This window comes from Cornus florida, unplaced genomic scaffold, assembly GCF_030987335.1.
Source record: "Cornus florida cultivar Cherokee Brave unplaced genomic scaffold, ASM3098733v1 CherokeeBrave_3.0.0_Hap2_Chr07, whole genome shotgun sequence".
Lineage (NCBI taxonomy): Eukaryota > Viridiplantae > Streptophyta > Magnoliopsida > Cornales > Cornaceae > Cornus > Cornus florida.
Window position 1 is genome coordinate 6408694 of NW_026775577.1, and position 143500 is coordinate 6552193.

Below are 143500 nucleotides of genomic sequence, written 5' to 3' on the forward strand. Positions count from 1 at the left end.
TAATTTTCACAATTATTAGTTAATTATTTTAGCTTAACTATTAGTTAAATATATATTCAATAGAAACGTGGAAGAAGGGGGAGGAGGAAAAAAATTAGATTAGGATAGAATTGTGAATTTTGATAGAAAGTGAAATGAAAATTTTAAAATTAATCAAATTCTTTAGCTAACCCGTATATATATATTGTAAATAATAATAACAATAATAATATATTGTAAGGAAGTAATAATTTTAGGGCCTTATAGTATGGAAATAGTTATAATTACTTGGAATTAATAATATAAGGAAAGAAAAATGTTAGAAACTTAGAAAGATAAAATAATAATTTTAGGGGCTTAATAATATAAGAAAATAAAATTTTTAAAAAGTCTAATAAAGCAAGAAAATAATAATTTTAGGCGTCTTTTTATTGGCTCGACTATCTAATAATGTAAGGAAATAAAAATGTTTAGAAGTTGAAATAATAATTTTAAGACCTAACTAATAAAAGAAATAAAAAATTTAAGAAGTTTAATACAATAAGGAAATAATACTTTTAGGAACTTTTCTATTGACCGCCTAAGTCGTCTAAGTATGAAGCCGCCTTAAAGAGTTCCTAAGTCGTCTAAGTATGAAGCCGCCTTAAAGAGTCCAATATGAACTCTCTATCATCAATAAAAGATAAGAATTAACTCTTTCTCGCGACTTTTGTTAGTATTGGACTCGAGGCTACCATTATTACCAGCAGAAGATAGTGGGAGTGGTAGGTGGTATTTTTATTTCTGAGAAGGTGCAGTGCATGAAAAGCAAAACAAAATAAGTTTTGACATTTTGTTGAGAAACTTCCGAAATTAATAAAAACAAAAGATAATTTGTTGCAGAGTTTCTTTTAGGATAACAACAACTTAGACTAACCTTTTTCGTAAAAGTTTCCGTTACAACTTGGTGAGATAACTATGAATGATAAGGTGTCCATTCCTCTTTTTGCATGGCACAGAAAAAATAAAAGTTGCTATACAAACACATAAATATATATATTACACACACATATGGACATAATAGTCTTTGTTTGCTTTTGCATGGATTAATGAAAACACCTGCCATGGATGATAAATGTCATTACTCTCTAGTCATCGGTTGGCAGTGATTACATTTGATTTTCCCATTTAATTAATACATGATCTTCAACTTAAATATTTCTTTGACCGGGTTAAATGAATATTTGGTGAATAATTAGGGAGATTTTGATTGGTCCTTCATTTGTTACATATTTCAATAGTAACCCACTAAGTTGTAAATTATATTGTGGTGATACCCTGTTTCAAATTTCATGTTAAAAGAATAACTTCACAGAAAGATAAATTCTAATACAGCTAATGTCCATATATTAATCCCTTTGTTTCCAATGCCCTTAGTTGTTGGATAATCTTTTATTTTATTTTATTTTTATGTATTCTAATGATATCTATTTAATCGATAATGATAGTTCACTGAGTTACTAGTAAGCATAAAATTTACCCATACTAAACATGATTCTGACTATTGAATGCGATTACTTTTTTTAATTTTTTTTTATTTTTTATACTACGATTTTAGATTTGAATCATATCCAATGGTCATTATGGTTGGTCATGTGGATAAATTGCACACCGGTGAGCAAAAGATGACAACCTATGTGGCGAATGCGACGTAGACCAGTGTGAAACACGAGACGAGCTACAGGTTGGACAACAATAAAATAAAAGTAAAGTGATGATGTGGGAACGAGAAAATATCATACTTCTTTGGGTTGTTACAAACACTCTATTTAATAGTATTTTATATGATATTTACAAAAAAGATTTATCCAACAGATATATATTTGGTAAGAAATCTTTTCTTATTCACTAATTTAAGAGGAAGAAATGTGATTGAAGGTAAATTCTTACCATTATAAAACAAGATAACTAAGTGAATATATAAAAGTTGATTACTCAAATCACACTTCTCATTAAGAAGAGTGGGCATAATTAGACCTATTCAACACTTGGCTCCTCTTAAATGACTTGTTAACTCTTGGACAAAAATAATTAGCTCGTAAACTATTTTTAATTTCATTAAGGGCTTGTTAGACTGCTTTTACTTTGTACTTTTGTTTTGTCCTAAACTGGAAGCAACATTTCTGGTTTGGAGTATGTCCAATACTATTCGAAAGGATATTTAGTAACATTATAATTGTTACGATATTTTTTAAAGCGCAAAAACATGAAAATATGTTTCGTAAAAAAAATTTGCAAGTTAGAAATATTAAATGGCTGGTTAAAAAGGTAATTTAAGAGTGTTTTTTATTTTTTATTTTTGGTACGGTTCATCATTATAGTGCAGAAGCGAATGGAAACCGAAACACTAATTTGGTGCTTTCAGTTTTGGCCTCTTTTTTGAAAACATCTCGATACTATTCAAATTACAGTAAATGTTACTAAACACACTTTCATGTTTTGCTTCATTATAGTACACTATCCAAAGCAAAAAGCACGAAACAAAACGGTTGCCAAACAATGCCTAAATAAACTATAGTTGCACCATGTTAAATTAATTACAAGGTAACCCTTCTATCTATAATTAGTGACGGGATAAAATAATGTCATTAATTTATTTACCAATTTACCCTTATTTTGACTTCATGATTAATTCTATTTGATCACATAAAAATTTACATTGAAAATATAATATATATTTAATAAATAAATATAAATAATGTAATTTTATCAAAATCGATGGATTTTAAATTTCTATGATCAAACTAATCAAGTCAAAATAAATATTATAACACAGATATAATCTTGAGAATAGATGTTTCAATACCAATAATCATGATAATTTAAAATACTGGGATCCTAGACCAAGGGCCACATAATTAAATCAAATCAACCACTAATCAAATCAAGAGTCCATTACTCTCTTAGGTTTAAGAATTACTCAATATAACACTAATAAGTAAAAATTACTATAACAGGTATCATAATTTGTTCACTTTATCTTCTTTCCACTTTAATGCATGTGTCCAGCACATCACATGCATATTTTGAGTTTTCCACTCAAACGACTGAGATAAGTCATCTTATCCCATATAAAAACATGTTACATTTTTCAGATAGTGTCCAATTTCCATCACTGAATACGTTCTAATTTATGATAATGTAATTTCCATTATTTATATCACTTATGTAGAAAACTCTTCCATGCACATAAATCATATTACATAATCAATGGATAACTTAATACATGCCATGAATTAACCAATGCGCAGACATTTACCATATGTATGTAAAATATATAAATAATACAGAATTCATTAAAAAATAATGTCAAATACAGTCAAAACATTGGCTTGAAGGACATATAATCCCAACAGTTAATTCGTGTACCTTCCGTTACTTTGTCGTTGGTCATTTGCATTTTATAAATGGGCTATATATTGGAGTTTATCGTCTTCTTTGCCTTGCTCTAGAAAATGAAAAGGTTGCCATTTCAGGAGAATTTTTGGGGATCGTCAATTTGGCCATGCCAAACTTCCAAAAGCAAAGCGAAATCAAGGCAAACGCTTATGCTCATGCAATTTGCCCCGCCCGTCAGGGGGGAAGGGGGGTTGTTAGAGAGACATGCAGAGCAGATCCCGCTAATCCATATCTATCGCTCGCATTTTGCAGATCAAAATGCATACATCTTTCCATAGGTACGTGTGCGCGAATTAAACTGCATTTATTTATTATTATTATTTTTTGGTTATGGTAGAAGTGGATTTGTTGTATTTCTAGTTAATTAAGATCTCCATTTCATTAATTAATGTAATGATATGCTTTGAGCACTGAATCAGTGCTTTAATATTGAAATTGGATGAAATTTAATTTAAAATTTGAACTAAATTTCTCTAATTCTAACTCTAAAATGCAAATTCGGTGCTCCACATGCATCAAAAATGTTAAATTGAATGACTCTAAATCTACAACTTGCAATCTAATTTGGTGTTAATTGCTTGCATTTGCATATCAAAATGTACACATCTTTCCACAAGTAAGTGTGAATTCAACTACATATACTTCCTTTTGGTAAGTTTTTATTTTATTTTTTTTATTATGATAGAAATGGATTTGTTATATTTCTAATTAGTTAAGAGCTCAATTTCATGAATTAATGTGATGTTATGTTTGGGAGTACCGAATCGGTGTCTTGAAATTGGAATTAGATAAAATTTAAATCAAATTTTGAACTAAATTTCTCTACTTTCAAATTCAAAATGCCGGTTCGATGCTCTCAAACACAACATAAATGTTAAGTTGACTGATTTTGAATCTACAACTTGTAATATAATTTGGTGTTGATAATCAAGCTTGGAACATTTTTAAGTATTACTATTTTTGTAATATATAACCAACTACATCACACGGTATGATATTATCCACTATGGACTCAAGTCTGTACGGTTTTGCTCTTGATCGAGTTTTACACCAAAATGCTTCTTACCAATTGAAATGTACAAATCCTACATATATAGCACTTTTTCTTTCCACATCCAAGCGTTGTGGGATTGTGGACCTGCAGCTTGAGGCACTGATAGACTATCACATTGGGCGAGCTACATGTGCATAATCCCAAAAGCAAAACTGTGGATGCTCAGGTAAAAAACAGACAATATAATGCCATGTGGTGGAGTGAGTCGTTACAAATGGTATCATAGTTAGCCTGATCTATCAGGAAGTGTGGCCAACGGGGATATTAGATCCCAAGGGAATGATTATAGTGACATTGTGGGCGAGTTTGTCGTAGACAGGTGCAAGAGGCACCGATAGACTATCACATTGGGTGAGTTATAGTTGCACAATCCTACATGTGTGTGAAAAGAGAGAGTGTTATATATGTAGGTGTGTCACTTTTCCTTAAATCCTTCCTAATGGCTAAAAAGAAATATATATATAAAATGAATATGCAAGACTCATTTTTTAAATTCAAGATATATCCATAATTGGACAAATTATGTTATTAATATTATCAAATTTTGATAATTATATTGTTTATTAAAAGTTCTAGATAATTACATACCTAAAGAGAATACTTGATTAATTATCAAAGGAGAAACAATGAATAAAATTTACAAGAAGTAATGTTACACAACAACAACAACAACAATAATAAATAATAAATAATAATGTTACTAAGAGAGCTTGTGATAAGAGTCATAAATTTTTTCATATTCAACCAATGAATTGAAAGATTTATTAAATGATTTTATTGTCTTTTTATAAATTATAAAAATATTATCTCAATTCAATGATTTAATGTTAAGAGTTTATGACTCTTGAATAAGCGAACTTTCTTAATAACATTATTCATAATAAAGCAATAATACATATTGTGACAACCTATTACTGCAACACTTAATAATTTCTTATGGAGCTCATCCATGATGCGCTATGTGAGTGTCAGTTATTTTTGTAAATAATATAATTTTTTGTAATAATATGTATTTACTCAATAATGATCTCTAATTCATTAATGAGTATGAACTTTATGTACGTTGGACATGATGATTGTTAATTATAATTGTTATAGTATTTTTTTAATAATTACTTATTTTAAAAATGAATTATATTAAACAATTATCATGTTTGGCCTGAATAAAGTTGTTGCCCAACGGGAGCAAGAGATGATTAAAAAGTCAATTGCTTAGATTGACTGCGAGTTAAAAGGTGAGAAATCTAGTCAAATCAAAATATTAAAATCTGAAGCAGAATTTTCTAGTACGAATGCTCCATTCATCCAATCGTGGTCTTTAGTCTATTGTCTAGTAACATCAACTTTCAAATTTATTTCCATATTTAGGCACAGCATAACATTACTAAATCTGCGCACATTTCCATCCATGTCACATCAATAGGTGACACCAGTTTTTACTCCATCCTCACCGTAGATGGTACATGTATTTCTTGTTACAAAATTTCTTGCCTGCATTGAGATTTAACCCATTTCAACTCTAATTTTACTGTAATAGATAATAACTCTTTTATTAAGTGTAATTGTGCAAAAATATCTATTAATAAAAAATATGACATAAATTAGTGTTATAATACTCTTTTACTCCTTTGAAAATATCTAAAAGGGTATATATAATACTAATCTCATAATATAGGAATGTTATGTGTATATTACTTTTTTTTTTTTTTTTTTTTTTTAAAATTTCTCTATATATATCTTTAAACTTTTTTTTTTGAAAATTTGTAAAATAAGGATTTGATACTATTTTCTATTTTTTTTCTTTATTTTATTTTATTTCATACCAACATTGTTAAAAAAAGAAAAAAAATCCCAATATAACTATGCACTTATTTTCGGAGTTTGGAGCAGATTTGTTTTCTTTAGTTTGTACTTTATTTATTTATTTATTTTTTATTTTTATCTTTACTTTACTTTTCTTTTATACTTTTATTTTTGTTTTTTATTTTTATCTTTACTTTTTCATTGCTGGTGTACTCCAATAGTGTTCTTTTTGATTATTTTTCAAAATTATTTATTTTTATATATTTTATAAAATGGTTCAGTAAGAGTAATTTAGTCAACTTATGGTTTAAATTTGTCAAAGGGACCTATTTGCACTAAATTGAAATTTTAGAAGTGTAATCATGTAAGGGGTCGTTCTCCAATAGTATTCTTTTTGGTTATTTTACAAAATTATTTATTTTTATATTTTTTATAAAATAGTTTAGTAAGGATAATTTAGTTAACTTATGATTTAAATTTGTCAAGATGTATTTATTTGCACCAAATTAAAATTTTAGGGATTATTTTTTTGTATGTAAAGAGTGTGATATACATTATAAACATATTTTAAGTTTATTTTTTTTGCACTTGAAACATAATATAAACAAGGTATATTATTAATAACTTTGTATGCAAAACTGAAGTGTAATTATACGGTCAAAGTGCAATTACTAATTTACTCTCTCTCTCTCTCTCTATATATATATATGTATAACAGTATATGTATATGGTGATCCGGTACTTTCAAAAATAGCTTAAATATAAGTGACGCGTAATTGTATAAGAATGGATGGTGGAGATCTATTTAGTATTTACTTCTTTAAAATTCGATACTAGTTATAGTTTTTTTAACTTTTGGATATATAAATATATTCATCACTGTCGAACAAGGAGTAATTATATAAAATTCTATATAATCTAATTGTTTGCCCCTCATTTTCTCAGTTTTCATAGTCCACTCCACTCTCATTCAATTATAAGCCTACCAAACTAAAATTAAATTGAGGGAAATGTTGTGAATTGGGAGTATAATTGCCCTTTTGTACATAACATTGACAATCTTTGACCTTTAATAAATTCTAAAAAGTGTAATAATTTTTAATTAAGTAGAGGAAAAATGAACATAATTTACCTTATAAAAAATGAATTTGAATTTTTTATGTTATCGATTATGTTTATGCATGTAGATTGTCAGTGTAATACACTACAGTCCTGCAACAAATATTTAAAAATATGATTGATAGAGACATGATGCAACTCAGAATCAATTATTTACATACGAGGGATCCAGGTTTAACAAAAAAAAGTAAAAAATAAAAAAATGCATGAGAGTGGACGGGACTGTGAATACATAGAAAATGAGGGGCAGCCAATTAGAAAGCCAAATCTTAAAAGTGGTCTGTATAGATAGAAATCTGCTGTTTGAACAGCCCATAGAAAAACCAAGCATGGCCCATGGTTTTCGTTTTCTCTCTCTAGAAAACAACTGTTTCTCTCTCTCAGCTAACCCTAGCTCTTGTCTCCCTTTTAAACCCCCAGAACATCATCTCACCACCATTTCTAAACCCCCAATCACCTTCATCAACAGAGGTGCAAATTATTTAGCACCCGTCTTACTTTTACCCCTCAATTACGGGTTCCCTCATGGATTAGCGTAATACAGTCGCCTATAAATACCTACCCCCACGCACACTCTCTTCCCCAAGTACCTGTGTCCTCTGTTCTTCACCTTGTGCTTGCTCATACTTTTATGGTAATTTCTCAGCTCTTTCATGCTCAATTTCGATACCCAAATCGTAATTTTGCATTTCTTCAATTACCCACTTCGTAGTTTCTTCAATTTCTGAAATTTGAAAGTGTTTTGATGATGTCTTGCTAAGCAATTGTTTTGTTCGATGCCTAGATTGTTATTTTGCATTTCTTGAATTACCCAAGTCGCATTTTTTTTTTTTTTCAGTTTCTGTATTACAAAGTGTTTTGATCTTAAATGGGCATGTTTTGGCAGTGCTTTTGTTGGATACCCAGATTGCAAGTTTTGATTTTTTTGGGTTATTGATAGTGATTTTATTGTATAATTGAGATTGAATGGGGATTGAGAAGATAGTTGCTGATGAAAAGCTTAAGGAGTATTGCGAATTGCAGAAGGAGACGAATAGCAGGTCAAAGCGGAGCCGGCGACGGCAGAAGAAAATGTCTGCGGTGCAGAAGCTGTATGAAACCTGCAAGGAAGTGTTTGCCTCTGGAGGGACTGGGGTTGTTCCGCCTGAAAGTGATATCGAACGGCTAAAGTCAATTTTGGGTATGTTTTAGTTCTACATTTGTTACTGATTTATAATTTTGGATTCAAAAGTTGATGCTCGATTGAAATGGCTATCAGTGATTTTTTTTTTTTTTTCCTATTTGATGATTGGATTGCTTAATGTGATTGGATCTGGATTTGCAGGTTTTTGATTAATGTTGATTTAAATTGCATGATTTTGCAATGATGACAGCTATGATTTGAAAGACAAACTCATAGTTTGTTCATTGAGTTTTGTTAGAATTTGTTTTTTGTCGGTTTTGACTAATTTGGATTTTGGTTCTGGTTCACTTGGCTTCCATTTGATATACTGGTCTGAACTTGTGATTTGCTGTGTCCAATGATTTTGAAATCAAGATAGTAGAAGAGGTTTGAGTACTATTTGTTTTATTTCTAACTGTCATCGCACTCTAAAATCTTATGTGATGAATATATACGAACAATGCAGGATAATTTTAATCAAAAGCGTTCGTATTGCCTATTCTCTCACAAACTGGTCATAAAATGTGGATAGGCAAGGGGATGGCTTATAAAGTACTTCAAAAGGGAAGCCATAATGTGTTGGGGTTTATGTCCTATAAGGGAAGATGCAGTAGACCTAGTGCAAATGACAATGTCTTTTCTTTATCATGCCATTAGAACCGTAGGTTGTACCTTCCTTAGGAATAAACTATTTTGGGCTGGGCCAACTTGCTTCTGGAGAGGCATGGGCACACTTTGATTATGTGGTGTATTTGTTTGTTAGATATCGGGGACAAGCATTTTCATTTAAAGCTATTGAATTGCGCGCGCACACAGATTTATATGTATATGTACTACCCTATTAGGTCAATCACTCAACCTTTATGTAGATGTATCCTTACATGCTTTAATGCTTAAGCTCCTGCTCCGTGGCCGCCTAATGGATAGAATTGGATAAAACGTTTCTTGTTATTGCAGTATGTTCCATATATATATATATATGCTGAAGAGAGGCATGCAATTCACGTGTTTGTGTATTTATAATATAGTGGAAAAAATTGGAACTTTTTTACAGGACTTTTAATTAAATGATAAATTAAGATGTTTCAATGTAATTATGAGAAGTGCATGTTCATGTTCCTAATTTTAGCGAGGTTTACATATAAAACTCATCTTTGTGAATGCTTGCTTCGAGCTTCTAAGTTTTAAGATAATATCTTGCATGGAAATAATTCCATTTGGTTTATATGTCGTTTTTTAGATTAATTTTGTTTCTTTGGCACATTTGAAGTTAGGTTATTTTACTGCATGTGAAGTATCATCCTGCCCTTTTTTTTTTGGAAGAGTTGTATGGAGTTCATTTTCTTATTGTTAATATATTATGTGACCTAATGAAGAAAGCAACATGTATGCGAGCATGTGTTTGCATGCTCACCCTATCTCACACTGCTGCATTGTAATTCTTTTGCTTTGTATTGTGATGTGTGCTCAAGAGGCTGGCTTCTTATGTGTAGATACCATGACAGAGAAGGATGTTGGCCTGAGGCCAAATATGCCTTATTTCAGGAAGAAAACTGATGATCCAGTTAATAACATAACATACCTGCAGGTTCACGAATGTGACAAATTCTCGGTGGGTAAACCTTACGTGCTGTCATGGTTTTATGAGATATCAGTTGACTTTGGTTTGTCAGGTTTAACTCAATTTTGGTTGTTAGTATCTTGACGATTGCTTCTTGCAGATTGGGATCTTCTGCTTGCCACCATCAGGTGCCATTCCACTTCATAACCATCCTGGAATGACCGTGTTCAGCAAGCTTCTTTTTGGAACAGTGCATGTCAAGTCATATGATTGGGTAAAAGATGATGTCCCCGGCAATACAATTGCGGATTCCAACCATTTGGACAGTAAGTTTTTGTTGAACCTGCACTATCTCCCATTTATTGTTTAAACATGTTTATGTTTTTTTGTTTTTTGGTCTCAGATAACATGAATCATGACTAAAAAAAAAGGAATAATCAGTTACGAACTTTAAGGAATAATCATTTGGGAAGACACCTAATTCCGAGGGAGACAGTCCCTTTCTGTGTATATGAAAGAAAAAACAAAAGAAAAAAAAAAAAAAAAAAACTGTCTTTACAAGCCTGCAGACGGATAAGAGTTTCAAATTTGAATCTGGTGTTTCTGCTTGGTGTTGATAATTTATCAAGCCTAGAAGTTACTTCCAGTTTAGTCCAAGATAGTAGGGCTATAGTAAACCTTAGTGGCAATTTTACACCCTTACTTGTTGTATGTTGAGAATGCGTCAGTTTGTGTGTGTGTGTGTGTGTATATATATATATTATCATTGGCTAGAAACTCTTACACACCACTGTTAACACATCCATCCACTTTACTCTTTTGGAGACTCGAACCCTCACCATCCACTTTACTTCTTTGGAGACTCGAACCCTCACCATCCACTTTGGGAGGTAGAAGAGATATCACTGGCCCTTGGTCGTCAGTTAATATGTTTAAAGTAGCTTCAAAATGACTACAACGGATATGATAAGTTTGATGACTTTATCAAAACTGCTTCAAATATAATGGTTGGGTCAGGTATTTCTATTTTCATAAGTGGTTCGTTCTTGAAGAATAATTTCAAGTTTGCTTTAAATGTAATGATTCCATCAAATATTTTCATTTTCTGTAGAGATCTCATTCTTGGAGAACAATTTCAAGTTCTGATAATGTTTTGTTCACCAATGCAGTTAAGCATCCTAAATTACAGTTGGCAAAGGTTAAGGTCAACTCCGAGTTCACTGCTCCTTGCAACACATCGATCCTGTATCCAGCTGATGGGGGCAACATGCACTGCTTTACAGCAGTGACAGCATGCGCTGTGCTAGATGTGCTTGGGCCTCCATACTCTGATCCCAATGGCCGGCACTGTACATACTATCTTGACTTCCCATTTTCCAGTCATGCAGGTACAATGTCTGCTTTGCATCAAATTTTGGACTAATTTATTTTTATTACTTTTTATTATATATATATATATATATATACCATTTTTTGTCATGAATTTTGATGTATGAAGAACATTTGAAACCTCACAAAGAATTCTAATGTGAAGGGTTGATAGGGAGCAATTCTGGACATGCACAAGTGTTTGTTGCCACTGGACTTTGTGTTTTGTTTCCAAATTTGATTGTTAGTCACCTGCATGATTATATTCAATGTCCAAACAGGATTTACGAAAACTTGCATTCAAGTAGAGGGGCATGTCTGTTGCTCAAACCGGACTTTACATGTTTTACTGATTGGTTGTGTGTGTTGAAACAGGATTTACAAATACTTGCATTCAAGTAGAGGCATGTCTGTTACTCAAACTGAACTTTACATGTTTTACCGATTTGTTCCTTGTGTTGAGTTTCAGTTGATGGGGTAACAGTACCGGAAGAGGAGACGGAAGGCCATGCATGGCTTCAAGAGAGGGATTATCCGGAGGACTTTCGGATGGTCGGGAAAGTTTACAGTGGCCCAAGGATCGTGGAGAACTGATGTGGACCAGATATACTCGAAAGTTTCCCGCCTATGTTGTGAATGGTTGCTGCATTGTGCAGTAGAGTCTCTCTTGTTAGTTTGTTTTTTTTTTCTTTCATTGTGTTTGGGGAATTCTCTCCCTTTTTCTAAAAACAGTTCTATGTAAATACTCGAAATAGAACAGAAAAAGAAAAAAGAAGAGCGAATGAAGTGTCCAAGAAAGTAGTAGTTTCAAAAAGTTATTGTCTAATATAAGGAAGTGAGCCTTTTTACCTGTACTTGTTATCTTACATTTTTCTTTATTATTCTTGAATGACTATAGCTATTTTCGTTCTATGGATTTGAGTCATTTGACTAATCCACAATCCACATTGTGAAGTTATGAGCACTTTGAGAAATGGACAAACTAGCGCTCACATCACAACCCATCTTTATGTCAAATACCTGCAACTATTTGGAATGGTAAAAATTCCTCTCCAGCTCACACTTTGCGTCCACATAAGTTCTTTTTGGATTGACAAACCCTAGTAGATTTACTGTTATCATAATAGGAATTTATCTGTAAATTACAGATTGCGTATTAATCAACTATAGATGCCCCTTTTTATGAATTTATGCGTTTATAAAAGTGATCTACAAATGATGAAAATTCCTGTGTTTTTTGCCTATGGTTATCGTGATTGGCTGAAACCAATTTTGAGAGAATCCGATAATGTAAGTGTAAGTTTTAGCCCATTATATAGGGCATAACTGGGTATTGCTGTTACAACAAAAGGGCCGTTTAAGCCCAAGAAACAAGAATGAAATACTTACAAGACCAATCAGGCGGTTGTGGACGGAGGCAATCAAGAGGAACCTCCCACCGAATCAGAGCTCGTCGAGCTTCTGGTAGCTGAATTTGAACTTCAAGAGAGAAGCTTTCCTCTGATGGAGTATCTGATGTTGTTGAGCACTCCATTTTCTGCAGAGGCATATCACCATCATCATCATTCTTGCCTTAATCTCACATGAATGGGAAAGCATCATGAAATCTCTCTCCAAGCTTTTCTATTAAGTGCCAATCCACCTACTATATTTAACCTTTTGAAATCATTCATTGGACCAATGTAGTTTTGTTGTTAAATTAAACAGAAGACACAGAAAAACAGACCAGATACACATAAGAAAAAAACACAGATTTTTACATAATTCACTCACGTATAATGATTAGGGCACCATATACTTCGGGGTGGCGTTTATCATGCTCCACACTACCCATCAGGGTTTTGAAAATTCACAGGAGAAGGGCCAGATGGTTGTGTGATTCAAAATTTTTTTTTTTGGGTAAATTGTGTGATTCAATTGATAATAGGCAAAGAGGGAAAATATGGGGAATTCATGTGTTGGGTGTGTAATTTGATTTGTAATGCAACCCAAGAGGTGAATTTGATGTTTGGGAATAGAAATTTGGTTCCAAACAATGGTGATACCATGGTTTGTGAATAGGAGTAGAGGAAAGTGCTTCAATTGTATATTGTATGTTTCCATGGAATATTGGCCAGAGGGTGAGGGTGTCAAGCTGAATTTGTGTTGTCTGCCTGGCTCAAAAAATGGAGGAGTTGAAAGCTCAGGAATGGTGGACGAAAGGTTGGTTGAAAGGACCATGAGGTTCCATTTATGAATCTACTCACTCTTGCATTGCCTATCTGATGTTCGATGAATGTCCTCACAACGGTCCTCAATTGCAACAATTTCCTACAAAACCATGCACAATCTTGAGGAATGTATTTAGCTACTTCTATTCTTGATCAGGTATGCTCTCCCCCAACTGCACTATATGCTCCTTGAGTTGTTGGAGTTCACTGGCCCCATAGATGCCTTAGGACTGAATACCTGATTACAATCCACCTTCTGTTTTAGGCTTACAAACTGTGCTTCCATGCAATTTCGATATTTTTTGCTATTGCTTTTGAAGGTATTTTTAGTGTATCAGTGTTCTATTTTATTATCTAAATGCAAAAAGGTATGAAGACATATTTAATAAGATATTTTCTTTCTTTTCTTTTCCATCGGACTTATCTAAACGAAGGATAGTGAAAGCAAAATCTTCAATGGTAATATTGGTCTTCGATACACTACTCAGGTCCAAGAATGATTGCCAATCACGAATGTGAATGTAGAAGACCAAACCAGTTAGCAATATCGAATAGTAGAAATATAAAATTTCAATTTCTTAAATCGAAAACAAAATTCAATGGGATTGAGCTTCTGTGAAGACAGGAAGATGCATTTCAGAACCACGTTCTCCATTTTCATGTACATTTGAGTATGCGTTGTTGTCCTTTTCATAAATACTTAGTGCACAAGGGCGGCAGCAAAGGGCATCTAAATTTCACACACACACAAACATAAAACTATGTAAATTTACTCCATGACATGAACTAAAAACAACAATAAAAGACAATTCATCAATTATTAGCGTCAATGCCACCTTCCAATCATAACCATATATGTATCTCTCTCTCTCTCTCTCTCTCTGTATATATATATTCTCATAGAACATACTAACTAAATCTCAGTCTTTCTCTCTCCTAATGGCTTTGTGGATGCTCTTGGCACTGGCCACTTTATTCTTATTTTACATTTCAAGGTGTTGTGGTGAACTTGTAGCAGCACTTCCTGGGCAACCAGCCAATGTTTCATTTAAGCAGTACTCAGGATATATCGTGACAGATGCTAGCCATGGCCGAGCTCTGTTCTATTACTTTGTTGAAGCCCAATCATCTGATCCTTTTTCACGTCCCTTAACCTTGTGGCTCAATGGAGGTCTAAATCAATCAAATGACCTATACTTTCACATATAAACTAATCATATAATTTTATTTCTTGAATTTTTTTTGAACAAATTTAAAATTTAGGTCCGGGTTGTTCTTCACTTGGCTTCGGTGCATTCAAGGAAAATGGCCCTTTTCAAGTGGGAGAGAATGGACTGCTAGTAAAAAATGAATATTCTTGGAATTTAGGTAATTTTTTTTTTAAATAATGTTAGTTTAAATTTCCTGCACATTGAAATATAAATTTGGACATTGAGTTTGTGTTTTGGACAGAATCGAACATGTTATATGTTGAGTCACCTATTGGAGTTGGATTTTCATACTCTAATACAAGTGAAAACTACATCAACTGGAATGATACTCGGACAGGTATGCATTTCTTTTATTCATCTATATTTGTGTTTGTTTCATCCCATTAGTGTGTTTTTTAAATTCTGACTAGCTAAATTATGTTTGGCTAAGTTCAGCTGAGGATAATTTGGTGTTTATCATTAATTGGTTGGAGGAATTTCCAAAATTCAAAGACTCAGACTTCTTTATAACCGGTGAAAGCTATGCAGGTAATTAAAAAAAATTGATTAATTTTGTATTTTATATATGTATATATATATATTTGGTCTCAATTTGTCCATGGCTTAGATTGATTATTGATTTGGTTGCAGGCCACTACATACCACAGCTTGCAGCCTTGTTGCTTGATTACAACAAGAAGCCAAACGTGAAGCCCATCAAGCTCAAAGCATTAGCTGTAATCATCCATCTTTTCATATTTGAATGAGTGTTTGTTTCTCTTTACTTCCCTTATAACATAAATGATTAAATGCTAGTTGTTCTGTTTTAATTGTAGCTTGGAAATCCACTTTTAGACCTAGATATTAGCGTACAGGCCGGGGATTACTTGTGGTCACATGGTGCAATATCGGACGAGACATTGAGGTTAGAGAAGACAGTCTGTAATGACTCGAGGCACTTCAGAGAGTACTACCGTGATGGTCAATTGTCTTCGGGATGCAAAAATGTTTTCAATAGGGTCGACGAAGAAATTGGTGATGTTTCATATTATGACCAACTCTCAACTAACTGCTTATCGTCGAGCTCCACCCAACAATTTCAACCTAAGGGGTTGCATGGGAAGATGCATGATATGGTACGTATTGGAGCTTACTTTCTTCTCTTTATTTTTTCATTCATATTGGTGATTATATGTGGCTGTGTCAAATAAATTCTAATTTGAAAACTTTACGTGACATTGGAATAGATTGCTAGGAGGGGACTGGTAGGAGATCCATGCCTTCCGTACAGGATACTCACCTATCTAAACACGCCAATAGTTCAGAAATCACTTCATGCCAACACAACTCATCTTCCTTCTCAATGGGGGTTTTGTTTAGGGTCACTCTCTCTCTCTCTCTCTCTCTCACACACACACACACACACATGGATGATGAATTGATATAATATAACATGAATAATGTTGCAGGCCTCTTGTATATCAAAAAGACAACTTGGACATGAACCTCATACCCCTCATCACAGACCTTCTCAAGGAGGGCATTCCCATCCTATTTTATAAGTCTCTACACTTGCTTCTAATGCTTGACATTGTTTTTAATAATAATTACATAATAATTGACATCTTTATTGAAAATTTAAATTGGTTTTTATATTGTATAGTGGAGACCAAGATTCAAGAATCCCTCTCACTCAAACAAGGATAATTGCAAATAATATTGCCAAAGATTTGAAGTTGGTCACCTTCACAAAGTATGGCCCTTGGTATGACAAAAAACAGGTATGCAAATATCTCTCCATCACCAAATTATTGTAGCTGGAAAAATTTAAGCATTGATCATTAGTTCGACCAAAAAATCACATAAGCATCAGATATTCTCGAATCGTTGTAATGTTGCTCTTGTTATAATGGATGCATCCAATGGTTTGATTTCTGATTTTCAGAGTGCACCAATTGACATCCTACATGGGACCAAAACACACACACATATATATACATACATGGAGAAGAAACATATTTTAATTGGAAGGAAAATTATGTACGCAGGTAGGAGGATGGTATGAGTCATTTGGTGGGCTAAGAGATGGGAAGAATGTAACATATTTGACATTTGCGACGGTTAGAGGTGCTGCTCATGAGGTCCCCTTCACATCCCCTTCTCAAGCTCTCACATTGTTCATATCATTTCTGAAAGGATCCCCTCTTCCTAGGCCCAAAAATTGATTCATAACTCCGACCTGCTTCGGCACACTATTCAATTTGCTATTTATGCTGTCTACATGTTATCTGTTACAAATGTACTCCAAAAAACTTTTTAAAAGTAATTTGATTTGTAATGCAACCCAAGTGGTGAATTTGGTGTTTGAGAATAGAAATTTGGTTCCAAGCAATGTGATACCATGGTTTGGGAATATGAGTAGAGGAAAGTGCTTCGATTGTATATTGTATGTTTCCATGGAATATTGGCCAGAGGGTGAAGGTGTCAAGCTGAATTTGTGTTGTCTGGCTTAAAAAATGGAGGAGTTGAAACCTCAGGAATGGTGGACAAAAGTAGGACTGCAAATGAATGAGAGTTGTTCATAAACAACTCGGGCTTGGTTCGGGCTCGTTTGTTAAGCAAATAAGTTGTGCCTGAGCTCAATTTCTGAGCTCGTTTACTAAACGAGCCGAGCCCGAACAATGCTAAGCTCGGCTCGTGAAGCTCATGAACAAGCTCGTCTATTACATTTACATTGCTATATTTAAAAGGCTTAGTCCATGAATGTAAGTTAGCCCATTTCGCATATATTTCTTCGGCCCAATTCATATTTTAATTTTTAGAGGACCATCCTACTAACTCAGTAGCCCAAATCAACACTTAAATCTCTGACACTCGTTAGTTTCTGTTATCAACATAAAAGATTCCCCTACCACACACTCTAATCACTTCTGTTGTCAACCATGGAACTCGTTTCCTAGGAAATTGCTGAACTCTGTCTCCGAACAACAAGGTTAGTTCTCTCTACTCTCTCTCTCTCTACTATTATAATATTGCTGATTAGATCCATGGTCATGGTTGAAATCCAAAGCAAGCAAAAGAGATCATGAAGATGGGATATTAACGCAAGCGCAGAAGCATAACCATATATGTAACTTTCTCTCTCTCTCTCTCTCTCTATATATATATATATGTATATATATACATATATTCACATAGAACATACTAACTAAATCTCTGTCTTTCTCAGTTTCTCTCTCCTAATGGCTTTCTGGATGCTCTTGGCAGTGGTCACTTTATTCTTATTTTACATTTCAAGGTGTTGTGGTGAACTTGTAGCAGCACTTCCAGGGCAACCAGCCAATGTTTCATTTAAGCAGTACTCAGGATATATAGTGACAGATGCCAAACATGGCCGAGCTCTGTTCTATTACTTTGTTGAAGCCCAATCAGCTGACCATCTTTCACGTCCTTTAACATTGTGGCTCAATGGAGGTTTAAATCAATCAAATCATCTATGCTTTCACATATTAACTAACCATATAATTTTATTTCTTGAATTTTTTTTAACAAATTTAAATTTTAGGTCCTGGTTGTTCTTCACTTGGCTTCGGTGCATTCATGGAAAATGGCCCTTTTCAAGTGGGAGAGAATGGACTGCTAGTAAAAAATGAACATTCTTGGAATTTAGGTATATATATATATATATATATATATATATATATATATATATTAATAATGTTAGTTTAAATTTCCTGCACATTGAAATATAAATTTGGACATTGAGTTTATGTTTTGGACAGAATCGAACATGTTATATGTTGAGTCACCTATTGGAGTTGGATTTTCATACTCTAATACAAGTGAAAACTACATCAACTGGAATGATACTAGGACTGGTATGCATTTCTTTTATTGATCATCTATTAATCTATATTTGTGTGTTTGTTTCATCCCATTAGTGTGCTTTTTAAATTTTGACTAGCTAATTATGGTTGGCTAAGTTCAGCTGAGGATAATTTGGTATTTATCATTAATTGGTTGGAGGAATTTCCAAAATTCAAAGACTCAGACTTCTTTATAACCGGTGAAAGCTATGCAGGTAATTAACAAAATGGATTAATTTTGTATTATATATATATATATATATATATATATATATATATATATATATATATTTGTCCATGGCTTAGATTGATTATTGATTTGGTTGTAGGGCATTACATACCACAGCTTGCAGCCTTGTTGCTTGATTACAACAAGAAGCCAAACGTGAAGCCCATCAAGCTCAAAGCATTAGCTGTAATCATCCATCTTTTCATATTTGAATGAGTGTTTGTTTCTCTTTACTTCCCTTATAACATAAATGATTAAATGATAGTTGTTCTGTTTTAATTAATGTAGCTTGGAAATCCACTTTTAGACCTAGATATCAGCGTACTGGCCGGGGATTACTTGTGGTCACATGGTGCAATATCGGATGAGACATTGAGGTTAGAGAAGACAGTGTGTAATGACTCGAGGCAGTTAAGAGAGTACTGCCATGATGGTCAATTGTCTCCGGGATGCAAAAATGTTTTCAATAGGGTCGAGGAAGAAATTGGTGATGTTTCATTGCATGACCTACTCTCACTGAATTGCTTATCGTCGAGCTCCGCCCAACAATTTCAACCTAAGGGGTTGCATGGGAAGATACATGCAATGGTACGTATTGGAGCTTAATTTTTTGCTTTATTTTTTCATTCATATTGGTGATTATATGTGGTTGTTTCAAATAAATTCTAATTTGAAAACTTTATGTGACATTGGAATAGATTGCTAGTAGGGGAATGGTAGGAGATCCATGCCTTCCGGACAGGATACTCACCTATCTAAACACACCAATAGTTCAGAAATCACTTCATGCCAACACAACTCATCTTCCTTCTCAATGGGGATTTTGTTTTGGGTCTCTCTCTCTCTCTCTCTCTCTCTCTCTCACACACACACACACACACACACACACAAGCGCACACACACTCACACACATGAATGCTCAATTGATATAATATAACATGAATGTTGCAGGCCTCTTGTATATCAAAAAGACAACTTGGACATGAACCTCATACCCCTCATCACAGACCTTCTCAAGGAGGGCATTCCCATCCTACTTTTTAGGTCTCTACACTTACATCTAATGCTTGACATTGTTTTTAATAATAATTGACATCTTTATTGAAAATTTAAATTGGTTTTTATATTGTATAGCGGAGACCAAGATTCAAGAATCCCTCTCACTCAAACAAGGCTAATTGCAAATAATATTGCCATAGATTTGAAGCTGGTCACCTTCACAAAGTATGGCCCTTGGTATGACAAAAAACAGGTATGCAAATATCTCTCCATCACCAAATTATAGTAGCTGGATAAATTTAAGCATTAATCATTAGTTCAACCAAAACACACACACACACACACACGAAAACAAACATATATACATACATGGAGATTGAAGAAACATATTTTAATTGGAAGGAAAATTATGTACGCAGGTAGGAGGATGGTATGAGTCATTTGGCGGGCTAAGAGATGGGAAGAATGTAACCTATTTGACATTTGCGACTGTTAGAGGTGCTGCTCATGAGGTCCCCTTCACATCCCCTTCTCAAGCTCTCACATTGTTTAAATCATTTCTGAAAGGATCCCCTCTTCCTAGGCCCAAAAAGTGATTCATAACTCCGACCACACTATTCAATTTGCTATTTATGCTGTCTACATGTTATCTGTTACAAATGTACTCCAAAAAAACTTTTTAAAAGTAATTTGATTTGTAATGCAATCCAAGTGGTGAATTTAGAGGAAAGTGCTTCGATTGTATATTGTATGTTTCCATGGAATATTTGCAGGAGGGTGAAGGTGTCAAGCTGAATTTGTGTTGTCTGCCTGGCTATAAAAATGGAGTTGAAACCTCATGAATGGTGGACAAAAGTAAGAACGAGAGCTGTTCATAAACAACTCGGACTCGACTCGGGCTCGTTCGTTAAACAAACAAGTTGAACCCGAACTCAATTTCTGAGCTCGTTTACTAAACGAGCCGAGTTCGAGCAATGCTATGCTTGACTAGTAAAGCTCGTGAACAAGCTCGTCTATTACATTTACATTGCTATATTTAGAAGGCTTAGCCCATGAATGTAAGTTAGCCCATTTCGCATATATTTCTTTGGCCCAATTCATATTTTAATTTTTAGAGGCCCATCCTACTAACTCATTAGCCCAAATCAACACTTAATCTCTGACACTCGTTAGCTTCTTTTATCAACATAAAAGATTCCCCTACTACACACTCTAATCACTTCAGTTGTCAACCATAGAAATCGGCAACCATGGAACTCGTTTCCTAGGAAATCGCTGAACTCTGTCTCTGAACAACAAGGTTAGTTCTCTCTCTCTCTCTCTCTCTCTCTCTCTCTCTCTCTCTCTCTCTCTACTATTATAATATTGCTGATTAGATCCATGGTCATGGTTGAAATCCAAAGCAAGCAAAAGAGATCATGAAGATGGGATATTAACGTAAGCGCCGAAGCCAACATTGGAAGAAAATGGTGCAAATTTGTATCTACAAACGGCAAACAGTTAGATCGACGTGATTGATTGTATATATACAAACAGAACCGAGCGGAGCCGAGCCGAACGGAGCCGGAGCCCAAGCTTATCCAAAAGGTACCAAGCCGAGCCCGAGCACTCCGCTCACTTAGGCGAGCGGAGCCCAAGTAACTTAAAGCTCAACTCAGCTCGGTTCATTTGACCAAAGGTTGGTTGAAAGGACTTTAGGAATCTACTCACTGTTACATTGCCTATCTGATGTTTGATAAATGTCCTTGCAACAGGCCTCAATTGCAACAATTTCCTCCAAGACCATGCACAATCTTGAGGAATGCATTTAGCTACTTGTATTCTTGATCAGGTATGCTCTCCTCTCACCCAACTGCACTATATGCTCTTTTAGCTGTTGGAGATCACTGCCCATAGATGCCCTGCTTCTATGGTAATATTGGTCTTCGAAACACTATTCAGGTCCAAGAATGAATGATTGCCAATCACGAATGTAATGTGCATGTAGAAGACCAAACCAACTCTCAGTTAGCATTCTACCTCTCACCAATCATTATTGAATAGTAGAAATATAAAATTTCAGTTTCTCAAATTAGCCCATTAAATCCAAGAGAAAATTCAATAGGATTGGGCTTCAGTGAAGACAGGAAAATGCATTTAAGAACCATGTTCTCCATTTTCATGTGCATTTGAGTATGCCTTGTTGGCCTTTTCATATACTTAATGCACAAGGGCGGCAGCAAAGGGCATCTAAATTTCACACACACACACAAAACTATGTAAATTTGGACTCCATGACATGAACTAAAAACGACATTAAAAGACAATTCATCAATCATTAGCATCAATGCCACCTTCCAATCATAATTATATATGTAACTCTCTCTCTCTCTCTCTCTCTCTCTCTATATATATATATATATATTCACACAGAACATACTAACTAAATCTCTGTCTTTCTCAGTTTCTCTCTCCTAATGGCTTTCTGGATGCTCTTGGCAGTGGCCGCTTTATTCTTATTTTACATTTCAAGGGGTTGTGGTGAACTTGTAGCAGCACTTCCAGGGCAACCAGCCAATGTTTCATTTAAACAGTACTCAGGATATATAGTGACAGATGCCAAACATGGCCGAGCTCTGTTCTATTACTTTGTTGAAGCACAATCAGCTGACCATCTTTCACGTCCTTTAACATTGTGGCTCAATGGAGGTTTAAATCAATCAAATCATCTATGCTTTCACATATTAACTAACCATATAATTTTATTTCTTGAATTTTTTTGAACAAATTTAATTTTTAGGTCCCGGTTGTTCTTCACTTGGCTTCGGTGCATTCATGGAAAATGGCCCTTTTCAAGTGGGAGAGAATGGACTGCTAGTAAAAAATGAACATTCTTGGAATTTAGGTATATATATATATATATATATATATATATATTTAATAATGTTAGTTTAAATTTCCTGCACATTGAAATATAAATTTGGACATTGAGTTTATTTTTTGGACAGAATCAAACATGTTATATGTTGAGTCACCTATTGGAGTTGGATTTTCATACTCTAATACAAGTGAAGACTACATCAACTGGAATGATACTAGGACTGGTATGCATTTATTTTATTGATCATCTATTAATCTATATTTGTGTGTTTGTTTCATCCCATTAGTGTGCTTTTTAAATTTTGACTAGCTAATTATGTTTGGCTAAGTTCAGCTGAGGATAATTTGGTGTTTATGATTAATTGGTTGGAGGAATTTCCAAAATTCAAAGACTCAGACTTCTTTATAACCGGTGAAAGCTATGCAGGTAATTAAAAAAATGGATTAATTTTGTATTATATATATATATATATATATATACATATTTGGTCTTGATTTGTCCATGGCTTAGATTGATTATTGATTTGGTTGCAGGCCACTACATACCACAGCTTGCAGCCTTGTTGCTTGATTACAACAAGAAACCAAACGTCAAGCCCATCAAGCTCAAAGCATTAGCTGTAATCACCCATCTTTTCATTTTTGAATGAGTGTTTGATTCTCTTTACTTCCCTTATAACAATAAATGATTAAATGCTAGTTGTTTTGTTTTAATTGTAGCTTGGAAATCCACTTTTAGACCTAGATATTAGTATACAGGCCGGGGATTACTTGTGGTCACATGGTGCAATATCGGACGAGACATTGAGGTTAGAGAAGACAGTCTGTAATGACTCGAGGCACTTCAGAGAGTACTACCGTGATGGTCAATTGTCTCCAGGATGCAAAAATGTCTTCAATAGGGTCGAGGATGAAATTGGTGATGTTTCATTTTATGACCTACTCTCACCGAATTGCTTATCGTCGAGCTCCGCCCAACAATTTCAACCTAAGGGGTTGCATGGAAACATTCATGCAATGGTATGTATTGGAGCTTAATTTCTTTCTATTTTTTTTTCATTCATATTGATGATTATATGTGGTTGTGTCAAATTATTATAATTTTAAAACTTTGCGTGACATTGGAATAGATTGCTAGGAGGGGAATGGCAGGAGATCCATGCCTTCCGGACAGGATACTCACCTATCTAAATACACCAATAGTTCAGAAATCACTTCATGCCAACACAACTCATCTTCCTTCTCAATGGGGATTTTGTTTAGGGTCTCTCTCTCTCTCTCTCACACACACACACACAAACACACACACACACACACACACACACACACACACATGGATGATCAATTGATATAATATAACATGAATGTTGCAGGCCTCTTGTATATCAAAAAGACAACTTGGACAGGAACCTCACACCCCTCATCACAGACCTTCTCAAGGAGGGCATTCCCATCCTACTTTTTAGGTCTCTACACTTGCATCTAATGCTTGACATTGTTTTTAATAATGATTACATAATATTGACATCTTTATTGAAAATTTAAATTGGTTTTTATATTGTATAGTGGAGACCAAGATTCAAGAATCCCTCTCACTCAAACAAGGACAATTGCAAATAATATTGCCAAAGATTTGAAGTTGGTCACCTTAACAAAGTATGGCCCTTGGTATGACAAAAAACAGGTATGCAAATATCTCTCCATCACCAAATTATAGTAGCTGGATAAATATATTTATTGTTTGTTAGTCTACTACCATACAAATTTAAGCATTGATCATTAGTTCGACCAAAAAATCACATAAGCATCAGAAATTTTCAAATTGTTGTAATGTTGCTCTTGTTATAATGGATGCATCCAATGGTTTGATTTGATTTTCAGAGTGCACCAATTGACATCCCACATGGGACCAAAACACGCACACACACACAAACAAACATATATACACAGAGAAGATGGAATTTAAATGGCCGTTTTGAATATACATATTTTAATTGGAAGGAAAATTATGTATGCAGGTAGGAGGATGGTATGAGTCATTCGGCGGGCTAAGAGATGGGAAGAATGTAACATATTTGACATTTGCGACGGTTAGAGGTGCTGCTCATGAGGTTCCCTTCACATCCCCTTCTCAAGCTCTCACATTGTTCAAATCATTTCTGAAGGGATCCCCTCTTCCTAGGCCCCATAAGATAAAAGAAAGGATGAGGAGTATTTCTTCACCTCTCTAATACAACTTTCACTATTCTCTCAAAAGTGGAAGGATTTCTTTCCACGACTGATACCTTAAATCTTCTGAAAAAGATGAAATGGACCTCTGAAATAAGTATGGAGATCATGTTATGATTTGTATAAGCTTTGGTCAGTTCATGAAAATTGATGAATGTTGTTGTTCTTAATGGTGTTTTAAGAGACAACCTTGAAGATTTTTGTTCGATCAATTATGAAGAGGTTAAATATTTAATCAAAGGCTGACCTTAAATTAATTTTATGTCACGCTTAAACGTTCGCTTCTTCTTTGCCTCTTCCATGCATATTATCACTTTTACCATCTCCAAGGTTTGATAGGAGTTACTGTGATTAAAAATATAAAAATATAAGGATTGGGTATTTGGACACAATACCATAGTTTGCCTGTAATTTTCTGACCCACCAAAAGCATACTTGTGAAGGCTTCGTTTGAGAGAGAGAGAGAGAGAGAGATCATAATTTGGGCCTATGTGTTTGGGCTCAACCAAGGTTGGCCTCTTATTGTATCTGGGTCTTGCCTTTTTTTACTGGGCTTGCTCCCTTCCTTTTGAACTTTGTACAGTTCTCTATATTTATTAATATAATTGCTGGTATTTTCAAAAAAAAAGAAAAAGAAAAAAGAATAACAATTTTAAATACCAATAATATCCTTAAAATTATAAGGAAGAAAAATAATAAAAAAACTTCTTAGACCAAGGATATTTTTATTAATATACCATGTTACTTCATTTAAACCGTCTTGAGTGAAGAGATAGTTGTGTCATCAATATATAGAAACGAAAAATGATTCCCTGGGCTTACTTGTTTTAGGGCGATTTGTTTGGCTCATGAATTTTTGTGCTTTGATGTTAATAGATGAGATCCATACTTGAATTTATCCATTACATTACATCCAATGGATAAAAACTGTCTAGAATAAACAAATCGGTTGAGAAATAGACCTAAATATCATTACTCGAAATAACAAGAAATTTATTCATTACATCCAATAAATAAAAACTCTTTAGAACAAACAAATCAAGTCCAAGTATCAATACTCGAAATGACATGAGATTTTCCTTCTTAAACTATTAAGCTTTTTCCTTCTATTTTTATTTTATTTATTTATTTATTTTTTCCAACCTACCCAAATAAAGTATAGTGAAAGCAAATTCTACAATAGTTGTTATGTTACCAATTAAGTCTGCGCAGTAGAAGACCAAACAAACTCTTGAGATTGTCTCCAATCCAAAATTTCCAATCTTTGAAATATAAAATGGGGTTTTTGCAAATTCTGCCATTAAGTCCAAAACAAAATTCAATGGGATTGATTTTCCATGAAGACAAATAAACGCATTTTAAACCCATGTTCTCCAATTTCATATGCATTTGAGTTTTATATCTTGTTGGCCTTTACATACACACGGAACACATTGGCGGCATCAAATGGTATCTAAATTTCACACACACACACACACACACACACACAAACTATACGCCATGACACCTTGGTTGAACCAAAAAGACAAAAATAAAATACAATGCATATATCATTCGTTAGCATCAATGCCACATTCTTATCATAACCATATATGTATATATATATGTATAACCACACAGACCATACTAACTCACTCTCTCTCTTTCTTTGTTTCTCCCTCCTAATGGCTTTCTTGGTGCTCTTAGAAGTGGCCACTTTATTCTTATTTTACATTTCAAGGTGTTGTGGTGAACTTGTACCAGCACTTCCAGGCCAACCAGCCAATGTTTCGTTTGAGCAGCACTCAGGATATATAGTGACAGATGCCAAACATGGCCGAGCTCTGTTCTATTACTTTGTTGAAGCCCAATCATCTGATCCTCTTTCACGTCCATTAACCTTGTGGCTCAATGGAGGTCTAAATCAATCAAATGATTTATGTTTGACATTAATTGATTTTATAATTTAGGAAAATTCAATACTTGCAGACATCCAACTAGTCAGGTGTCTCACAGATGTGGGCTCCACAACTCTGTGGGACGTTCGACTCCAGAATCGTATCATTACTACATAATTTAATCATATCATTATGATTTTTCAATATCATTTCTCTTTTTGATATTTTTTCTAACAATTTAAAATTCAGGTCCGGGTTGTTCTTCACTTGGCTTTGGTGCATTCATGGAAAATGGACCTTTTCAAGTGGGAGAGAATGGACTGCTAGTTAAAAATGATTACTCTTGGAATTTAGGTGAATTATTATTTTTTAATTATGTTATTTTAAATTTTCTCCGAATCCAAGCATAAATTTGGACAATGAGTATTTTGTTTTTGGACAGAATCGAACATGTTATATGTTGAGTCACCTATTGGAGTTGGATTTTCATACTCAAACACAAGCGAAGACTACATCGAATGGAATGATACTAGGACTGGTATATATTTCTTTAATTCATCATCTATCTATGAATCTATATGCTTGTGTTTGTTTTGTTTCTTTAGTGTTTTTATCAAATTTTGACTTGTTAATTATGTTTGGCTAATTTCAGCTGAGGATAATCTGGTTTTTCTCATTAATTGGTTGGAGGAATTTCCAAAATATAAAGACTCAGACTTCTTTATAACCGGTGAAAGCTATGCAGGTAATTAATAAAATGAATTAATTTAGTATATATATATATGTATATACATATTGGTCTCAATGTGGCCACGGCTTAGATTAATTATTTGATTTGGTTGCAGGGCACTACATACCACAGCTTGCAGCCTTGTTGCTCGATTACAACAAGAAGCCAAACGTTAAGCCCATCAAGCTCAAAGCATTAGCTGTAATTATCCATCTTTGCATACTTGAATTAGTGTTTGTTTAATTTTCTTTATTTCCCTTATAGCATGAATAATTAAATGCAAAATTTTTCTGTTCTAATTGTAGCTTGGAAATCCACTTTTAGACCTAGATATTAGTGTACTCGCGGGCGATTTCTTGTGGGCACATGGTGTAATATCAGATGAGACATTGAGGTTAGAGAGGACGGTCTGCAATGAATCGAAATACTTGAGAGAGTACGTCCATGATCAATGGTCTCAAGGATGCAACGATGTTTTCAATAGGGTCCAGGCAGAATTTGGTGATGTTCCCACTGATGACCTACTCCTACCAAATTGCTTATCGTCCAGCTCTGCTCAACAATTTAAACCTAGAGGGTTGCATGGGAAGATGAATGCAATGGTACCAATTGGAGTTTAATTTCTTTTTGTTTAATTTTTTCATTCATATTGGTGATTGTATACGGAGTAATTTATATGTGGCTGTGTCAAATAATTTCTAATTTGAAAATTTTATGTGACATTGAATAGAATGCTAGGACTAGGAGGGGAATAGTAGGAGATCCATGCCTGCAGTCCAGGATATTCACCTATCTAAACAAACCAATGGTTCAGAAATCACTTCATGCCAACACTACTCATCTCCCTTTTCATTGGGACTTCTGTTTAGGGTATCTCTCTCTCTCTCTCTCTCTATATATATATATATATATATGTTGTGTATATATATATGGATGATTAGTTGATATAATATTTACATGAATGTTGCAGGCCTCTTGTATATCAAGAAGACAACTTGGACATGAACCTCATACCCCTCATCTCAGATCTTCTCAAAGAGGGCATTCCCATCCTACTTTATAAGTCTCTACCCTTATTTCTAATGCTTCATATTGTTTTGTATAGTTAAATAAATTTGGTATGTTTGACATTTAATGAAAATTTAAATTGGTTTTATATTTGTATAGTGGAGACCAAGATTCAAAAATCCCACTCACTCAAACAAGGATAATTGCAAATAATATTGCCAAAGATCTCAAGTTGGTCACCTTCACAGAGTATGGCCCTTGGTATGACAAAAAGCAGGTATGCAAATATCTATCCTTGACCAAATTATAGTAGCTAGATAGCATACTATTAATTTCAACATTGATCATTCGACCAAAAAATCACATAAGCATCAGAAATTGGATGCATCCGGTGTTTTTCTGTGTGATATGGATCGAAAGTGTATTTAATTAGTCAGTGATACTGTTAGCAATGGATGCACACATATCTAAAAACAAACACATATATATATATATATATATATATATATATGACAAAGTGAGAAAACGACCCTTGATGTTTTAATTTTGGGTAAATAACACCCCTATTGTTTATTTTGGGTATATAACCCCTTTAAGTTTGAAAAAATGATCGAAGGGCTTTTGTCGTGTATACCGTCAAGTTCGAAAAATGAGCAAAAAAGGACTTAAAGTCATTATTAAGATATAAAATTCTGAAAACACTCTCATCTCTTCCGATAATGCCCTTATAAGGGCAAAGTGAGAAAAACACTCCTAATGTTTACATTTTGGACAAATAGTACCCCTATCCTTTATTTTTAATATATAAGTTTATTAAGTTTGAAAAAATGTGGCCAAGAAGGGCTTGAGGTCATTTTTTCGTTAAAAAATGCACATGACATTTTTAAGATATAAAATTTCAAAAATATCATTGTCTAGTACGATAGTGCCTTTATATATACACTTGTCACATTTAATTAGTTTTTTTTTTTTTTTTTTCAGTTATAGAGGGATATTTCAATTTTTTTAGCATTCAGATCCTTATTTATACCAAAATTGAATGTTAAGGAGGTTTTAGAACGTATAGGGGTTATATACTCTGAGACTGGTTTTCGCCCGCAATCCTATATTATATATATATATATAAGAGGGACATTTTTGTTATTTCACATTTAATTAATTTTTTTATTTATTCTTTTATTCAGTTATAGATGGACACTTTAGTTTTTTCAGCATTCAGATCATTGTTTGTTCCAAAATTGAATGTTGACTTTTTAGAATGTATCCCGCCGCGGCGGGGGTGGGGGGGTTGTTATACACTTTTTTTTTTTTTAATTCAATTATAGATGAACACTTAGGTTTTTTCAGCATTCAGGTCATTGTTTGTTCCAAAATTGAATGTTATGGACTTTTTAGAACGTATTAGGAGGGGGTTATACACTCTATATGCATATTATAGGAATATTTTTCCTCGCAACCCTATATATGTATATACACACACTGAGAAGATGGAATTTAGAGGAACATTTTTGGATTTTTATAAGAAACATGTATTAATTGGAAGGAAAACGATGTATGCAGGTAGGAGGATGGTCTCAGTCATTTGGTGGACTAAAAGAAGGGAAGAATGTAACATATTTGACATTCGCAACGGTTAGGGGTGCAGCCCATGAGGTCCCATTCACATCTCCCTCTCAGGCTCTCACATTGTTCACATCATTTCTCAATGGAACCCCTCTTCCTAGGCCTAAACACTGATTCATACTCTAGCTGCTTCATCTACCTCACTATGCAATTTGAATTTGCTATTTATGTGTGTTTTTAATTTTTGGTTAATGTTATATTTGTTTTTAACAACTAGCCTTTAATGTTTTCTGATAATTTCATGCTGACTTTTATTTCATTAAGTGATGGTAATGCTTGGCGTGTTTATCGCGAATTGGAGAGCAGTCACTTCTTGAAATAACAAATGTTAGGTTTGTCTCAAGTCTTTCTTTCACTGGCTCTATTTTCTAACGGGACAACTTTCAATATATTTGCGGGCAAAAAAGGAAAAAAAAATAAAAGTCATTTTCCTTTTTTTTTTTTTTCTTTTTCTCTCAAGTTAAACAAATAGAAAATTAAAATTTTCTCAAGTATTATAAAAATATAGACCATCAAAATTGTTCAATAATATTTTGTGATTCTATCGGCACCCTGTCTTATCCGATTATATCAGATATAATATTGTATCACAGAGAATCCGTGCTCTTAATTTTTAAATGGATTCCACCACCATTCTAACGATTTTGTGATATCTATCTGCACTCTGTCTTATTTGATTCCGTATATTTATCAACAGTTTATCTCATTCGATTCCATACATCCAATGTTGTATCACAGAGAATCCATGCTCTTAATTTACAGACTGTTTTCGTCACTTTCATGATTTGTGATATCTATCTACGCTCTGTCTCAACCGAATATTCTACCAATTTTATTTCTCCTTTTTCTCCACAATATTTTATTTCTTGTAAGTTGTGTAGTGGAAAAATTTGTGAAAAGTTTAAGTTTTTATCTTTCGTGCTTCACTTTTCAATTAATTCTATTAAAATTATCTGAATAATTAAACAATCACATGCAAAATAAAAGCAAAGTAAAATTTAGAGATGACACTAGAATTTTTAGCGAGAAAATCCCGATTGGCAGAAGAGACCAATCCTTGTGGGAAAAACCTCGTGGACTGTGCAGTCCAGAGCAAATCGATCCACTATAATTAAAACAAATTATAATGAACTACTCAGATTTACACCCTATCATTCGAACTACCAAAAAAAAATTGCTGACAATCCTTGACTTTGGGACTTCCCGTCCAACAGCTCTTGACCCCAGGCTTATTCTTGCTGGTAGATCAAACAACACTCCACGAATACTTTAACCTCTTCAAAGTGTGATCGTTCACCATTTTCTTCAAGATCTGAATTTGATGTAGAAGAAATAGATCTGCTTTCTCGGATCGTTGTAGATGCAATATTCAATAGACTTGAACACGATCAAGATTTGAACAACACCCTAAAATCACTCTTGTGTTTATATATGCTCTCAAAAATAAAATCAGAAAAAATCAAATTGATTTTCTGAATAAAAATCTCTAAAAAAGGCTTTTAAAGAAATCAGAAGTTTAACACAAAAAGTCACACAAACCTAGATATGAAAACATGTTTATATAGACTTTCAAAAACCTAGATATGCTTAGAAAAAAAAGTTAAATTCGTGCATAGGTCTTTTAGAAAGAAATTTATATTAAATAGGAAGTTTAAACAAATCAGGAAACAAAGTTACCAAATATTTCTGAAGACCTTGAACTAGTTTAGAGTCCTTAAACCGGTTCAAGTTGGCTAGTGAATAAAAAATTCGAAGCATATATCTTGAACCGGTTCAAGTTGGTCAAACTTGAACTTGAAGGATTAACACTTAGAAATTTTTTGGAAATATGCAATTTGAAAAACATACAATGTATGCAAGTATCCTAACCTTCTAATTCAACTTCCTAAAGTATTGTTCATACATTTTCGTAGAATTCAAGCTATTAAATATGAACAACTCTTCAATTTCGTAACCGATCTCGATCTTAAATTTTAAATTTGAAAATATAACTCGATCAGACTTATTTCACACCAAAATTAACCATTACAAAATATATATCTCACATTTCTTTTATTTATTACATGTCAAAAATCATGTTCAAGGTCTTGTTATTACTTATTAGGTGGTACCTGTCTTAGATACCACTTGGGGTTTGTTTCTAAATTTTGTCTACACACAAAAAAAAAAAAAATAAATAAATAAATAAATAAAAGAAGGAATAATCAGCTTATATATAGTTCATGTCTCCATCATGGTTGCTTACTAGTGATAGTTGCAATTAACTTATATATAATCATCTGCTCTTATATTACATGTTAAAAAGAAACTCCCATTCTACAAATTAGATGAGCATAAACTAACATGGTTAGGTCAATCATCAACTCTTCACCAGTCTCATTTGTTTTTGATTTCCCAAATTTATTTACTGCCAACAGTTTTAGATTGTGCTTGATCAGCAATCACAACCCAGACCTCATTTTAAATTGATGAATTCAATGGCAATCTAAACCATATTTGACCTAGTTCAGTATAATAATCACAACTTGGCCTCAAAGTCTTCAGATAGCAATAACAAAAGCTTAAACTGTCTTCATAACCTAATGCATGTGGACACCAGACTCTCAATCCCGTTCCATTTTTCACTATTTTGTCTGTGTTTTATAAAATGTATAACTTTCATTTGAATGACTTAACCATACAACTAACCATAAAAAAAATATAAAAAAATTATGTCTTGCCTAAGCACAATGTTTAAAGTCTAAAACTCAGATCTTATTAAAAAAGGTGTGATTGGTTATTTGGTGAGGGCTGCTACTCTATTTTATCATCCATTGACCTTCCTTAATTAAATTAATTCATGTCGTGGTCTTGTTCGGGGATTTCTTTATGCTTTGTAAGAAAATAAAATTAAAAAGAATTTTTTATTTATTGGGTAATATTATTCAAATTGAATAATATTACAAATAAAGTATTTAGAGACCGAAATTCGAGAGGTGATAAGGCCCATTGCATGACGTATAGCGACATCATATGATGGGATACACTACTACACTACACAAGGGCAAAGAGTAAGAAGATTTATTTACATTAACATAAGGTGTAAGAATTGATATCACATATAACATACTACAATATTCATATATATAAGATAACTGTAAGAATGATGATACTTAAAATAAAACTTGATAAAATTGATGATACTTAAAATGAAACTTGATAAAATTTTAATTCACTAGGTCTATTTTCAGTTCAAAAGAAAAAATAAGATATATATAAACATATGTATATGTGTATATATATACACACACACACACCGCACCCCAATTAATTTACTTCCGAAATGAAATGAGAGGTTCAAGTAGACAAATGAGAGTAGGAGTTCCTTTTTATTTTTTATTTATTTATTTTGTAAAAGAAAGAGAAAAAAGATTTACAAGGGTCAAAGCACCATAACATATAACCGATGGTGTTAACCAAAGAAGACTAGAGAACACACACACACACAGGATAAAGGTTAAATGGACTTGTAATTAATAAATAATGAAAAATATCATTATACCTAACACTACTGGTACTATAAAATCAGGAAGAGCTAGAGCAGTCAAATTAAAGGATTGAGTCAACTATAACCTAATATCTTATAATATATCTTGATGGGTAAAAAGCTATTGCGTAAGTGAGATTTGTTTTTAATAAAATATGAACACTTGATGTCGTTATTGTATTAAAATAATTACGATTTGTGAGGTACATTATAATAATCAAAGTCATCTTACCACCTTGTCTAATTCAATAATCAAATAGTTATTTAAATATTTTCTTATTAAATTTGCTAAATTTTCAACTGGATGTGATTGGCCGACCAAATAAAAACCAAATGAGAAATCATGGAACTCCAATCCCTAGATAATCGATTAGCTTAATTTAAAACTAGAGTACAGACCAATTTTTTTTTCCCGGTAATTTTGAATACAGACCAATTTTATATAGAGAATATTTGAATATTAGTATATGATGAAATTAACCACATGGCATATAAATATATTAACAAATTTGGATAATAATTCTATTGTAAATGAGAAACATTGAAATCGGTCTCGTGTTATGCTGGAGAGCTCATTACTTCTGAATTATGATGAATGAATTGGTTTGTTTGTCAAAAAAAAAAAAAAAAAAAAAAAAAAAAAAAAAAAAAGGGAAATCAATTTGGTTCTATTTTTAATTCTAAAATTTATTTGATGTAGAGAGTGAAGTCAACAACTACAAGAAATTGTCAACAATTCACGACAAAAGTTGAGAATAATTCACAAATATTTGACAGACAAATCAATTATTTTAATTGAGTCATAATTAGAATTTAGCATGTACAATAGTAATATATATATTTGATATTAAGCTTTATTAAAGAAAAACATGGTGTCCAATGAGAACTAAACTACAACAACTGTATACACATATGATAATGGAGAGTCGGACATGGCTGTTAAGGATAGAGGAGGTCAATGGCATGGACAGCAGTGTCCCCTGCGTGTTTTGACCGGAATCTGACAACACAAAACTTGGCCCCACCCTTCTTCTGACCCACAAAAGCCACCGCCTACCGGGGCCAAAATGTCACTCACCAAGACTTTGACCGGTCGCCATGTGACATTTTCTATGTACGAAGCTTCAAAGATAGTACTACATATATTATAATTATATATATATGGATAATACTACTATATATGTAGAGATATATGAGCCGGTAGTGTATAACATTTTAGGATTTTTTTTAACACAGTTAAATTTGTTTAGGATATATTGAATTTAATATTTTAGTTAAAATTAATGTGTTGAAAAATTATTATGTTAAAAAATAGAATGAATGTGATAAAAAAAAAAAAAAGTAAATATATTAAAAAACAGAATTGATATGTTCGACAAATTAAAACACAAATACAACATAGATCATCCACTCGCATGCTTACATACATATACATATATATATATGTATGTAAATGTTAGCTGCCGAGTAATGCGGCTCTCTCTCTAAAGTCCAAAGCTAGCTCAAATTGTCATAAACGTTGAAGTTGAATTCTTTTCTTAGTTTTCTACTTTATTGAGCTAGCTATGTATGTGTGTTGTGACTTTGTGTTTAAACTAATATGTATATATATTTTATAGGAAAACTTATAGAGGAGTGTAGTTGGACAGTTGACATTTTTAAGTATGAGAGCGTAATAGGCGACAGATGAGGTTTTAGATTTGAATTTTGTTTAAATTTATAAGTTAGAATCTGATCATAGGTGGTTCTTTTATAAGAAGACAAACAAAGGAGAGGCTTGAGTGAGCAAACTAAAGCTAGAGATCATCATCATCTACCCAATGGAGGCTAGGTTGAATGTATCTAGCTTCTGTTCTGCAACAAAAACTGATCATGAATCCAATTGCCATGAACAAGATTGCAGTCAAGAGGCTCCAAAGGTATATATATACACACACATACACACACATATCTCTTCTTTCATCAATTTTTTGTTACTTTTTTATATTGAATCATTGCTAAACTCATCATATATTATTCGAATTATCGAAAATTTAGCAGAAACCTAGTAGTTTCATGGAAGAATATTGTACATATACTTAGCCAATTAAGTTGTATATATAAATTTATATATTGATGTTTATATGTTCATATGTTCATGTTATATATCTTATTGTGTTTTAGGGTGGGAGCAGAAGACAAGTCCATGAAGACAATGTTTCAAATCCATCTTCTTCTCCTAACCTAAAGAATTCAGGCCTTCACAAAAAGGTAAATAATCTAACAATTTGCATTTACAAGAACACAAGTGTTAATTAAGTAACTACTCAACTTAACAAATTCCTACATATGAATTCAAACAATAATTTTTTCCCGAAAACAACTCTCAACATATATGTTCAATTAATTTGGTTTCGGATATAGCCATTGTTATGAAGTAATTAACTTTACATTAAACCATATGAGTTTTCGTTTTTAAGGTAGCTGAGAATTGAAATGGTGCTGACTGATCAAAGGTCTTGATCTAATTAATGGGCATTCTTTCTAGTATCATATGTTGAATTCTGAAATTTACATGCTTTTTCTGACCAACAATATTTGACTTTATTAATTGCATTAATTATATGTAGGGATGGATTTGAATGTTCATGAGTCAGGACCTGTTGTCTGTAGATCTTTAAGCATTTAACAAGTCTATGTCGACTGAGTAATTAATATTGCATTCTCGAATGTCAAGCTCAAGCTGGACTAGTTCATCTTGACCTAAAAGATACAATCAAGAGGGTTTCAAATTTTACTTCTGGCCATACACATAAGGAAGATGTGAGACCCACCTACACATACTGTGTAGATATTGCATTTTAAAAACGCGTCTACACAATTTGAAGGTGTCAACACAGCATCTCTTAAATTGTGTAGACGCGTTTTTAAAATACAATATATATATATATATATATATATATATATATATATATATTTAAAAAATAGCTAAAAATTTATGATAAATGCGTTATTGATAATGAGTTTTAAGGATACATTACATAAATTTAATCCTTATGCTGTTTTGACTTTTTCTAGATTTATGTGCTTGTCATAAGAAACTTATCTTGATCTTCTTGAATTGTTCAAATAGAAAAACAAAACAAAACAAAATAAAATAAAATAAAAGATGACTTTTTCTACATTTAATCCTTATGCTCATCAATTTGTTATTCATACAGGAGGATGAACTTGAATCAGCAAAAGCTGAAATGAGTGAAGTGAAGGAAGAAAATGCTAGACTAAAGATGATGTTAGAGAAAATTAAGAAGGATTATCAATCACTTCAGATGCAATTTGTCTACTCCCTTCAGCAAGAATCCAAGAAGAATAATAGCAGTCCATGTATCACTGATCATGAAGACATTGAAGAACCCGAACTCGTTTCCCTTCGCCTTGGAAGAAGTAGTCCTCCAAGTGAGACTAAAAGAGATCATGACAACAATAGCAGCTCAAGCAAGGCCAGATCAGAAGATGAGCAGCTAAAGGGAGGTCTTAAACTTGGACTAGACTATAATAACTTTGAAGGGTCTAAATCGGATCCTGTGGAGCTAGTGTCGGATCCAAGCCCCGAGATTAGCTTAGAAGAGAGGAAGGAAGATGAAGCAGGAGAAACATGGCCACCAAGCAAAGCTTTGAAGACAATGAGAAGTGGAGAGGATGAACTTTCGCAACAAACCGGTGTGAAACGAGCTAGGGTCTCTGTGAGAGCTAGATGTGATACCCCCACTGTAAGTTCAAAATTTTCATGCATCAACTATATATCAAACTTACTTTTCATTAGATATTTAACATGCACAGTTCATGAATTATTGTTTGGGGAAAAAAAAATAAAAATAAAAAATTCAAGAAATGTTCCTCTTCTTTCAATAAAATTTTACCAAAAATAATAATAATAATAATATTTACCGATGACCGATTGTTTTCCTGCAGATGAATGATGGATGCCAATGGAGGAAATATGGACAGAAAATTGCAAAAGGAAATCCATGCCCAAGAGCATATTATCGTTGCACAGTTGCACCAGCATGCCCAGTAAGAAAACAGGTATATATCATCTTATAATTAGTACATAGTATTAAAAAAATAATAAAAAATAAAAAATAAAAACTGCTTAGTTTTCAGTCTTCAGTTCATCTTGTGATTGATATAAGTAAACATGCACTAACTTGATTAAGTCATATCACTATATATCAGTATTTTATAGTCTGTAACACTATGCGAGTATTAAAGTATTTTTCCTATTTTAAAGTCTGTAACACTATGCGAGTATTAAAGTATTTTTCCTATTTCAGGTGCAACGATGTGCTGAGGACATGTCGATATTGATCACAACCTACGAGGGAGCACACAATCACCCACTTCCAGTTTCAGCTACAGCCATGGCTTCCACCACCTCTGCAGCTGCTTCGATGCTACTCTCCGGCTCCTCAACCTCTCAATCCGGTCTCGGATCAACAGCTACCACCATTCCAACCACTACCCTTTATGGACTGAACTTCAACGTCTCTGATAGTTCAAGAACAAAACCCTTCTACTTACCAAACTCTTCCGTTCCCGGATTCCCAACCATCACATTAGACCTCACCACAAGCGCACCATCCACTTCCTCCACTCAATTCAACATGTTCTCTTCAAGTTTCTCAGCAAACCCTAGATTTCCTTCAACAAGCCTTAACTTCTCTTCGTCCGAATCCAACATCTTACCAACTGTTTGGGGCAATGGGTACCCTAATTATGGCACCCCACTCTACAAGCAGCCCCAAACTGGTCCCATAAATCTTGGAAGGCTACCATCCCAAGAACATTTTTACCAGCATTACATGGAAAAGAACAACCAAGCTTCTACTCAACAGGCTTTGACAGATACCTTAACCAAGGCAATCACGTCCAACCCTAGTTTCCAGTCAGTGATAGCTGCTGCAATTTCATCAATGGTGGGCAGTGGTGGCGCGGCGACGCAAGAAAACCAAGCTGCAGTGGAGAGTTTAAGCCAAAACTCGAAGTGGGGTGGTGAGCCAATGCAGGCCATATCTTCCACTCCAGTTACTCCAAATGGGAAAGGTTGCGCGACGAGCTACTTGACTCGTACTTCATCCTCAAATTCTCAGACAGGAAGCTTGATGATGCTTAAACAACAACCTCCACTGTCATTTTCGATCTCGAAGAGTACTGCTGCTAATAATTCCACTGCTGATACTAGGGATCAGCTCGGTTGATGGTTTTTGCTTTGGCCATTATGGTTTTTGATCATGGAGATGGGAAGTGTAAAATTTTTCTTTTTTCCTTATTTTAATGTCTATACATAAATGGATGGGCTCACAAAGCTATGAAAGCATGGTGTAACTCATATTTTGTCAGATATATATATATATACACACACACTATCTGATGCTATGCTTTCTCATCTTTGGAAGCACAATATTTGTGCGACAGGAATGTAAATTGACAGTGTGAATTTTCTCTTGGAACAGTGCTATATGCATCAACATAGCTGAAATACTCAAAAAGCACAAATCTTTTATTTATAGCTTTAGAGGAAATTTTCAGCTGCAAGAAAGTCTTTTTGCAATTATCGAACAGTTTATGTGGAGGAATTTGAAACTTTAAAACTAAATTTTCTTTAATTTTAAATTCAAAGTACTGAGGTATTCACAATCCCAACATTAAGATTTTTTTTTTTATATGTTTTTTTTTTATTACTATTTTTATTTTATTTTATGCTCATGTGTTATTTTAGTTCTGTCTTTAGGTTGTATCTTGTGAAATATTGTAGGAATGAATGACATTCTGTTCCATGGTAAAAGATGGGACCCTATTTAATTTTGAACAAAAGCTCTTTCCATTCAATAAAATTTCAGATGTGATATTGCGAAGGAAATGGCATGTTTATTACTGCTTATTACCAAGTATAACATGATGTACAAAGATTCCTCCATCTTCACTTTGATCTTTAAAATCATCATGAATATGAAAAAATTTAGGGGTAAATGAAATGAATATACTTTCACATTTTTTCTTATCAATCGAGAGAGGTTCAATAAATGTAAGTCCGTGTTGCGAAATTAAATCGAAAATATAAGAAATAGATTAAACACACACAATAATAATAATAAATTTTACTTGATTCACCTAAAATGTAGGGCTACGTTTAAGGGTTGTTAGAATTTCCACTATGACAGATAAAAAATAAGAGGAGAGAGTTGAGATTGAATAAAACCCTAACTAGGATAATATAACAAATGCAGAAATTACCAAAATACCTCTCAAAAAAATTGGAATGGGGCCTATTAGTCCAAGTAGTGTTGATATACGGGTTAAAAATTGATAAATTAAAATTCTGCCTGGGTATTGTATTTTCAAATGCATACGTAATGTAATAACATATTAAAGATGTAACCCTCCATCCAAGGTGTTTATTTTGAAAATGCAGCTGTTACATAGTACATCATATAGACCGGTCATAATTTATGACACATAAACTTGGATAGCCCAAAAAAAAAAAAAAAAACACCGTATAAAATTGAGTACCCCAATTCCGAAGAAGATGAGATAAAATGAGAGAGAATTAGTTTGAACATTTATAAAATGAACATTTAAATGTGTTGTTAAAAAGATGGACATAATTCACACCAAAAGTATTATTAAAAATAGAAAAACCAACTTTAATGTAGGCAGAGTTGGTAAAAGAAAAATATAATATAATAATAAGTTATTTGACTAAGTTATAGTCTTTAAGAGTATGATAGAAACTTAAAATTTTTGTAGCCAAATCCGACCAAAACTACTTATAGAAAAAACTTAGATCTTGTTTGATTTATTATTCCAAAAAAATAAAACTACTTTTATTTTTTAAACAGCTATGCATTTCTCTAAAAATATATCTCTTTTTAGCATAATATTTTTAAAAAATAGTTGTAAAAAAATTGTCAAACAAGATCGTTTTTATACAGTAGAGTTTAAAAAATAGTTGTCAAAAAATTGTCAAACAAGATCGTTTTTATACAGTAGAGTTTAAAAAATAGTTGTCAAAAAATTGTCAAACAAGATCGTTTTTATACAGTAGAGTTTAAAAAATAGTTGTCAAAAAATTGTCAAACAAGATCGTTTTTATACAGTAGAGTTTTCTGCTCAAACCAAATGATATTAAAAATTGTAGTAGAAGAAAACTCTCAAACCAAATGATATTGTATTCTGCCTCCATGGTGTCCACAGGCACAACTTTAGGTGAATACGTACAAAAGCATATAGAATCCGAGTCCTAAATCCACACACACACACACACACACACACACACCCACGCACGCACTGTAAGCCAAGCCTAAGGTCAGAAGAAGTTTGCCTCAAAAACTCCCACTTTCTATTAGGCGACACCACGGATAGAGATTCTTGCCGCCTCTGCTTATTGGGTATTCTGTGTCTTTCACTCTGTGTTTTTGTATGTATGTTTATGTGGTTAAATGTATGTTGTAGAACCCTAGTTCATGGATGATGATATGTACAAACAGTATATAAAGTTATGGTTTTTCATGAAAAATTTGGGGATCTATCCAGATTTTTGGGTCTAGGTCTTTTGTGGGGTATATTTGGACACAATTGCTTCTTACATTCAAGTACTCTGTCTTGTTTAACTAGTATAGCACTTATGAAAAGCTAATTCATTTCTGATTTGAGATATTTTGGTTGAAGGTATTTGGGGACAAGAAGAACTGCTGAATTTTGATTTGTTTGATTGGGTATTAGGCGGTGAGGATGTCGACTCCGGCGAGGAAACGATTGATGAGGGATTTCAAGAGGGTGCAGCAGGACCCTCCTGCTGGTGTTAGTGGTGCCCCATATGACAACAATATCATGCTTTGGAATGCTGTTATTTTTGGGTAAATTCATGAACTAAATACAACTCTTGATATATATATATATATATATATATATATATATATATATTTATTTATTTATTTATTTATTTTAATTTATTTGTTCTTTAAGTTGTACTGATTCCTTTGTTGTCTTCAATTGCAGTCCTGATGACACTCCTTGGGACGGAGGTGAGCGGATTTAACATTGAAAATTTTATTTAGAAATGATACTTAGTCATGCAGTGAGTTGGGTTAATTTAGTCCATACATGTTCAGGGACATAAATTGCTTGGTTCTGTCTGTTAATGAACTTCCTACTTTTAAACATATTTTGCTTGGATACGACTGTAATACCGTATCATATATACATTCCTGTTGATTTGAGGAATTTCAATTGATCTAGACACAGTGGAAAATAGAAAAAGGTTTTATGATAAGTTCTTATTGTGTTGCTGTTAGTCTCATAAAAGGACATCCACTGGTTTGAACCTGCACTACAACACCTGGGGCGCCTTTTGATTTCTTTAGATGCAAAGTCTTTCCTAGTTTTTTGATTTGTCTCAGTGACACCGGCTGCAATCAACATTTATGTTATGTCGTCGCGCGGCTAACTTGTGCTTTCTCTAGATCCAATGTTTCCTCGTGCAGTGTTGTCGAAGGCATGCCTAGGCATGCGCCTAGGCTCCAGGCTCATTAAGGCGCAACACTTGTGCCTGTTGTGTGCCCAGGTGTGCCTTTGACATCATTTGCGTCTTTAATATGGAATATGAATATGCTTTAATAGTAATTTAATTTTTCAATTGTGCTGCTCACTTCACTTGGGTGCGTGCCTCGCCTTGTGCCCAGGCTCCAAAGGACCACTAGTGCCTTAGTGCACCTTAGGCCTTTGATAGCACTGTCCTCGTGGAATATTTTTGTGGAACTGCTAGCATACACATGGCACTAAATCTCAATACTAACATGTAAGTTTTACTTTGTCAAGTTATTGATCTTCAGTTAAGGCTTCCGATAGAGAAGCTTATTGCAATAGCATGTAGTTATTACTATCAAGATTTTCATTTTTTATTTTTTTTATATATCTTTCAATATATGTAGCTTGGACTCGGGTACTTGTGTTAGGTATGGGTATGTATCCATGCGTCGGACGTGTCAAATTCCAAACAAAAGGATAGATGGACACTACTAAATATTCATTGTTTAATATTTTTTATTTATTCTTTAGAGTAAAGTAATGTTTTTATGTAATACAGTGATTAGAATAGAAATTTCACTCATTTGAAGTAATAATATAAGAAAATGAAATTATTGGATATATGTTTTAGGTGTTTGTCCAATCAAAAGTGTCAGAAACATATCCAAGTACCCGTGTCCAAATGATATGTGTTGGACACGGGTACTTCACTTACTTTGGAAGAGTCCATGTAACATAGCTTTCAATTTTTTTTAGTTGAGTTTTTAGGGTGTTATCCCCCCTCCCACCCATTACTGGATGTATAATGTTCTTTATAATTTTCAATATAAAATAGCTCCTCTTACCTTAATATACGTTGTTTTGAGCTCTCAGGTACGTTTAAGCTGACACTTCAGTTTACAGAGGATTATCCAAATAAGCCACCAAATGTGCGGTTTGTTTCCCGAATGTTCCATCCAAACAGTAAGTTTGAAATAGAATAAGTCACTTTGTTTGATTGATTTCATAATTATCTCATTCTTTTTAGGATCAACAGCCAAGATTTGGCCTCTTCTTATTAGAATTCTGTTTTTTAATGCATTTAAGGCATATGTCTTGAGGGTTTCTGTTGGAACATGGCTCAAGGAAAAAGCCTCGAGATTCAACCTTCAAGTATGTGGTGTTGGAGTTTGAAGGTCATGCATTGAGCCTCCTTCTATGTTGAGACAGGCACACTCATAGTAAAAAATCCCTCTTTAGATGTGATGGTTGTTCCCTCATTCATGTTTTTGGAGAGTGGAGACCATAATGACTTGCCTTATTTCTTCACATTTAAGACCATCCTTTGTTTGTCTGGATTTTTGGACTTACGTACCAGGAAATTATATGAAGTGTCATTTGTCCTTGTTCAAAGAGGTGAAAATGCTGTAGGCTGGAAGAGTTTTTTTTTGGTGTTGGGGTGTGTGTGTGTGTGTGTCACGTGTGTGTATTGTTGTTGCACAAAACATGTATGAAGAAAAGTATTGATCATTCTCTAATCTAGTATGTCATGCAAAAGTTCAGAGGTGCCGTTGTTCAGCCAATTGCCTTTTGCGTTGTGAACTCCCATTTCTAAGGTTTTTATAGTTTTTCTGTTTGAATGCATTTAGGGATTCTGGCCCTGCATCTTTTATCTACTTATTTAGTAATGGTGGAAACAACACAGTTCCCTTGCTGTATAAAATGTCGCAGCAAACTCTAAATTATATATAACCATCCATCCAGTTGTATGCCTTGATGTTGAGGTTGTTCCATGAGAAACTTCTTAATATTACACTTTATTGACCTAATCAAACATCTTTCGTGAAATTATCTTTTTAGGGAGAAGATATTCAGTGCGCCTGGCATGCCGCGTCATTGGTATGCCTAGCCAATAGAAATACATCATTCTATGAAATTTGTCCCACCTAATTTTGAATATTGATTTTCATTGTCGGGCATACCAATGACCTGGTGTGCCCGGCGCACCCAATATCTAGTTCTTTTTAGGTTAGCCTTTTGTTGACTTATTTTGCTGCATCCATTTCCTCATAAATCAATCTGCCATTGTAATCTTTATTTTGTTTATTTTTTGTAGCATTTTGAAGTTCAAACATTTTATATAACAACTTGTTGAGTGTTCAAGTTTACTTGAAATTGATTCAGGTCAGAATTGTTTGCATTAGTTCACGAATCAATTCCTTAACAGCACAGAAACTATTTGTAGTTATAATCTGAAATGCTTTGGATTGTTTTTATAATACTCTTTCAATGCTCATCTTTCTTCTCAGCATTCTTCTCTGAAATATGATTGGTTTCCCTGAAATTTTTGGGTTGTTAATTTGCATGCTTCTATTGCATTCATCAATACACAATCTCACATGCATGCTTGTTTGCATTCGTATATTTTCTGGCCAGGGACACCAGAGCATGCACTGCAGCCTCTTTTTATCCTGCATCCTCTGCATTGCTCCCTAATTCTTAGTTTTTTGTCGTATTTGGTGAAATATGAGATACAGTTGCCTCACCAATAATAATTATAATAGAAATAGTATGGTGAGGTTTCTTGTAAGCTGGTTCTTTCTTACTCTTGTATTGTATTTGACCAGTTTATGCAGATGGAAGTATTTGTTTGGATATTCTGCAAAATCAGTGGAGTCCAATCTATGATGTAGCTGCTATACTTACATCTATTCAGGTATAGTGGGGTTGAGTTTGTATGATCATTTAATTATATGTTTGATAGGTATTGCATGTGTGTATTATTTCTTGTATATGTAAAGTATCACTTCATAGATTTTATTTTAAAAATACATCAAATCATTTAGAAAAAGGTAAAACAGAAGTTGTTCTACTTCTACCTGGTTTGTGCTGAAAATGGAGTATAATCAGAACTTTCTGGAGTTATTAAAATTTTCCTATCATTAACCTGTCGCTTGATTGCAAGTACTAATGAGCACCCAAGGTGTGTATTTTACATTTGCAAGCATGAGATCCTTAGATATGAGTATAGTTGCATATTCCACAACATGAGTGCAATACAAATTTAATACATGCTTGTGGCAACAAGTATTTATGTACTGCTTTAGATCTTAGTCTCCAATTTCTTCTCTGAAGATCTTTTCAATATGTGAGGGACATGTTCTTATTCATGTTATTGATAACCCTTGTGCTTTTCCAACAATGGAAAGGGAAAAGGGAGTTCTTTCCTGCGCTCCCCCTTCCTTTTCAATATGTGGTACCTTGAGCAGATGAATGCACAGTTGTGACTTGTGACTGCTTATTAACTGAGCAATGCTTAGCTAAGCTCAAGTTCATTAAAATGCCAAGGCAGTTAACTGTTGGGAGCTTGACCTGAATTAGACTGAATATGTTTAAACTCACTCTCTCATCTCTTCCTTATCTCCTGACAATGTCGCTAATATAAACTGCGGCCTTCCTTGTTTTAGTACGGTCGATACTAAGGTAGTGATTCCTTTCAACTGTCTTTTTTTATTTATTATTATTAAATGTTTATGGAGAGAGATTCTGAATCTCAATTCCAGTTTTTTCAAGGCAGGGGTTGGTTTAATGGCGAACGGATAGAGTCACCAATTAGGACAGTTTGTGGTGTGAAGAAATGATTTAGCGTGTTTTTTCCTATATTTCCTCATCTACACTGCGAGGGAGGGGACTTGAGATTATGATAAAAAAAAATACAGGCATGTTGGTAGAACTTCAGAGTGGGGTAGAGCCCTTTATTTGAGAGGTTATGTAGGAAAGAACTTGTAGAAGCTAGACTACGGTAACTAGATAAATGAATTTCTGCTCCTTTTGAGTCAAGTGTGTTTTCAGCAATGTCCTTCTGTGTGCTTGGTAGTTTGAACGATGCTTTATCCCGCGAAAAGATAAAAAGTATCCTCATTGGATGATATTTGATATATGATTTTTCACACGGCATTTATCTTGTGAAAAAAGCTAGGTTATGTGCAGATAACCTCTTTCTCCATAACTGTTGGCAGTATTTACATTTTGAGAAAAGCAAGGCACTTGGTGTTTAATTTAGGTTGGTTCAAGGCACAAAGTAGCGTCTAGGAAGCACATATACGGATACAACATGATACGGCTAATCTAAAAAAACAGGATATGGGTAGAGCAGGATATGGCAATAAAAAAAATTATTTTTTGGTCATTTTAAAAAATATATTATGAATCTAAAAGCAATCATTAATATGATATAGAAGTTTGTTTCACAACACATAAAACAAGCATCCCTAGTCATCATTTAATAAACTTTCTTTTCCTAAATCATTTAATAAACTTTTAACTTTTCTTAACAATTATACTACGTTATTATTGTTAGAAAAGTTGCATTTCAATTTTTTTTTTTTTGGGAATCTAAAAGTGAAGTCAATGTTCAAACTTGTTAAAAATGTGTTATGAAGTGTCTAAGAAGTGTCGGATACGCAGTCGAAATACCTACGAAGTATCTGAAAAGTATCAGATGTGTTAGAAATTAAAAAATATATGTTAAACTTTTGGATACGTTTAAAAAGTATCGAACACATATCTGCGAGTATTGGTATCCGACACGTATCCGATACAGGTACGTCGCTCTCCTAGAAGTATCTGTGCTTCCTAGAGTAGCGTGCAAAACTGCGAAAGGGATCAGTAATTCAGTAGAGTCTGGTTTGAATTGATGCAAATACAGTTGCACCCAAGGTTAACTTGTACTAGATACAATTATTCTTGTGGGCAAGAATAATGTCTTGAATGCAATTCTAGTTGAGTCCAATGATTTATTTTCTTCTTGAGAATTACGAAATAATGTAAGACATGTGGCAGCTTGCCTTGTATTGGAGTTATGAATTTGAACACATTTACATGTTCACCTAAATGTAACTTCTGCTGCGACCATTTTTTTTCCTTTGACCTCAACAATAGGTGAGTCCGAATTGACTTATACACTGTTTTATTGAGGCCTAGCTTTGGTTTCGAATTTGACTTTTCTTTGCTCCTTTGTGGATGAAGGAAAGGTTATGATAAAATTTGAGCTAACGTATCAATTGTTTTGTCAAAGTCTGCTTGGTTCTGTTTCTTGATAATGGTTTTATGCTCTCAAAGAACTAGAAATTAGAGAATCAGTTTGAAAATTCATTTGGTTGACAAGTTTTTTTTTTTCTTTTTCTTTTTCTGAAAGTTGAGTTAAAGAAAAGGTTTTATTTTATAAAACTGTCTTTTGTGGCTCTCAGATAATTGCCTTTTGTTTTCAGAATTTTTGAAAATTGCTTTCTAAGAATTGAACCAAATAGGCCCTAAATGTTTGATTTTTTATTTTTGTGTCCTTCAATTTTTTTTCCATCTTGATGTGGGTGGTGGTGTCTTGTTATGTGATTTAGATTTTTTTTTTTTTAACCTCTTTTGGATTCGAGGCAAAATGGGGGATCTACAACAAATTTAGAAAATTCACGTTTGATTCATTATCAAATAAGTTAATAGTGCAAATGTTTGACTAATAAATAATCAAGTAAATAGATTATCCAGGTTACACTTATACACTCGTCAATGAGTCATACAACTCAGTTGTACTGGATTAATAGTGACTAATCCTGATCTGATGTTTGATGCTTTAATTTTCTGATTGCAGTCATTGCTCTGTGATCCGAACCCAAACTCACCAGCAAATTCAGAAGCTGCAAGATTGTTTAGTGAGAACAAGCGGGAATACAATAGGAGAGTGCGTGAGATTGTTGAGCAGAGCTGGACAGCCGACTAAATCTCTCTTGGTTTGGTGCTCTAATGGGTTCTTAAGCTGAAATGAACCGTGGCATCAAGTTTTTCTCCTCATAGGGTGGTCTAAATTTCAATAGCTTTCTCGGTATGATTGCTACATTAATAACAATTGTAATGGAAAATTTGTTACCTAACGATCATGTTGTATGATTTACTTGTAGGAGCTTCAAGCTTCTCTATCTTCTTATCATATGTTGTGCTGCTTGCAATTTGGAGTTCATGTATATAATGATTTCTTGTATTGAATCGGCTTGAATCTATATGAAATTTATCTTTTGATAATGCTTGTTGTAAGTCCTTTACAAGGAAGAAGAATTCAGGTTTTCGGTTGATTTGCTTGTGAATTCAAAGTTCATAAAGTGACTACTGACATGAATTTATTCTTTTTCGACACAGAATACAGCGCTTTATGCCTGATTGATGGTGGAGAACAAGTGCTCATAAGTTGGAAAATTTTCCATTAGGGTTTGCGCTTTAATCCCAATAGGATACTACTTGTCTAACTTTATTGTTCATTAATGCTGATTTCAGACAGCTTCACAAAGAGGCTTTGTGCATAAATTTGGAGTGACAGCTTAAAAATCAAGTTTATAAAACCACATTTTAATCTTTGTGATGTGTGATTTATTGTTTGATCACATCTTCAAAACATTTTCTTGGATTCATCTCCAAAAGTGAAACAAAAGAAGAAAAGAATGAATAGTCCTGGACAAAAGCATGTTGGAATGGACTTGGAATCTCTTGATTAGGGCTGGAAAGGAGCCATTGGCAATAAGCCAGTTGCAACATGCCCTTCTTTTTCTTTTTTCTTTTTAGCTGGTGAGCAATAACAACATTCTCTCAATTCTGTGGTGGGTAAAGAGTCGGTTGATGTTTACTGAATACTGACTCTTGTCTTTATCTCTTAATCCAACATATAATGATTATCTTATCTAATGCTTATCATTAGACTATTACATATGATTGAAAATACTCTTGGTTAATGTACTTTTAGTTAATTTGTTTTGTTTGTTTCCCCCGTCCAGTAGGTAATGGTGTCGAGCACTTTTCAATACATTACATCTGTTTTTTAATACGTTACATCTGTTAATGGCGTCAAAATTTACAGCAGAGGATCTGGGATCTCTTGTTTGATGTTGCCGTAGAAGACACTAGTTGAAGAACAAGAAAGAAGTTCAAGCTTAGCAGTATATGGTTAGAGTCTGGATCTAGGGTTAGTGTAGCTTTAGTTGTCGGTGGATCCATTAACTTGTAAGCAAACGCTGTAGGGTCACCTAGGAAAGCATCCATGGCTGTTCAAGTTGTCATCTGTTGGTTTTCATCACCAGTTGTATTACTGATTGTAATGAAAATTTAACCATGCATTTACTTCCCACCTTCCAATTTGAAGAAACTTTATATGGAATTGAAAGTTCTCACAAAATGTAAAGACACAGATGACAATCAATATAATGTCAAAGTAAGATATTGTGTAAATATATATATATATATATATATATATATATATATTCATGTGGTTGATTTCGTTCACATTAGATTAAGACAATGACGAATTCACGATCAAGTCCAAACTTGAACAACCAAGTGGACAAGATTTAAAGTATTTACTATAATTAATGAAACATAAATTTGCACATGGTCAACTGGTGTAAAATATTTCAAATGTCAATTTGGTCGATGTTCATTTTTTTTTTTTAAAAAAAAAAAAAACCCAAGTTGTCAAGATCAACATTAACAAAGGAAAATGTTTTTCTAACTAGTATTGTCCTAAGATCAGTTGGCAAGTAAACCAAAGTTTAAATACTGGCTCACATGCTATGGTCCCATGTTTGTATGTCATGAAGGTCCGTCATACTTGTTTGGTGCAACTAATTTGAATTGCAGGACACCAACCAAATCGATGCCTGTGGTCCAGCAATCTATAAAATACACACACACACACATATATCTATATACTTGGCTTGATGATGTCCAAGAACACTCGGAGACTAAAAGTTAAAATACTTTCCTGTTAATAAGATAGATTATTCTTATGTAAATTATTCATGTTTGCACTATTTATACATATATAAAGTGCTCTATACTCCAATTGTGTGTTGAAATAATGTAATTAATTTAGGTTGTTCAAGCTTCAATTACATCTTATGGTTGACAGGAAGTTTGTTTATGCTCAAAAAATTTAGCAGTTGTGATTTGATTCTTCGTGCACAACATGAAAGTGTCTTATTCTTTTATCTCCTTAAAATTTAACCATGTATTTACAAATGTTTATTTAATACTTTATTTATTTTGTCTTCTTCACACACGTTTCTTATGTCGGTTATGTCAACATAACATGTTTTGTATAGTTTTATTCATAATATTAATTTTTCAATCTTTTATAAAGTCCTAACTCATAAAAAATTATACTATATATTTTTGGATTTTCTTGGGGCCCCTGCAAATACTTTCACCAACAATACTTGGATTGAATGATTTTTCAACAACAAATGCCCGGTTGAATCTTAATAACTCAATCAATATATATAAATATATATATTTTTTTAAATATTAAATAATTTGATCCATCTAATGAGATAATTGCAGATATCTCGATAGTCCAATACATTAATACCTTCGATGGACTTTAAAATGCCAGTATTTGACAAGATAATTCTAAATTACTTGATACCTTCGATGGACTTTAAAATGCCAGTATTTGACAAGATAATTCTAAATTACTTGACTTCATAGACGGTAACACTTTTAATTGTATTTTTGTATCTTAAATTTTTTGACATTTCGTTGTATGATTATGGAATTATTTCAATTGTCAGGTCAAGTACAGTGGAATAGAGCAACAAACCAAGAACTAAGTGACAGTCAAGCAAACGACATCGTATGTTATCTAGTAAGTTAATATAGTTAGGTGTCTCGTTGTAACATACAGTCTGACGAGTGTTTCAAATTTGAGTTTTTGAGTTGTCCCAACAACTCTCCACTTTACTACTATTAAAAGCCCAGTGACAGAATAAATGCGTAGCTATATACATATACATACACTAATATACATACATAAATATATATATATATATATAGTGTATATACATACTTATAGAGAGAGAATCTAACCATGGATGATGGGTCCATCTCCATCACTGCATCATAACTTCTAATTTCAGGTTCACCATCGCTTTTAAATTTACTTCCATTTCAATCAATCTTTCACTCCAACAATTTTGTTCCCATTTTTTTTTTCCCTCTTCTTTTGTAACATTTTTTTTTTCAATCTGTTCCATTTGCTCTCTCACTCGAAGATGTGTGTGTTTGTTTGTCAATTTTGCCACCAGAAATAGTAATTCTGGAGTCTCAACACTGTTTATTGCTCTGTTATGTAGCAGATCTGAGGTACATTTCTGTCAAACCTACTCAAATTAGGACCTTCTCTGTCCACTACTTGTTTTTGGCAACTGTTGTTATTTGTTTAGTTTGATGTTTGATTTTGTATTATTCTTCAAATTTTTTATTTTTCTTGTTTGAGTAAATTTTGGTGAATTACACTTTACTAAGTATGAATTTTAGAATTAATGAATGCAACAAGAATAAGTGCTTATATTTTAGCTCTTTTTACTTGATGATTGCATAGCAGATGATTTGGTAGACAAAATGATTCAATAAGTTCTGATTTTGCAGATGTTATTTTGTTTTTATTATTATTATTATTATTAATGTGAAACTGTTGCCTTTGAAAAATTATTTGAACCAGTTATTGTGCCGTTATCAGTTTTATGGGTACACATCTAAGGTCATGTTGTTTGATATACTAAAACAGTTTCGAATGGAGCTCGGCTTATGATTAAACCTTTTTGTTTCATTTTGCTGTTTATAATAATGTTTGCAGATAAATAAAACTTGTTTCTTGTAATTGCTCACCTTGTAGCTATGTAATTCAGGTTCCACTGTCTCTGAAAGGCAACCTTTCAGCAATGGGGAAATCTCCTGGGAAATGGATGAAGACTGTTCTTTTCAGGAAGAAGAAATCATCGAAAACTAGTTTTTCGAAAGTAAGGTTTTAGAAAGCTGTTCATAATTTATACACACTGCTGTCATTTAAACACAATCTGTGTATGGTACAGAAGATCATGTATGTTTGTTTTTCTGGAATGGCATTGTAGTTCTATGTGTTGTTTTTAACTTTTCATGAACTTCGGTTTGGGTTGAATTAATTATGGCATGGTATTATATTTATGCTGAATAAGCACAGCTCTGAAACCCCAATTCAGACAATTACGGTTTGGAGGTCTTATGTTTATTGTTGATAGATGGATTCAAAAATTAGCTAACAACCGGTCATCTGTCTATTCCATTTCCTGCTCAAAATATTGTGTTACATCGAATTTTCACAGGCTTTACACTTCTTCTTGATGAATTTGAAAGTTTGGAGTCTGCGCGCGCGCGCGCGTGTGTGTGTGTGTTTTGGGGGTTTTGGGGGGACAAGGCTGGTACTTCTTTTATGGTATTAATATACTCTTAGCAATATTACAAGTAAAACCTAAAATTCTAAATTGCAATTATCATCTCATGTGAAGGATGCTACAATTGAGAAAAAGGTATCTGTATTTGCTAAGGCACCATCAGAATATTTGTCTGCCGATCCTCCTGTGATCTCGGATCTGCCACCTCAGACCACTGATAGAGGTGGAGAAAACACACAGTTCGATAATGGTACAACTACCATGGGGTTGAATTCAGAAAACAATGCTGAGACGGCGAGGCAAGAGAAAGCTGCAACAAAGGCACAGGCTGCTTTTAGGGGTTACTTGGTAATATTTTTTAGCATAAGTACATTGCAAGTGCCGTGAACAGCTGTGCAGGAAATAATGAGCTTGGTTCTCTTATTCAGTTATGTAATATCTGTTCTAATGTACACATAAATATCTACTCAGGCTCGGCGTGCATTTCGGGCCCTCAAGGGCATCATAAGGCTGCAAGCACTTGTTCGTGGGCACTTGGTTAGGAGACAAGCTGTTGCAACTTTGCATTGCATGAAAGCAATTATTCACTTTCAGGCTCTGGTTCGTGGTCAAAGGGTACGGTTTTCTGATGCTGGGCGTGAAGTGCTTAAAAATCGCAATCTGAGAGAATTTCTGGTAACTTCTTGAAGGATATCCCACATTATTTGCATCTGTAACATGCCTTTCAATTCTTTTATAATAGAGAAAATATTTTTACATTTTTTTTTTTTTTTTTTGTGTGTGTGTGTATAATTTTCCATATTATTCCTGATGCTTTTCCATGCCTGATTTTTATGTGACAATAAATGAAATAGCACTTTGTGTAATTAAAGGAAAATATCTGGTCTTTACCAGTTTGTCCCTCCCAGGGCAGTTGATTAATGTGGACCATTCTGGTTAATGGCCTATTTTAGTGTATTTCGTTGGAATTTTACAGTTAAACAATCCTTGTCTCAATTATTTAGGATTGGTTGGAGAATCCCCATTTTTTCGTCTGTTTTATACAGAGCCATACTTTCTATTGTCACAACGGTCTTATTATCGATGGTCGGCTCAATCTTCTTACTTGTTCTTAACAATATCCATCATTTATTTTCTTCAACTTGAGCCAAATCACCCCACGCTGAAAAATTCTCTTCTTGAGATATCATCTCTGACTTCTCTTCTTGCTCTCACTTGGCTTGGTCTTAGGCCCTATCCATGTTATTCCCGTAATTCATCTCAGCATAGCTATGTGCAGTTTGTGGACACCTTGTTTGCTTCTTGTTTGAAACCCCGAAGTTCTAGTTTTAAGAATGTGACATCCTAAATGTTGCCTTACATTTTCATTGTTTGTTTTTCTCAACTTCAGTGTATGCTGAATGGACTTTTGAATTTGGCGGTTTCTTTGTGCTAATAATTCCATTTATTTATCTATATTCCTTCATCAGGATGCTAAGCGGTTGGAATTATTTGGAGTAACTACATTTCTGAGGCCAGAGAAGTTATCTACAAATGCATTTGTGACCAAGGTATATTCAACTTTTCTTTTTTAGATACTTGGGAACTTAATTCGTCTTACCTTTAGAATAAACCACTTAAGGAGTACAATATGTTCACTACTATGTTTTGTTATTATTATTATTATTATAGAATTTCTTCGGGCTTCTTTTCCTCTGCAGCCTGCCTATTTACAGCAAGGATATGCATATACAATAATGCACCATATAGCTAGGAAACTATATTTCTTTAACTTTTGATAATCAAAAGATTCTAGAAATACTTTTAAATATTTTAATTAGAATATTGTACTAAATATATACATCAGAATCAAATCAATGAAGTAATGATAAATGCAGAAATTTAAATCTTTCTCGTAATTATATAGCATACCATATGAATTTGGAATTGATGGCATCACACATTGATTATTTTAGCTTCTTGCTTCATCGTACACTACGATGCCCCTGAGCCTCCAGTATGATCCGGTTGAACCAAATTCAGTTTGGAGCTGGCTAGAACGTTGGTCATCATCCCGCTTTTGGGAACCACTTGCACAACCAAATAACTCGCAAAGAAATCAGGCTGATATCAAAACACTAGAATCAGAAAAAGGAAGGCCAAAAAAAGGTGTTGGGAAGTTTTCTAGACTAAACGGTGACAATGGTTCATTGCACTCCTTCACTGAACATGAAAAACCAAGACGTAACCTGCGGAAAACTCTGAACCATCAAGCAGAACCAGTGCAAGAGAATCCTCAAAATGAACTTGAAAGGGTAAAGCGCAATTTAAGAAAAATTTCAGCAACCACCAAAGAGGCTTTTGAAAAATCTGAAGTTATAAAAGAGAAGCCACGTCGCAGTCCAAGTAAATTGTCAAGCTCTCCCGCTGCAAATGTTTTGGAGCAGAGGATGGATGATTCTTCTGAGAAAAAGAGTCCAAAAAAAGTGTCAAGCTCTCCTGCTCCAGATGTTTCCGAGCAGAGGGCGGATGATTCTTCCAAGAAAATGATTGATTTAGCTGTCACACTGTCCGAACTGCCTGTCATAGAAACATCTCCAAAGGCACTGGCAGTGGATGAAGGAACTGACATGCTGTATGACTATCATCCTGCCGTTGATATGCATCATTTAGAAAATGGAGGGCATGTTGAGAAAAATCCCGCGGTTACTGAGGAATTAAGCTCCAAGGAAGATCAAGCCAGCAAGGAGAATCAGAGAACCAGGAGGAGATCTTTCCCTGCAAAACAGGAATATTCGGAGAATGTCTCACAGAACACTCCAGCCGTGCCAAGCTACATGGCAGCAACGAAATCGGCAAAGGCAAAACTTAGAACACAAGGATCTCCAGGGTTTGATCAGGATGGGGCAGAAAATGTTTATGCAAGGCGTCATTCTGCGCCATCCTCCACTAATGGCAAATCGGGCATGCTGTCTCCTCGAGTGCAGAGGGTGGTAAAAGAAATTGGCAGAGGGGGAAATAGAATGGACAAATCACTGTCGTCTTCTAGAGATGGTAAAGGTAGGATTCATGGGAGCTCTTGCAATTTATTTTTCACTACTTTTGTCATGCTATTTATTGATACTCTTTTTCATGGACTACCAAAATTAACGTGGGATGAAGTTACTAGGAATGACTTTAGAAACTAAAACATATTAGGTAGGATGACGGGTAATAGAAACTTAGGAAGGAATGGAGACACAGAATTTTGTCTGACTCCATTCATATGGGGATGATGATGACGATGATGATGATGAGTCATGTCTCATATTAATAGTCAAGTTTTGTGAAGTTTTATTATAAAAGACGTAAATGGATCTCATAGTCAAAATTGAATTAAATCCCGAATAAAAATGTTTACGGGGATAATTTGAGGTGGGAAGCTTTAGCTATGTTTTTCCTTGTTCTAATTGCTAGAAGCTTTCCTGTTTCAGTTCTCCAACTACTACCTTTCCTAACTTAGTAGTGGCAGAAGTTTTGTTGAATCTGAATAGCATAATATGTTCACAAGTTGTAAATATGATTGCATATTGTCTTGAAATGCAAATGCATGACATTTTTCGACATCAGAATTCCTGTTTATTTGCAATGTCAATAGCTTCCTGGTTTCGATATCTCTGAATTTTCTGTGTTTTTCTAAATGATTTTGCACGTGGTACTTTTTTGTAACAGAGAAGGTGCTCCAGCCGGGGTGGAGAAGGTGAAAGATGACTTCTTGGCAGCAGCTCTTCGTCAGTTCTCATTCCGCAAATTAATTCTGTTCTAAAATATGGAATGGAACTCCAAAAATAATAGTTGTTTTAATGTACCCACTGTCTTTCTCATGTTTTTACACTTTTTTACAGTATGTTCATCACCTGCAGTGTGTGTTGGTTCTAGTTAACATCATTCATGTGGCTTATTCTTTATTGTTCTGTTTGTCTGTAGAGAGCATTGTAAGATGTGTGAAAGCTTGAACATGGTTGATAAACAGTATAACATTAGAAGCTGCAAATTGTTGTTTTCACCTTTTCCTAAATTATCCTTTTCTCAGGTAGTGTTTTGTGGTTATCATCATCAGAGATGATGCAGTTTTTATAATATAAAAGCAATATATTAATTTACTTTATTTCTATAAACAGTATCACATTTTCAACACACACAAAAAATGTGTTGTTGCACGAAAACATGACCTAACTGTGTTGAACTATTGTTAACACATTGTGTTATGTTTTATGTTTCAATCAGGAATGGAGCCAGAAATTTATTTATAGGGGCACCATGTTGAATAGGATAAAATGTTGTTTTCCTTGCCCTAACGGTGCAACAAGACAATAGACTGAAATCAAAATTCATATGGTATCTAATAATTACAAAAACAATTGTTAAATAAATAAATAAATAACATGAAACATAAAATACGGATATTGTGGGTCCTTTTGACAAAAAGTTATATTTTGCATTTTTGATTTCATATGAAGCAGAATAGTAAAAAGTGAAATAGATTTTAGAAATGGAAAATATTAAAGATTAGTAAAGGCATTATTAGATTTTGAGAAACTCTCAAGAATGCAATATTACAAAAGAGTAGGGACGGAGCCAAGATTTAATTTTAGGTGTGGCACAAAGTAATACTTTACAAATTATATAGTTATATGTATAAAAAAAAAATCAAGCCCATGGGTGTTTTAGAAAGAAAAATAAATTTCAAGAGGACACAAAATAGTATTTTATAAATTATATACCTATATGTAAACAAAATTCAATGGGCCAGCTTGGGCCAGGGTGGCACGTGTGTCCCGGGCCTAATATATATTATTTGTAAATTTCATGATTTGTGTGTTAAAATATAGGAAGTACTAGACTTTTCGTATGGTGTTGTGGCGGTATCGAACGCTCAGACACTTATAGGATATGCGAATACGGCTCGAACACGTGTCGAATATGACTAGAATTATCCTTAAAATTGAATATTTTATCTACTATTTCGATATTGCTGGAACACGACAAGGATATGTTTTGAAAACTGATATGCGGGATGATTTGTAATTATTTTTAAACAAAAATGGAATTCAATACAATTTAAAATATATTATGGATTAATTTTAAAAAATATATAAATATTTAAGAAAATAAAAAATGACAAACATATATAACCTTAAATTTCAAATTAGTGATTTTATTTATGATTACAAAAATAAAATTGTAAAAAAAAATTAATAATATTTATATATATAATAATATATTATATTTTATTTTTTTGACGTATCCATAATTTTTCTGTTATATTCATGTCTTATTTTTTTTTATTTTAAATTTACCATAATTTTCATATCATGTCCTACTCATATCTCATGTCAGTATTTGAACTTCCTAAGTTAAAATGATAACGTATTTGTGTCCAAATAAAAATACTTAAATGATTATTTCATTTTGCGAGTAAAATTAAATTTCTCATTTCATATATTAATATTTTATTTTAAATTATTAAACTGATCAAACAGTCAACTAACAGGACGGAGTGTTATAAATCAACGTCACGAGTTTCACAAGTTTACCGTTATCATTTCTTCTTCATCTTCATGAGAGAGAGTATGACTCGCACCAATATGACACGCGTCCAAACCGAAAGCAAAACATTCCAAAAATAGAAAGATACAGATCAACCGTCAATTCCAGAAAGCTTCAAACACCAACCATTTTCGATGCCTACATATAGAAAGCTTGAAACACCAAAACGTTGATGCCTACGCATCTACATTTGACCGACTCAATCCTCCAAGAACTTCACACACTCTGCGTGCGTTTTCACACACATACACACAGACATAGAGTAATCATTTACAATGACAGACGAAACAACCTACCCCATGGTGTACTTCAACATCAAGATCGGTGGTCACTACGAAGGCCAAATTCTCTTCGAGCTCTACAACGACACCAACCCGCGCACGGCCGAGAACTTCCGCTGCCTCTGCACCGGCGAGAAGGGCTACGGCCTCGCGGACCGCCCTTTACACTACAAAGGCGCCAAATTCCACAGTGTCATCCCCGGATTCTACTGTCGGGCCGGCGACATCACCACCAGAGACGGCACCGGTGGGGAGTCCATATACGGAGAGAAGTTCGAGGACGAGAACTTCACCAGAAAGCACACGGAGAGGGGAATGCTTTCAATGGCGAACAACGGACCGGACACAAATAATTCGCAGTTCTTGATCTGTTTTAGGAAGGCGGAGGAGCTGGACGGCAAACATGTGGTGTTCGGTAAGGTGATTCAAGGCATGGAGGTGGTGGAGGCCATCGAGAATTTGGGGTCGCCATCGGGGAAGATGGAGAAGCCTGTTGTGGTCATGGACTGTGGTAAGTATCCTCACTGTTGAGAAGGTTTGGATCTATATATGAGTGGGAAGATTATGAAACTACTTACCCAAAAAAAAAAAAAAAAAATTATGAAACCCTAGCTAGCTAGAAAGTAAAATAATATATATATATATATATATATATATATATATATATATATATATTTGTAACATCTTCAAGGAAGATTTGTACTATACTGTTAATCGTGTTATTTTTTTCATGTCTCACTCTTATTCTTCTTTTTTCCTCTAAAGGTGTCACCACATGTGCTCCAGTACTGTGATATGAAACTATTGGAAACGAAATCGTCTCGAAGATAACTTTATGTGCATTTGATTCTCTTTAAACTCCATTGACAAGTCATTTTTCACATCAAATTAATGTTCACCAAATAATTAAATTTGTTCAATATATTCCATTTAAAAAGGAATAATAAATCAGATTAATATTGGGATTGCTCTGCTGGTCAATGTTGATAAATCTAGCTACTTCCTATTTAATTTTTGCCAGAAACGAAGCCAAGGACAATCAAAGGAGAAGCTAACATCATAGCACACTTCATGCGAATTAATTAATTAATTAAAGCAACACTAAATATCGAAACTTTTAACACTTAAAAATTTATATATATATATTGGATAAAACATTGATAAGTTGATAACGAGTCATTCTTCACACCTTAATTAAGAATGCCTGATTATTTTTTCATATCATATATTGATAAGGTACATAAGAGTGTGGATAGGTAGGTTCACTGGAGGACACAAAAGGCGAAGAGTGAAGTACCTCCAGTAAAGGTTTGGAATACCACTCCAATGCTCACTCTATAACCATTCCCTACATAAATGCACCCTGGCTCACTGATATGCCACCATAAACGGTGGCTCCGGTGTCATGTGACCATAGAATTTTTCCGGTCTTAATTAGCATTCATGGCGTAGATCGATCCTGTACGTTTTATATGAGCAGCCAGCAAACAGGACGCCGTTAGCCACCGTCACCGGACCATTGGAAGTGGCATTGCTAGGGTTAGCAGCAGACCACAGGATTCTGCCAGCACGAGCGTCCAGTGCCACCCATCCGCCTGCAGTTGTAGTTTTGTTGGATGGTTTGAGAGTGAAGTTTTTACGGTCGCTGTTGGCAATGTTGGTGTAAACCCTCTGCTTATCTGTGGCTGCTCCCCATGTACCTCCTCCATAAACCCCCACCATCATCAGTACATTCACCATTTTATATGTGTGTGTGTGTGTGTACTGAACATATATTTTCAAGAAGCGCCAACACATGTATGAACGAATGTATTGTATCACACATGAAGGCGTTGTTCTTGTTTCTTTTTTAAACCTCAATACTCCACCTCCATTTAACGGCCTAATGATTGTTCTATAAAATTTTCCTATATATACTCACCGTAGAGGAGCTGAGTATATATAGGTTTCCGGTGGCAATGTAGACAAGGTTTCTGTGAGTATCAATGGAAGGGCTGCTTCCCCATATAGTTGCTCCGGCGCACTCTCCGGTGATGCCGTGATTGTCAGGCACCATGAAGGTCTGCCACACGTTGGATTGGGCTTGTTCAACTCTTTTGGACTTATTTTTGTAATAGTGGAGTAGTTGTCCCAGTGTTTCTACTTTCGGGCCAATGGTCCTGCTCACACATGTGTTATGGGCTTTGTACATTTCAACACATATGTACAAATTTGCTTTGGCCTTCCGGGGATCGAAATGCAACATCCTGCAACATACTACGTTGTGTTGCAACATATAATACCGTTAAATAAAAAATTCAACACCTTTATATAATAATTATATTATAAATTTAAAGTTATTACATCATCGGATGCCCTTCTTTGAATTTTAACAGGGGATAGATGAGATTCAACCGTTGACAGTTTTAACGGCTAATCCCTAGCCAATGGATTGGGCTCACCATAACGGGTTCAGCTTCATCCGTTTGGGAATTAGTTTAAAACAAACAGAAGCTAACTTGCAATAATTAGCTTACCACAACCAAACAGAAGCTAACATCACACCCCTTCATATTAATTTAAAACAACACTAAACTTCAATAATTGAACACTTAAAATAAATACAAACATGTATACTATAAAACATTGATAACAATATATTGCACGCATTCTTCACATCTGAATTAAGAATGCCTGATTATTTTTTTCTGTTACTGAGATGGATGGTACTAAATAGGAGTGTGAGTAGGTAGCTTCACCATTCAATGGAGGATACAGAAGGCGAAGAGTGAAGTACCTCCGGTAAAGGTGGTGAATGCAATGCTTCCAAGGTTAACTTTATAACCACTCCCCACAAATATGCATCCCTGGCTCACTGAAACGCCGCCATACACGGTGGCTCCAGTGTCGTGTGACCACAGAATCTTTCCGGTCTTAGCATTCATGGCGTATACCGGTCCAGTTGGATATGTGGAGCCAGCAAATAGGACACCATTAGCGACAGTGACCGGACCATTGGAAGTGGCATTGCTAGGATTAGCAGTGGACCATAGGATTTTGCCGGTGTGAGCATCCATTGCCACCCATCCGCCTGCAGTTGTGGTTTTGTTGGTGGGTTTGAGAGTGAAGTTCTTGCCTTCATCGTTGGCAATGTTGGTGTAGACCCTCTTTTTGTCTGTGGCGGCTCCCCATGTACCTCCTCCAGCAATCCCACCAGGTCCACTCTCCTGCATCATCAACCATTTGTAAACAATCCATAGATGTGAACTCGGATTCTCATACTATTCAATCCATTGCAGCATAAGAAAGAGTGAAGATCACTCCACATGAGATGAGGTTCTCCGACCGTACCCATGTTCTCAATTCCGTGGAATTAATGAACATTAACATTAAGCAATTACCGTTTGACATGAGTGTGGTACCTTATGAATATATTTATTAAAAAAATAAATTTAACATTTTGAAGACCACACACATATATGTATATTAATCTTAAATTCCTAATCATTGTCAACATAAGTATTACAAACGCATTTAGCTTAAAAGAAGTTAAATCCTACAATTTAATGTTTCCCAGCCTTCTCTTTAATTTTAAATAAAAATTTTGACATTTTGTACGCAAATGGTATCATAATTCAAACACGAAAGGACATTTTTTAACATAGGACAACGATATAATAAAAGGTTAACAATATATTAAGCAAGTAGTAGCATATGTTGTATCAAAATAATAATCTTCAGAAATATTTGATGCTTTATCTTCCACACAACAATTCTTATTATATATAATCAATGTTCTATAGTTTTCATTTATATACAGACAGAAAATGTGTATAAATAAAAGTTTGTATGAACTGCACTACATATATATCTACTTCAAGTATTGTAAGATTTGAGTTGTCACATATCATATAATATCCAATTTTGATCAAAAAGTATATATATATATATATGTGTGTGTGTGTGTGTGTGAAGAACTATATGAATTAAGCTAGGCATCTTACAGTAGACCAGATAATGGCGCCATCATCGCGATCCAAAGCCCATGCAAATCCACTTTTCTGGACAGCCACAACAACATCTTGTTTGCTTCCATTAACATGTATGCTTAGCATCATTGGTGCCTCCCCAAAATCTGCGTCCGGGTTAGGACCAGGAGGGCAATTTGGGAACGCCGAGAGGTTATTGCATATAAAGAACCACACATCATAACCTCCCAGCTGCCTATACCACTTGATCATTCCAGTGTCCAAATCAAACGCCATTATTGAATCAGAATGATTTTCGGGCTCGACACACTCGTCTGGTTGAGTAGGCACGGTCTGATTGTTCTCTCTTTCTTGACATTGTCGTATACGTAGAGGAGCTGAGTATAGGTTCCCTGTGGCAATGTAGACAAGGTTTCTTTCAATATCTATGGAAGGGCTGCTTCCCCATATGGCAGCTCCGGCGTACTCTCCGGTCACGCCGTGGTTATCAGGCACCGTGAAGATCTGCCACAGGATGGCGCCTGTTCGGACGTCTAGTTTGGCAAGGCTGCCACGGAAGGTGCAGCATTGCTCAACGCTGGTGACATCTTCTTCCAATGAAGATGTTCCAACATAGAAACCTCTGTAACAAGTTAAGTAATTAATTAAATAAATTATCGATCATCGCTAGTTTATTATATCTGTATCACAAGCCAAAGCCCAGTCAAGTTATAGATTATTCACTATCTCTGATCTGATTTTGTGCAAATGCAACAAGAAACAGTTTTTTTAATCATATAATTAATAATTGATTATTTGGTTTGGAAGGAAAAAGAATTTTGGTCAGACCATAATTTGGTTCAAGTTATATTTTGTGCACAAATTAAAAAACATAATGATAGAGTTCGACAGTCAAACAACTTCATAATGTTGATCCTACTTATAAAAATCAGTCGACACTCAATTATTTTTCATTGAAAAAACAAAATTATACACAAAAAAATAGAAACGCTAATTAACTCAAATTAGGGCACGCTCTCTAGTCCATTTGACTTTTGAGATAAGACAAGATGTTGGTGGTCAACTCTAGGCTATTGATGATTACATTAAATTAATATTTGTATGCCACCTAGTAATTTTGATTTCTTCTTTTTCTATATGTTTGAAAAGTCATATTACGTAAACAATTAATCTCTTTAATTTAGTTTAAAACAGCTTATTTCAGGGATTAGATACAAATTAACAATACATTAGCTAGCCCGTGAAGTGTTGAATTTTCAACCATGCATGTATCAGATAGCTTGTTAAGATGTCTATTAGTCAAATTTTGTAAAGTACGGGTTTATCTTGTTCCAAAGTAGCACACCATTGACATAAGCATTAATAGAAGAATAATAATAGGGATTAATAATTGGATAAATTTAATTAATTTTTTATGAATAGAAATTAGTGATATATAAATCAGTTAGAATTGTCAAACTGCAAATTATTATTCCTAATCTAAATTTATATTGTGAGTAATACAAACTTTTCACGTATCCAAAACAAGAAACTTAGAACCAAAAAATATATATATATTAATTTAATGAATAACAGTCATTATAACATATAACAAAAATAATGGTAAAAAAATTTATGCATGACTGACCCTTTATGAAATGTCCCGGACATGGTGATAGTACCAACGGGATGGCTATCAAGCCTGGTGGACCAGACCAGCTCTCCGGTTTCTCGTTTAACAGCAATAACAGCAGCAGGTCCATAGATTCCGATGATTAGCAGATCGCCGGCTACCGTCGGAGTTGATCTGGACACGGTTGTAGTAACATTAGCAATGAAAGTTGGTGCACTAAAACCAGTTAGGTTTTGCAGGTTTTGTTTCCAAACAAGCGAGCCGTCGACAGCTTTGACGGCATAGAGATAACCATTCCAGCTTGGGAAATAAAGGATGCCATTGAAAATTGCAGGAGTTGCAGTGATGTCTTTGCCTGCGTAGAATGTCCACTTGAGACGTAGCTTCGAGACAGTTGAAGGGCTGATCTTGGTTTCTCCATAGGCGTATCTACGGTTGTATATATCACCACCGTGGTTTATCCAGTCTCCTGCAGCTGAATGTCTTTTTTCATGCCACTTGAACCAACCACAACACCAGTTATTAGGTTATATACATACATACATATATATATATATATATATATATATATATATATGTTTGTGTTTGTGTGCGTGTAATTGAGAGAGAGGGTCTTACATGTGTAGCAGAGCTAGGACTGATGATAAGTAGGCAAAAGATGCATAGAAATTGGATAGAAATAATACTCTTATTGGCTTGGGCTGGTGCCATGGAGGTGGAAGTCCTGTACTCCTCTTGTTGAGATTGAAGTAGACTTTGGCATTTTCCAATATATATAGAGAGAAAAAATTGAATTCTATGCATAATTAATAGAATTAGTTTTTATTATTATTATTATTATTATTATTATTTTAAAAAAAAAAATAGCCTAAACCTAGCCCGAGTTGACCTTAAAGCATAAGTTGGGTAACCTATTTCGGCCTTAAGGAGTTGATAAAAGTAAGAAATAAATTTTATATGCCTCAGCTATTCAGGCCCAACATTTTATTGTTGAGCTTGACGCAAATTAGTAGTGAAAGTAAATATTAAATACACATGGTGGCACCAAGTAATTAGTACATTCGAATCAATAAAAATTATCATAACAATTAATTGTGAATAAATTTTAAAAATAAGTAATTGTAAATTATATCAGTAACTTAATATGCTCGACACATTTGATGGTGAGAGGGACTCACATCTATTCTATCTCCCAACCGATCAAAGTTACTTCAATCGTGTAATTAGCTTCAAATGTTGGGCCAAAATATCATTATCTTAAAAAAAAAAAAAAAAAAAATGTAAACATTACTGTAGTTGATATGTGACATGCTGAACAAGTGACGGTTGTGGGCCCCACAGGTCCCACCTCTTATTAAGGCAGCTTGATTTGGGTAGGTAGTGGCACGAATGGACAAGTGAGGGAGTGTGACAATTTTTTCTTCCCGAGACTAATCGACAACTTGCGGATATGACACGCAAGAAAATGAGTGCTTGGAATATTCTTAGAGAGAGTAAGAAACTATTTATCTGGATCACTCGCTTACCTTAAGTTAAGGTTATACATGATCTTCAAATGATTTTTCATTGATTTGAGTATGAATTCCTGAAATAAGAAAGGTAGTGTTAACCTCTATCAATCCCCTAAAATTCATTCTTTAAATAGAAAGTTGTTCACTATTTTCGATAACTAGTTACAAAATTAATAACTAAGCATTCCAAATATAATGAAATAATTTAATAAGTGATTTTTTTATTTTCCCTAAAATTCACATTAAAGTGTTGTTTAATAATTATCACTTTATTGTAAAATAACAATAAATTAAAAATTATCTCAATTTACAATTACTAAATTAAAATCAACTCTTAAAACTCCCAAATATATCAAACCCCTAATTCTCCATAACCCTCTCCACCAAAGCTCAATCGATACAATAAGCATCACCCACACCGAAATGAAAGAAAATGGGTCATAATTTTTTGACAACAGAACCATACATTAGTAACTGATTCTCTCTCCATCGCCTTTAATTAAAAGGAAGAGCAACCATACATTAGTCACTCACTATCTCTCCATTGTCCATGTTTGGCATCTTTCCAAGCACCCAACTCCATTCAAAATGGCGTATGCAACATGCAACTTTTGGACAGTATTATTCCCAACAGAAACTAAAAATGACTCAACAGAAGAAAGGAAGATGGAAATTGAACCTCAAATTTCCCACCAATAAGACCCTCCTTCCCCACCTCTAGATCACAATATAGCTATCTCCTGCAAATCCCAATCATGCAATGCCCTGATGAAACGAAATCCTATAACACTTCAAAATTCTAACACTATCACAAACTCCAGCATCATCATCCACTGTGATGCTGTAGAGGCTCCAAACTATTATTTGGAATCATTTAGAAAATTGCAGAAGTTCTTCTTTCTAGTGGTATTATAGATATTGGCCTGTGAAGATCAAGGAGAGATTACACTATTTAGGATGTAACTAGAGTCCAATTAGATGATCTTGTCAGCAACTTTGCAAAGACAAATTGTTCAAATCATTTAAGAAAGTGATTGGATCATATTCCAAATCACCTTTGCCATCCTAGTGAATGGCTAGGCCAGAATACATGAGCAGCCAAGTTTTGATGTACAAAGCAAACCATATGCGATAAATGGCGCTTCAAGATTCTCTTTACGGCTTTCTCTGCATCAATTCACCTCCATACTAGTAAAAAGTCCTCTGAACCATTCCATTTCTCAAAAACAGAAGAACAGGCATTATCTTCGAAGACCCCACCTTGGCCTTTTTTGGCTTTTCAAAATGATTCCATCTCCTTGACATAGAACACATGCGAAAGGGAAAAGAAATGGAAGTGAGAAAAATAGAAATGAACTTAAGGTTGTGTTTGTCTGCCGTTGGGCTTTGGCGACCGGAGAGGATGGTTATGGTGAAATGGAGAGGCATGTGGACCATTTGGAATGGAGAAGCTCCTCGTTGGCTGCCCATTCTTTGATACCAATCCTGCCTGAAGTAGTCTACTGCCATGTCTAGCATTTTTATTCATCCCCGCACGCTCAACCTGCATGGCCTGGAAGTAGGATGAGGAACAGGCCATGTCCTTGAGATTGGGCAGAAGCTTCAGGGATTCAACAACTTCACTCATCAGAGGTCTGGCTTTTGGGTCACGGCTAAGGCAATGGGCAGCCAGCTGAGCTGCTTTCTGTGCACCTTTGATTGAGAAGCGACCTTCAAGGCGGGGATCTATTAGCCGGTAGAACCTTCGCCTCTCTCCAAGATACGGTCGCGCCCATTCTACTAGGTTATGCTCCCCATTTGGTCGGCTTTTGTCCATGGATCTTCGGCCCGTCAACATTTCAAGTAAAACCACCCCAAAGCTGTAGACATCACTCTTTGATGTTAAATGTCCTGGAACAAAATGGATAGCATTAGATAAAGATAGTTACAGATAAAGATAGTTACAGAAAGAAGCTTTGCATCATCATTCCTGCTCTTGCAAGTGGCGATGCATCTAAATTGACCTAAATGTCCTCACTTCATATATTTTATCCTACATGAATACAAACTAATTCTATTTATCTTGAAATTGTCGCCATTTATTTTATCAATGCAAAGAGTTGAACCAGAAACCCTAGGCCACCCAACAGAAGCCACGATCACCATGCTGCAACAGCATGGGCATAAATTGTCAATGTACCTTATGATTCATAAGTAATATAATTTGCCTCAGGAAATGAGTTATATATTAATTATATGAAATTCACGATTCTATAACTATGTTGAGAACAAGTTAACGGCACCAAGAGAAAGACACTGTAGAAGGGTCATCAGGAATTATGATACATTCAATTGAAGTTTTCCTATAAAGGAAACAGCAATCCATCAGAAGAGATGTCATGGAGTGGCATGCACAGAAGAAAAATTCTTGGCTGCCATTAGCCTCACGTATTAATGCCATGAAACTGGGTAGATAAAAAGGGTACATGAGGGAGAGAGATTATAATGTGATTCAGGATCCAATGAACGACGAAGGTAATGCATCACAAGAATAATAATATTAATCAAAAGGGCACACATGCAAAATGTCAGCCACATGAAAAAAATAGTTATTATTACATAAAGAAAAGAATAGAGATAAAGTCTATTCACATCACCTGTCATCACATACTCCGGGGCAGCATAGCCATATGTTCCCATTACCCGGGTAGATACATGTGTCTTGTCTCCCTCCGGGCCGTCTTTGGCAAGTCCAAAATCAGAAAGCTTAGCATTGTAGTCCTGGAGAAACAAGTTTAAGAAGCATAATAAGACAATGGACAAATACCATGTGATATGAACATATAAAAAATATGTGCATTACTTATCAAAACATGTGGATGATACGAACACAAGTTTAAGAAATATGTGCATGCTGGAAATACTACTCCAACTGACATGTCATGTTGGCCTTGGACATGTGCCTAATAGCCGTATCTAATAAAATCCAGTTTTTTAAAGAATTGTACATAAAAAGCCTCTTATTATATTGTTTTCTTACATTATTGCTTCAAAAGAAATGAAGTATGTTGAACACTATGTTATATAAAAATATTATTTTGCTTTAGAAAAAGAAGAAAACTTTATAATCTGAATATTCAGCCGTGTAATTCTCAGTTGTCATTGCATTTTGGGATTTGATAAATCTAATGATTAGCTATATAACTGGACCCAACACACGTACCCGAGTCCATGTAATAAAAATATAGTATGGTTCAAGAGTTTGAGCCACATACTGCATCTAAAAGGATGTTAGAGGTTTTAAAATCTCGATAAATAACTGGTCTTTCAGCTTCCTCATGAAGAAAGGCAAGACCATTTGCAGCACCAAGCGCAATTTTCATTCTGGTAGACCAAGGAAGAGGCAACGATCCTGCATGCAGAACATAACTGTTATCCAGCAACACTAAAATTGGAAACTGGATATAAAAACATTGATAATAATCATAAAGTAATCATTAAAATGTTCCTACCGTATGATCCTGCAAAAGGAGAAAGGGAGAAGGGGGGGAATGTTAGATTTTGGCAATTTGGCGTTTTTACGATTAGACCTGTTAATGGATTGAAATTTCATTGGGATTCTATCAGTTAACCATATATCTGGTACAAAGTTCTGATCTGAAAACCCAAATACAGTCTGAATCCAATAATTCTGTAAGTAAAAGGTCACCAAGGGTTTAATTTCCATGTCTTGTGGAATACAATTAATTGCTTGGAGTATAACATTCATTTCCAATAAAATTGTTATGAACTCCAGAGTTTTTTTAATGCAGTTCTGTTTCTGCTTTTTCCTCTAACCATAATGGAAGCAACCAAAGTCAAACTAAGGATAGATAACTCATGTGAAGAATAAATCAAGAAAGCATCCCCAGAACTTCAGGGCCATTCTACAACTAGTAAACATCAAATATGGGAGTAACATATATATAATACAAGCTTTATATCAAGATAATTGAAATTGTCATAACAGATTATGATACTTCATGTCATAAGTATGAAAATTGAAAGTGAGCACAGTTATTTCCTTTTCTAAGCAAAGAAAAACATACTACCCTCACACAGAACATAATAATAAGAATGGAAGGTGTTGAATATTTATATATTTAAGTTACACCCTCTCTAATAGCTTAAACTTTTGGAGTAGATGATTGTTAACAGAAGGTATTCTGAATGTACTGCATATATGCACAACATAAGCCAGATTCTTGCGGTAAACTTTCAACTGTCTCCTCACAAAATAATTTAATAAACCATTCATTCAGGGTTACAAATGCAACATGACATTTTTATCCGACACTATAAGGTTAAATAATTGGGGTGCAAGACATATGTACAAAATATTAAATAATAAATTTCAGTCACATACTTCTGAAAAGATGATTCTCCAAGCTTCCTCGGGGCATAAACTCATAGACAAGCAGCCTTTGATCATCCTCGATACAATATCCAATTAACTTAACCAAATTAGGATGAAGGAGGTCACCAAGAAAATTTACTTCAGCCTGCAAGAAAGGGAAAACCAACAAATAGGAAGGAAAAAAAAATAATCAATTATAGCTGATTAAGTACAACAAAAGTGACATGTACCAAGTCTTCCAAATAAAAATAAAAAATAAAAACATATGTGGAGATTTCATACAAGCCACTCCTTGTGACCCTGAAGTCCATCGTGATTGAGGGTTTTTACTGCAACAGTAAGCCCTGTTCCAGCTTTCACTGGTGTGGTTCCATTCTCGTTGATCCAACCTTTGAAAACACATCCAAAGCCACCCTGACCAAGGAGACTCTCAGGTCGAAAATTTCTCGTTGCTGACTTAAGCTCATTAAAAGTGAACTTTCGAAGCTGAGAAGCAATTTTCAGCTCGTCGCCAATGTTGGGAGTCGATGGAGTACTTTCCGTATTGCTAGTGGTTGAAGATGATACAATTGGAGCAACTGGTTGGTCTCTGCTTGTATCATTTGTAGATTTACTTTCCTCTGTTTTACACACGAAAACACCAGAAAATATTCTCAAAGATGCCCCCATATAATGCATACCATTGGCTACATGCTCAGTGCAAATGCAACAATTAGAAGTTCATACTTGTAGAAATCCCATACTGATTGATTGATTACCAACACGGTCTTTATTATAAAAAAAATGTAAATCTATAAGAAGCTCTAAAGCACAACCAATGGTATGAAAAATGAAAATTTTAGAGACTCTTTGTTAAAGCTAAATCACAAGCCTACAACCTATAATAAGGACTTTAGTGCATCAAATTGAAGGATCAAAACCAAGAGAATATTTCTCTTTTTTCTAGAATAACGCAAAGTATACACCAAGTCCCAAATAATAGGTCAAGACCCTGCTAACTTGAGCATTATATTAATCTCATCCTTGTATATCATTTTTTGTTGAAACTATTATACCTAGAGATGCAATTATCATACAAAAATTGTCAAAATTGTATTTTTTGCCATTGTAATATATAAATGTGGTCTGAGCTGCCTGCTTATTTTTTTTATTTTGTGGGATCATTTTCCCACGAGAAGTAATGAGTTTTTATTTTTGGGTTGAGCAGGGGGGTTGTTGTAACAACAACTCCTCCCAAAAAAACAAGTAAATAAATAACAAGATTCATTTCACTTAACAAGACTAATCCAAGAAAATCAAATAAGCAAGCAACAAAAAGAGAAGTGAAGTAAACATCCCCAATAACTTCATGTGTTTCAAAATGTCTTTAGAAAACCTTTTCTTTTTATAAGTATAGTGTATGTTGAAAACCTATGATATGTAAACACCTCTCCTTGCTATGGTTAGTGCACAAACCTAGGATACACAAATTGTAGTATGAACCTGTGGTGATTCTGGTGAAACATGTGTACCCTTACACAAGTTTGGGGTTTTCAGAGAACTTCCCTCATGGTGGTACAAAGTATAAATACATTGTAAGTTTTCCCTTTGTTATCAGAAATCTTAGCAATATTTACAAGAAAACTATGTCCATAACGGGCTATAATGATGAGCTACTATATATTTTCCAATTCTGTCCCCTTTCATAATAGGTGGCCAAGAAGTAAAGAATAAAAAGAGACAACTTTATCCGATCTCTATAAGCTCAAGTTGATTATATCTTATGAATCGAGGTATAATCAACAAACTCATTAATACCAAGTACATGTGACGACGAAAGACAATAAGATGTGCACTTAATAATGTCAGAAATATTAGAGATATTTACAAGAAAATTATGTCCATAACGGGCAATAACGGAGAGCCACTATATATTTTCAAATCTGTCCCTAAAACCAAGAAGTAAGGAATAAAAAGGGACAACTTTGTCTAATCTCTGTAAGCTCATGATGATTGTATTTATGAATCGAGGAATAATCAACTATCTCATTACTACCAAGTACATGTAATGACAGAAAAACAATAAGAAATGCACTTAATGTTATCAGACATGTTAGTGATATTTACACGAAGAGCTCTTTTGGAAACAAAAGTCCCGGCACGGAGACACCAGTTTCCAGTTTTTTCACAGGAAAACCTGATAATAACAAGAAAACTATGCCCATAATGGGCTATAATGATGAGCAACTATATATTTTCCAAATCAACAAATTCATTACTACCAAGTACATGTGACGACGGAAAACAATAAGAATTCAATGGACATGTACAAAGGGCAAAAGATTAGAATAAGATAATCTTGAATACCAAAAACGTCACTACAATTCCTATGGAGACCAACCTTTATCAACAAATACTAGAAAAGATTACGACACCACTACAAGCTCTTAAGATCAATAATTAAATTTAATCTAATATACACTTGAAAATACAGAAATGGAATATATTGAATATTCATATAAACCAATGGATAGACATCAGAAAATGCAACAGCTTTCCAACAAATAAAGACCACCAAATTTACCAAAACAAACATAACAGCATACAAAAATGAGGCAATGATTTTATTTAAAATCATAAAAAAAAAAAAAAAAAAAAAAAAATTAAATTAAATAAAAAAATAAGAAGGTTTGAGATGAAAAGAATACCATATGGTGTGCTAGTGCCACTCATAGAGCTATCAACATTGGACCTTGAAGACATACAGCTCCCCAAGAACCTAAACTTAATCCAACACCCTGTATCTTCATCATCTTCATCTTTCTTTTTCCTATCCTTTGATTTGCCCACACCCCAAGTCCCCACCTTTACAGCATCAGGAGCTAACCCCATTTTCTCCTAACCCTAGAATTAAATCCCCATATATATTAAAATAAAAATCAATACATCAAATGCCTCCCCTGTAATCAAACTGCCCCAACTCAAACACTCCAAACATCAAAACCCACTGAAAAGATGAATCAAAAAACACCATAGGAACATTTTATAATAAATTTTTAAAATATATAGTAAAAAAAACAATTTAAATTCTGGGAAACCCAAAGAAAGATACCCTTTTGAGAACTGACAAGACTATACGAAACCCACAAAGCAGCCACTCAAACCAGATGAGAGAGAATGGGGTCAAAAGGGCTTAGAATCCTCAATCAACCGTGACCCACAACCCCAGGGAATTCTATGGCTAGCATATTAGCATGAATGTAGAAATTCTTCAGAGCATTGAAAAAAAAAACCCTAAAAATCGAATCAAAGAAGCTGAAACTGAAAGGCTCAGACTTTAGAGTCTAGAATGTAGTCTCCGAATTATCAGTATTGCTCACCAAAAACAGACACATTGTACAAACCTATCGAGTTCGAATATGATCCTAAAGAAGGGGGGTTTTCAAAGAAAGAAACGACAGACAAAAGTAGCTTTCAAGGCCACAAGTAAAACGAGCATAGAGACAGTGTGTGTGAGTGTGGGAGAGAGAGAGAGAGGAGAGAGGAGAGAGAGAGAGAGACCGTCAGTTGCGTGAAAAGGCGTGAGAGGAGAGGATGAAAGCATTGAAAGGTATTGGGGGAAGAGGGGTAAAATTAGAACCACCGAGCGGTGAAACAAGATATTTGACCGTGATGTCTTATTGGTTACTTTGGTTGTTCTTTTGTTTTTGGCATATTGATTAAAGTGATTGATGTGACGTCGTTTGGATCTTTGACGAATATTTATTGGATTGTGAGCTAAGATATAGTGACGAGTGGAGAGGCATCTTTTGTGTTCTTAATATGCCCTTTCACTTTTTTTCACAATCACTGTACAAAACAGAACCGGTCCGTTATGTGATCCAGTAACTTCATTGTCTCCTATGACTTGTATCCATTATAAACGGGTTCAAGTGGGTCTGGATCCTATTTGGTTAAAAAAAATTACTATATATTTTATTTTTTAAATATATTTGGTTAATAATTTAAATTAAAACCCCCTTCTCTTCGTCACATTTTTTCTAATACTTTATTTGGTGAAGTTCATTAATACCAAATTTCACACCATTTCATTATGGAAAATGCTATATTTAATGAATTTAGTTTTGTGATTCTATATTGAATTATATGGCTATTTATTTATCTTATTTGGTTACTTTATGTATTTTTAAAAGTAAATTTTTTAATATAGAAAATATCTTAATATAGGTAACAGGAAAAAATAGCAAAATTTATCATTATAGAATTCAAAACCTAATATAATTAAATAATTTATATGAATGAGTGATCTCTTTCTCGTAAATAAAAACCTAAATTTACATAATTCACTTAAAACTTTTTTATAATTATATTTTGATTTGGTATTTTCTGAGTAGGACAAATTTTAAAGAAATATCAATAAAGATATAAAAGCATATCCAGCAGTCTGTTAAAATATTATCTTGTTTAAAATATACATCTTTTTACACAACCACGTTAGCATATTTCATTTATCCTCCCTCTTTCTCATTCTATTAACAAATTAACCATTTATTGAGTAGATTTATAAAAATTATGTACGGTCCACGCATGACACGGATGGATTAAGTAGGCTTGTAAAAATTATGTTGAGTCCAAGCATGACACTAGTGAATTGTTATTGGGTAATATATTTTTACACAAAAGTTATAAAACAACAATTGCAGCTAAAAATAAATAATCTAAATTTTTTGTGTAAATTTATTATGACACATTCGATTTACAAAATATATATATATATATATATATACAACGGTTGAAGATGCTTTAAGTTGAGAGAGTGAAGAAAAGAATATATATATATATATAATGAAAAAGATGGATAGAGAAAAAGAAATTATAAGTAGAGTAATTATTCGTTCTTATCTTTTTCTACAATAGTTAATTAGTTTAGTTTGTTGAAATAGGAAACATAAAGTATAAAAAGAATAAAGTATAATATATATTAAAATAGAGAATACTCATGTCTTTTTAATTATCGAGATTCAAGATAAAATCTAGAATTAAAATTCTAGAATGCACGAAAAAAATTTAAGATTGTATGACAAATTTTCTCCACCCACGTCACTCCCTCCTCCTTCTTATGCTAGTTTCCCCTCTTAACATTATCATTCTAAAAGTATAAAGATGCATAGGCTTTCTATACCATAATATTCATCACACCTTCCTCTACCATAATATTAATCACACATGTCAAAATTGAAGTCCATCAAAATAGTAAAGTTATCATCCTCTACAATGCATCAGACAATTGTCCATGGCTAATTTCGTTTATAGGTGCCTTCATTTTTTTTGAGTAATTCATAATCCTAAACTCTAACTATGTAAAAAAGATACAAATATAATCCTAAATTTTGAAGTTATAGTTTCTGACTAACGCATAACTAAAAATTATTTACATATTCTTTGATGATCTCCATAGTTAATTATACATAGGTTCAATATCTCCATGATTAATTATATATAGCTTCAATATATATATATACACAAAATCTAGAACTAAGTTGCTATGGTTCGATGGCAACTTCCAAAAGGAAATATAAGAACCATCCAAGAAAAGGAAATTCATTCCCAAGAAAATTTGCGTGAGAGTTTCTCTCTCCAATTCTTAAAAAAGAAATTAATTATGCTACATCTCTGATAAAATCATAAAAAATATTTGATAATATCTATCATTTTTCTTATACATATTGATAAACTTTATCACGAAATGAAACCATGAAAACACGTGACAAAAGAGATTCTACAATAAATATGAAAACATCCCCCCAGGTCACATGCTTTACTTTCCATTTAGATCATTTTAAGAGAAAAAAGATTTTATCGAGTTGAATGGATTATTTATTGTATGTGTGTGGGTTGCTCAGATTACGAAAGAATAATTCTTTCTAAATTTGTTAAAATGATGTTTTTGTCTATGAAATCTAAATGGTATTTAGAAATGCATTGTGGGAGCACATTTTATGAATGGACTCTTTCTTTATGTATACTATTTACATAATTTAATTTTTATATAATCTCTACGTGCAGATGAACTCAAAAATTATTAAATTTAACATTTGATAGAAAAAAATATTATTCAAAAATAGGAATATATCAACTGGGTTGGTTGGTTGGTTGGTTTGAAACAGCAAAAACTTATGGTTCTTTCACTATTAAAAAATAAAAATAAAAAACAGTTTTTCAAACATGTATATATATATATATATATGAAACCCCCAAATGCAGCAAAATGTAAGAAATGGTCATATTAAAAGTTGCAGATGTCTCGATATTCCAGTGGTTAGTATCTCTGGTGAATTTTGAGAGAATAATCATAATAAAAACGATTTAGGCTGTCAGAAATATTAGTTGAATAGATTGATTGTTTCATTTTTCTCATCCAATAAGGGAATTGAAGAGTAGCTACTAGCAAGGGTATTTTTCCATTTTTCAATTATTTTTTCTTTGGGTGATTTAGTTTATATATATATATATATATATATATATATATTTTGCATGATTTATTGATGGTGAATTAATGAGACTATCACTGAACTAAGCCAATTCCCATAAATAACTAAATGACCAGTTCAGATACCAAATGACTAAAAAGGTTAATTATATGGTATTATTGGTATACCATCAAAATCAAAATATAAAAAGCATATTTCCTTGATGTTGGAAGATTTCACTGAACTGTGACCATATGTTTATTGCAAGTGTGACAAGATGTTAAAACTATTAGTCCCAAAGTGACATCAAATCAAGCTTAAATTCCTCAAGTAACATTTTATTATTACTAAAACTTTATGTAACCTAATGATAAGAACACAAAGAAACTCCAAAAAGAAAAAAATAATAATAATTTGTTTTACATTGTTGGTGTATGCTAAAATCTAATTAACCAGGCTAACAGACTAAAGTCTTAGATATTTTAAGCCCTTAATATATGACTATATGAGGCCCTCAAGCATCCAATCCTACAACATGTGAAATATGCCCAAACACACATGCTAAGATATACTTCCTAGCTATTTAGACAAAAAAATTATTACATTGTCCGGAACTAATGGTTCAAATAAATCAATCACTAATTGACAAGTAAAAAATAAATAAAAAATTGATACAAAATTGACGTATTTAATTACGTGTCAATCAGTGATTGTCCCGAGTCCATTTAGACCATATTTGAGTCATGGATTGATTTGGGCTTCAACTAGTCCAATCCAAGAAACCGAATCCCCAAAAGGAAGATGGTTTGTTTGAGGCCTGAACTGCTGGAAGAGTTGGTCCAGAAGAAGATGGGCTAAGCCCAAATTAGTGTAGAAACTTGAAACTACACAGATCAAGATTTGCAAGCCCCTGATATATTGTACGTCGGCCCTAGCCCATAGTAGGGGATCACACAAGAGTAGAGCAAAAGCCCAATCCATTATCTTTCTTAGGTATCCAATTTTTTTATTTTCACTCCAATTATTGAATCCTATATTCATTTCTCTCTTTTCTTTTTTTCTTTTCCCCTTATTCTTCTTCTTCTTCTCCTTCTTTTATTATTTTTAAAAATTTTCTTGAATAAGAATTTTTTTTTCTAAAGTTCAAGCAAATACACTTACGCATACAATATATTGTCCCACAGGGTTCAAACAATTAACTTCTTTTAGAAATGAGAGATCATATTATATACGCTAATGCGTATTTCAATATTCGAAGTAGGAGTATTTTTTACTAATCACACTAGAAGAGTTGAACTAAGAACCTCTTCCTTTATAGAAATATGTGCTTATTTATTTATTTTTTTCTTTTCATAGTTTTAAAAATTATTTTTATGATGACTTTATTATATTTTGATTTTATAACTTTTTAAGGGAACATGCAATTAATGCATTGTCCCCTTTTCAAATTACTAAATTGTTCTTCAAACATTAAATAATAAATATATATAACACCAAGTTGTAAGATTTTTGAAAAGTTAGAATGGTAATTATGAAAAGATGACATTTATTTTGTTTGACTTTTCAAAATGGATATTTAATTTGGGACAAAAAATTGACTACTAATATGGGACAAAGGGAGTAAGAATCAAGTGTGTTATGACCTAGTGATATCTCTTCTACCTTTCAAAGTGAATGGTGAGAGGGTTCGAGTCTTCAAAGTAACAAAATGAGTGTGTGTGTGTGTGTCGTGTGTAAATTTCTTGTCAATGATAAAAAATAAAATAAAATAAAAAATGAAGGTAAGAAAAAAGAAAAGAAGTACCTATATTTATTTCTATATTTCTATAATATCTTTTGATTGGTAACCCCATTCTTAATATCCAACAAGTTGACTTATCTTTTAATAATCACGTGCTCTGCTCTTAATGATGTGTGCATCAATTAATTGTAAACCATTAATTGTATTTATGATACCCCACAATACTTTCCCTTGATACGATTGCTGCCATAATCACAAACATACCACGAAATTAAATCTTCTATCCGTATCTCCACTATCATCTAAATTGATTCCACTAAATATATTAAGCTATATTTAATGTGATTACCTCCGTGCTAAACTATTTTCTATACCTGTCAAAAATTAAAAATTAAAAAATAAAAATCATTTTTGATACTTTCTCATGCCAAAGTTTATTAACCACAAATAATGACAAATGCTCTTGACAATTTTGCCGCCGGTCCTTTTATTCTTGATTGAATTTGGTTCCGATATCATTTGTTACCATTCACCTTATCATATAGATATTGTTTATTTTACACATTTTATTTTTACAATTTTTAAAACTCATTTACAAAATTATAAAGTTTTCACACACATAAATATCAATAACCCTTCCCAAAAGATGTGGTACATTACTATTACCTCCTCTAAAAACTCACGGCTTTGTCCTTGCTAGTCTGAACTCATGAATTTGTGCCACAGTTGATTCCACTAAATTCATTAACCTATATTAAATGGGATTACCAAACTATGTACATGCTAAACTATTCTTGATACTTGTGCCAAAGTTTGTTCACCCCCAAAAGCATGTCATTTCTTTGTTTTTTTTTTCTTTGAAAATTAAGAACGGAGAGACTCGAATACAAACATATACGTTCAAAGAGTTGAGGACTCTACCAAATAAGTCACTGGGTAATACCATATAATTTCTTTACTACTCTCTTCAAAACTTGACAAAATTGTGCATCCTCCCATTTTGTGTTGAGGATTGGCTCTAATGCCATTTATCACAACTGTCCAGCCATTTAAATATTATTTGTTTTATATACTCTCTATACTTACTACTTTTAAAACGCGTTTTCGCAGTCGAACGTGTTCATACATGTAAGTACCAATAACCCACTCTCAAATGTGGGATATCATCACCACCCGCTTGAACCCAGAGTTCATTACTAGTCTACCTCAATGAACTTGCGCCAAAGATAATTCCGCTAAAAAAAAATCAACTTATACTTAATGTGTTTCATTCATTAAATGCATTAACCTATATTTAATGTGATTACCCAACTATGTCCATGCTAAACCATTTTTGATACTTACTTGTGCCAAAGTTCATGAACCCTAAAAGCATGTCATATCTTTACCACTCTGGTTATCACAAGTTCATTACTTTATGGAAAAAGCATTTCACAACTTGTGGTCCAATGGTCCTTGTTGCCGAGGCCTAACAAATCCTAGAAATAAACAACCTACCTACTTGCTTAATTATTTTTGGATATAAATCTTGACATTTAGATTCTAAACTGTTCAAATAAATTGTATCTTTCCGACTAAGCGAATAATTAATCTCTTAGTTGTTAAGCTCGCAGTGAAAGTAAAAGAAGACTAAAGTGATTAAAGAAATTGATGGGTGATTTATTTGCACAATTCTCACTGCCACATAAAGTTGTGATTAGATTTTTACTTAGGTACGATTAGGGCTTGAAAATGATTTGTGATTTGATTTGATTTTTGATATGGTCCATGGAAAAATTATACAAAGTGTTGTCCACACGTAAATATCTCTCCTCTTTTGGCTTTTCAAGAGAAAGTAAAGACATTTAAGTGAAGCAATGCATCAAGCATGCCAAAGGCAAATTTCAAATTTTGGAAATAAAAATTCATTTGTTTTGAAGTTTCTTAGATGGAATAGACTTGTGCTTTAAGTTTTACCCACTAAAAGCTAAAGTATTTGTTAGGACCTTATGGCATGCACAATTGTTTTGTATTTTTATTTTGATTCGAAGAAAAAATAGTATTTTTGCTTTATAGTGTGTTGAATAATATTTAAAAATATGTTTAATACCACATATTTATTGCAAGACTTTTGGAAGTAAAAATATGAAAACATATTTAGTAAAAAATTGTTGTAAATTTGAAAAATGAAATGGTTAGTTAAAAATATTTTTTTTTTTTTTTTTGAACATTGGTTTTGTTATAGTGCGTAAGCAATCAGAAATATCATTTTTTTTTTTTGCTTCCAGTTTTGGCCTCATTTTCAGAAGCGTTTTGATACTATTCAAATCGTAAAAAATGTTATCAAAACATACTTCGTACTTTTGATTCGCTATAAGGCAAAAACATAAAAAACTGAATTAGAAGCTATTGCCATGTTTCTAAATTTTGTGTATGGTATTATTGATTATTCTAATGATTGCTTAATCAAAATTACTACTCATTCTTGTTCTAGGGAACAAGATTGGTGCCAATGCACGTTTATTTTCTTCATATTCTACATTTGTTGTCATCGTTTTCAGTGATCATTTTGAGAACTGCATCAGAATGAATACAAACAAACACACACACAAACACACACACACACACATACACATAGAGTGTCATATAAAGAAAAGAAAAAAGCATTGATTTGAATAAATTTTCTTTCTTTCTAACATCATTCCTATAGTACGTCAAACTTTTGTTTTGCAACCTTTTGCTTTATTAGATTTAAGGCAAAACCCATACCTAAAATTTTATTAATAGGATCATTCACAATCACTCCTTCGTGCATAATTTTTTGGGAAAGCTAACCAAAGAAAATCAAAAGGTGCTTTTTTTTTTTTTTTTTTCATTCTAAATATTAGAATGATGTGAAAAAAAGATTATTCACAAATTTTATCTTGCCCTTTTAACTTTAAAGTGAAATTATCAAAGTGTCATCCTCTATCATTCTGTCACCACTAATATCGGAGTATAAAATTATTATGTTATGTTTGCCTGCACCGAATTAGCACTTCGAATTTAAAATTAAAAAAATTTTAATACTCTAAACTTTCGCTAATCCCAAATTAAAAATATCAATTCGATATTTTTAACCGTAATATTAGAGAATTTGAAAATTTATTGTTTTACATTGACCCTTTAATCATTGAAAAGAGACCTTGGAAAAATATGTTTTCTACCTCAATGCAGTAAACAAGATTAAGTTGACCTTAAATAATCAATTAGTAAAGAAAGGTTGAAAATATTTAAAAATTGTCAAAATCCACAAAATATCAACTAGGTTTTTTAAGATCCAAGTTCCAACACACTTGTATCCACCTGTTTCTGCGTCACTAAACTTTTGAAAGATATGATGAAGAGGGGTGGCAGTTGGTGATCACATGGACACACACAGTCTGACATTTTCCATTCTCGATGGAGAAAGAATGACAAACATCTCCTTCAAAAATACTAAAAAAAAAATTGACCCATTTCCAATGTGATCAACATCCTCTTGTTCCCTTCCCCTTTCCGATCCCCTTGTCCTATTCCCTCTCGGAATTCGCGCTTCGATTCTTCCTTTCCCTTTTCTCTCCTCTTCACACTTTCAAATTTACCAACCTCAATCCAACTAGATTTTCTTCACAGCTATTTTATTTCCCTCCCATTCGTGCAAAGAAGAAAGGTGAATATTGCATTATGGGAGGTGTGGATTCTATAGCAAAGTTGGACCCCACCTTGTGTTGGGTGATTTTTACCCTCTCGAGTACTGAATAGGATAAAAAGTGTTACTTGCTCACAAACGGCATTAATCTTTTACTGAATAGGATAAAAAGTATTACTTGCTCACAAACGACATTAATTTCTTATTATCCTTGAGGGACCTCTTCAGTAGACCCTTCCAGTGCATTGGACCGTCCAACATATAGAAGAGGATTTGATTCTTTGCTCACAATAGTCCTTCATCTCTCACCACTTTTCATCTCTCGCCACTTTTTATCGCGAAAAATATGATATGATGAAGGTGCTCTCACGTGAATTCACATCTTTATCCACTAAATCGAGTGTCAAAATATTCAATTCAACTGGTAAAATGAAAGCGCGAGTTCACTGTGAAAACAACCTCATTATAGCATTGCTCCAACAAAAAATCTGCCAACCTTTCTCCACATCACAAGAACCTTCCATAGAGCACTTCCATAATTTAAGCGTAAATTTTGATACACATATTTTATTAAATGAGTCATGACACCAACGAGGAAATAAAAAAAAGATAGAAGAAAATGCAAGGAGAATCTTTTTTTCCTGTTTTTTAATTTCATGGCTCCTGATAAAGGAGGAGACTTTGATCCATTCATTGGCAGATGTAATGCACCATGCAACATGAATCTTCTATTATTACTGTTTATTATAACATTTTTTTTCTTTCTCTCTCCTCCAATGTTCCAACCTTGCAAAATATGGGATTGACAACAATTAATGCATATTTCAAAGCACTATGGTATGTCCCATTGCCAATTTTGAACTCAAGTCCAGATGTCCAATACCATACACCAAAACAACAGACCAAAACAGCTGCATTTCAAGGTGTAAGTTAATTTATTATATAAGAAACTTTCCGCTAGATTTTTCGGTTAAACTATCATGCCTGAATAACACACTGTTGGAGAAAATTTTGGTTGGACTCATTGAAAATGTTGTTGTTCTGGCCACACCCACAAGCTCGGTTGATCGTCGATGCCACTAAACATGTTGCAGAGATTCTCATCCGGAACCATCTGATCGATTTTGTGGAATTGGAGGTGGTCTGATGATCTTGATGAGCTTGGGAGGAGTTGGGAAGAAGTAGTTGCAGGCTCATTTGGGGAAGGGAAGATGTGTGTATTGGTTGGATGAGAATATGGTGGGCTGTCTGTTGCTGGTGGTGGTGTTGTAGTGGTACTAAAGTTGACATCACAAGTGTTCTCACTTCCATTGCTCCAAGAACCACCCTTTGTTTCTTTATTGAGATTAATAGCTCCACTTCCTGTTGTTTCTTTATTTTTAAGAGCCAATAGCTGCAGCATTAGAATCAATCAGTTAACATGAAACATGAACTGATTCTTTCAATGGATAAATTTATACATATTGTGTGTGTGTGTGTGTGTGTGTGTGAAAGATGTATATGGACAAATTTGAATCAAAACTTAAAATAAAGGCTACTAGTCCCATCTAAGGGCTATGGCAATAGAAAAAGGAAGGGGTGGGGTTGTTCTGTTTACACTTGAAGCTTCCCTTACCCTTATAACTTATTATCAACCAAAGCAAAAGCAATTCAGAAAAATTAAAATGACTTCATAAAGTCATTTTGAAAAGAAATCAGTACTCAATTTGATTCCCAAATCGGATTTTGCGTTCAAGAATATGTCTCAGCTCCTTTTGACACACATGTATTATTTATCAAAAATCCTCAAGTTTTATCAAAATATAAACATGCAAAAAAAATTCCAGAATGACAAAATATTCAATTATTGAAAATTAGGATACACAGTTTGACTTCTGAAAAATTCTCAAATTATAGATATTAATAAAAAAATAGAAGCAAAATTGATCCCAAAAGTGAAAATGGTTTTAATTCATAGGCCAAAAGACCATCAATGGAGGAAAAGTCCCAAAATTATTTTCAAAAGCCAATTATACAAATACCCAAATTGCATAACTAATTAAATTTTCCTTATACAATTTGAATACACACACACACACACACTATATCAAATATATAGAAGAATGGAAATGAAGAGTAACCTGTGCATGAAGTTGTTGGTTGTGAACATGAAGGACATCATTGTCAGCCTTGAGAGCCTCAAACTGTTTCTTCAAGAAGTCATAGTCTTTCTCCAATTGCTTGGTCTTCCACCTAGCCCTCCTGTTTTGGAACCATATAGCCACTTGTCTTGGTTTCAGACCAAGAGACCTTGCCAACTGAATTTTTCTCTCAGGCTCAAGTTTGTTGCCCAACTCGAAGCTCTTCTCAAGTGCCTTCACTTGTTCAGTGTCTAGCCTCTTCTTCTTCTCCCCAAGCAATTGTGATCCATCATCAGACATCTCATCTTCTCCATGCACTCCTTGCTCACACCTTTCAACACCCGAAAACGATATGGATCTCCTCATTAGGGGTGGTGAAACACCTGCAACGACAACCATTAATCTCTAAATCATACTTATAAAGCACACACACACATATATATACATATATGTATATAGATAGAGAGAAAGATGAGTACCTTGGAATTCTTGAGATGGATAGGAGGGGAGGACATGGGGAGAAGTGGAAGGAGGGTGGTTGTCTTCATGGATTTGAAACATGAAGTCAGTTGGGACAAAGGTCATACTACTGTTGCAAATGATCATATGCAAAGGGGCAAGACTGGAAGGCAACAGTAGTAATAGGTTGAGAGTGAACGTGGGGTGTGATTTATAACTCAAGGGGACTCTAATCACCTGCAATATGATGTTTCTTGCATTTCTTGTTTTTTCTTGCTTTAAATCATTGGGCCAAGACTATTAATACCCTAGTTTCAATAAATAAATAAATAAATGAAAGAAAAAAAAAATAGATAACTTTCTTTTTTGAAAAGATACAAAGAAAAGAATGAAAAAAAAAAAGCATAAATTTATGTCTCAGATTATGTGTGTGTCAGTGTGTGTGTCTGTGAGTGAATGTGTATGTAAAAGAAATTTACAGCTTAATGTGTATGTACAAGAAATTTACAGCAAAAGGACGGACTCAGTATTTAATATATATATATACATGTATGTATGTATATGTATATAATATGATAAATATAAAATATAAAAGAAGAAGAATGAAGAAAATTATTCAAATATGTATATTAAAAAGAAAATTTAAAGAAGTAGAAAAAGAAAAATGAGAGAACTCCGAAAGAAAAAAAGTTGTTTGATTGAGAATGGAAAATTAAAGGATTTTGAAGAATAAAAGATAAATTAAAGAAAAAATTAAGAGATATTAGAAACAAAAAAAATTAGGGGGGCATAATATAAAATTATATATATATATATATATATATATATATAATTAAAAAATACCACATATATTGTAGAGGGCAGGCCAGGAGGCACGGCCCCGCTAGACCTTCATTGGCTCCGTCCCTGAAAAGAGAGAATAGGAATCTCATTTTTCATATTATTATGTGATTTTAGAAAGAAAAACACTTTAAATTGGCACTTAAATATCATTTGATTAAATTGTTGTAATCTTTGACAACATCGAATTGGTATCTTGGAATTAAAAATAATATAAAAAAAATTAATTCAAAGTTTCAATTTTTTTTTTTTTGGTTAAAGTACAATGACATCCCTTGAGATTTGCCATAAGAACACTTAAAATCTCATTTGATTAAATTGTTGTTATGTTTGACAACATCGAATTGGCATTTTGGAATTAAAAATAATTTTTAAAAAAACTAATTCAAAGTTTCAATTTTTTTTTTTTTTTTTGGTAAAATATAATGACACCCCTTGAGATTTGCCATAAAAACAAACATATACAAGTTGGTTATTTTTTGGATAATGACATCCCTTGAAGTTTGAAAAAATTAACAAAGACACCCCTGTAGCCACCTGCGGCCATATATGACACATGCAAAATTGACCAACTTGCCTTTGACCATTTAATGGACCTTTTTAATTTCACAATTTGATAAATTAGACCAATGTACCCATCATTAACATTTGATGCAAAAAAAGTGGAAGATAATTATAGAAAATTCATTTGAAATCGAAACGGAGCAAATGAAAATGTTTTAGAAAATAGACTCATGGAAGTATAAAACTGAATATTTTGGTGATGATCCGATGTCCAGAAGGTTGTCAAATAAATAAATTAAAAACCTGATTTCAAACAGTTGAAAATTCCATATAGCAGCTGTTGTCGAATTTTTATAAAAATATCTGTTTGGCCAAAAATTGTGAAATTTTTTAGAGAGAAACTAGACATGCAGATGAACCTTTAATAAAAATTTCATATCAATCGGAATATTACAATACCGTGAGAAAATAATGAATTTTAGCATAATAAATCGGCACCATTTTGTGACTCATATTTACTCAAGGGCAATTTTGACATTTTAACATGTCTAATAATTTAGAATAAAACTGATTTTATTATTAAGGGGCAATTTTGTCTTTTTGAATCATTTAAAGCCTTATTTGGAGATAATTCTGACGGCAGTGTCATTATCCGAAAAATAATCAACTTGTATATATCTAGTCTTATGACAAACCTCAATGTGTACTTTGTCCTTTTTTTTAATAATTTCTTTTTTTTAAAAAAAAAAAATTAATTTTAAAATCGATTCGATTTGATTCTCTCAAATGTAACATGAATATTTTTGTTAATAAGCTATGCTGATAAACTGAACTAGTCTAACAATTTTTCACCCTTTTTGTTTTCAGAATGTCATGGTGTTAATGAATGAAAATCAAACTCTCAAACTCTAAAAAACGCAAGTTTAAAGAAAATCACTTTGTACAATTAATAATACTAAAAAAAGATTAGCACATTTTGTCTATCCTACCCCATTCAACACCTTTGGATTATATAAATAATGACCCTAAACTCCATTAATTAAGAAGATCAACACCTAATAAATGAAGACATATGGATCTAAAATAAAACCTAGGGTTACCACTACCACCACCACCGTCACAACCCGCATTTGAAAGAAGAGGCACACATAAGCTGAGGCATGGATTAGACAATTCTTAGTTTTATGCGACTGAAAAGTAGTAGATTCCATTATGATGGACACTATATATAAGTGACGGCCGAAAGAAAATTGACATGCAAATTAGAAAGTGAAAGTGAAAAGAGGACCAAGGTATCACTTGGCATCACTAGATCCCACATGTCAGATCACCACACCTAAAGACAACCTCATTATCAATTAAGTTCTAAATGAAATGAAAAGATGGCATTGCCCTTTTATTTTTATTTTATTTTATTTTTTAACCGTTTTGCTAGTGCTTTCTTAATGTTCATCATTTGTATACATTTGTTCATATCAATGAAAATTTAACAAAATTAAACAAAAATAAGAGGTCACAGGACATGTTATCCGAGTTGTGCTTGGTAGTTTAATTTAAATTTTAATTGTACTAATTAAGGTCGCAATTGATGCATTTGTAATAGTATCTTAATTATCGTATTAGGTGAGCCTGATATTCACGTGATCTGTTGACTCAAAATTCACCGTGACTTCAATCAATCACAGTCGTTGTTAATATTTTTCTTCAAAATTTCTGGAAATGTCAACATGGGTTAACCGGAGTATTAATTAGTGAAACATGACTATCAACCAAGTCAAATCAAGGATTAATTAGGGGGTAGTTATTTGGGCATACAAAATTGGAGTTCAAATCGAGTCAAGAAATCAATATTTGAGCTGCTCTGACTTGACCGAGCTCTAAAAAAATCAGGTTTCAAACTCTTAACTTGTTTTAGTCATTTTATCTATTCTAGATAAAAAGAGTGAAGAAGAAATGAGCTGGTATGAGAATAAAGTGTGTGTGTGTGTGTGTGAGAGAGAGAGAGAGAGAGAGATGGGATGGAACGAAATGGGAGGTGCAGACTGACTCAGTGCAGGGACTGCAACTTAACCCACCTAGACAGCAGGCTCCCCTCTATTCCCTCCACTTCCCTCTCAATTTTAAGCAAATGGGTGCCAACTTTAACACCTACATTGAAAGTTGTAACACTATCGAGCTGGATTTCTCAATTTATGTCCCTCAATCCACAGCCTTATAGACTTGAACACCTTTTTGTTACAACAAATGTCACAAACTAAGAATTCAATCAAGTAATCGATAGAAAAAGTAAACACGCATCACTTAAAGAACACAAAGATTTATGTGATTTGAAATAAAATCTACACGATAAAGATCAGGTAAAAGATTTAACTACAATAGTCTACAAATTTTAGCCCTAAACCCTCGCTCTCAAACACTCTTCTTGTAGCTATCAGTGTTCTCTCATGACACATTCCAAATCCTACACGCTAGCTTTTCTATATCGGATTACAAGATAGTTCTCAAACCGAGGTTATGGACAAAAAAATTTATCAGTGAAAACAAAATTTGAACCACAACATTACATTTCTATTTTTGAAAGTGAGGAAGTACCGTTAAACTATAGTCCTTGGCAACAACGGAAGGCTATAAATTAATTAGGTGTGCTAATAGTCAAATACATACACAATATCATGGATTGGCTAGTTTGATTTTCCTTCCCTTTCACATGGAGTGATAGATGGACCTAACTAGCTAGAGAAAAATTTTCAATGGAATTGGAACATGTCACACATAAATGTTTTGACTGAGATACATATACATATAATTTTCATTTCGTGATTATCGCTTTCAGAAATTGAAGTGCTTGGTGTATAAAAGGGAATTGAAAGAGGCATGCATGAGTGTGACCTGATAATTAGAGCGTTGGGTGTTGTAAGGTGTGGGTCTTATTATATGCGCCTTTAGTCTGCCCTGAAATGGAGCTCCTCACATGGATTTGGATTTGTGTGTTGGTTGAATCGCTGTATCCTTATAATTTCTCGTTGTTCATTTCAAAATTTTTAAATTAAGCCATTGCTCTGTGTCTCCACCACATGCCCTCTTGTTCCCCCATGTGCCCTTCTCTCTCTCTCTCACACACACACACAACACACAGTGAAGAGGGATTGACAACTCCCACCCCAAAATATATATATATATATATATATATATTATTGGGGTTTATATAAGAAATATTACTAGTTGATAAGAAAATCTAGAAGTTATTCATACCGGTAGATTAATTAGAATGACAACTTTTGTTTTTAGTTCCACTTTTCCATAATTTTGACATGTCTAAATATTGCTAATTCTTTTTATTGTGTTGAGATTAAAGAGAAAGGAAAAAGATAATAATGTTATATACAATCCATATTAACATAATTCAACTAATAAAAGAATCATTATTCAAGGAAAAAAAAAATGACATGCAGTAAATCTCTGTTATGTGGTAAAGTGAAGGGTTAGGGTTAAGTCTTCAACAAATAATTAAGTGTCTTGTAGCCTAGTCGTATCTCTGATACCTCTAAAACTGGATGGTTCACATCCCGCAAAGGGACAAATGAATGTGTGAGTTTCTTGCCTAATATATATGTGTGTGTGTGCGTCTCCAACAGATAAAAATGAGTGAATTGTTAACTGTCAAGCTAAAGGTTAAGAAATCAAACCAATGAAGAAGAAAAGTGAGGACTGCTCCAATCAGACTTACCTTCAAAACCGGAATTTAGTTGCACCCTATAAACCTTGACAGTGTGGAACACTAGTTCGGGAAGTTGGGCATAGTACTAACTAGGCCACAAGGTAATTCTTCCTTTCCCTAGTTTGTCTGAAAATAAATAAATAAATAAATAAAATAAAATAAAAAAATTAAAAATATCAATATCCTTTTAAATGCGGTAATGCACCATTGCTTTGAATTGGATGAAGAATTAAAGAAGGTGAAGTAGCCTAGGAGGGCTCAAAGAATGCCTCTTGGGTGAAGGCCTTCTTTGGGCCAAAAGTGTCCTCGAGGAGAAAACAGAGGTTGGGCTTTTTCAATCTAAGTAAGCCCTCAGGCATTTTTCATAAACCTTATCTTTTAAAAATCGATGCTGGCTTAAATAACTTTCCTAAGCCCAAAAATCTTCTAAATGTGGACTAGATGTGGATGTTTGGGCTTGTTTATAATGATTTTGTCATATCTGATATCTTTGAGACTTTCGTGTCTTGAGCTCTTCCTTTGGGCTGGTGGTGTGTCCAATAATTTGAGGGTACTCTACAAATAACTCAGCCTGATAAATACCTTCAAGTGGGCTGGACTCGAATATTCCCCGGACAAGGGAAGACCATAGGATGCGATTGCGATAAACCTCAAGGGGGCTTGGCCTAGTTAAAAAAAAAAAAAAGACTGGTATTGGTGCCTTACTTTCTCATATGTACAAACAATTCTTTACGCTCGCGAATATAGTCTAAGTTTTTCCCAATTTGTATGGGGTCGCCTTGCACGAGTCTCATGAATTAGTCGGGGCAAAATTCTGGATACTCTGGTTAAAAAATAATATATCTTGACTATCCCATTTCAAAACGAAAGGTAAAAAGTTCAAGTCCCTATAAGAGAATTTTGAGAATTCTTTGTTAGGAAAAAAATAAATAATTTTTTTTGGGGTAAATAAATTAAAAATAAACTTACAAATTTATACCTATTAATTTTTAAAATCCATATCCAGCATTCAACAAAAAGATATTTCTCACTTAAAAATTCCGTCTCTTTTCAAGTAATATAAATTCTAGGTGATGACTAATTTTGTATTTAAGTATTAACAAATGCATTTAATTTAAGTACCAAAAAATTTCAAAGTAAAAGTGGTTCGGAGTCTAAGGACAATGAGAGTTTGTAACTACGAACGTGTATACATTTGACCAAGAAACTACCAACTGCATATGCGACACCCGTTTCAATTCCATCTTATCCCTGGATTTTTTGGTTTTTTGGTAAAACATCTTATCACAAAATTGTTGCTAAACACATTAATTTATTCTTATTATTAGGTAAATGTTTTCATTATCATTTCATATTTATATAATTCTAAACTAGTTATATACATTATATATACACCACCAATACTTGTAGATTGGTTGCATCTAAATATCTCTCCTACCTCTTACTCTGAAAGGTTTAAAATTTAACCACACATCATTTTCTCCTATTCAGGTAATGGAAATTGACATAGTCGGTGACTTAAATTTCATCTGTCATAAAATTGGTACAAGTAAAGAGTCATCTAATGAAAAGATCTTTCAAAAAACAATTGACATCCATGCATTGAGACTTCATGTGAATATTAGTCATTTCTAATCACAGTTAATGAAAATTCTCAGTTGAAACAATTGTATATAAAACTAGTTTAATTTGACCACAAAAAATGTTTTAATTAATTACAAACCTTAAGAACAAATTCAACTGAAAACCTTATGAGGTAATGTGACAAGTAGCCCTGTAAAAAGATCGGATTTGAACCGGATCAAGTCTGATCTAATCCAAATCCGATAAGCATTTTATTCGATCCGATTTGATTCGATAATCCGACGGATATTTTGCAACTCAATCCAATTCCGATTTGTTAATAAACAGACATTCGATCCAATAATCCGATCCGATTTAATAAAAATATAATTTTTTTTTGAAAATATATATATATATAAATTAATGCCAAAAGAGAATTAAAAAAAAAAAACCGAATAAAAAAAATTATTTACTCTTTGTTAATGAATATACAGTATAATGATTTATTAGTACATGAATAAGAACACCACACTATTATACATATACATGATTTTATTTTATTTTTGGGGTTACTCCTAATACAAATCTGATAGGAATATTAATAAATAATTATATATAATTTTATTCAAATTAGATCGGATCAGCATAATTCATATGCGATTTGTTATGCTAACGAATTATTAGATTCGAATCGTAATCGAGTTATCGAATTTTTTATTTAATTCATACCTGACTAATCGAATGAGATCCGTTATATTGAAAGATAAAGTGACAAGAGTATTTTTGTATAAATAAATATATAAACAAAGATGGAGTAATGGAATGGATGCTCACATTGGTAGATATGGAGATATTTTATTGAAATGATTGAGTGGGTTGGGTGTAGGCTTCGTCTACAGCTTCTGTCATTTTCCGAGAGAGAGAGAGAGAGACAAAAATAAAAACAGAAGAAGTAAAAGACGTTACAGCTGTTTCTTTGGTCTTTTTCATTGTTTTGATTCATCTTCAATTACTACAATGTACCTCTCATCCGTTTTGCTTTTTCTTCCATTCTTTTTTTTCTTATCCAAACATATACCCTTTTTTATTGTTTTTACAATATTACTTTTTAGACTCGTACAAAATCTATTTTGTAACTTTTCATTACTGCTATATACTAACGGTGGATTACTAACAATTAAAGGTATCTCAATTAACTATATATATATATATATATATATATACATATAAGTTGTTAGAATAGAGGGAGAGACTGCAAAGTTCCAATACGAGTTCGAAAAGTAACTCAACCACTCGAGTTAGATTTGTAGACTTAAAATTTTGTGATGACTAATATGGGAATATAAAATTCATATAACTCACTCCAAATAATTGAAAAAAATAAACTAATGTGAATTTAGGTGGAATTTTATACAAATACCTTGTGTGTGTGTGTGTGTGTGTGTGTGTGTGTGGGTGGGGGGGGGGGGGGGGTACAATCTATCACTAAAAGTGGAGGAAGCTGTAAATAAGATTCCACGTGGCATCATACCCATGCACTGATGCACGTGTTTTCCGGCCGAAAATAAAAAAATAAAAAAGAAAAAGAAAAAGAAAAAGAAAAAAGGTAGTAGGTCGTACTTAGACTGCAAATTGAGTAACCTGGCCTGCTGGTCAAGAGACAATGCCAGCCTCGAATGAACAATCCTGTTAGATTATATTATAAAAAATACCAAATTTCTAATACAAAAATTTTAGACACGTTTAAATAATCAATTAATAAGCTTGTAAATGAAAACTTGAGTGGTTTACAACTAAAATAAAAATGAATTTTAAAAGTAGGACTAACCCATAATTTTTTTAAGAAATTGTAATATTAGATATTAATTAGAGAATTGATGAATTTGGAGCAGCACATCAATGAAATGATGATCTACTTGTAAGAGCCATATCAATGAAATGACATGATATCTTCATTGCATTGAATATTGAATATTTTCTTCAAGAGGGCCCTATTTTTAACAAATATTTGAGCAAGCAATGAGAGTCGACAGAGAAAGCCTGACAGAAAAGAAAATTTATTAAATATGAAATATTGAAACACCAACTTACTTCTATAAGTTCCTAAATGACAGGAATATAATAGGTGGTCCATAAATCATACAAAACTTTAGTAGCAGCAAAATGTGCCCTCTCTAAAGTCAAAATTGGCAAACTTTCGTAATAAAATTCTTTCAAGTGTCCATAAAACTCTCATCTCATACCATTCATGCATGTTTAAAGTGTTGAGCAATTATGATCAATTAAATTATTAGAGAAAAAATAAAATAAAATAAAATAATAAAAAAAAACAATCGAAATGGGGATCGGATCTTTTGGGTTATGTAATGCTGTTGATTATTAAAATTTAGAGTGCTCACAAGATAGTTTTTTTTTAGAGAACGTGTATCGGCCCATAACACATGAAGAGTGCGGTTCAAAATTTCTGTCAACGCTGCTATGCCCCTAGAGGCAAACAATCCGATAGTTTAATAAATTGAAAATCATTATTGTTAATAAGTGAAGTCAGAATGATTCTTTCGATTCCTAAATCATTTACACTATTTTGATATTAGAATTTGAAAAATGAACTAGTGAGACTCAACTGAGCCATTTTTACAAGTCTCAAAAATGCATCATATGATCACAAATATAAGTCCCACGTGAATGTATCGAATGGATAGAAATGACGGTTAAAGTCTTTTTGTAAGTTTTCTAACTCTATAGCATGAGAAAGTATTGAGTATGTCTGGCACACTGTGCACTAGGTTCATCTGAACCATATATATATAACTGACATATGCATATTCACCGATAGACGATGCTTAATATGCATCCAATATCTATTCCTATCATATAGCATTATTCTTAGAATTAAGGTTATCTTCTAAATTTTTCAGTTAATGATTTATTCTAATCATTAGTAACAAAATAACTTCTAGATAATAATGAAAAATGATAGACACAACATTTATAAGAAGTCCCAAACCTACCCAACCACATTTCAAATATGGATGCTTAAGCTTTATCAAACGTTGGGTATTATAAAAGTCTCACACACACACACACACACACACACACACACACCTTTCTCTCTTAAAAACATATATGCATAAGCTAATTCCACTCTCCCTGTAATACACGATCCAATCAAATTAGATCACCAATAGGGCCCACGGCTATACACAGAACATGCGAGTGGGGCTACCAATATTAATCCTTCATACCCTTCTATTTGTTCTTGTTCGATCTTGGCCACTGCTGGACTCATCTTACCAATAATTCCCGTTTTCTCCGATCCCCTTACCCATTATCCAATTTTTCACACACACACACACAATTATATATGTGTATATATATATATATACACATTTAGTGATCATATACAATATACCCACTTCTTAAAGTAGGTAATTCGATTGTTATTCACCACATGTGGAGGGTTGTTTGATCCTCAGTCAGTGTTTTTCTTCCTTGTCTTCTACTAATCATTTCACACCTCTTCTTTAGGAAAGTTCTGATTTTTCCATCAATCTAGTCTCCTTTTAAAGGCATCATTAAGACCTTGTTGTTGCAATAGAGCTTTTGAATCCATTTAATTCACTTGCATCAACAGTTCTGAGTTCTCTATCAAAGAAAAAAATTGAATCTTTATATGGGTTTTTGAGGAATTTGTATTGAATTCACTTGTATCAACATTTCTGAGTTCTCTATCAAAGGAAAAAAAATGAATCTGTATATGGGTTTTTGAGGAATTTGTAAAAAAAAAAAAATTGAATCTTTTATGTGGGTTTTTCAGGAATGTGTCTCTCTGTTTTTCATGAATGTGTATGTTCTCTGTATATGAGTTTTCTCTCAAAGAAAAAAAAAAATGAATCTTTTTTTGGGTTTTTCATGAATGTGTATGTTCTTTGTTTTACAGACACAATTCAACTAATACTCTTTATTTAATATTGGAATCTCTACCCAACTTCTTAGCCATCCAGCTCATACAATTAGGAATGTGCTTTTAATCTTCCTCAATTTTTTTTATGTCATATATGTTTGATTTCACAACCTTTTCTTCTTTACATAAACAGTAGTTTTCTTTTGTTGGATTCATAATGGGTTGTGTAGCTTCGAAGCAACATCTATGCCGGAATTGGAAGTCTCCGGTGCCACGATGCTACTCGATGAACGTCCACCACCCGCCGGTGAGAGAAGGGGACAGCTACCATGTTGTGGCACTAACCTCCACCACATTGGGTTCTCTAGAGCTTGATTCAGTGAACCCAACTCGTCATTTCAACGAATTTGAACCGCTAATTCAGAATCACGATGATAGCGATGATCAATGCAACAACAACAAGAAATGTAATGAGTTTTCAATTGATTCCATCAACAAAGCCAAGATTGTTCCGGAAATCAGAACACCTCCGAGTGAGCCGGAGACAATCAACACTTGGGAATTGATGGAAGGACTCGAAGACACTAGCTCTTTTCGTTTGCTGCACGAAAATGGTGATATCGATACATCCAATTACGATTCAATCACGAACCCAAGTTCGAAAGCGTCATCTATAATCTGTGAGTTTGATCCAGATGTCATTTCCACATTCAGAAAAGCATTCGATGAGTTCCGGCCGGCGAGTCCGGTTAAGCAGGCTTTGGTCGGCAAAGATGAGTCATTGTGTGGTTTGGAGTTGGATGGGAAGAATGTCAGAGCCAATAAATGTCCGACACGTGGGAAGAATAAGAAGAAGGTTGTGTTGTACTTCACAAGCCTAAGAGGAGTGAGGAGGACTTACGAGGATTGTTGTCATGTTAGAGTGATTTTAAAGGGGTTGGGTGTCAGAGTTGATGAGAGAGATGTGTCGATGCATTCTGGATTCAAGGAGGAGTTAAAAGGGCTATTGGGAAAAGGGTTTAATCACAGCGGCTTGCCGAGGCTGTTCGTCGGCGAGGAGTACGTTGGTGGGGCGGAGGAGGTCCGGCGGATGAACGAGGAGGGGGAGCTCGAGAAGGTGTTAGAAGGTTGTGAAATGGTGGACAATGGCGGCGGTGGTGGTGGTGGTGGTGGTGGTGGTGGAGTTTGTAAGGTGTGTGGGGATATAAGGTTTGTGCCTTGTGAGACTTGTTGTGGGAGTTGTAAGGTGTACCATGAAGGTGATTTTGATGAAGAATTTGATGAAAGTGAGTGTGGGTTTCAAAGATGTCCTGATTGCAATGAGAATGGGATCATACGTTGTCCAATTTGTTGTGATTAATTTGAGAAAGAAAAAAAAAATATTCCTCATTTTCTTCATTTTCTTATTGTTTTTCTTTTGTGCTAGTTCTCTACTGTATAGTGAGAGTTCAGACATGACTGCCAACAGGGTGTTCATGGTATTTGTTGTTCATGGATCATAGCACAAGCAAATGTTCCTTAGGTTGGACCAAATAGAGGTCCTAGACTCATCAAGGGTTCTTTAAATCAGTGGTATTTATTCCCTTATATTAACCAAATTATAATAAGAAGTATTTCCCTATGCAACTTTTGGAGCTCTTATTGTTGTCATTTAGAGCTATGCGAAGGCAAATGCGGTAATGAATTATGACTTCATTCCTAGTTTAGTTTAGTTGTTGATTGATTCACTTTCAAGTGAATATAATATGTGACCTAGTTTATCAATGAAATATTATTGCTCGACTTGGAAATAAATAAATAAATAAATAAATTATTTGGTTTTTAACTCCGAATTCAGACCTAATGTATTTAGTATATTAGAAAAAATGTTATTTTCTTTGCTTAGTCGCAATTTTTTTTAACATAGTCATGACTCAAAGGTACAGTATAGCACGAGTATTGTTCGATGTCTAATACAGTATAACACGAGTGTTGTACTACATCAGACACTTGTATACGCTGTAAACCATCACTTGTATTCGGACTCATAGATTAAGAAAACCAACCAAGCATTCCCATAAGCCTTCCTAGCCTACACTAAACTTCGTAATTTAATGTATTAAATTTAGCATAGGCCTTCCTAACAAAAGAAGAGAAACAAAATGGCACAGGAATGTCTAGTTGGTTGACAAGAAAATCTTCACTTCTTTATTTTAAACTCAATTATACCGGTGACATGCCAATTCAATTAACCACTTGCTCATATTATTTATATTTATAATAGTACATCTTAACAAAATGGAAAGAGATACGACTAAGTAGATTTTCAACAAATTAGGTAAATCCCATTCAAGGCAAGTTATGTTTGACGCAGTCGGTGCCAATTGTTTAACTATGTGGCAAAGGTGTGGTTGTCCTCAATGCTATCAAAATCAACCAAGCATACCATTCCATTTGATAACTACAATGCAACAACAAAACAATTAAATATTCTCAACCTCTTATTTAAATACCAAAATATTATTAACATTCATTTGATTGATGAAATATCTGTCCAAATTAAGGACTTGTCTGAAGCCATTATCTTAGTGCAACCTCTCTAGTTAGAAAAGAGCATTCAATTGTTAAGCGTGTGAAAGAACAAAATCTTTGAAGGCTGTTAAGATAGGATAACAGTATGGTATACAAAAAATTTTAAAATTGTTGTGTAAGATAAGATAACCGTATGTGATGCATTCGAAGTATGTGTAATGACTGATATCTATCAAATGTAGTATCGTATTATATTACATCTGATGAATTCTATCTCATGCACGTGTGAATATTCACATTTGTATTCAATTGTTAAACATGTGATGAACAAAATCTTTTAAAGCTGTTATTCAAGATAGGAGAGCAGTACGTGTTGTACTGCACTCGACAGATCCCAACTTTTCACACGTGGTGTGCGTATTCACGCGTTGAAATCTATCAAATGTAATACCTTATTATATTGCATCTGACGAATCTCAACTCATACATGTATGAATGAATCACACGAATTAGGATCCTTCAAATGTAATATCACATAAGATACACTTGTTGACCTGGTTGTTACATGAATTGACTGATGGGACACACAATGATCTGGGAGATATAAAAGTCCATGGTACAAAACCAAATATGTATTTAGAAAGATCACCACTGGTTCATAATTCATATGGTGCCATTAACAAGAAGGTGTTGCCACTAAAGTACAAGAAGTATAATACAAGCAATTTGTGCCAACTATGCAGTCACCTCAGTTTTTACCTGCTCATCCCCTACCCATATCCATTTGGGGCTTGAACCAGAAAAACACAACATGCTACATGACAATGTCAATGAAATCAATCATATTTAGTAGGGTCTGGTCACAAATGGAAGCAATAATGGAGCCAAAAAATACACGAGCAACGAAAAACCGTTTCCTATGAAATACATGTGACTGCTTCAATGTACAGATTCATTCATCTTCGTGGTAGTAGTACAATGCAATTCATGGCTTGTGCTAACTTTGGGTTTAAGGCCCCATTAAAGCTCAACAATACATTAATGTGTTTGTATCTGTTCCCATTAAGGGTTTATATCAATCTGCTATAGAGAAGGTATATATATTTGTAAGAAGTCCGAGAAAATGTAACTTGTGGTGCCAGAACATTAGCATGAAACAGAGATTGATGTCGAACTTTGTAGAACCAGAACATATACCTATAAATAGCATTTAAAAGTTTGATGATTACATATGTGAGTCAGGTGACAGAAAACAGTAAGCATTAAGAAGCTGCTCCTACCTCTTTAATATGAAATTAACTACTTCGTCTGGAATGAACATATTGAAAAGTAAGAAATTTTAAAAATAAGATATAAATGGGCATAATAAAACAGTTTCTGTTGGAAAATACACATCACATGTACTAGAAAAAACGAAAAACGACCAGTCCTCTGTTTTGCAGTTCATTCAGGATTCACTAACACACTGAAGAGTGTCAAAACTTAACCTAGCTTTTAGAATGAGTAATTAGTGTGGCAAAAAGTACTATGAAATCAAAAGAACAAATGAAAAGAAAAGATTTTATGTTCGATGTGTCCCTTGTTTCAAAGAGAGGAGGACGGGTGATTCACATTTCATTTGACGGTCAGGGGCGAATGACGGTCAGGGGCGAATGGAAAGCTAAGCAGTGGTAATACAAAAGATTTCCCCAGGAGAAAATAGAGATGGGTGCATGTATATGGGTCAAGAGATTCAGGGTTTGTTTTAAACGTTTTAATACAAATAACAGTGTGCCTAAGAGTAGAAGAAAGCCTCATCTTAGATCGTAATCATCCATTGCATCACCAACTGAACGATGTTAACCCCTATATCTCCAAGTTATGCAATGAAAGGCCTCCAGCTGCCCAATGCTAAAATGAACCCCAAAATGTAATTCAAGATTTAACAGCCATCTGCACCATTCGAAGTCATTCTAAGCACTAGGCATCAAGTTGCTAATTACCAAATAAGATACTAAACGGCAAGACAACAGAAGTCTATTTATACGTAAGAAAAAGACGTAAACAATCTAGAAGTTGAGAAACACTACAAAATAAAACCACTTTTTGACAGAAAAGTTTCATTTTTGAACACCACGGGTACCCAAATCAGCTGCAACCTTGGCTGCATGGTTGAGGGCGTCTGAGACCAAAAGAGCTCCCTTGGCGAAGTAACTGCTGTTAACAAAAGCAGTCGCAGCTGTTACAGCTGTTCTACCTGTATATAATGCAGCCGTACATGTATACGATGCAGCTGTCTTAGTGACATCTGAAACATGGTACTTCTCATCCACAGATTTAGCAGCCTCCATGCCCGCATAAATTTTGTCAGTGAGCCCGATTCTATTGCTAAGCTCTGCAACCTTGGCTGCTGCAGTAGTTGAGACTTGATAAGACTCGTCGAAGGCTTTGGCTTTGGTTAATGCATCTTTACCCAATACATATCCCTTTGCTACCATGGTTTTGACCACAGTTACAGCTTCCCCAGGAGTAGAAACAAACTGCCTTGCTTGAATCGCCTGCTAATATTGAGAACAGAAAAGTTTAAGGCATGTCAAGTACCCAAAAGAAGGTAATAGAAAATGTAGTATACCAATAAGTAGATGGGATAAATTGGTTGATTTAATAAGACAATAAACAACTTTAGAATGAAAGGAATTTCCCTTCACCTAGAATTTAAAATGACATGTTTTTTGTATCAAATTCATGCTACATATGTATCCAATTTAAATTTCGCAATTACGGATGCAAATGTAGTGTGAGAGCACACGTTCAATACTGAAAATAATCACTGTCTACAAATATGGTCAAATTGAGGTCTATACCCATAAGGCAATAGTGGGCCAAACATAAAAAAGGAAAATATAAAAATAAAATAATAGTTGGACCAACCTCAAATAGTGGTACCAATTGGCATTAGCCTGGATGGTATAAGCTCTGCTCCCCAAAGGGGACGTTGCATGTTCGAGCCCCTGTAGGGGCAAAATATAGTGGGTGTGTGCGGGTTTGCTTGAACTTCAGAAAAAAACATCAAATAGTGGTCTTATTTTTCTGAGTACTCCACATAATTACTCCTAAACTTTGAATTATTACGACATGAAATGATTCTAAAATCCTGAATCTCTCTTAGGTAGTATATAAGAAGATACTTCTTTTCCGACTCCTATGGAATTCTGTGAAGCAATAATTATTTTTTTTTCCAATACAGAGTCTGTATGCTAGCAATCCAGGTTGACAAGATGCAAAAGTTACACAAGTCTTCCTATAATCACTGCCCCAGACAAATATGGCTCCAAATAATTAGCTGTCAGCAACGAAGTTCAAACTTTTAGGAAACCTTGAATCAGATATGAAGTATGACAACCAGAAAACTTTACCAACAGGCTAGTTGACATCTTTTGTATTAAATAAAATTTTACACTACAGAATATGAAACAAACACCTACAAATAGTGGAAACAGAATTGAATACCGTTGAGCTAGTTTCATCTTGTGGCTTCCATGAAGGGTTGTTCCAAAGGTCTGATTCATCAATGCATGTCCCCCAGCGTGATATGCATACACGTTGATCTACAATAGTAGCTCCCTGTAATAACGGTAGGAAAGTTAAGCAAATCAAATACTAGATCTAATATTTTCATTAACTGGACTCCAGTACTTACCTTAGAGAGACTAATCAAAAAAAAAAAAAAAGTTACCTACCTTACAGAGAGAGAGAGCTATGGGATACAAAGTTGGAGTATTCCATCATAGCAACTGGAACATCTTAACAAAACGCAAAAATGAATAATATCTGTTGTTTTAATTACTAAACTCCAAACTTCAGTAAGATCATTGCAATGTGTATTAATCCTGATGATGATCTTAAATAAGCAAAACTCACCTTAAATGCTAAAGAAACAATGCTGACTTCAAGTATTATGGAAAATAAAATGAAATATTTTTATATTTATGTAGTGTTCATAGTTTACATAGAACAGTTAATGAGAACATAAAAACCAAAGTCATGCTAAAAGGTTCTGAGAAGCTTAATTGAGGGCAACCAACTGATTTGATCCAAACCCAAACTTTTTCCATACATGGAAATTCAATGTAAACACAAAATATTACCAAATGTTGTGTTTGTTTACAGTGTTTTCTCTCCCAATATCCCATGTAGGCAGAACATGTAGGTATTACACTTTACTTTATGATAATGAGTGAAAGAAACATATTTATTCCTTTTATTAGAAAAAAATAAAAATAAAATAAAATAAAATTGTTGAAATAATGAAATCAAAGTGACCTCTATCAGTCTATGTATAAGTTTCTTGACGATGTCTCGTTGAGAGCTGAACTATTTAGAAAAAAGGCTACATGGTAGTTGGAAGAAAATATTTTTTGAACCGATTTATGAAAAGTCAAGAAGGGGCCAATCTTGTAGGTTCAAAGAGAAGTATTCAGTTGACTCTTCACTAGCGTACACACAATTTTAGCATTTTCTCTTTCTTAAAATGTCATTAATAACGATTAATTATACTATTTTGGTGGCAATCAAGAAGCCCTTAAAAGTTGTTTGAAACACAGCCTAAATTATTTCCAAAAAGAGCACAGGACATACTAATATTGGAGCAATAGTCAGAATCAAATCAAAATGCAGACAAGATCAAATAATTTTTTTAATTATAGCCGCAGCATTATAAATGCTACTTTTTATAGGTCAAGTGAGTTATTTAACTTATTGAGTTAGCTAAAGAAAGCATCTTGAGAACTGTTTCCTTCACGAACATTACAAGTACGCTTACATTTTCTTACCATAGATGTAAATGAAAACTTACACTGAGCAAGACAGCTGTTTCCAGAGCATAAGCATCTTTAAATGTCACATAGGCAGTACAAGCATATTGTCCAGATCTGTTTTTGACAAAAGGAACTCTCAATCAGAAATGTGATGTATCCGAATTGTTTAGAACATAGTTTACCAACAGAAACCAGGAAGTCACCTGTGCCCCATATCATGGAACCTCTACTACTAATAACAGCCACTAGACGACATAAAATGAAATGCATCTCAAGCACTATAACTGCAATCGGTGTGTTGATCCTTTTTATCTTGGTTTTAAGTACTAATGTTCAAGAATTGGTTAAGGTGACAAAGCAAGGCCGATTTGAGCAACCAATGAAACTCCATACATCTTTAGTGATCCATCATTTCCTATTTCTTATGTAGTTGACTAAAATTGGATGTTTCAGATAAACTTTTTCTATTAAGAGGGCATCTAGTTGTCACGTGCCAATTCAATTTACCTCCATTCTATATTTTATTTTGTGCTTAAATACAATATATTTAATGTGTCCGCTAAATCAAATTGCATAGGTAATCACAATTCACAAATGAAAGCACACCAATAACATCGTATCCTTTCATGAAATTTTAACTTAGATTTGAAATCATAAGTTGTGTAATGGTCACATTGCTTTAGTAGCCTCATACCCTAGATGAAAAAAAAATATGTGATTTGAAGAGGCACCAGACTCTGAACAGACATGTCAATCTTCCCAAATTGAGAAATTGAAAAAATACGGATAACCATCGGTAAAGCCAGACAGCCAAAAGCATATAATGCAATGATTCCGGACTCCACATTGTGTTTTATATCAAATTATGATCAGAACTATGTTGTTATCGAGATTAACCTGAACAGTAAACCAAAATTCAGTAACCAGAAACTGAGAGATTTTGAAAACTACCTGATGATTTCCACGTGATCGATTGCACCACAGTAAGCAAAAAAATCATAAACATCCTTCTCTGTTGCTCTAGGTGACAGGGTTGTTACTTCTGCAGTATAACCACCCGGGTACATTGTTCCAAGTCTAACCAACAAAAGGTTGCCTTATTTAGTGAACCTGTTGAAGCAAAAATGGTCAACAACTAACATAATAAAGATGAGTTTAATCAATTCAAAAACAATTTTATCAATATCAGCACTTCTTCAGACAAAGTTTAATTTCTTGCTTGTAAAAGGCCACACTAGAGGAATAGGAAAGATAACAGATATGCCAGAAAGAGATAACAAGTATTATCCTCTTCTTGCAAAGCCTGACATGGGTGAGGATCCTAAGGTCCATCTCTCCAAGTGGGCACTGCCTCACATTATCCATACATGGGCATACTGCAACAATCATAACAAATTGACACTAATGTCCATTGAAATCTATCATATGCCTTCCACTGAAAACAAAATGATCTTTCCATATTAGCTTGAGATTTTAAAATTCATAATTTAAAAACATGTAAAGTAAAATGAAGGTATTAATATCCGTGCAATGATGCAAAGATTGGACAGTTCTAAACTAAGACAGTAAGGGTCTGTTTGGTTAAGTTTTTTTTAGAAACAGTTCTCAAGAACTCGGAAAACATAAAACTGTTTTCAGAGAACTACAAAGACCAGTTCTGTGAAAACATCCCTTATTTAACTGAGTTTTCACATAACAGTTTTCAGAAACTGTCAACTAAACTTGTCGAAGAACATAACACTAGAATTTTCTAATATTCATGACACAACATTTTCTTCCAGGAAGAATAAAATAAAAATGAAAAGTAAAAAGTAAAAATAAAGGAAAGGCCTTAGAACAATCAAAAAGGGCTGCCTAATAAAAGCTTCTTTAAGCAAAAGCATAACTTCTAGAGCAAGTGATATATGAAAGTCAAACAATACATTCTCATGGCAACTTTTGCCCAAATGCACCCGGTTGAAGTACCACAAAATTCATCTTCTCTAAAATGACTATTTTATCCCAAAGACAAAAATAGAGCCTTTTTGAGCTCTTCCCTATCAATCTTAATATGTTTTCCAAAGCTATAGGATTAAACACGACTATTCTTTTCCAAAGTTTTACAATTGAATATCAATTAAGATCAATAAAACCCTAGAAACGAAATATTTGCATGAGAGATTTAATCCACTTACAGGATGAAATAGTGAATGTGAAATGACATAGATTTTATACTAAGTGATTAAACATGACTATTATTTTCCAAAGTTGTACAATTAAATACCAATAAACCCCTCAAAACCATTTTTGCAGGAAAGATATTCCCTAAAACAACAATTCCACTTACAGATGAAACAGTGAATGTGAAATGACACAGATTTTATCTACTTAATATAGAAATCTGCAAATTATTTATAAAAAAAAAGAAAAAAAGAAAAAAAAGAGAGAGAGAGAGATTAGAAACAGTTGTTCGCAATGGGTTCCTAAATTTACAGTGCAATTGCAATTTATTAATCCAAAAAACTTCAATCACTCTATATTTTACCCAAGAAAATTAAAATACAAATAAGATAAAAGTCATAAACTTTATGAAATGAAAAAACAAATCTAATGATAGATCAATAATACTACTATGCTTACCTGTTTCCGATCAGAGGTTGAAACTCTGGGAGTCCACGAAGCCCACAGAGAGAGAGAGAGAAGAGAAAGAGAACCAATCACTGTCACCCACCCATATATTCTCGGATGATGGATGTCATTAAAATCTGGAAACACGTGTGGCGCTTGTGAATCGTCCAATGTGTAGATCACTCTTTCCTTTCTGATTAAGAATAATTACCTTTTTTTAATTAACCTCTTGGTGGGGAGTCATAATCTGTGGGACCCTTATTAGTTAAGACCATGACATAGACGTGTGTGAGAGTGACACGTGTACTGAAGGTCCAACAGACAAACCTACGCTGAATGGGCTGGGCTTCAATTTTCAGTCCATTATAGAACAAATTTGGGCTGGCTATATTAGGACTTAGTCCCTTTTGACTCGTGGTGCAATTCAGGTATGACCCAGATTTTATTGTTCTATTTTTCGTAGGGCTGCTAATGTTGTGAGTAAATGGGCTCCTGATCAAAAAGCCGTTAACATACAATGGGAAACTTGGGCTTCTTGGCTTGTTACTATACATATAACAGATGATGTCAATCATCTGCTGTTCTAGTTTATATATATTGCATTTTCATAAATAAAAAAAGAAAAAAAAAACTAACAGTCAGGAATTTTTTATTATTTCTTTATACACAAACAATAATTGGTGTTTTGTGCAATTTCTTTCAATAAATGGTGTTTAGTAAAGACTCTAGGCAATAATAAATAAGAATAGTTCATCCTTTTTAAATTATTTATCTCAATGATCGGCATATCAACCCGCAACCCAAAAAGGGATAAAAATTAGTATCATTTTTATTTTATTTTTGAGCTGTGATACAGGATCTGAAAGTGAGACCTAACCCTCCAACTACTTGTCATTTTATTTATTTTAAATTATATTGTGAACATTACAAATGAGAAAATGATTTTCAAAATTGCTTTTAACTATTGAATACATTAAAATAAGTTTGTAATAGAATCGATTTAAATCGTCTTATACACTAGTAATTAGGTCAGACAATTCCATCACACAAATAGACATAAATATAATACCAAATGAGTTAATAATTTAGCAGTATTACCATAGTTTTAATGACGCAGCTGTAGCCGACATGGAATTGTGTGTGATTGAGAAGTGCGGTCACCTCATCCAACGGTTGTCCCTATTAGACATATTGTGCTACCTCTTTATGTTTTTTATTTCTTTCACAAAAATAAATAAATAAATAAATTGACAATTGATGTGATTTGAGCGTGGCCTAAGTGTATTAATGAATTAAATATCAATATCAATATAAAAATGTATTCTTATCTAATTCCAAGTCTTTCTTCAAGTCAATTCTCTAAGTTTGATTAATAATTAAAATAATAATTTAGAACATTAAGAATCTATTTGAATTGCGTTTGTACCTTGTAAAATCGTGTTGAATTTGAAAATATTTGATAAATAAAAAATACACTTTTAGAAGTAGAAATTTAATTAAAAAAGTGTGTTTTGGTAAAGTTGCAAATCCACTTCATAAAATTAAAATCGGAAAAAACTCTGTCCAATGTATGATATTCCGAGATGTAACGTAATAATGATTTGTTTATGGTCCAGTTTTACTTTGCTTACGACCACTTCTACTTGGACTATACACCGAATTTACTATGATGGTGCAAAATAAATTACTTGAGTCGTATGTCGTTTTTAGAAAAGAAAGAAGTTACAGTGCAAAACATGTCAAGTGAATACGTTTTGATAATGGAGGGGTTGAACTGTGATGGAGAGGACAAGTTGGTAGTTAGTTACTGGAATCACAACATGGTGTGCCCTACACCCGTCACCATTGTTGTGCTTGATACATTGCGGATTCATGGGAGAGCTTGGGTGTGCTCAAGTTCACCCGGTCCGACTATACCTAATTTTAGCACAGTCTTAAAAAAAAAAAAAAAAAAAAAAAAAAATTATTATTATTATTATTATCACTATCATTATTACTAATATTAGTCCATCCAAAAAAATATTAGTCCGCTCATTGATAATTCCTAAATCAACTATTCTATAAAAAAATATTGATCCAACTCAATCCATTAGCATTATGTCTAAGGTATATTTATTTTCACAAAGATATCTTCTATTTTTAGAAGGTAAAGTTAGTCCATTGGGCTCCGTGGCATCGTAACACGGCTGTTCATGTAGTAAGTAAATAGGTTAAATAAATTTACCAAGGAAAAAGAAAGGATTAAAAAAAAAAAAAACTATTTTAACCAATTTATTCAAATATATTTTAAATTTACTTCTTTAATTTATTAAAGTTATTTTCAATACAATGAATATTTCACTTATTAATATTTTGTCCTCAAATTTTTTTTTTTTTTTTTTTAAAGGCAAGAAGTGTTAGAAGTTAGATTAGTATATAAATACAGAGAGTTTAAGCCTAACACTCCAAAATTCACAAGAAACACGAATTCACTAGCTTATCGAGACATCGTAATTACACACCAAACATGAGAATTACGATGACTCAAATTTTTTTCATCACTCAGAATGATGTCTTTGTGATGTGTTTAGTAGAAAACAAGGAAGAGGTGTGGAGAAAAAATAAGAAGGAAAATGATATTATTGACGACTTTAATACCCGACTTAAAATCGAAGAAGATAAAATATGGCGTGGTTATTCTAAAATTTTAACTTAAATAGGCATCATTAGTACTCTTATTTATTTCTATAAAATACGTCTCTTTTTCCTTCCTGATTTTTCAATTTTTCATAGCCCCTCTCCTTATTTTTTAATTTTCCATTTATGGTTGTATCATCTTCTTCTCTTTTTTTGTCGTTTTCACAACAAGTTTCAAGATACTCAAAAATAAGAATTTGATTTGTACAAAATTTACAACAAAAATTATAATGTTTTACAATTTTTCAATACTTTACAATTAAAAAAAAAAATTCTTCTTCTTATTTTTTTGTTTTGGGGATAAGATATATCATTAGTTTTTATCATTATAACCATTAATAAATGTTTATCAAAGTAATTGATGTACATTAATGATAAAAAAAAACACAATGTTTTATATATAACCAAGATACACGATCTAATTATATATAGGAGATATCTAAAGTATCACGAAAGTTCTTATATGGATGCAATGCGATGTGCATAATAAATACACAATTTGATATATATGGTGATTGACATTTTAATCGCCTAACAAACATACTAGATTAAGATAAAATCTAAAAAAATAATTGTAACTTTCTAAATAATTAATTACCTTATATTTTAATATGGCTCCCATTATATTTGACACATAAATAGCCATAGACTCGGTGAAATAATAGGTTTTTATTTGTCGGGCTAAATAGCAGGACACGCCAAAAAATGAACAAAAGAAGAGAAGGAAGACAAATAAACTATTATAAAAGTTTTAAATTAAATATTATCCTAAATTATACAAGTTTTAAATTACAGTACTATCCTCTATAAATTAAATTACAATATTATAAATATTATAGACAATACTTGCCTACTCACCAGTGAGTAGGAAGTTCATGCTTACCCCTAATGTGGCGCAAAAGCAATATGACAAGTGTCCCTAAATAGAAAATTAAAAAAATTGAATGCTTGCCTGGTCAACCGAAAGGATGAAAATCAAATCATAATTTAACTCTCTCCATCTATTTCCCTCTCTCAAACTACTCTGCTAAAACCCGAATCTGCAAATACCGAAAGTTTTGACTTTAATTTATCTTTCATGGTTTAATGTGTAATTCTTATGTATACTTATCAATTATTTTTATTTAAAGTACATCTAATTATATAAAATCTGATTCACATGGTTTGATAAATGATTTCTTAATTGTAGGATAAATTGTTATTTTTTTATTTCTTATTATTACATTTATAGTTCTCCTTTCTATTTATCATCCAAAACTTTGTTTGTATCTTATAATATTATTTTATTTTAAAATTTTTACTCTTGTTTTTTTTTTTTTTTTTTTTTTTTTTTTTTTCGACTGGATCCCCCTTCTCATTCACTCCCTGAACAAAAAGATAAAACAAAGTATAGGCAAATATTATCTAAATATTATTGAATATAATGATAAAAACAATTAAAAAAATTTCTTTGTTTTTCTTTTAACGAACATAAAAAATTATATATTTATTCTCCTCGTAAGTAGGCAAATATTATCCAAATATTATTGAATATAATGATAAAAATAATTAAAAAAAATTCTTCATTTTTCTTTTAACGAACATAAAAAATTATAAATTTATTCCCTTTTCTTCTATTCAACCGAATAAAATACTACTTCTGTCCCATATTAGTTGTTCTTTTTGAAAAATTTTGATTCACAATTTTTGTAAGTCAAAATTATTAAAATAGACATATAATATGGGATATAGATAACATATAAATATATAAAAAGAATATAACTAAAAATAATCCCAAAAAATAAAAAATAAAAGTTAATAGTGAATTAAAATTTAACAATAATTAATAGTGAATTAAAATTTTTGGATTGAACAATTAATATAAAACAGAGGGAATATATATATATATATATGATAATCTCTTCTCTGAAATGTCAAATCCATTCTTTCTTTTTGACCTTTTTCATTCATTCAACTTTTCTCTTGGCGGTGCAAGAGCCATTTACTTTTTTTTCTTTCCCACCCAGCATATCATTGGTGCTGGGTGGTACTGACATTGTTTAATGAGGCAACAATAGCCGACATGGAATTCTGTGGTTGTCCCTATAGTCTAATAAATTATGATCTCTTTTAAGTTTTTAATTTCTTTCATATAGGAGTAGAAAAAATGGCAACTGATGTGATTGAATGGCGCAAGTGTCTTAATGAATTAAACATCAAAGAGTTTTACTTATTTTAAATTTCAATATTCCACTCACAATATTGAAATTTTGAATAAAGATTTCAAATTGGATAACAATATACTAGTTCTATTTTTATATTAATACATGTATTTCACTTTAAAGCTATGTTTGGAATTATTCATATAATAATTTTCTTGTCAAACGGTTTTCATAATTTGTGCTATAACCTATTATTCAGGACGATAATCAAGTGGAACTAAAATTTGGCTTCAATTTATTTAGGATGATTTTTGTATATACACCAATTTTGACCTCACTGTTATTTTTATTTTATTATTTTATACACAACTTTCAATTCCATCATAGTTAATAATTTGATAGAATATTCAGCTTCCCCACACTTTCATAATTTGTTATGTATATACACACACACACACGTGTGTGTGTCACTTTTAGTACACATATCAATCACTTGTGCTTCGATTATGCACCAATTTTACTAGAATTGTACAACATTTATAGAAAAGAAAGAAGTTACAGTGCAATAGGTGTCAATTGAGGAGGATATGATAATAGAGGGGTTGTAAGTATGATGGGAGAGGAGAAGTTGGCAGCTAGTTACTCAATCACAACATGACCCCAACACCGTACCAATGTTTGCTGCCCTTTACTGCAAAAATTTCTCCAACTTTTTAACCAAAAAAAAAATTTCTCCAACTCCATCTGAGTCATATTTATATTTTTTATTATATTTTTTTTTTTTTACAAAACAAAAAAAGTTAGAAATTAGATTAGTAGGTGCGAGAGTTGAAGCCTTACACTCCAAAATTTACTGAAGACACTAAAAACTCGACTATCGAGACATCTGCAAGACATATTTATTTTTCACAAGCTTCAATTTTTTTCTAAATTAAATAAAATTTAATCCATTCCAACCAAATGCTTTATGGCCCGGCTGAAATTATGTAGGGTTTTCGGTCGGCCCTTTGTTACTTACCTTTTAGGTAAATAATTGCATCATATAGTACTATATATCATTAGATGTACGATGAATATGACCATACCACCTAAGCCTACTTTCTCTAATTTTATCATTCATAAATGAGATATTTAGTGTTCTCCTCACATGTTTATTACTAATCTTATTTTTCTTAATACTCCAATTTTTAACGTTTGCACTACAATTTTAAATGAAATATTAATTCTAACCCTAAATAATTATTTCATTTTAAATGACACAATTGTCATTTCAGATTTTGTCTCTTTATCTCTAATGTTTAATATTTTAAGTCTCTTTTGACACGACAAAAAAAATTATGTTGAATAAATTGCTTCTTTTGACCGGACCAAAAGAAAAAAGCTACCATTAAAAAATTTATTTCTTTTGTCAAGAACCAAAAAAAAAAAAAAAATGAAAAATAGTGGATTATAAAAAAAGTTATTTCTATTGAATTAATTATTTCTTTTGACAGGAAGTTAGTCAGGAACCATAAAATATTATCTAAAAAAAAAAAGTTAACTTTGTTGAATAAATTATCTATTTTGATTGTATAAAAATAAAAAATAAAAAAAGTCAATAAATTATCTTTTTTGATTACCATAGATAAAATTATAAGTATGAAATAAATTGTTTTTTTTGAGAGAGAAAAAAAGAAAGAAAGTATAGCAGAGAAAAAAAAAAAAAATGAGGAAGAAGTTGATATTAGCACTCCACCAATATTCGTAGGCACTCCACTCTCGTTCTCTCTTAAAATGAAATTACAAAAATAACCATAAACTACATAATTTTTTGTTTCTACAATTTTCATTCTCATAAATGTCCTTTTGATATATACATAATCTCTGTCAACTTCTCACCTTCTACAACTTATGGAGAAAGTCTAAATAGATATAGAAGATAGAAACACGGAGAAAGAAACCCTATAAAGAAAATTTACAGAGAAAGTATGTTATATAGAGTATGCTATGAGAGATTAAGTCCTGTCGAGCAATACTCACAACTCGGATTGCTATCAAACCATTTGTGCTTGTGTAAATGAAAACCCCAAATTCCATCTTCAAAAAAATTTGAAGGTCCAACATCCAAGATTATATTCAATAAATGCATAATAAACATACATACAGTTAAGCTTTTCCCCGAGAATTCTCAAGCAAGTAAAATTACATTTGTTCAACTTCCCTTTTTTCCTTTCAACTCTCCTTATTACCTTCCTTCTCTCCTTTTGAGAAATAGGTGAATACCTATTGTCTATTGGTCTCTTGTAGAAAAAGAAATGAAATTAGGTAACAAATATATGTGTTAAGAACTATTACCAAAATTTTGTGACACGGAAGGAATATAGATCCGAAATATAGATCCATTTGGGATCTTCCAAATTCATCGGCTAGGAGAGCCAACTGATCCAAACCCTTTAAAAAAAAATTTAAAAATTAATAACGGACCCATAAATAAAGAGTACTGCTATTTAGCCCGATAAATAAAAACAGACTATTTCACCGAGTCTATATGGCTATTTATGTGTCAATATAATGGACCCATTTTAAAATATAAGGTAATTAACTATTTAAAAAATTACAGTTTATTTTTTAGATTTCATCTTAATATGGTATCTTTGTTGGCTATTAAAGTTTCAATCACCATATATATCAAATTGTATATATATATATATATATATATATATATATATATATATATATATATATATCGCATTGCATCTCGATCTCTAATGCATAAATACTTAAGATTGCATCTCATATATATAATTAGATGGGCATTTGTTTATTGATATAATGATCAAAACTAATATGACTCCAGAAACAAAAATAAATAGACGAATTTAAAGAAAAATTGCAAAACATTGAAAAATATTGGAATTTTTTTCTAGATTTTATACTAATCAAATTCTTCTACTTGAGTACACGAAAGAAAATGTGAAAATGAAAAGGAAGATAATACGTTTTTCACATGAAAAACTAAATAAATAAAGAAAGAAAAATTAACCTATTTTATGAAAACAAACAAAATTAATAATGCATATTTAAATTAAAATTTTATAATAACATATTATATTTTTACCTAAATTTATTTTAAGTCAGAATAATAAAATCGTCAAAAATATCATTTCTCTGATGAGTTTAAATGCATTGCAGGAATTTTGTGTTGTTGGTAAACAAATGAAAAGAATCCTAGTCACTAGGGCAAATATGATATTAAAATTGTTTTGAATGGTTCAAGGACTATATTATAATATTCCGATTGTGGTTGTGGTCTCCTTTTCAGGTAACCACAGGATTTTAGATAAAGATTCTGCTGAACCATGAATTTATGTCTTCATCTACAAATCACCTCAACCCTAATATCTAGGTGTTGTATTTGAATAAGACCACTGGATTTTCTGATAAAGCCCTTGTCATTTTCTCTATTTTTCGGTTGGAGTGAAGTACTAGAGAAAGAGAGAGGATAGTGCAATCAACTTTGAAATTGATACTTATTAACTTATCCAACAATTATTATTAGATCTAATAAGATTGATACTTTATCTTTAAAAACTTATTAATCTTCTTGTCATTTGAATCACATAGGTGATAGGTTTTAGGTCTGTTGACTAAAATCTTCATTCTACCTACAAATTTATAGTAGTATCCAATATTTGCATTAGAAAAGTATCCATGCAAAATAAATAATTAAATAAAAATGAAATGTAACCCATTTTTGTGTTATTTTGCAATCTTATGTTATGTTTGGGAGTAACAAAGCAATTTTTATTTGAAATTAGAGAAAACTCAACTTAAAAGTCCAATTTTGAATTCAAAGCAATGGACTCGCTCTATGTTCTTCTTCAGCGTTTTTGTGTATGTGGTTGTTGCCGCTCGTGTGAACCTTGAGGCGTCTTCTGTGCATTCTTCATCCTCCTTAATAAATTTAATAATAATTATAATGATTGCCAAAATCTGGTAATTGTACACACTTAATTACACCTCAGTCCATAACATTCAGTTTTTTTTTTTCCTTTTTTTTAACTTATACTCTCTGTTACAAACGTCATTTGGTTTGACATATGAAATAACATTTCGTATGCATTATTCTACATCAAGTCAATTTCTGACCCCATTTTGTTTGGTGTACAGTGCTTGATTTAGCAAAGAATACACGCATTGGATATGTGACAGATGTACAGTTACAAGTTTTCAAGAGATGATATTGGAATTCCATTAAAATAATAATAATAATAATAATAATAGGACGTGTTTTCTGCCTTATGTTATGTTTGAAAGTAATGAATTAGTTTGAATTTGAAATTAAAAAAAAATTAGCTTAAAAGTTCAGTTTTAAATTCAGAGCAATCTGACTCATTCTATGTTCTTCTTCGCTGCTTTTGTGTTTGTGGTTGTTGCCGCTCGTGTGGACCTTGAGGCCTTGGGCCTTCCTCCGTACATTCTTCATCCTCCTCAATAAATTTAATAATAATTATAATGATTGCCAAAATCTGGTAATTGTACACACTTTATTACACCTCAGTCCATAACATTCAGTTTTTTCTTTTTCTTTTTTTTTTTTTTTTTTAACTTGTACTCTCAATTACAAACCTTATTTGGTTTGACATATGAAATAACATTTCGAATTTATTATTCTACATCAAGTCAATTTCGGACCCCATTTTGTTTGGTGTATGGTGCTTGATATAGCAAACAATACATCCATTGAATATATGACAGATGTAATCATGTACACATAAATTTTCAAGAGATGATATTGGAGTTCCATAAAAAAAAATTTAGAAAATGTTTGAAATGTCTATTGTTTTCTTAAATATATATTATTCCCTATTTCTGTAATAAGTATGAATAAAATCTTCTCTAGTACACTATTTCAGGGGCACAAAATGCGTCATATCACTCACCTCTTACTTATTTAAACGTCTTTTCATATTTTGAAGGTAACACGCGTAATACATTTATTGTGTAACTAACAACTATTCAAAACTAAGTAGTCACATCCTGACCGTTAAATTCATATATTTTCTGACCTGCAATTGAGAAGACAAAAAAATCAAAGTAATGAAAGCTCTAAATTTGCCTTGATATACGTTTTCAGAAGAAAAAAAAAAAAGTGAATGTGTATTGGTTGAAAATACCAAACAATAAATTTCCCAAGTATTGTATGTTTTCTCGTAACTCTTCTGAAAATGTGAAGCATATACAATTCAATCCAAAACTTTGGTTATAAGCATGATGAAGCAGTCTGCAGCAAGGAAGATTTAGGGCTTTTATAGTGACAAATCTGTAAACAGTTGTTGTTGTTTATTTATTTATTTATTTTTATTATATATATATATATATATATATATATATATTGTTTTTATCTGTATCCATTGAACTAAACACCAATTTAATTGCACTCCATGAAAATATAAGTCTTATATTATTCAATTAATAAATCAGTATTAATTAATGTGAAAACAAAGAAAAATAACTTTCATTAATAGAGAAGGCTTTGCAAGTACAAAAGCCCTTTTATTATACAACTTAATTACACCATGCATCATCATGGGACATCTTAGATATATAGATATAGATATATATAAGTTCTATCACTTGGTTGGCCTAATAAACCAAACCCTAGAATCAAAATTAAACAGGAACTAGTAGAGCACACTAATAGTCTTCTACGATTACATGATCAAACTCCTAATAATGGCAGCCTCTGGACTTTCAGCATCTATGGAAGACAATAGCTGGGACAGTCGGTCGCTTAGGTCGTCCACCTCCTTGTGCAAGCCCCTAATGTAGTTGCAGGTCTCCTGCAGAACCTTAGAAGCTGATACCTACACATACACACACATATAATTATATATATATATATATAAACATCATTAATTAACTCAATTAGGAGCACAAGATTAAACACTTGTGTGTGTACGTGCGTGTGTTTAATCTTGTCCTCGTCATGCAAATAAACTTGAACCAATCACAAACGGTCCAATTACAGTATTGAAAACACTAAAACTAAGTTATAAAAACGACATGTGAACATATTATATTAGCAACCCACTATTCTAATAATAATAATAAAATACTTAGGATAATTACGTACTTAGTTTGGAGACCAACTAATATAATCACATATTATATTAGCAACCCACTATGCAAATGAACTTGAAGTACCATTCACCTCCAATTACAGTATTGAAAACTCTAAATCTAAGTTATAAAAGATGTGTACATAATGTATTCGCAACCCATTATTTTTTTTTCAAAATAATAATAATAATAATAACTTGCTTTAAAAAATTACGATTATTACGTGCTTAAAGAGACCAACTATGTATGTGTGTGTGTGTGTGTGTGTGTGTGAGTGTGAGTGTGAGAGAGAGTAACACGGCATGGATGAATCAAAGGAAGGATTGGACAGAACTTGTGGACCAGCTTTTCTCAACATATGTTGAACTACTACATTTGGTCAAAGTAAATATATAGGATAACTCAATAATTGTTAGAGAATTTAAATAAATGTTACACTTCTATAATGACATGTATTTGTTTTAGAAGATAATAGCCAGTTAGCTAGAGGAGTTTATATACAATATATATATATATATATATGAGTACCTCTTGAATATTATATGTTTTTTTTTCAGCTTGAGTATTATTATATGTTACTACTTGTTCAGGTCAGACTACAAAAAATTCATAGGGTACTGTTTATACGTAATAATTAAACCTTGACAAGTGGTACAAGTACAATGCTACAATATGGTACATATATCACATACAAACTTAAATAACAACAAAAAATTATATATACGTACACACGGACCAGGACCAGACCCACCAACAATCAAGAGTTGTGATTGAAATACATACTAGTGTGTGTTTGTGGGTGTTTCAATCACAGCCCTTGAATACTGTACAATACTTGTACAGGAATGAATCTCAACTCTTATATACCCGCATGTGTATATATATTATATATATGTATATATAAATGTAAACTACACAGACATATATATATATATTATAAACACACACACAAACAAACATATGAAGTTTGTATATATATATATATATATATATATATATTATACCTTGTTTGGGCGCCTATTGCGAAGCTCAGGAAGGAGTTGCTGTAACTTGGACACGAGATCATTGATCTGATCATCAGTGATCCTTGAAGCTGAACTTCCAGGCTGCCTCGACCTTCTGCTAGACATTTTGTATATAGCTGCTACACACACTTATGATGATCTCTCTCTCTCTTTCTCTCTCACACATACACACACAGTGAAACTAAGTAATAATTTAGGCTTTGATCGAGCTGGTACTTTGTAAATGGTTGAACGATATTAGTACTATGAAAAGGAAGAGAGAAACTTGAAAAGACACAAGTGAAAAGCAAGCTTTATGGAAACCAAAAATAGGCAAATGAAGAAGAAGAGAGAAATGCTAGTTGTGTTCGATATAGACTGTGAAGAAAGTGAAATGAGAGATTTAAAGAGGAAGAGGTTAGGACCACAACAAACTGAGGACGAGAAAGAGAGCGTACAATAACATAGACAGTGATGTTGGATATGAAGAAGACAAGTGCATTGGAGAAAGCAGTGGACTGGGCTTGCTGTTTTTGTTTTTGTTTCTGTGAGAGAGAGAGAACATAGGAGAGAGAAAGCACATAGTTGTATGTGTTTTTCTTTGTGTTCCCAACTTGGGGTTTGATCCCAAGTGGGCTTTAAAGAAATGTGTTTGTTTTTGTTGTGACAAAGTGGGCCTTCGTGTGTACGTCTCAATATGCAACACCATGTGATATATACATAGGAGCCTCACCTCCACCGTATTGTGTTATACACTTTTAACACGTTACCTTTGTTTTTCAATATAATTATTTTTAACATGTTACATCGATCAGTTCAAAATGTTACATTCCGTGTAAAAAAAGTAAAAATAGATGTAAGGTGTTAAAAACATGATAACATCAAATTTTACAGCAGAAGATTCGGATTTAGTTAGAGACGGAATATAATTTACAGCAACAAGTAACAACATGCCACACAACTGTAGTTTGAAGTGTTAAACCATATGATCAATCAAATTACTTTGTATACATTATGTCGGAGAATGCTATTCTGACCTAATAGTTTAACCTAAAAAGACTTGTCGGGTTTTTCATTCCTTGACTAGTTTTTCCTGATTTAGACAATTAGATCTAACAATTATTATTCTATAATATAAGAGTCATTAGTGATGAAATGGCATGCCGACATTGATGAATGAGAGACTTATGAGTTATATATATATATATATATATATATAGGATAGACACTTGAGTTTCATATATACCGCAGCTAACATCTTACATAATAGTGTATAAAGTACCTTGCAAACAAAATTAGTAGTAGAATAATAGTGTGTCGTAAAACAGATCCAATAAATTAATGTTTCCAGATTATGTTCTACCAGCTAGTTGTTAAAAATAAATAAATAAAACTTGTACTTGAGAAATTCTATATTGGTTGCTTTGCTATGGGTTTCGTCACCCTGACATACAATTACCCAATTAAATAAGATCATCTATATAAACTAGTTATATATTTTATGGTGAAAAGTGATGGAAAGTGACAAATTGTTTACCATGTTATAAATATGATTCCCTCTTTTTCAGGGAATTCACTGATGTTACAGCACTGAAAAAAATAAAATAAAAAAATAAATCAGCCATATAAATTGCGTCATAAAATACAACATTCATATAACAGCTTTTAAACAATTATATTTACGAAACACATTTATATTGATGATATAACACTTATGTGATATATTATATTGTATTCTACCATTGTAGCTTGGCTATAGTATCATTAAATTCAAAATTCTTAATATGTTAACGTAGTTGTTGCATTCAAGATGTAAAATTATTGTATTAGGAATAAGAAGTGACAATAACAAAATAGTGGAATCTAGTTTTACCAAGTTATTCTTGTAGGAGGAGATAGAAAGACTAGCGTTTCAGTGATACCATGTCGATCATAAACCACTTATATACAACGTTATATGAGTATAAATGAATTCACTTTTTTTTATTTTCAAGAAACTCACACAGACACACTTCTTTGGCTATTTGGAAATCTTTTTTTTTATTTTTTATAATTGCAAATTAAGGTTCAAAGGCCAAGCCATCAATGCCGGTACAGAGGCAAGAGCCAAGTCAAAAAAATGCATACAAATCATGAAGCAAAATAAGAAAAAAAAAAAATGAAGAACAGACTCCAGATTTGTTGAGAATAAGAGCCAAAACTCTGCAACATAAACCACTAAGGGAGAAATGTAACAACAGGAGTGACCCAAAGACCTACCCATTATCAAAGTAACAGTTCCAAATGTACATCCACAAGGCGTTCCGACAAGGGAAAAAACCATCCAAAACCGGCACAAAATCAAATGAAGGAGAAAAATCAGATCAAGTCGGGAATAATCAAAACCGACATAAACTTTCATCATCCACTTTGAAAAATAGATGAAATATCATTAGACTACAAATTTCTTGGTAAAATGAATTTACTTAAGTAAATTATGCATTTATACTGTACTAATGTTTAATAACTTCTCTTTATACATTTAAGATATCCAACAAATTAATTAAAATGGTACATGGTGATGATGGTAGAACAAGTAATTTTTTTTTTCAAAAATTCAAATAAAAACAAAACACTCGATTTAGAAGTTATACTGTACTAATATTTATTATTGTATTAATAAAAAATGATTTGCCGACATAACTTTATTTAGTTTTAATTATGTTTAATATAGATTATGACATGTTACTGTGAATGTTGATTAAGTTTAACAAAAAAAAAAAAAAAAAAAAAAAAATCTATTACATACTAGTACAAAAGACAGTAAAGTGGTATAACCAATAATTGTAATTCCTCCTTGTTAGGGACATAATCACGAGTTAGAAACGTGACTGTGAATGGTGAAGTCCACATGCCTTTTCGTCTCTACCCAAGACACGACACGTGGCATGTTTAAAGTATAGTACATATATTATTATAGGCAAGAGATTTGTTATCCGGCAAAGAAATTAAAATTTCCATGCTTTTGTCGAGTGTCATGTGTCATGTGTCATCACACACACTCACACACACACACACACATATATATATACATATAATACCAATGACCCATTGACATGTGCTCAAGACACAAATACCCACCTGATAACAAGTTACTTTTTTCAAACAACGAACATGCTTCATTCATTATTTAAACCAGTCTTTTATTTATTTATTTTTCTTACTACTCTGAATTAAGAAAATTACCATAATTTTTTGTAGTGAATAATTATAATGATATAGAGTTTGAGAGTTCAACTTATCTCATTAAATTTATATTAACAAGAAATAACTTTACGATGATATCATCATATTCAATAACATCATTTCTTACTTATATAAAACAGTTCAATGAATCTGACTTCTGAACTACTTATCATTATTGTTTAATGAATTATATACATCTTCTAATGATTTTTCAATTTCTATATATAGTGAAAAATTATTAGGGGTACTTGGAGAGTATTTAGATTATATAACACCACCAATCAATAAAAGCTCGGTTATTTTTCTTGATGATAGGAAATAATTATTGTTTATTAACCGAATAATACATTATCAATATCTCATAGTACTAAATAATTTCTTGAGTTAATCATAGAGTGAAAATGAGAACTCGTTAGATAGTAATTTGAGGGTGAATGAGTGAAATTTCAAAACGCATTCCTCTTTTTATGAAAATGGATAAAAGTCATGCACACGAGCTTCATATTGCAAACTACATTATGAAAACTAACTAAATATCATTAAAGGAGCAATAAAAGTGTGGTGATATTATTCGAGTGATAAAGGATCAGGTTTTTAGAACTCCCACCATATGAATTCCAGATTCGATTTAAGGGAATAAGACTTTAGAGCTCCCACCATATAAACAACATGGTAAAGGATTACAATGTAATTTACATGTTGGTGTAGATCTACAAGAGTGAGTAAATAAACCTTGTCAATAAATATTGGGATAGGTCTAGAAGTCTCTAATGGAAAACTCCAAACCTGATTTATGTTTAATGTTTTTTCTTTGTGTTCATGGAATTAGCATGGAAAAGTTGAGGTTGGCCTACGTACGTTGGAAAATCATGACATATATTAATATTAAATTATGCTAATGTTGTCGATTTTATAAACAAAACTCGACAAATAGGGCTTAAGTGCTTGGTTATGTTCCATAGAAATTCGAATAATTTTGACAGAACTAGATCCAAAAAGCTTTTTTATTTTAAAAATAATAATTTAAATTATGTCTTTTTAACTCGATTTTATAAGAGGATAATATTGAGGGAAAAAAATTCGGAAAAGAAATTTCAAAACTATTTTCGTTTTTTTTTTTTCGAAAATTAAAGCAATAAAACTATTTTCGTTTTTGTTGCTGTCAGAATTGTTATAAGTCTCTCAAAAAGTCAAAAACAAATTGAGAGAAAATGAGATGTCGACCTTTTAGGCCAAGAAACATGTGCAAGACACGTTAAGCTAGAAAATGACATCCCTTAGGCCCAATAATTACTTTTGGGCATGCTAGCCCAATAAATTTTAATGGGCCCTCTACCAATCTGGTTTAGCCCTTGGATAAAGTTAATTTACAAGGAAATGGACAATTTAACTATTTACAACCTTTGCCTCAACTGCTTACCAAGAGCCCAAGAGAGCCTCAAATTTTATGTACAGTCATCATCATCTTGCTTTAATTTCGGATCGAGTCGGCCACATAAATTCTCAAAAGTCGGTTCGACTGTTTTACATGAGTGGAGAAGATGTATTTTCATTTCTGCACACTTTCTAAGTTTGTTGATGTATCCGACTGTTTCATATGAGTAGGGATGTATCCGATTGTTTATGCGTTTGGCTCTATTCGATGTATTCGTCTTGAATTTTGAATTTTCTCATTAATGGGTGATACACCTAAATTTTCTCCACAATTTCATTAGTGACCGAAAGCACCGATTTGGTGAGGTGATTCCAAACATAACACTTATACAATTTTGAAACATTAATTTAAAACTTCTCAATGATATATATTATTATTTCACTTTGAGATGCCAAAATACTATTAATTACCATTCCAAATAAAGAATATTGATCTAATTAGTAAGAACAAAATATACAGAACTATTAATAATATATGAAGAAATTTTCAGTAGGTTTCTTTAAAAAATTGCTAATTTTTATCAACCATCAACCTAAAAGTTTATTTCTGAAAAAAAAAAAAAAAAAAAAAAATTATCAACAAGGATCCACGGGACCATATCATTAATAGTTTTTGGCCCACAAAATATAAGCACGAACATGGATATGGTATCTTTGCAACAAATAATATTCAGAGGGCCTACAAAATGTCTGCCATTAAAAGCCCATGGCCCATCTCACACATTAAGGGCCCGCCTGTTAAAAGGAATAGATCTGAACTGCACAACTTCCAATCAAAACCTAACCCCCTATTGGGCCTGCCATGGCCCATTGGATCTAAATGTCTGGAACTCTGCTTTTCGTGGATCTGAGAGGGTTAAGTCCTGTTTGGAATCAAACAATTGAAAAAATGACTTCCCAGTCATTATGATCCAGCTCCAGCAGTACCTTTGCCTTAAATCTTCTTAAATTAACACCAAACTGAGCTTCCAGCTTTGAATCCTTGGTGGGCCTCCTCATCAGAAATCAAATTGGTAGATGTAAGAAAATTAAATTTCCCAACAACAAACACGACCTTACATTAATGTGGACAATTGGACACAGCTTTATCACTACAATATTATTAGACAGCTAGGGCTTGTTCATAAAGTTGATTCTACCCAAGTTGGCAATGATTTAATTATTATATATATATATATTAGATCATGTTTCGGTTTTGAATTAGTTTTTTTTTTTTATTTCAATTTCAAGACATTAATTTTATGCTACAAAAGTACTAATATAGTTTATAGATTATAGAAGAATGATACTTTAAGTGAGGATTTGCCAAAATGGGAGAGTCGTGATTATATCGTCTACTTGATGCATTGAACTGAAATTCATGTTCGAGTTTTAAATATCGAAATTCTCTTCCTCAAAAAAAAGACATTGAAAATGATTTTACATGTGATATTGTGTGTGACAGAGATGTTACAATCAGAAAGTGCACAATTTTTCTACTCAGCAGAAGGATTGGCCTTACAGCTCAGTAAGGTAGTACTAATAATGCAATGAATTGAATGTTTTTTTGGCTTATTGTGCTATTTTTTATTCAATTCTGTTTTTTTGAGCATGATCTTAATTTTTCTACTCTTATCCCATTCTTGTAGTATTAGTTAAAATTGTGAAGTGAAATGAAGATGGAAATTTTTACCAAACAGAAAATGAAAGAAAATAGGATGGAAACTAAAGTCAATGTCATTGCTATTGCCTTCCATTTATTCCTTTTTCTCCACTTTGTTTCTTTGGTTTTTCTTTTATTTTTTCTTAAATCTTATTTTTTTTTTTTTTTTACCTAGGGGTATATTAAATTTGATCCATTCTTTTTTGTTATGTTTTTATCAAGGATTATAGGGATGTTCTTGAATTTTCTCAAAAACGTGTCTGCGGGTTAAGGAGTGGCCAGAAATATAAATATCAACAACTTCTCTCTGACCCACGACGTGGGATGTCACATATGTGTTTGATACAGACACGGCACTTTCTCAAAATAATGCCTACTGGATTAAGGAGTGTCCACAAATATAAATATAAAAAACTTCTCCCTCACACGCTGTGACACTTTCTTCAAACACATATGTGACGTGGGATGTCACATATGTGTTTGATACAGACACGGCTCTTTCTAAAAAATATGTCTACAACAGTGTCCACAAATATAAATATCAAAGAACTTTTTCCCACACGCGATGTAGGATGTCACATATGTATTTGATATTTGAAAAAGTAATGGTACTTATATGTCTAAAAAAATTGAAGAAAAAGGGATTAAAATGGTGGAATTACTGCCTTGGAATTGAAACAGAAGATTTATGAAAGAGTAGTAGAGGCCCGAATGAATGGTGGGCTGGAGCTTTCAGTTTCAGCTAGCAGGAGAGGTTCAGTCCTTCTCTCCTATTCACTCATCATCACCAACAGTACAATCACTAATTAAATGAAGACTCATCACTATCACAATTTTAATAAATATAGATATAGATATAGATATAGATATAGATATATACAATCATGACACACCAGATTGGCAGAAATTAACAGGCGAGTGAGACTGGTAGAAGAGAGGACAACATCCTCTCCCAGAATCTAACAGAAGATGTAGAGATTAGAGGCTCACTGTCTTTGAACAGCACTAAAGGCCAATTAGCCACATCGTTTGGTACTGCCAGCCATTTTTTTTTGGTTTTTAACCATGTGACTTGTTAAGCCTATTGTCCCCATCTGTCAACTGTCATCCATCTACCTCTAATGTGAACATGGTAAGCCTCTTTGGTTTACAGTGGCGGTACCGTTCACTATTGTATTGTAACGAATTCGGATAAATATCGGTATAAATCAATCGAACCGATTTATTCATAGAGTTATGTAACGATGTCGAACCCTTGAAAAAAGATTACAAACCAACCGATACAATACAACGAACCATGTGTACCCTTACATTTTATGTAAAAGAACATGTTAAGGCTCACATGTTCGTGCACAATGTTATTGCAGGATTCGGAAATAATCAGATGTACAAAACCTTATTTTTATATGAAGAATCAAAAGGCACGTAGTTCAAAGTTATCATTTTTTCATCCTTAAAGAGGAGAGGAGTGGTTCGAGTTTGAAAGTTGATATACAAAACTACGGAAATCTCACAATACATATTCATATAGCTAGAGAAAATGGTAAATTAATTTTTGGTCGTTTCAAAATAAAATCCCATCAAAATCTGTAGTATTTTAGGTGAACATTATTCATGCTAAAAATAAAATTAATTGCAGTGAGCTGCCTTTGAAAACATGTATAAAACAGATTTGAGTGGCTTCAAAGCTTCTCATCAGTTGCATTGAATGTTAGAGAAGAGTGAAAAGGATTGGTGTCCATGTTAAAATCATGAAATTGATTAAATCAAATCTATTTGGATCAATTAGTTATATGATTATATGGACCTCATTTTGTAAGTCAATTCAACAAATCTCCTGTTGAAACATCAATTGCTATCTTTAATTTGCATTATGACTCATATTTCTTCTTCTTCTTCGTTTTTTTTTTTTAAATGCATGAATCTAAATTTATGTATACACACATTTTATACATTATAAATACATATATATAGCTTTGGAGAAAAACATGTCAGTTTTAGGTTTTGTAAAATACATCCCTTTTTTCTTTTTCCTCTTTTATAAAATACATTTACTAAAAAAAAATTGTAGCATACTTAACGTCAAGCATAGATTAGCTTAGAAAAAATATTTGGTCTAGTGCTGTTAGGTTTTGTAAAATTCACCCCCCTTTTTCCCTTTTTTATTTTTTTGTATGGCAAAGTGAGAATAATATTTAAATTTTTGGAAAATATCACTCTCTAAGATTTTTTTTTGGTATATAAGTGTCTTAAGTTTGAAAAAATTATCAAAGAATGGTTTGAGGTCACTGTTTGGTTACAAATTGGGTCATGTCCATTTCACATGACATTTTCAAAATATAAAATTTCAAAAATACCCTTTTATCTTCCAATAATACCCTTATGAATAAGAAGAAGAAAAATAAAATAAAAGAGAGAGACGCTCTAGTCATTTCATATTTAATTATTATAGAGGGACATTTTAATTTTTTCAGTATTCAGGTCATTATTTGCTCAAAAATTGAATGTTTTGAATTTTTCAAAATGTACAGGAACGCGACCCTTGTTTGTAACATTACAATGAAATTATTATTATGATTATTATTTCTGAATTTCAGGCAAGATACTGTCATGATTGGGTTCCTGGGAAGATACCTCTCCTCATAAACGCGAATGCTGGAGCACAATAAGCGTGGGGTATAAGGTAAAATCAGTTATAAAATGCCTAAAAAAATGTCAACCAAAATTATTATGAAATGATTGAAAATTAATTTAGAATATGATGCTTACAAAGTTACAATAATAATAATAAATAAATAAAAAATAGTATACCAAATTACCAACAAATATCAAGGTGACAGAGATTCAAATCTATGCACAGACATGATCTGAGAGTTGCAATGAATTATGGAACTTTGATTGGACTCCTTTCTGATGCCAATACACTAGATATTTAACATTTTTCTGGCATAACACTAGATATTTAACATGGCACTACTACCTGTGTCACAATTTTGCAGTGCAGTGGCAGTGCCAGTGCATATATATATATATATATATAATGCAGCACTGATTTGATACTCTCTGCCATTTCCCAACTCCATGTCCTCCTCATTTCACCTTCTCCATGCCTTTCTCTCAGGAATCCAATTTCCATCCCACTCCTCCTTTTTCATTTTTCTATTGCCATTTTTTTTTTTTTTTTTTAAATATCTCACTGACAAACACATCAATGAATTGCAAAAGAGGTCAAGCCCAACTTTGCCCCTTTTTGACAGCTCAATGTCACATAATTGCTTTCTTTTTAGTCAAGGTAATAATTAACTTTTTAGTAGTTCGGTTCATGTCGAGACAATACTATTTTGTTTTCTGTTTTGAATCTGTAATGACCTTCGAGTCATATTGGAGTAAATTTGAGTAAGGTAATCTCAAGATAGCCAGAAATACATTATGCTACATTTGTATATAAGGAGATTGTTTTCTGTTTTGAATCCGCATGACAATCAAGTCAAAGTGAAGTAACCTTGCAAAATACAAGTATATACCTTTACGGAAAAAAATAATAATAATAATAATTGCTGTATATATGCAGAGTGCAGACACACAAACAACATTTTTCACTATTGCATGTGGTGGTGGTGATACAGTTGTGGGAAATATTTTGAACTCTTTTTTACATGCATATACATAGATACAAAACTGTCCTCACTTCAAAACACTGCAACTCTATTATATCAAAAATACAAAACATTTTACTGTTGATTTAATTGTGTTACATCATCAATTTATTGGTGTGGTGTGGCCTTGGATACTCAATAATTTTGTTACACAGTAGAGTACAATGCACAAAATAGTAAAAAGAATCAAAAAGTACTTAGAGTTCTTAACAAACACATGCAAAAAAATAAAAATAAAAAAGGTCCCTTGAGAGCTGGAAAGGAAGTTCTCTAAGGGCTTTGTTACACAGAAGAGTACAATGCACAAAATAGTAAAAAGTACTAGATTTCTTTTAAAAATATAATAATAATAAATAAATAAATAATAAATAAATAAATAAAGAGTCCCCTTAAGAGCTGGAAAGACAGTTCTTTAAGGGCTTGCTTTTGAAGTACTATAGAAATTTACAGCACCACACACATTGAGAATATAAAATATGCATCTCCATTGGGAATGGATCACTAGTTCTTAGACATAGTCTTCACATCCCTATATCTACAACTATCTTCATTCAAAAAGGAAACCCTAAAGCAAAGGTTAATGAACACATACATAAAACCACAACAGATGTCATGTTACATAAACTAAAACAAAAAAACTCATATGTGATGCTGTTGTAACTGCAAGAGTCTAGAGTAAGCCCCATCAGGCCGGCTGAGTAGGTCGGAGTGGCTGCCCTGCTCTACTATCCGTCCATCTTGTACCACTCCTATGCTGTCAACCCCCCGGATTGTTGACAACCGGTGGGCCACGACCACGGTGGTCCGGCCCCTCATTAGCCTCTCGAGTGCTTCTTGTAGCACACACTCGGACTCTGCGTCGAGTGCACTTGTTGCCTCATCCAGCAGTAGTATTGATGGGTCCTTGAGAACAGCTCGTGCAATTGCAATCCTTTGTTTCTGTCCCCCGGACATCTGAAGCCCTCTCTCGCCAACCGGGGTTTTGTACCCATCAGGCAACCCACTGATGAAGGTGTGCACATTTGCTGCTCGAGCTGCTTCGATGACTTCTGCTTCTGTTGCTCCGTCTTTTCCATAGGCAATGTTATCAAAAATGCTCGTCGCGAAAAGAGCTGGCTCTTGTTGCACCAACCCAATTTTTAGCCTAAGCGACTTCAAGTTTAAACGCCTAATGTCTTTCCCATCAATCATGACTTTACCAGCTGTAGGGTCATAGAATCGTTGGATCAATGCAATTACAGAACTCTTCCCAGAACCGCTGGCTCCAACAAGCGCTTGGCTTCGGCCGGCACGTATTCTAAGGTTGAGGTCCTTAAACACATTGACATCAGGACGTGATGGGTACGCAAAATCAATGTGAGAAAGTTCAATTTCGCCACGAATTGATTCAACTGGCTCAGCCTCTGGGTCATCGGAGTCTATCCTCGTAGACCGATCAAGAACTGAAAATATCGAACCGACAGATTCACCACCCCTAATTATCTCAGGGGCAAGGCTAACAGTTTCTGCAACCGAATTGGCTGTAATGACTAAGACCACAAATACTTTAATAACCTTTGAGAAAGTCGATACGCCTTTGCGAACAAGGTGTGCACCATACCAGAGGATGAGTGCTTCGGAGGCATATAGGGCGAGCTGAGAAAGGCCAAAGAGGAGGCCAGAAGACTGACTGCGACGAAGGCTTTGGAGCTGTGGCACACGGAGCTCGTGGCAGAATAGAGAGAGGGTCTTCTCTTGAGCATTGAAGGCTGCAACAGTTCGAATGTTGCTCACTCCCTCCCCTGCAATCATGCTAGTCTTTGCATGAGCCTTGGCTGTATCTCCGGCAAAGCCTTTAAGAGAAAGTTGCTGTTCAATACAGAAAATTAAGGGAATTAACTATCACGAACTGTTTAAATTACAGACAAGGAACATATAATACAACCATATAAAACCACGAATTATGTACGTTTTCCAACTGTAAAGTCTGTAATGTCCTTTTTAATCTATGTATGTTTTAAATTATATTGATTGAGCAAGTATTAAATTAGAAACCTCAATTCATAGTTGATATTAGGGTCTCAAACAAGGAGCCTTGTGATACTGGTAACCAGTTTTATTAAATTAGAAACCTCAATTCATAGTTGATATTAGGGTCTCAAACAAGGAGCCTTGTGATACTGGAAACCAGTTTTATTTCATTCGGATAAGAAGATTAATTAGATATGGTTATTTCTTGAGTGTAAACTTATAGTATGAAATCTGTCTTAGAATTACAATTTGTAGAAAATTTATTTAAAAAATAAATTTATTTTCCTCTCATTTTAATTCAAAGGCATCACTTCCACATATATTAAATTGATTAAATATTAATATTTAATTTAACCTAGAAAATGATACTACATATGTAAAATTAGTACTCTTCAGCTTTATGGGCCTTGCTACACGATCATTTTTATGAAGTACTATTTTACTGCAATAAAGATTTCGACCTGCAACACAGTGGTTCTTTGTGTATTGACAAGGAAAAATCAGTTAACCGCATTAACTAGGCGTTGAATGCAAGTGCCAAATCGCAAAAGTCAACTTGATGGGACAATGCTGAGTTTCCAGTTTTGGACATGTAGATGACCATGGTATTTATGCATTGCATGAACGTATCTAAGAAAGCAATCTATCTAACTGTGTATTTAGCATGCGTGGAATCTGACCATGATATTTATGCATGAACGTATTTAAAAAAGCAATCTATCTAACTGTGTATTTAGCATGCGTGGAATCTGACCATGATATTTATGCATGAACGTATTTAAGCAAACAATCTATCTAACTGTGTATTTAGCATGCGCCGGAATCCGAACACTGCTGAATACACAAGGACAGTGTCAGAGCTACATTATCCAACACACTCCAGAATGTGAGAGGCCCTAAAGTTGATTGGGCTTAAAAGGACCCAAACAAAAAGGGGTGCGTATTTTCCCGCGACCTGCCAATGGTAGACAACTTTATAAAAGAATCTCTCAGCTCTGCCATGCACCATGCCTAGCAAATTACCGACACCCCATCAAATATGATACAACTGACCATAGAAGAAGATAATATGTCTGCGCGCCAACTGCATGTAAATATATATACCTATATTCATATATATTTATTATGATCACGGGCAGTCTCTCTGGAATCTCTGGCATGGGCATCTTCCTTAGTTGAGAAAGTAAATACAGCAATCAAAGCCTATGTACTTCTATATCCAACTCACACACACACACACACACACACACAGTCTCTCACTGCATGACAAGAACTGATATACACTGTATGTTGCAGTGTCGGTACAAGATGACATGCTAAATATGAAATGAACGGTGAAAGGCACCAGACAACCTAAGATTTGACTGGGTTGGTAAATAACAAAGAAAGTGTCCATAGCAGAGTAAAAAACAGGAACACTCCTCAAAAGCATACAAGTTAATGGATGGTGATAAAATCTGTTTTCGTTTCTTCATACATTATATATTTGGGTCATATTAGAGTGTGGAAGAGTGGTGCACGTGGAGTAAGCATGTGCAGTGCACCAGTATTTCATCATGTTGTAATTACCTTTATAGTCATTTAATACTAAGAAAGTGAAGTAAGGTTCCGAAGATCCAAACAATATTGAGAAAATCTGACACAGGCATTAAGGTATATAAAAGATTTTGATTTACCCAAAATGACCTCATTGTTTATACCTAACAAGAGCATTTCATTAAAGGAAGTTATATTTTTGACAACATAATACCACGATGATTGAGAGCCTTAAGACACATACGTTCCAAAAGATACATCCAAAAACTCTGAATAAGTCATGATATCTTATCTGTTAGAATCTTGTCGTAATTTATATCATCTCTTCTCATCATTTATATAATCACTCTTTGTTAAATAATACGGTTTTATGATGAAGTGTGTAAATAAATGGGTGTACATTGTGCTTACCTGAGCAAAATTGGCAAGGACAATAAGAGGGAAGGTGGCTAGGATGAGAAGAGAGACCCTCCATTCCACTATGAAAGCAACTATGAATGAAGTGAGTAGTGATGTCATGTTCTGCAGTATAACAGAGATCCTCTCAGCAATGGCAGATTTTACATCGGCAGCATCTGTGGCTAGGCGAGCTGCAACAAGGCTAGAGTTGTGCTCCTCCTCGTCAAACCATCCAACTTCATTCCTTAGAATTGCTGAAAAAAGAAATACACAATAAACAAATTTCAATGGCTAATTTTTTTTGGATTGATGGTTAAATTGTGGTTGAAACAAAATTTCAACTGTATACATTGTATATAGGAGCCACTTTTAGTCATAACAAATCACTCTAACATAATCAATGACAATACATACAGTATGTGATGTAATCCTAGAAATTCAAGGGAAAGAACTACACGACTTTTACCTGAAAGCATCATCCTCCTAACTCTTGTGGTGAGGTTCTCTCCCATAATACTGAAGAAGTAATGCTGTATCAAATATGCAACGACTGCGTAAAGACCTACTCCAATGTAAATGAAAACATATTCCTTTGTCTTCCTCTCCATGCTTACAGGATTTTGGTAGTAGAACACATCAATCATATTTCCCATCACAATTGCAAAAATTGGACCAATAAAACCAGAAAGAACAGATCCTACAGCACCCATTATTGAGTAAGGCCATTCCGGAGCATTTAGCTTGAGAAGCCGGAAGAAATACCCATCTGGTGCTCGATTCTTTCTATCGGTTTCAGCATTAGAGATCATCTCAATCCGACCATCTGCACCAGTGCTGTACTGATAGCTCAAATTCCTTAAGCTGCCAGAGCGAAGGCTTAGAGATTTTGTTGACAATGAATGACTTAATCGTGATGAGCGTGAGCGGCAGGTTGAAGGATTCGAGAAGTCTCTGTTTCTCACCATTTCCTGAAATCGAATCAATGAAGCAAAGGCTCCAGCTTTGGCAATTAGTTCTTCATGGGTTCCAGTCTCAACAACTTGCCCTTGCTGTATGACGGCAATTGTATCAACATTTTTAATGGTGGAGAGGCGATGAGCAACAACTACAGTTGTCCTTCCAACCATGAGTCGGTCCAGGGCTTCCTGAACAATGCTCTCAGAACCTGCATCAAGGGCACTAGTTGCTTCATCAAGGAGGAGAATTTTTGGGTTTTTCAACATAGCTCTTGCAATTGCAATTCTCTGTTTCTGACCACCAGATAGTTGGACTCCTCGCTCTCCCACCTGGTTTTGGTTGAAATATATAATTAATCAAATTTCAATGTAACCCCCAACAGATGAAAGAGAAATGCGCCAAATATGCAAGGAAAATCAGTTTGTGATCAAAGAGAATTTTTTTATTTATATATTGACATAGAACAATAGTAAAAAGAAGAAAACTACTAGAGAACATGCAGCTTCACACTCTACCATAAAAAGAATTGCCTGATACCAACCTGTGTGTTATACCCATTAGGAAGCAAGGTAATGAAACTATGAGCATTAGCAGCAGAAGCAGCAGCTTCAACTTCAGCCATTGAAGCTTCAGGTTTTCCATATAGTATGTTCTCAAGTATGGTGGTCGCAAAGAGAGCAGGCTCTTGGTTCACAAGACCAATCTGATCACGTAACCATTTTAGTTGTATCGTCCTTATATCCACATTGTCAATCAAGATTTGCCCTGCTCAGCCAATAGTAAATATCAGCAAAATTATTTATCCATAACCTTAGATGTTTAATTTATGAGTATTAATATTTCTTTTTGATAAGAATATCCATATCCTCAGATGTTTATTAATATGTCTTATAATCACCTTGATTAGGATCATAGAACCTTTCTATCAGGGAGACAACAGTGCTTTTCCCTGACCCGCTACCACCAACAACAGCAACCGTCTTTCCAGCAGGGAAGAAAATTGAGAAATTCCTAAAAATAATAACATCAGGCCGCGATGGATAGCTGAAAGTTACATCTTTGAATTCTATGTTCCCGTTAACCTCAGACAAGCACTTCCCATCCAAGGGGTCTTGTGTTATGGTAGGCTTCTGCTTTATAATCTCCATCAACTTGAATCCAGCTAATTTTCCTTTGCTAAATGCCCCAAGATTTGAAAATGATTGACCCAAACTCCTGTTAAAAATGTCTTTTTTTAATAATCACATATGGTAGAATACAGCTTATTCAAAACTATTTTTGGAGGAAACATTTCCACTTGAGATCTTACATGCCCCCAACAATGGCAGAGAAGATAGCTGTGAATGCCTTCCCACCATCCGTCTGTCCATTCCTGATAAATACACCAGCATACCAGAAAACAAGGGCCCATGACATGCATGCTATACCATAAGTACATCCCAGTCCCAAGCCTTTCGCCATCCCAGCCTTATACCCAAGCTTCAATGTGTTTTGGATTGCATCCGAATAGGCATTGAGGGCATTGCTTTCACCAACATAAGAGTAAACTGTCCTAACTTGTGCAATGGCCTATGCATGCAATAGAAGTTTTAGAATACCAGCCAGTAGTAAAATCATACCTCTTTAACCCATACACCTTTAAAGTAATATGCTAATAAGAACAAAACACATTAATTAACAAATAAAATCTCTAGAGCTAAGCTACAAAAATTGCAAAGCTCATGGATTCCCAATGTCATTCTAAGGTGTGGCCTATCAAGTTGCGTAAGCTTGTAAAATATTTGAAGGGGAAGTACCAAGCTAAAAATGAATACGTTAAAAAATAAAACAAGTAAATAAAGCAAAAGGCAAAGGGCCTTTATGATTGTCTCACAAGTGAGAACATCATTTGATCCAGAAAGCATCAAATAATAAAAACTGCTTGCAGTTCACGTGTGTTTGTTTGGTGACAAACTAAAATGAGGGGCACAGTGTATTCATCAATAAAAAGAAATAGAACATTAGGACCAAAATGAAGAAAAGGAACGAAAAATCTAGACTCAGGAAAGCAACATAATTCTTCAAAATAATCAATAATACCCAATTCACAGCTTACCTGCTCAGCAATTACGCCAGCATTTGCATAGGACTGACGACTCTTGGATGTGAGACCAGTGAGAGTATATGCATACAAGCCACCGGCAAAAGCAATTCCTGGAATTACTGCCACACTGAGTAGAGCTAGCCTCCATGCTGACACAAAACCAACCACCAATCCGGCCAGAAACGTCGAGAGATAATGGATGAAGTTCCCCACCTAAATTCCCCATCGAAGTATAGAAGTTGTCATGTTGCAGTGCTAGAAATGTAGCAAAAATGAAACCCTCCTTGAAAAGATTCACATTTATACATAAAGTTCGTGGGTGTTTCGATAAATATGTGTGTTTTTGCTAATTAGAAACTTAACACAGAGGATTGCACGGATTAACTCAGATTTTGTTAATGTTGTCTTGTTAATGTAATTGGGTGCCACATTAATTGAAAGCCAACAACCTTGGTGCGGATTTTTCTATTTTAGATTCATGCTATCCGTTACGGTTCAGAAATAAGTAAATGAAAATAAAAGAGACAAGTACATATATACATACAAACTATACAATATATATAGAGGGAGGGAGGAGAGAGAGAACCTTCTCACTGATGGCATCTTGGACAAGGAGAGTGTCCGTTGAGACACTGAAAACAATATCCCCTGTTCTAGCATCTGTATCAAAGAACCCAACGTCCTGTTTCAACACTGCCTCCAAATACTTCTTCCTCAGTGCACTCACTTGCCTTTCTCCACTATACATCCAACAAGCAATCTCTGTTCATTTCATACAAGTTTTCAGCAGAACTATATTAATCAGCCTACTCATAAATAATATTTACAAAATTTTACCAAAAAATAAACAACCACCACCCCTAGAATTCAATACATCTACAGTAGTGATAGAGATTTGTGAAATCGAATAATATATATCAATATTAAATTCAAACACTTGAGAAATGGACAGAGTGAAGTGGAAAAAGACAGAGAGTCGGTCCACGGACCACGTGCAAGTTGCTAAACCCAATTAAAGATAAACATTTAAAGCAAATATTAAAAATAAAAAATAAATAAATAAAAAATAAAGATGAAGCTCTAACCTGCATAGGATGATATACATACAATCAATCCAAGATAGATGAAATACAGAGCATACTGCAATCAATAAAAGGCAAAATGAATCAGATCTGAAAACTGAAACGCACACAAAACCTTCTATATAATTTTATATAATATATGTATATGCATTTTGATGTATATGTATTTTGAACACCTTGGAGACTTCATCCGTCATTTTCTTCAAATCGAATTGATTTTGGCCGAAACCGTTCACCATTTGGCCGAAGAGAAGGAAGAAAACAGGCATGGAAGAGCCGTGAACTATGGCTCCTAGGCTTCCAGAGACCATCAGAAGCAAATCGTACTTGTCGGCGAAGGAGAACAGCTGATAGAAAGGGAGACTCTGCTCTTTCTTCTTCTCCGCCTCCGGCATTGTTTTCGCCTCCGTCGTCTCCGCCATTGAAACCGACTGATATAGCACAAAACCAAAAAAAAAAAAAAAAAAAACTGTTATATGCGTTTTACTCGGCGATCTTCGGTTATTTGATTTTCGCCATTAAAGAGAGTTATGAGGTCGAATAGATAACGCCATTGGAGAGGGCAGAGAGAGAAAGAGAGTTTATTTTCTTGTTCTTTCTTTACTGTCTCGAAAAACTGAAAACAGTCGGTTGTGTATTTTTATTAGTCCAAGACGAGTGAATGAATCGTTTCAGAGCTTCGTTTGGTTTGCAGCAAAAGAGAGGGAGAAAAGCATGAAGAAGAAAGAGAGAATGCGTGAAAAGAGAGAAAAAAAACAAAAAAGAGGAGAGAGAAAGTGAATAGAACGACCTACAGTCAAAGGAGGTGTGGTGTGAGAAAATGAGTTGAAGGAGAAAGTGTGGCGTGGTGAGCTCACTTATAGTGTGAGTGAGGAGAGAGAGAGAGAGAGAGAGTCTGTGTGTGTGTGTGTGTGTGTGTGTGAGAGAGAGAGAGAGAGAGAGAGAGTTTCATGATTTAGGAGGTGGTGGTTAAAATTGAATCTTCCTTTTAGTAACTGGAGAGTCCATCGACGTCTGTGCCGCCAAAAACTTGTAGAAATTCTATTTTATCCAATTTTTTAAAAAGGAAATTTTATAAATTAATTTATAGAATTTCCACCATTTTAAATTTTGAAGAGGAAAAGGACTATGACTCTGCATTTATTACCGTCTCTAAAATCTTGGATTTGAAATTTTCTCTTCATTTTTGAATCAAAAATGAATTAAATATTCTACTTAAAATAATACTAGTTCTTATATATATATTTAAATTCATTTAAATTATTTATTGTGTATTTAAAGCTAGTTGAAGAAGAGTTATTTTTTTCTAATAAAGAATAGTAATTGTTTGTTAAAAGAGAAGGTTTGGTATTATTTTCTCTCTCTAAATCAATTACGTATTGAAAATGTTAGATAGTTATATGCATGAATGTCCCTTTTTTTTTTCTTTTTTGGAAAATATGGTTAGAAACATCCAAAAAGAAAAATAAAGCCTAAAAAAACCTCTCAAAAAGGATAAAACACAAATAATAAACTTTGACATAGATTGCTACAATCAATTAATAATCAAAGTGAATATTAAAGTCTAATTGTGAACAATTTATAATCTTCAATGTTTTAAAGTGAACAATTTAACAATTTTTATTGATCTACTTTATTGATGGTAAATGATTCGCTTAGACAATTAGACTTGATTATTCATTAGGATGGCATTGTCCATTTATAACCCAACCCTACAATCAAAACCCAACAAGATGGGAAAACAATTACTCTTCATATCTCAAATTAAATGCATTTTTTTTTTTTTTTTGGGAATCTAACTTTTTAAAGAACGAGTTTTAATATTTTTTTATTATATTAGTAGTAATTAAATTATTAACTACTCTATATGTTCACAGTGGATTCATATGATGTGATAATTTACTTTTTATGTGTTTACAGTGAGTCCACATGATGTGATGATTTACGAGTACTTTTTATAAGTTCAAAGGTTAAATTGGTAACGTTAAGAGAAAAAAAAAAAAAAAAAAATTAGTGCTTTCACTTTTTAAATAGGGCATTTATTTTGAGACAATCAGAAATAAAAAAGTGGGAATACTAATCTAAGACAAGTAGAGACCATAATTACCACTCATAAAACTATCTTGATGGTGTCTCTTGTTTTAGAGTTTAAGAAATTATAATGTAATTGAGACAATGTTAGATATGTGTAACGGAAAAACATAAAATTGAAAATTATCCAAAAAAAATAGTTTTGTTGATATCATTTTTAAATAATTAACTAAAATATAGAAAATAGAAACAAACAAATTTTTTTTTTTTTTTTTTACTTGGCAATTGGTTAGTGCAGTTAGGAAGTTAGACATTAAAAAGGAAAGAAAAATAATACTTGTGAGTTTAGAACATCGGTTAAAGGCCCCAAACAACACACGTCCGAAATTCGGAAGAACAATTTGAGTGGAATAAATTAAAGTAAAATCAGCAAATATAAATACCACTTCCTGTTGGAGTAATTACCCTTTTGAAACGTCTCCATCCTTACATGCAACATTTGGCTATATGAAACGTCTCCATCATTGTTCATATTTTTATCAACTTGGTGGCATTTATTGGAACCATTTTCAAACCAGCTTTTATTTAAATTCTATCCCAATCTAGCCCACTTATATATCACTTATGTTTTGTTTGGTTGGAAAGAAAGAAATGGAAAAGAATGGCGTAAAGAAAATAACAAGATCATTACACTGTTTGATTGTAACCGCAAAATTAAGAGGAGGAAAAACAAATAGAGAAATGAATTATTCTCCACACCAACTTGATTGATTGATACATTTGGAGACGATTAGGTCTTCACACCTTAGCTATATTAAGGTACTACTACTATTTTTTTTTATTAAAATTGTATTCACTTCACTTAACTTGCAATAAAGTTCAGAAATATAATTTTTACCCTTTTTAGCTTGAGGGATAGTGATTTAATTGTGCATGTAAGAGAATCAATAAATGACAAAGTGCAAAAGAAATATAATACATATTAAACAAGTATTATATGTAAGAGAATTTAGAATTTTCAAGAAGTCAAAAGGTGTGAAATTTATGAGAGAGAGAAAAAATGAAGTTTATGATAAAATAAAACTTTTCAATAAAAAAAACATGTGCAATTGTATTTATTTAATAATTAATACAATAAACAAAGCATAGTTAATACATTAAAAATTATATATAAGTAAATATAATGAGATCAATAAAATAACACTTGTATTTATTTGATATTTAATACATTAAACCAAGCATAATTAATAATACATCAATATATATACAAGTAATATTTTTATAGGACCTCCTCTCTCCCCTTTGGGAACTTAAGCAGCCTTAATTGCCTTAATAAGTCACATAAAGCGGGAGCAGGAATGAGAACGAGAGCAAATTCAAAAGCGGGAACGTGAGAGCCACATAATTAAATCATAAGTAATGAAAATTTGAACAAGAGCACGCACAGAGTGTGGAGAACGAGAGTGCGCTCGAAGCGTAAAAATGACACATGTTAAAAAGGATTATGTAACTTAAGGTCTGATTGTCTTTTATTTCTCAAAAAAAAAAAAAAAAGAAGAAGAAGAAGAAGAAGACACAATAAAACAAAGAAAGAAGAAATAATTATTGCATAAGAAAATTACTACTTTGTTGAAATGCCGTAAAGAAATAAATTGATAAAAATAAGTTCAAAAAAATAGTATAATTCTATAATCAAGAGTCCAATTTGATATAGATTTAAAAAAAAAAGATCACCTTATTACTTTGAAAAGTAATGTGAAATGCAGTAATAATATACATACGTTTTGATAAAGAAAGTTCAATCCATTTGTCTGTTTTCATGTGCTGATTCATCCTCATCCCTCCAAATAGAATTGGACCTATTATCAAAACGCAAACGTCCAATGGATTGAATGAACAATCTCTATCAACAAACTTAACCTGGACTTATTATGTAGTATATATTTAATTATGTGTGTGTGTGTGTGTGTGTGTATATATATATATATTCCAAACCCATATTCTATAAAAGCTTCTGCTGCTAAAATGATCTACTTTATTTGCAATCAAGTCATTTTCTAGGCTAAACATATCACTATTAAGGATATTTATACAATGGCCCATATGTTCATTGAAAAACAAACTCAAAATTAAAAAAATTCAAATAATTCAAAAATTTTACTGCATAAAAATTTCATAACTAGGTCATATTGCTGCATTAACAGGAACAGAACAGCCCCTCCATAAGAAGGTCAAGGCTGTGTACATCTAACTGTTTTCAAATTACGTAACGACAAGAGTCTCGTGCACTGAACTAATTCTTTTTATCAGAATAATGCATCAGACATTATTTTATTTATATTGCTTTAAAGTCTTCTTCAGCCTCCTAAAAATAACAAGACATTTACAGTAACTTGAATTGTCAATTTTTTACTTTGGAAAGAGAACCTTCAACTATCAACGATTATGAGATTTGTGGTTAAATATAGCAAACAAGTAATGATATGTTGGCTTATTTGCCTGATTGAAGAATTTAAAATTTTTATCCATTTGATATAGTAGTTAAGCTTAAATATAGTCATATCCACTATAGCAACTCTTTTGCTATACAAATAGGTTAGAGAAACCGAAATCATTTTCGTAGCAAAACTATAGCATTTTTCTCCATCAAGGGTTGGATTTAGCACAATCTCCTAATAAAAGAGAATGACTGAACTACCCCCTTTTTTTTTTTTCTTTTTTTTTTTTTCCTTGGTAGGCCACCACCACGTTTCAGGGACACACCATCTGAGTTGATACCCTAAACATGATGAGTCATGAAATTCAACAGTGAGTTCAAATATGTCCCTCCAAAATTGCCAAGTTTGGAGTTGTTGAGATGGCAAAATCAACCCAACGTTTTATCTCCCAAACACCCCATTTGCATCTTGTCACATTGACATGTAGTACCATGTAAGTAAGTAAAAAGAATCTCCAAAATATAATTAGTCATTGTGCTCTTGTTGTCATTCTGGTGTGCAACTATCCAAATCTTTCAACAGTAACAACCCAACCACCCCCATTACTGGGCTCATTGGGCTGGGCTATCAAAAGGCTCACTTGCCCTTCTTCAAGCTCAAACCCATCCTAAGAGGTTGAGTTTGGAACCAAAAAATTCAAACATTTGCAGATTGACCCAAATTTAGGACCTAGCTAAGAGAGTGGCATACCCAAACTTTTTTATTTTTATTTCGATAGACATGGTGGTGTCAAATCTCTTTAGAGTACTTCATAATTCACAATCAAACACATGCCGTTTCCGGTCCCCGTGCATCGGGGGCTGTAAGGGGTACCTTAATTATGTAATTTTGTCCAAATCATGATTGTTTCTAGATGAAGGTATTGAGTCCTTTAAAATAGTAACTCTAGATTGAGAAATTATTAAATGGTTCTGTATCATGTGACATTTGGTGGACTAATTCAATTCAATTCAAACCGTTATTAATATTTCTTTGTAATATAATAATACACTCTTTGAGGGTCATTTTCTTAATCCAAAAGTCTGAATTGAATTAATCCATTAAGTGTTGATGGTTCATGACCATCTAATAATTTCTCGATCCGGATTGAGATTTAATTTCTTGAATGAAGAGAAAGTATATAATATCCAGAGGTATTTACCCGTCTACAACCGTCCAATGCACAGTCATAGAAACCCTCCATTTGTCTTTCTCTCTTGGTGAATCCCAAGTTGGTTAGACTCATATCCAAATCAAAACTTCAAAACCATGTTTTTAATTGAGCAAACCAGAACTTACATATATAAATGCATTCCCACCTAACATTGAAGAACAAAAATCAACAAGACCAATAGCTAGGAAGCCAGCTGCTTTTAGCCACTACCCTTTAGTCTGCAAAAACTATAATTATCCTAAGAGAACCTTTTTCTTTTAACCTAATTGAAATTTCCTCAAAGCTATCATCAATCACTAAATATTCAATGCCTCTCTGTGCCCTGACCTGGAATATACTTATGACAAGGTTTTAATTTATAATCCAATATAAAAGTGGACTAATTAGCAACCTAGATTCTAATTGCTTTCAATTATAGGGTTGGTCTTCAACCCCTTGTCATAACTCAGAGGTAGGAATAATGTTGATTACTATGATCACATGATTAGTATCAAATGTAGACAGTGCTTTATAGTGTGGTCCAAATTGTGTTTAACATTGTAGCAAGCCTGTCACAGCATTCCTTTGTGAACTGTACTACCAAACCATTAGTTTAACCGAATTACTTTTAACTAATCCATGAAAGCAAAGATTTGTAGCATGTAAAGGGTTAATTCAATGCATAAGGCTTTCGGCCATCGCGAGTTTTTGGAGAAGGTTGTATTTATATAGACTTTCTGCATTTGCAAACAGTTGTCATTCACAAAATTCTCTGTCAATGTGAGAAGACCAAAAGAATTCTCGGACCCCGACATGTTGTACCATTTGATTTTCTAGACTTGTTAATCTATGCTATTAAACTAATAATGAAGTGATTAAAGAACATGTTAATTTGGTGTTAAAGTCAGATCAAGGTCACAAAGTGCAGTGAAATGGTGAAATGGTCGGCTAAACGTTTGACACTAAATTGTACTTATGTGTTAATTGGCCCCCAATGCCTCTCTAAAGTTGGAGTTTCAAAAGCAAAAAATTTGGTAAATGTTCTAAATCAATTATATAATAAAAACAAATCAAATCGTTTTCAAGCCAGACGTTTTATGCAACACATGAAGTGGCTTCAGTCTTGTTGTAGCCACTTTTGGGAACATTAGATCCATTTTCGTGAACTAAATTAAACCTAGTTTAAGTTTAAACAACAATACATACTATTTACACATGTGCTATGCTTTTAGAAATTAGGGTTGAGAGTCCCTCTTGTTGCTAAAAGAAATACAGTAGCTAGCATCAAATGATCCGGTATCGAAACAAATATTCAAATCCCGCCTATGCTTATTGTTGTTGATGATTATTATTTATTTCAAAAAAGGAAAAAATATCAAAAGCTGGTGTCGGGGTGTGGGCCCCATAACATCTACTTCTCTCTCGCAGTTAGTGTCAAAGACGGAAAGTCGAAGCCTTTAATATTGTTCCGTCTTCATGACCAAATTAATCGTCACTCTATGGTTTTTGCACATGGACTTAATTAGTCTGAGTATTTTATTCCAAGTTATTAAGTAAATGATATTAATTAAAATATTCATAAAATGGAGTTTCATTAGTTCAAACTAGAAGAAAATTGTGTAGCTAATTATCACACTAGTGTGCTTTACGAACAACTAGGCATGCAATAAAAAATATGAAAATGTAAAAAGGAGCATATTAAAAGATGTTATGCTAAAGGATCGAATGCAGCAGAAAGAGAGTTATGGACCACTAAGTTGGACCAGCATGGACCATCGAATTTTGAGTCAAGCCATGGACCACACCCTGGACTCTACAAATATATATTGATCCTGTTGGGCTTTCCAACCTAATCCATGATCATTCATGTGCTTCATATATATATATGTATGTATATATATATAGCTTTTGAAATGAGGATCCTTAAACTTGATTTGGCATCCGCATCTCAACAGTTAACATGAAATGATTACCAGATGTGTTTTAGGGAGCTCAAGGGTCGATGATGTTCCAAGGAAATTAAATAATTCTATTGTGATTTTTTTTTTTTTTGTAATATTTCTATATATATATATATATATATATATACATACACACACAACTGATTATTCATAGAATAACCGGTCTAATTACCTCTATAGAAGAATTTTACTCTTGTCTTTACCATACATTAATCAGCAGTAAAAACTGAGATTGCCTAATGATTAGTGTGTGTGTATATGTATATATATAGATATACTACTAACGTGAAACAAAAATAATAATAAACACGAAGCTTCAACCATAGAAATTTTGGGTCCTCAATATCCGGAAAAAAAGAAAGTTTTGGGCCCTCTAACCTGTCACAATCTAATTGCAGCTCATATACCTTATAATAATAATTGGACTTTTAAAGAACCTCCTTATATTCTTTTATGATTACTCTTAAAACATGATTACGAATTATTATCTATTTACAAATCCATGCAACTTTTTACATGCGCACACATTTATTCAATTTTTATGAGTGAATGGCCCATCAACTTTACAAGTGACTCAACTTAAAACTTTCTGGAGTTTTGGGAAGAAAACACTTTGTCTACTAAATAAACTTTCATTTTCAACCATTGATTTTGCTAGCCCAGGTCTTTGATGGAGTGGGTTTTGATGGATAATGGAGAATATGAGTATGAATATGCTCTCAAATCATGTTTCAACAATACAATGTGTTAAAACACGAAATACCTCTCTTTTCAACACCATTATTTTGTATTTCAACACATTATTTCATCTTTCAACCCATTATGTCGTGTGTTGACAATCTATTAAATATATTTACATATATATGTTGAAAATCCTCCTTTACATTTTCAACTGGGAAATGAAAAAAGATACAGCATATTAACATTGAATCCTACAGTTGCTACTCCTACAATGCAAATTAAAATTTCCTTGGGGATAAGTAGATTTCCAATCTTATATAACAATGGGCTTAAACTTTGGGGCAGGGCTCTTGACTTGTTTGAGCTTTGAACTACTTAAGTCTACCTATTTTTTTAATACACAGCCCACTCCTGAAAAGTAATTATAATCTCTCAAGTCCAAATGCACTGCAATTT

At 33.2% G+C, this 143500-nt stretch overlaps 15 protein-coding genes across 31 annotated transcripts; 9 read left to right on the top strand and 6 right to left on the bottom strand.

The window, feature by feature from the left end:
- Window positions 1-7687: 7687 nt before the first annotated feature.
- Window positions 7688-12396, top strand: LOC132315887 (plant cysteine oxidase 2-like). Of its 3 annotated transcripts, none has more exons than XM_059814321.1 (6): window positions 7688-8027; window positions 8334-8573; window positions 10049-10167; window positions 10277-10442; window positions 11286-11504; window positions 11954-12396. In XM_059814321.1, exons 2-6 carry the CDS (start codon window positions 8360-8362, stop codon window positions 12076-12078), a joined length of 843 nt encoding a protein of 280 aa, XP_059670304.1. In that variant the 5' UTR covers window positions 7688-8027; window positions 8334-8359; the 3' UTR covers window positions 12079-12396. The 3 variants fall into 3 exon arrangements, with proteins under 3 accessions (XP_059670304.1, XP_059670302.1, XP_059670305.1); XM_059814319.1 differs by having other exon boundaries at window positions 8355-8573; XM_059814322.1 differs by having other exon boundaries at window positions 8417-8573.
- Window positions 12397-14618: 2222 nt separating this feature from the next.
- LOC132315886 (serine carboxypeptidase-like 45) lies at window positions 14619-17255 on the top strand. The gene is made up of 10 exons (XM_059814318.1): window positions 14619-14865; window positions 14958-15062; window positions 15147-15242; window positions 15341-15433; window positions 15536-15621; window positions 15721-16020; window positions 16132-16265; window positions 16354-16446; window positions 16548-16665; window positions 16933-17255. Exons 1-10 carry the CDS (start codon window positions 14634-14636, stop codon window positions 17107-17109), a joined length of 1434 nt encoding a protein of 477 aa, XP_059670301.1. The 5' UTR covers window positions 14619-14633; the 3' UTR covers window positions 17110-17255.
- Window positions 17256-17793: 538 nt separating this feature from the next.
- On the top strand, window positions 17794-20708 carry LOC132315884 (serine carboxypeptidase-like 46). 2 transcript variants are annotated; one of them, XM_059814317.1, is made up of 12 exons: window positions 17794-17876; window positions 17955-18014; window positions 18114-18358; window positions 18450-18554; window positions 18667-18762; window positions 18873-18965; window positions 19080-19165; window positions 19268-19567; window positions 19678-19811; window positions 19931-20023; window positions 20114-20231; window positions 20398-20708. In XM_059814317.1, exons 3-12 carry the CDS (start codon window positions 18127-18129, stop codon window positions 20572-20574), a joined length of 1434 nt encoding a protein of 477 aa, XP_059670300.1. In that variant the 5' UTR covers window positions 17794-17876; window positions 17955-18014; window positions 18114-18126; the 3' UTR covers window positions 20575-20708. The 2 variants fall into 2 exon arrangements, with proteins under 2 accessions (XP_059670300.1, XP_059670299.1); XM_059814316.1 differs by having other exon boundaries at window positions 17806-18014.
- Window positions 20709-20834: 126 nt separating this feature from the next.
- Window positions 20835-30563, top strand: LOC132315883 (serine carboxypeptidase-like 46). Of its 10 annotated transcripts, none has more exons than XR_009483875.1 (15): window positions 20835-21278; window positions 21382-21656; window positions 21733-21809; window positions 22422-22666; window positions 22758-22862; window positions 22966-23061; window positions 23172-23264; window positions 23372-23457; window positions 23558-23857; window positions 23968-24101; window positions 24211-24303; window positions 24404-24521; window positions 24856-24948; window positions 26753-26962; window positions 27193-27297. XR_009483875.1 is itself a non-coding variant. In XM_059814313.1 (15 exons), the coding sequence occupies exons 4-14, from the start codon at window positions 22435-22437 to the stop codon at window positions 27268-27270; spliced, it is 1428 nt and encodes a 475-aa protein (XP_059670296.1). In that variant the 5' UTR covers window positions 20835-21278; window positions 21382-21656; window positions 21733-21809; window positions 22422-22434; the 3' UTR covers window positions 27271-27297; window positions 27386-27481. The 10 variants fall into 10 exon arrangements, 9 of the variants coding, with proteins under 9 accessions (XP_059670296.1, XP_059670294.1, XP_059670292.1 ...); XM_059814313.1 differs by lacking the exon at window positions 26753-26962 and adding an exon at window positions 27386-27481; XM_059814311.1 differs by lacking the exon at window positions 27193-27297 and having other exon boundaries at window positions 26753-27065.
- A 5447-nt stretch (window positions 30564-36010) lies between these two features.
- LOC132315882 (probable WRKY transcription factor 72) lies at window positions 36011-39752 on the top strand. 2 transcript variants are annotated; one of them, XM_059814305.1, is made up of 4 exons: window positions 36011-36080; window positions 37031-37579; window positions 37782-37895; window positions 38144-39752. In XM_059814305.1, the coding sequence occupies exons 2-4, from the start codon at window positions 37061-37063 to the stop codon at window positions 39065-39067; spliced, it is 1557 nt and encodes a 518-aa protein (XP_059670288.1). In that variant the 5' UTR covers window positions 36011-36080; window positions 37031-37060; the 3' UTR covers window positions 39068-39752. The 2 variants fall into 2 exon arrangements, with proteins under 2 accessions (XP_059670288.1, XP_059670287.1); XM_059814304.1 differs by lacking the exon at window positions 36011-36080 and having other exon boundaries at window positions 36885-37579.
- A 1292-nt stretch (window positions 39753-41044) lies between these two features.
- Window positions 41045-48446, top strand: LOC132315888 (ubiquitin-conjugating enzyme E2 2-like). Of its 2 annotated transcripts, none has more exons than XM_059814324.1 (6): window positions 41045-41257; window positions 41538-41725; window positions 41868-41893; window positions 43269-43358; window positions 45002-45090; window positions 48019-48446. In XM_059814324.1, the coding sequence occupies exons 2-6, from the start codon at window positions 41601-41603 to the stop codon at window positions 48145-48147; spliced, it is 459 nt and encodes a 152-aa protein (XP_059670307.1). In that variant the 5' UTR covers window positions 41045-41257; window positions 41538-41600; the 3' UTR covers window positions 48148-48446. The 2 variants fall into 2 exon arrangements, with proteins under 2 accessions (XP_059670307.1, XP_059670306.1); XM_059814323.1 differs by having other exon boundaries at window positions 41052-41257; window positions 41592-41725.
- A 2688-nt stretch (window positions 48447-51134) lies between these two features.
- LOC132315889 (protein IQ-DOMAIN 31-like) lies at window positions 51135-56654 on the top strand. Of its 2 annotated transcripts, XM_059814326.1 has the most exons (8): window positions 51135-51325; window positions 51494-51551; window positions 52097-52207; window positions 52733-52966; window positions 53090-53293; window positions 54088-54168; window positions 54574-55657; window positions 56309-56654. In XM_059814326.1, the coding sequence occupies exons 3-8, from the start codon at window positions 52130-52132 to the stop codon at window positions 56338-56340; spliced, it is 1713 nt and encodes a 570-aa protein (XP_059670309.1). In that variant the 5' UTR covers window positions 51135-51325; window positions 51494-51551; window positions 52097-52129; the 3' UTR covers window positions 56341-56654. The 2 variants fall into 2 exon arrangements, with proteins under 2 accessions (XP_059670309.1, XP_059670308.1); XM_059814325.1 differs by lacking the exon at window positions 51135-51325 and having other exon boundaries at window positions 51346-51551.
- Window positions 56655-58461: 1807 nt separating this feature from the next.
- Window positions 58462-58998, top strand: LOC132316179 (peptidyl-prolyl cis-trans isomerase-like). Its single transcript, XM_059814693.1, has one exon. The coding sequence runs from the start codon at window positions 58462-58464 to the stop codon at window positions 58996-58998; it is 537 nt and encodes a 178-aa protein (XP_059670676.1).
- Window positions 58999-61090: 2092 nt separating this feature from the next.
- On the bottom strand, window positions 61091-66110 carry LOC132316180 (uncharacterized). Its single transcript, XM_059814694.1, has 4 exons — window positions 66093-66110; window positions 64063-64544; window positions 62451-63057; window positions 61091-61673 (listed from the first exon to the last, which is right to left on the bottom strand). Exons 1-4 carry the CDS (start codon window positions 66108-66110, stop codon window positions 61209-61211), a joined length of 1572 nt encoding a protein of 523 aa, XP_059670677.1. The 3' UTR covers window positions 61091-61208.
- On the bottom strand, window positions 66053-73461 carry LOC132315890 (serine/threonine-protein kinase PBL34-like). The gene is made up of 6 exons (XM_059814327.1): window positions 72621-73461; window positions 70216-70553; window positions 69943-70078; window positions 68813-68949; window positions 68195-68318; window positions 66053-67448 (listed from the first exon to the last, which is right to left on the bottom strand). The coding sequence occupies exons 1-6, from the start codon at window positions 72802-72804 to the stop codon at window positions 66916-66918; spliced, it is 1452 nt and encodes a 483-aa protein (XP_059670310.1). The 5' UTR covers window positions 72805-73461; the 3' UTR covers window positions 66053-66915.
- A 9208-nt stretch (window positions 73462-82669) lies between these two features.
- LOC132267425 (homeobox-leucine zipper protein ATHB-13-like) lies at window positions 82670-84782 on the bottom strand. The gene is made up of 3 exons (XM_059768587.1): window positions 84372-84782; window positions 83893-84275; window positions 82670-83165 (listed from the first exon to the last, which is right to left on the bottom strand). The coding sequence occupies exons 1-3, from the start codon at window positions 84496-84498 to the stop codon at window positions 82794-82796; spliced, it is 882 nt and encodes a 293-aa protein (XP_059624570.1). The 5' UTR covers window positions 84499-84782; the 3' UTR covers window positions 82670-82793.
- A 9444-nt stretch (window positions 84783-94226) lies between these two features.
- On the top strand, window positions 94227-96516 carry LOC132315891 (uncharacterized protein At5g39865-like). The gene has a single exon (XM_059814328.1). The coding sequence runs from the start codon at window positions 95098-95100 to the stop codon at window positions 96238-96240; it is 1143 nt and encodes a 380-aa protein (XP_059670311.1). The 5' UTR covers window positions 94227-95097; the 3' UTR covers window positions 96241-96516.
- Window positions 96517-99385: 2869 nt separating this feature from the next.
- Window positions 99386-104968, bottom strand: LOC132315893 (binding partner of ACD11 1-like). 2 transcript variants are annotated; one of them, XM_059814329.1, is made up of 5 exons: window positions 104807-104968; window positions 103139-103297; window positions 102226-102301; window positions 100881-100994; window positions 99386-99931 (listed from the first exon to the last, which is right to left on the bottom strand). In XM_059814329.1, exons 2-5 carry the CDS (start codon window positions 103252-103254, stop codon window positions 99491-99493), a joined length of 747 nt encoding a protein of 248 aa, XP_059670312.1. In that variant the 5' UTR covers window positions 103255-103297; window positions 104807-104968; the 3' UTR covers window positions 99386-99490. The 2 variants fall into 2 exon arrangements, with proteins under 2 accessions (XP_059670312.1, XP_059670313.1); XM_059814330.1 differs by having other exon boundaries at window positions 99386-99928; window positions 104807-104967.
- Window positions 104969-115080: 10112 nt separating this feature from the next.
- On the bottom strand, window positions 115081-117100 carry LOC132315894 (transcription factor PRE6-like). Its single transcript, XM_059814331.1, has 2 exons — window positions 116718-117100; window positions 115081-115457 (listed from the first exon to the last, which is right to left on the bottom strand). Exons 1-2 carry the CDS (start codon window positions 116841-116843, stop codon window positions 115305-115307), a joined length of 279 nt encoding a protein of 92 aa, XP_059670314.1. The 5' UTR covers window positions 116844-117100; the 3' UTR covers window positions 115081-115304.
- Window positions 117101-127036: 9936 nt separating this feature from the next.
- Window positions 127037-135576, bottom strand: LOC132315895 (ABC transporter B family member 19-like). The gene is made up of 10 exons (XM_059814332.1): window positions 134918-135576; window positions 134745-134799; window positions 134246-134421; window positions 133672-133872; window positions 132886-133145; window positions 132475-132791; window positions 132118-132341; window positions 131086-131905; window positions 130632-130873; window positions 127037-128522 (listed from the first exon to the last, which is right to left on the bottom strand). The coding sequence occupies exons 1-10, from the start codon at window positions 135161-135163 to the stop codon at window positions 127314-127316; spliced, it is 3750 nt and encodes a 1249-aa protein (XP_059670315.1). The 5' UTR covers window positions 135164-135576; the 3' UTR covers window positions 127037-127313.
- Between the last annotated feature and the right edge of the window lie 7924 nt (window positions 135577-143500).

Excerpts from the sequence above, each read along its gene's own strand:
- LOC132315883 (XM_059814308.1), top strand. The coding sequence starts at position 22,435 with ATGGCTTTCTGGATGCTCTTGGCAGTGGCCGCTTTATTCTTATTTTAC. Across the intron at positions 23,265-23,371 it reads AACCGGTGAAAGCTATGCAG|GCCACTACATACCACAGCTT; the intron begins GTAATTAAAAAA and ends ATTTGGTTGCAG. Across the intron at positions 23,458-23,557 it reads TCAAGCTCAAAGCATTAGCT|CTTGGAAATCCACTTTTAGA; the intron begins GTAATCACCCAT and ends TTTTAATTGTAG.
- LOC132315884 (XM_059814317.1), top strand. The coding sequence starts at position 18,127 with ATGGCTTTCTGGATGCTCTTGGCAGTGGTCACTTTATTCTTATTTTAC. Across the intron at positions 18,359-18,449 it reads AACATTGTGGCTCAATGGAG|GTCCTGGTTGTTCTTCACTT; the intron begins GTTTAAATCAAT and ends TTTAAATTTTAG. Across the intron at positions 19,166-19,267 it reads TCAAGCTCAAAGCATTAGCT|CTTGGAAATCCACTTTTAGA; the intron begins GTAATCATCCAT and ends TAATTAATGTAG.
- LOC132315886 (XM_059814318.1), top strand. The coding sequence starts at position 14,634 with ATGGCTTTGTGGATGCTCTTGGCACTGGCCACTTTATTCTTATTTTAC. Across the intron at positions 15,434-15,535 it reads AACCGGTGAAAGCTATGCAG|GCCACTACATACCACAGCTT; the intron begins GTAATTAAAAAA and ends ATTTGGTTGCAG. Across the intron at positions 16,266-16,353 it reads CAATGGGGGTTTTGTTTAGG|GCCTCTTGTATATCAAAAAG; the intron begins GTCACTCTCTCT and ends ATAATGTTGCAG.
- LOC132315891 (XM_059814328.1), top strand. The coding sequence starts at position 95,098 with ATGGGTTGTGTAGCTTCGAAGCAACATCTATGCCGGAATTGGAAGTCT.
- LOC132315889 (XM_059814326.1), top strand. The coding sequence starts at position 52,130 with ATGGGGAAATCTCCTGGGAAATGGATGAAGACTGTTCTTTTCAGGAAG. Across the intron at positions 52,967-53,089 it reads CTGCTTTTAGGGGTTACTTG|GCTCGGCGTGCATTTCGGGC; the intron begins GTAATATTTTTT and ends ATATCTACTCAG. Across the intron at positions 53,294-54,087 it reads GCAATCTGAGAGAATTTCTG|GATGCTAAGCGGTTGGAATT; the intron begins GTAACTTCTTGA and ends TTCCTTCATCAG.
- LOC132315887 (XM_059814321.1), top strand. The coding sequence starts at position 8,360 with ATGGGGATTGAGAAGATAGTTGCTGATGAAAAGCTTAAGGAGTATTGC. Across the intron at positions 8,574-10,048 it reads ACGGCTAAAGTCAATTTTGG|ATACCATGACAGAGAAGGAT; the intron begins GTATGTTTTAGT and ends TCTTATGTGTAG. Across the intron at positions 10,443-11,285 it reads GGATTCCAACCATTTGGACA|TTAAGCATCCTAAATTACAG; the intron begins GTAAGTTTTTGT and ends TCACCAATGCAG.
- LOC132316179 (XM_059814693.1), top strand. The coding sequence starts at position 58,462 with ATGACAGACGAAACAACCTACCCCATGGTGTACTTCAACATCAAGATC.
- LOC132315894 (XM_059814331.1), bottom strand. The coding sequence starts at position 116,843 with ATGTCTAGCAGAAGGTCGAGGCAGCCTGGAAGTTCAGCTTCAAGGATC. Across the intron at positions 115,458-116,717 it reads GCAATAGGCGCCCAAACAAG|GTATCAGCTTCTAAGGTTCT; the intron begins GTATAATATATA and ends GTGTATGTGTAG.
- LOC132316180 (XM_059814694.1), bottom strand. Across the intron at positions 63,058-64,062 it reads TCCGGGACATTTCATAAAGG|AGGTTTCTATGTTGGAACAT; the intron begins GTCAGTCATGCA and ends AACTTGTTACAG. Across the intron at positions 61,674-62,450 it reads GCGCCATTATCTGGTCTACT|GAGAGTGGACCTGGTGGGAT; the intron begins GTAAGATGCCTA and ends TTGATGATGCAG.
- LOC132315893 (XM_059814329.1), bottom strand. The coding sequence starts at position 103,254 with ATGTACCCGGGTGGTTATACTGCAGAAGTAACAACCCTGTCACCTAGA. Across the intron at positions 102,302-103,138 it reads GATCACGTGGAAATCATCAG|ATCTGGACAATATGCTTGTA; the intron begins GTAGTTTTCAAA and ends TGTCAAAAACAG. Across the intron at positions 100,995-102,225 it reads AAACAGCTGTCTTGCTCAGT|GGAGCTACTATTGTAGATCA; the intron begins GTAAGTTTTCAT and ends CCGTTATTACAG.
- LOC132315895 (XM_059814332.1), bottom strand. The coding sequence starts at position 135,163 with ATGGCGGAGACGACGGAGGCGAAAACAATGCCGGAGGCGGAGAAGAAG. Across the intron at positions 134,800-134,917 it reads TGACGGATGAAGTCTCCAAG|TATGCTCTGTATTTCATCTA; the intron begins GTGTTCAAAATA and ends TATTGATTGCAG. Across the intron at positions 133,873-134,245 it reads AAGATGCCATCAGTGAGAAG|GTGGGGAACTTCATCCATTA; the intron begins GTTCTCTCTCTC and ends TGGGGAATTTAG.
- LOC132315890 (XM_059814327.1), bottom strand. The coding sequence starts at position 72,804 with ATGGGGTTAGCTCCTGATGCTGTAAAGGTGGGGACTTGGGGTGTGGGC. Across the intron at positions 70,554-72,620 it reads TGGCACTAGCACACCATATG|AGGAAAGTAAATCTACAAAT; the intron begins GTATTCTTTTCA and ends TGTGTAAAACAG. Across the intron at positions 70,079-70,215 it reads AGGGTCACAAGGAGTGGCTT|GCTGAAGTAAATTTTCTTGG; the intron begins GTATGAAATCTC and ends CCTTTCTTGCAG.
- LOC132315882 (XM_059814304.1), top strand. The coding sequence starts at position 37,004 with ATGCTCATCAATTTGTTATTCATACAGGAGGATGAACTTGAATCAGCA. Across the intron at positions 37,580-37,781 it reads CTAGATGTGATACCCCCACT|ATGAATGATGGATGCCAATG; the intron begins GTAAGTTCAAAA and ends GTTTTCCTGCAG. Across the intron at positions 37,896-38,143 it reads CATGCCCAGTAAGAAAACAG|GTGCAACGATGTGCTGAGGA; the intron begins GTATATATCATC and ends TTCCTATTTCAG.
- LOC132315888 (XM_059814324.1), top strand. The coding sequence starts at position 41,601 with ATGTCGACTCCGGCGAGGAAACGATTGATGAGGGATTTCAAGAGGGTG. Across the intron at positions 41,726-41,867 it reads TGGAATGCTGTTATTTTTGG|TCCTGATGACACTCCTTGGG; the intron begins GTAAATTCATGA and ends CTTCAATTGCAG. Across the intron at positions 43,359-45,001 it reads CCGAATGTTCCATCCAAACA|TTTATGCAGATGGAAGTATT; the intron begins GTAAGTTTGAAA and ends GTATTTGACCAG.
- LOC132267425 (XM_059768587.1), bottom strand. The coding sequence starts at position 84,498 with ATGATCATTTGCAACAGTAGTATGACCTTTGTCCCAACTGACTTCATG. Across the intron at positions 84,276-84,371 it reads TCCATCTCAAGAATTCCAAG|GTGTTTCACCACCCCTAATG; the intron begins GTACTCATCTTT and ends TTGTCGTTGCAG. Across the intron at positions 83,166-83,892 it reads ACCAACAACTTCATGCACAG|CTATTGGCTCTTAAAAATAA; the intron begins GTTACTCTTCAT and ends CTAATGCTGCAG.